This window comes from Salvelinus fontinalis, chromosome 1 (assembly GCF_029448725.1).
Source record: "Salvelinus fontinalis isolate EN_2023a chromosome 1, ASM2944872v1, whole genome shotgun sequence".
Lineage (NCBI taxonomy): Eukaryota > Metazoa > Chordata > Actinopteri > Salmoniformes > Salmonidae > Salvelinus > Salvelinus fontinalis.
In genome coordinates this window covers 52,005,764-52,149,942 of record NC_074665.1, presented here as the reverse complement: position 1 = coordinate 52,149,942, position 144,179 = coordinate 52,005,764, and the positions used below count along the sequence as shown (strand labels likewise).

General features: G+C 40.7%; 1 protein-coding gene across 2 annotated transcripts; it reads left to right on the top strand.

Moving 5' to 3' along the window:
• The first annotated feature begins 49,822 nt into the window (after nucleotides 1-49,822).
• LOC129857438 (VPS10 domain-containing receptor SorCS1-like) lies at nucleotides 49,823-139,266 on the top strand. 2 transcript variants are annotated; one of them, XM_055925697.1, is made up of 27 exons: nucleotides 49,823-50,716; nucleotides 72,738-72,805; nucleotides 75,801-75,900; nucleotides 78,210-78,368; nucleotides 79,761-79,834; nucleotides 85,677-85,741; nucleotides 87,167-87,285; nucleotides 87,504-87,593; nucleotides 88,231-88,410; nucleotides 93,386-93,532; nucleotides 93,628-93,730; nucleotides 94,192-94,268; nucleotides 94,665-94,756; nucleotides 94,982-95,089; nucleotides 95,382-95,499; nucleotides 96,262-96,395; nucleotides 108,812-108,925; nucleotides 109,113-109,284; nucleotides 112,924-113,110; nucleotides 113,276-113,409; nucleotides 113,589-113,712; nucleotides 113,950-114,062; nucleotides 114,707-114,841; nucleotides 135,192-135,291; nucleotides 135,881-135,989; nucleotides 137,106-137,208; nucleotides 138,075-139,266. In XM_055925697.1, exons 1-27 carry the CDS (start codon nucleotides 49,949-49,951, stop codon nucleotides 138,156-138,158), a joined length of 3,777 nt encoding a protein of 1,258 aa, XP_055781672.1. In that variant the 5' UTR covers nucleotides 49,823-49,948; the 3' UTR covers nucleotides 138,159-139,266. The 2 variants fall into 2 exon arrangements, with proteins under 2 accessions (XP_055781672.1, XP_055781662.1); XM_055925687.1 differs by having other exon boundaries at nucleotides 137,106-137,257.
• The last annotated feature ends 4,913 nt before the right edge of the window (nucleotides 139,267-144,179 follow it).

Here is a 144,179-nt window from a genome sequence, read left to right as displayed (position 1 = left end):
ACAGAGTTCAGGTAACAGACACATCTCAACATCAACTATTCAGAGGAGACTGTGTTAATCAGGCCATCATGGTGGAATTGCTGCAAAGAAACCACTACTAAAGGACACCAATAAGAAGAAGAAACTTGCTTGGGCCAAGAAACACAAGCAATGGACAGTAGACAGTGGAAATTTGTCCAAATTAGAGATTTTTGGTTTAAAAAAAACGTATTATCTCTGCATGTGTATTTCCCACAGTAAAGCATGGAGGAGGAGGTGTTGTGGTGTGGGGGTTCATTGCTGGTGACACTGTCTGTGATTTATTTTGAAATCAAGGCATACTTACCCAGCATGGCTGCCCACTAAGCCCAAACTACGCCATCGTATCTAGTTTGGGCTTAGTGGGACTATCATTTGTTTTTCAGCAGGACAAAGACCCAACAGACCTCCAGGATGTGTAAGGGCTATTTTACCAAGAAGGAGAGTGATGGAGTGCTGCATCAGATGACCTGGTCTCCACAATCCCCTGACCTTAACCAAATTGAGATGGTTTGGGATGAGTCGGATTGCAGATTGAAGTAAAAGCAGCCAACAAGTGCTCAGCATTTGTGGGAACTCATTCAAGACTGTTGAAAAAGCATTCCAGGTGAAGCTGGTTGAGAGAATGCCATGAGTGTGCAGAGCTGTCATCATGGTAGAGGGTGGCTATTTGAAGAATCTCAAATATAAAACATATGTTGGTTTATTTAACACTGTTTTGGTTACTTCATGATTCCATATGTGTTACTTCATAGTTTTGATGTCTTCGCTATTATTGTAGAAAATAGTACAAATAAAGAAAAACCCTTCAATGAGTAGGTGTTCTACATCTTTTGACCGGTACTGTATATACTTGGTAGGCTGATTCATTCTCTCTGATGAGTGCACATATTTTAACCCCAAAATCCTGGAGACAGCTGCAGCTTTGGAATGTACCACTCTCAATTGACCTCTCCATACCCCCATCCGTCCAGCTCTCTGCCAAGCTGGAAAGGTCATCCGCCCAGCCTGCAATGGCCACATGTGTTCCATGACTGCAAGGAGAGAGAGAGAGAGAGAGAGAGCGAGAGCGAGAGCGAGAGCGAGAGCGAGAGCGAGAGCGAGAGCGAGAGCGAGAGAGATAGAGATAGAGATAGATATAGATATAGATATAGATATAGAGATATAGATATAGAGATATAGATATAGATATATTATTAGATATATTGATATAGATATAGATATAGATATAGATATTGATATTGATATTGATATTGATATAGATATAGATATAGATAGATAGATAGATAGATAGATAGATAGATAGATAGATAGATAGATAGATAGATAGATAGAGAGAGAGAGAGAGAGAGAGAGAGAGAGAGAGAGAGAGAGAGAGAGAGAGAGAGAGAGATAGATAGATAGATAGATAGATAGATAGAGAGATAGAGAGATAGATAGATAGATAGATAGATAGATAGATAGATAGATAGAGAGATGGAGTCTAATATTTGACTGCCACAGAGTTGCATATTGCTCCTTAGAGCATTGCTGGAGTGAATGTATACAAAGGAGCTCAGATTCCTCTGTCAGCTTTTGGGGGCTCTGGAAAAAAGTACAGTTGTCAACGTAATCAGAAAATAGTAAATAGAAATCTTGCATAGGATTCAAATTAGCTCTATGTTATGTGTCATCCACAGACATGACTATTACAATATAATTAATCATTATATCATCTCTATTTGCCCAGGATTTAATATGGTATCAACAGAACAGATATGAAGGCAGATAAAAGCATTGATATATACTTAAAACATTGTGTTTCTGAAATATTGATTATGAGTCACTGTCAAAATTGTCATTATAATAGCTATTTGCCTGAGAATATGAGAAATGGTTAAACAATTGCTCAAATTAGCCTAAGCTATTTATTGTGATAGCATACTAAAACTGAGACGGAGTATGGAGAGTTTTGATCTACTGTATGTTGTACATTTTAGATGTGACTGCATTGGACTGATTGATAACATCAAAGGGGACACTTTGGAGGATTTAATTTTTATAATCAAAACTAAAAACTGTCACTGATATTAGTCATTTCAGTCTTCAGGAAGTGACAACATGGAATTTTTAATTGCTGAGTGAAATACAATATGCAAAATATGCTGAATATACAAAACATTAATGACACCTGCTCTTTCCATGACAGACTGACCAGGTGAATCCAGGTGAAGGCTATGATCCCTTATTGGGTGCTGGCTCATCTCTGGCTCATGTTACAACTCAATATTCGGAGGGTGTTCTTAAAACCTGTTGAGGACAGAGGGCGCTGTTTTCACTTTGGGGAAAAATCGTGCCCAATTTAAACGGCCTCGTACTCAATTCTTGCTTGTACAATATGCATATTATTATTACTATTGGATAGAAAACACTCTCTAGTTTCTAAAACCGTTTGAATTATATCTGTGAGTAAAACAGAGCTCATTTGGCACACACCTCCTGACCAGGAAGTGGAAAGTCTGAAATCGAGGCTCTGTTCTAGGTCCTGCCTATAAATGGGCATGATACGTATTAGTATACATGCACGTCATACACCTTCCCCTGGATGTCAAGAGGCGGTGAGAGAAGAATTGGAGTGTTTATCTTGGTCTGAAGTGGAATAAATCCTCTTGGAATGACGTGTCACCCATTTCCTGTTTTCAGGAAGGCGCGAGAAGCAACCTGGGATTGCCTTATGAAAAGCTTTCGTTATAGGCGACTACTATCTCCGGCTTTGATTTTATTTGATACATGTGACCATATCATCGTAAAGTATGTTTTTTCAATATAGTTTAATCAGATTATTGAAATTTTTTCTGGAGTTTTGCCGTGTTCCGTTCTCTTCCGTTTGTTGACATGGAGAGATTCGTGCCACTTGGCTCGTGTGCTTGCTAAATCGAGAGGGAAAAAGGCCGTTCTAAATCCAAACAACGATTGTTCTTGACAAAGGACCCCTTGTCCAACATTCTGATGAAAGATCAGCAAAAGTAGGAAACATTTTATGATGCTATTTCATATATCTGTCGTACATGTGAACTAGTCGTTGGCGCCCAGCTTTTGGGTACTCTCTAGCTATACCGAAGCTGTATGTCGTAATGAAGTTGTTTTTAGAATTCTAACACGCCGATTTCATTAAGAACTAATGGATCTATCATTTCCTATACAACGTGTATTATTTAGTTATGTTTATGAATAGCTATTTGGTCAGAATATGTGTGTCAGAAAAAGTGTCAGAAAAATATCCGGACGTTGTGGGAAAAAGTAGCTACGTTAGCACAATGTATAACCACTGATTTCAGCTCTAAATATGCACATTTTTTAACAAAACATAAGTGTATGTATAACCTGATGTTATAGGACTGTCATCTGATGAAGCATATCAAGGTTAGTCAAAATGTATATATCTTTTGCTGGTTTGTTACGATCGCTAACTTTTGCTACTGGGAAATGGCTTGTGTTTCTGGCTATTGTGGTAAGCTAATATAACGCTATATTGTGTTTTCGCTGTAAAACACTTAATAAATCGGAAATATTGGCTGGAATCACAAGATGCCTGTCTTTCATTTGCTGTACACTATGTATTTTTCAGAAATGTTTTATGATGAGTAATTATGTATTTGACGTTGGTGTCTGTAATTATTATGGCTGCTTTCGGTGCAATTTCTGATTGTAGCTGTAATGTAAACTATGATTTATACCTGAAATATGCACATTTTTTGAACAAAACATAGATTTATTGTATAACATGTTATAAGACTGTCATCTGCTGAAGTTGTTTGTTGGTTAGTTTTGTTGGTTCTTGGTTAGTTAGGTTGGCTTTGTGCATGCTACCTGTGCTGTGAAAAATGTCTGTCCTTTTTTGTATTTGGTGGTGAGCTAACATAAATATACGTGCTGTTTTCGCTGTAAAACATTTTAAAAATCGGACATGTTGGCTGGATTCACAAGATGTGTACCTTTCATTTGCTGTATTGGACTTGTTAATGTGTGAAAGTTAAATATTTCTAAAAAATATATTTTGAATTTGGCGCTCTGCCTTTTCAGTGGAATGTGGGAGGAGTTCCGCTGGCGGAACGCCAGAGCAGTACAGGTTAATGTTTTGTACACTAATTGTATATGCTTGTCATGGTACAAAAAAAACAAGGTAACGCTTAAATAACACTTTCCTGATGCTGTGGGATGAGATTTAAAGAAGATACAGTATGTCTCCATTTTATGTACATTTCAAATATACCTTAACAGCTTTATACCGCACTAGTCACCTTTAAGCTTTGGATATTCTGATATGAATATTCTGAGTACGTTATCAGTAGTGCCAACCCTATAAGTTTCCATCAATCCATTTTTGCCCCTGAAGTTTTAACACTGACATGTTCATTCTAACCACAATGAAGATAAGACTTTATATAAGAAAATGTTTCTTAAGCTACTGGCATATTGAAAGACAAGGGTTCTCTCCCTTTAGCTACCTAGGATCCTGTCCAAAAATATGTCACGTAGGAGAGTCTTGCAGAGGCAAACCAGTCAGGCCAGCTTATCGAAAACAAACCATCGCTTAGCTCATATATTTACTACATGGAAATAGAGAGGTCAGTGGGGGACACCCTCGTTGGACTGCAACATAGAAATCTATATTTGGGATACAAAGAGAATTTTCCCTAAACACAACATGTCTGAACTCTCCTTTCTGAGAGGAGCTATTAAATCTTTCATGAGCGCCATCCACCCGTTGAGCGTAGGCGCTCTAGCCTTCTCTGTGGCACACTTTCGAGACTTATGAATAAAATATGGCGCTCACATGGGTATGCTTAAACAACAAAAAGAAACACTGTCGGGATTGTTCTGCTATAATTTCAAATGCAGCTTTAGGAGGAAAATAATCCAAAAAAGCTCACATCTATATTCTCAAATGATTACATTCTCGAGTGGTCAAGACTTCCCCATGTATTTGCCCTGACATTAATCAAAGGTGAAGTTTTGGAGATTTCTTTGTGTTTTGCTATCATGAGTCTTGTGAATTGGATGCCTAATGACGTGATTAAGCTATAATGCAGTCAGGGTTGATTTCTCTGTTTGTTAGATAGGTCTGGGGTGTAATAAAGTATTTTTTTGTTACTACTGTACATGATTCCATATGTGTTATTTCATAGTTTTGATGTCTTCATTATTATTCTACAATGTCGAAAAAAGTAAAAATTAAGAAAAACCCTTGAATGAGTATGTGTCCAAATTCGGACAGGTACTGTATATTTTTATATACTGTATATTTACAAAAAAATATATGGGGGATTGTAAATTAGGCAAACATTGATGGAAGCCACAATCTATCTGCAATATTAAAGCTGATCTACAGTGGCTTGCGAAAGTATTCACCCCCCTTGGCATTTTTCCTATTTTGTTGACTAACAACCTGGAATTAAAATAGATTTTATGGCGGTTGTATCATTTGATTTACACAACATGCCCACCACGTTGAAGATGCAAAATATGTTTTATTGTGAAACAATAAAAAACAGACAACTTGAGCTTGCATAACTATTTACCCCCCCACAGGTAATACTTTGTAGAGCATCATTTTGCAATTACACCTGCAAGTCTCTTGGGGTATGTCTCTATAAACTTGGCACATCTAGCCACTGGGATTTTTTGCCAATTCTTCAAGGCAAAACTGCTCCAGCTCCTTCAAATTGGATGGGTTCCGCTGGTGTACAGCAATATTTAAGATATACCACAAATTCTCAATTGGATTGAGGTCTGGGCTTTGACTAGGCCATTCCAAGACATTTAAATGTTTCCCCTTAAACCACTCGAGTGTTGCTTTAGCAGTATGCTTAGGGTCATTGGCCTGCTGGAAGGTGTACCTCCATCCCAGTCTCAAATCTCTTGAAGACGAAAGCAGGTTTCCCTCAAGAATTTCCCCGTATTTAGCGCCATCCATCATTCCTTCAATTCTGACCAGTTTCCCAGCCCCTGCCGATGAAAAACATCCCCACAGCATGGTGGTGTCAGGATGATGTTCTCGGGGTGATGGGAGGTGTTGGGTTTGCGCCAAACATAGCGTTTTCCTTGATGGCCAAAAAGCTCAATTGTAGTCTCATCCAACCAGAGTACCTTCTTCCATATGTTTGGGGAGTCTCCCACATGCCTTTTGGCGAACACCAAACGTGTTTGCTTATTTAAGCAATGGCATTTTTTCTGGCCACTCTTCCGTAAAGCCCAGCTCTGTGGAGGGTACGGCTTAAATTGGTCCTATGGACAGATACTCCAATCTCTGCTTTGCAGCTCCTTCAGGCATATCTTTGGTCTCTTTGTTGCCTTTCTGATTAATGCCCTCCTTGTCTGGGCTGTGAGTGTTTTTGGGCTGCCCTCTCTTCGCAGGTTTGTTGTGGTGCTACATCTTTCCATTTTTTAACAATGGATTTAATGGTGCTCCGTGGGATGTTCAAAGTTTATGATATTTTTTTATAACCCAACCCTGATCTCTAATTCTCCACAACTTTGTCCCTGACCTGTTTGGAGAGCTCCTTGGTCTTCATTGTGCCGCTTGCTTGGTGGTGCCCCTTGCTTAGTGGTGTTCGAGACTCTGGGGCCTTTCAGAACAGGTGTATATATACTGAGATCATGTGACAGACGATGTGACACTTAGATTGCACACAGGTGGATTTTATTTAACTCATTATGTGACTTCTGAAGGTAATTGGTTGCCCCAGATCTTATTTAGGAGCTTCATAGCAAAGGAGGTGAATACATATGCATACACAACTTTTCCGTTTGTTTTTTTATTTTTGAAAGAAGTTTTTTTTTTCATTTCACTTCACAAATTTTGACTATTTTGTGTATATCCATTACATAAAATTAAAATAAAAATCTATTTAAATTACAGGTTGTAATGCAACAAAATAGGAAAAACGCCAAAGGGAATGAATACTTTTGCAAGGCACTGTACTCCCTTTTTCTGGTAGACATGGAAAGGCTTTCCGAAAAACCTTCTCAATTAAATGATAACTACAAAGTAGCCTCTTCCTGCCTTGCAGGTAGGTATCATGATTATTTGCATCAATCTAATGGCCATTTGTTTTGCAAACTCTGCAGTCACATGAGCACTACAGAAACATAGCTAACCAAGCAACGGTGTATAGCTGGTTTGCACTTGCATTAAAAGGTAATTACACCGCCTGATTCGGCTTAAGCATTGTTTTGGACTTAAAACATTCAATGTTGTTTTCTATTTAAAGATGTGATTTTGAGAGCGAAACCCTAAATTAACTGGAAAAAAAATGAAACCTGGAACAACTAAACAGAAAAAATTATTTGGGAAACAAATATATGTAATAAGGCAAAAAATGTAATGTATTTTATAGGGCCCTATGTATGCTATGCTCAGTTAACTTGTGTGTTCCCCCTGTCGGCAGAGGTGCTCAGGGGGAAGGGGTTCCCCCTTTCAGGCCAGTGGGTCCCTCTTCCCACTGATCCCATTCCAGCCCAGAGAGGACTTCATGAACATCCCGCCAGTGGTGGAAAAAGTATCCAATTGTCATTCTTGAGTAAAAGTAAAGATCCCTTAATAGAAAATGACTCAAATAAAAGTGAAAGTCACTGAGTAAAACACTACTTGAGTAAAAGTCTTAAAGTATTTGGCTTTAAATGTACTTAAGAATCAAAAGTAAATGTAATTGCTAAAAAAAAAAAAAATATCAAAAGTAGAAGTATCAATAATTTCAAATTCCTTATATAAGCAAGCCAGACGGCACAGGTTTCTTGTTTTTTTAATTTTACGGATAGTCAGGACACAGTCCAACACAGACATAATTTACAAATTAAGCATGTGTGTTTAGGGAGTACACCAGATGAGAGGCAGAGGATGCAAGGGATGTTCTCTCGATAAGGGCAATTTTTGACTATTTTCCTGTTCTGCTAAGCATTCAAAATGGAACAAATACTTTTGGGTGTCAGGGAAAATGTATGGAGTAAAAAGTACATTATATACTTGAGGAATGTATTAAAGTAAAAGTTAAAGTTAAATAGTAAAACATATATAAATGGTAAAGTATAGTACAGATTAGAGGTCGACCGATTATGATTTTTCAATGCCGATAACGATAACGATTATTGGCGGACCAAAAAAAGGCGATACCGATTAATCGGCCGATTTTTATATATATATATATATATATATATATATATATATATATATATAGAGAGAGAGAGAGACAGTTGAAGTCAGAAGTTTACATACACCTTAGCCATATATATTTAAACTCAGTTTTCACAATTCCTGACATTTAATCCTAGTAAAAATTCCCCGTTTTAGGTCAGTTAGGATCACCACTTTATTTTAAGAATGTGAAATGTCAGAATAATAGTAGAGATTCTTTCAAATTTTATTTCATTCATCACATTCCCAGTGGGTCAGAATTACTATTTGGTAGCGTTGCCTTTAAATTGTTTAACTTAAGTCAAACATTTCAGGTAGCCTTCCACAAGCTTCCCACAATAAGTTGGGTGAATTTTGGCCCATTCCTCCTGACAGAGCTGGTGTAACTGAGTCCGGTTTGTAGGCCTCCTAGTTCGCACACACTTTTTCAGTTCTCCCCACAAATTCTTGATAGGATTGAGGTCAGGGCTTTGTGATGGCCACTCTAATACCTTAACTTTGTTGTCCTTAAGCTATTTTGCCACAACTTTGAAATTATGTTTTGGGTCATTGTCCATTTGGAAGACCAATTTGCGACCAAGTTTTAACTTTCTGACTGATGTCTTGATGTTGCTTCAATATATTCACATAATTTTCCTACCTCATGATGCAAATCTATTTTGTGAAGTGCACCAGTCTCTCCTGTAGCAAAGCACCCCCACAACATGATGCTGCCATCCCCGTGCTTCACGGTTGGGATGGTGTTCTTCGGCTTGCAAGCCTCCCCATTTTTCCTCCAAACATAAATGATGGTCATTATGGCCAAACAGTTCTATTTTTGTTTCATCAGACCAGAGGACATTTCTCCAAAAAGTATGATCTTTGTCCCCATGTGCAGTTGCAAACCGTAGTCTGGCTTTTTTATGGAGGTTTTGGAGCTGTGGCTTCATCCTTGCTGAGCGGCCTTTCAGGTTATGTCTATATAGGACTTGTTTTACTGTGGATATAGATACTTTTGTATCTGTGTCCTCCAGCATCTTCACAAGGTCCTTGGCTGTTGTTCTGGGATTGATTTGCACTTTTCGCACCAAAGTACGTTCATCTCTAGGAGACAGAACGCATCTCCTTCCTGAGCGGTATGACGGCTGCGTGGTCCCATGGTGTTTATACTTGCGTGCTATTGTTTGTACAGATGAACGTGGTACCTTCAGGCGTTTGGAAATTGCTCCCAAGGATGAACCAGACTTGTGGAGGTCTACAATTGTTGAAAAATGTACTTGTGTCATGCACAAAGTAGATGTCCTAACCGACTTGCCAAAACAATACTTTGTTAGCAAGAAATTTGTGGAGTGGTTGAAAAACGAGTTTTAATGACTCCAACGTAAGTGTATGTAAACTTCCGACTTCAACTGTATATTTGAAATAATTACATTTACAACAATATTGAATAAACAATGAACACTTGTTTTAATTTAATATAATACGTAAATAACATCTATTTAGACTCAAATAAATTATGAAACATGTTCAATTTGATTTATATAACGCAAAAACACAGTATTGGAGAAGAAAGTAAAAGTGCAATATGTGCCATGTAAAAAAGCTAACATTTAAGTTCCTTGCTCAGAACATGAGAACATATGAAAGCTGGTGGCTCAATATTCCCAGTTCTTCAATATTCTCCATTAAGATCTTTTAGGTTGTAATTATTATAGGAATTATTATTCATCAACTATTTCTCTCTATACCATTTGTATTTCATATACATATGACTTTTGGATGTTCTTATAGGCACTTTAGTATTGCCAGCCTAATCTCGGGAGTTGATAGGCTTGAAGTCATAAACAGTGCTGTGCTTCAAGCATTGCTAAGAGCCACTGGCAAATGCAGTAACGTGCTGTTTGAATGAATGCTTACCAGCTTGCTGCTGCCTACCACCGCTCAGTCAAACTGCTCTATAAAATATCAAATCATAGACTTAATTATAATATAATAAACACACAGAAATACGAGCCTTAGGTCATTAATATGGTCAAATCTGGAAACTATCTGTCACGCCCTGACCTTAGAGAGCATTTTTATTTCTCTATTTGGTTAGGTCAGGGTGTGATTTGGGTGGGTATTCTAGTTTGTCTATTTCTTTGTTGGCCGGGTATGGTTCCCAATCAGAGGCAGCTGTCTATCGTTGTCTTTGACTGGGGATCATACTTAGGTAGCCCTTTTTCCCACCTTCAGTTGTGGGATCTTGTTTGTGTGTAGTTGCTTTCTGCACTGCATATAGCTTTACGTTCGTTTTTGTATTTTGTTGTTTTTCGGTGTCATTTTAATAAAAGGAAAAATGTACGCCTACCACGCTGCACCTTGGTCTCATTCTATTAACGAGCGTAACACTATCTTTTCGAAAAAACTAAACGTTTATTCTTTCAGTGAAATGCGGAACCGTTACGTATTTTATCAAACGGGTGGCAACCCTAAGTCTAAATATTACGGTCACACAATTTGCAATGAGCCTGCCGGCCCAAACTGTTCCATATACCCTGACTCTGCTTACACTGATGTTTGATGTTTGAGGTCTTGATGTTTATGGTTAGATACATTTGTGCAACGATTGTGATTTTTTCACGAATGCGCTTTTGTTAAATCATCACCCGTTTGGCGAAGTTTAAGTAGGGTGTGATTCGATGATAAATTAACAGCCACCACTTGGATTATATGCAACGCAGGACAAGCTAGTTAACCTAGTAATATCATCAACCATGTGCAGTTAACTAGTGATTATGTGAAGATTGATTGTTTTTTATAAAATAAGATTAATGCTAGTTAACAACTTACCTTGGCCCCTTGCAGCCACAAAGTCCTTTTGACGCTGCACTCGCTTAACAGGTGATCAGCCTGCCACGCATTTTGCTCATGGATTGCAATGTAAACGGCCGTAATCGGCGTCCAAAAAGGGTGATTACCGATTGTTATGAAAACTTGAAATCGGCCCTCAATTTTACTTAAGTACTTTACACCACTGCATCCCACTGTCATCCAAATACAATGTGAATAAAACATCATTTATTTTATGCGTATACAGTTTGCGTATACTGTAGTATTCTATACTTTGGTTTTCTATACTGTGATGTTCTAGTAGGAGACTATATTAAAGTGTAGTAGTCCAAGTGTAGTTATTTCTAATGAAAAGTGTGATCTAACTGCCCCACAATCCAATATAATAAGGTTGATATAGTAGTATATAAAAAAGTAATCAGACTAAGTATTTTCCTACATTTAACTTTAAACTTTTTAAACTTCTTCCACTACCACAAAAATACCTTTAAAGAACTAAAGCAAGCCCCACAACTTTACTTCATGTATAGTTACCATCTAGTTATTATAATATTCATGTCTGTGGATGACACATATCAGAGCGAATTTGAATCCTATGCAAGATTTTAGACTACTATATTCTGATTGCGTTGACAGCTGTATTTTTTCCAGAGCCCAAAAAAGCTAACAGAGGAATCTGCCATAGAGCTCCTTTGTACACTTTTCACAGCAGCAATGCTCTAAGGAGAAGCAGCGATGTGCAACTCTGTGGCAGTCAAAGCTTAGACATCTTAGTCTTTCACTCCCCCTCTATCTCTCTCTCTCGCTCTCTCTCTCTCCTTTTCTCAAAATGAGCAAATACCTTCCAATTAGTAGCTTTCAGGAGGGCTGTTGTGACAGAAAACAATTTACAGTAAAAAAAAAAGAAAGTCTAAACTCACTGCTTGCCTAAAGTATTAGTGATCCAAAATATAATCCACTTAACTTTGTGAAGTAACCAGAAGTGATGAGGTGATGTTGGCGAGTCAAGGATGGCCTTAACTATTGAGAGTATCTGTCCACAGGACAATGGAAACTAAGCTGAAATGGTTGCCATGGTATAAGAGATGTGTTGCAGTCATGATACACACATGGCCATCACAGGCTGGGCGAAAATACCTCTCCAGCTTGGCAGAGAGCTTGACGGATGGAGAGGTGAAGGGAAAGTGGTACTCTCCAAAGCTGCAGCTGTCTTCAGGATTTTGGGGTTCAAACATGTGCACTCAGCTGAGAGAATGAATTAGCCTACCAAGTACATTAAAAAACCTTCCTGTACAGTACGAATCCCCTTTAGTTTCAGACATTCAACATCAGTTTATTGATTACCGTAAATGAATAGTCACACTGTGAAGGAATAATTTACTTTTAGCTTATCCGCAAACCTCAGGAACCCAATTTGAAAAGTAATTAATTGTACCTCACAGTATTATGCTGAGGCTAGAACCTTATCTTGCCGGTGGCATTGGAAGAAAACGAGACTCAGAAGTATTGATTTCTAATAGTGGCTTTAATCTGAAACGACTGCCCTCTGTGAGCGCCATTATGTTGAGGCTGCTCCAATGGACTCCATTGATTCATTACGGCTTGGGAAATGGCTGCTCAAGCTATTCATCTAAGCTGAAACTCTCAGTCAATTTGATAGCCTCTGCCACTGCTCCGTTTTTTTCCTTATTTTGTCAGTGTGATGCCATTGGAACAATGCCTGAATGTCCGTTAGATGAATATATAGTGACATGTTCTCAATACTATCACGTCATCTCTCTCTCAGTATGGGATTGAGCTGTCCCATCTTCTTTTCTCTGTTCTACTTCAGGTTCAAGGATGAGAAAAACCTTCTTACTTGATGCTGCTGTACTCTGACAAAGACAACGTAGTATTCTGATAGATACAAGCACATAGGCAACATATTATATATCATACTGCAGTGCACATTCAGTATAACATTCATACTAACTGGGGGTGACCACAGTCTAAAAGTAGCTCTGTTGTGTGTGTATAACAAACCTTCAAACCCGAAACCGTTTAAAACCTTCAGTACTGAAGTGTGTGTGCGCTTGTGTGTGTGTGTGTGCTTGTGTGTGTGTGTGTGTGTGTGTGTGTGTGTGTGTGTGTGTGTGTGTGTGTGTGTGCGCGCGCGTGCGTGCGTGCGTGCGTGTGTGTGTGTGTGTGTTGACCGTAAATCACATATATGTATGTGTGTGTGCATTGTTTTCTCTGTGTATGTGGAGAGGTGCTGACTTTGTGTGAACATAGCATTGTGTAGGCTTGTAGGCATTTCTTTGCATGTACTAGGGGTGATGCACTGTATGTGTGCATGCACACCTGCTTTAGTGTGTGTGTATGTTTGTGCGTGCCAGTTTGTGAGTGCCTGTGTGTGTACCTGTGTATTTGTATGCGCAGGTCACCCTGAAGCTGCCAGACCAGATGTGCAGGTGTCTGGATCTGATGAGTGACTCCCTCACTGACTCTGCAGACTTGGAATAATGCACGCAGGTCTCTCTGACTAATGAGCTCCTATATAATGCACACATGGAGAGTAGCCACTCTGACTATAGTTTCAATCAGGACCTCCATCATATCCTGGGGCCAAGGCTTTTTATCCTCCTACTGGCATTGGACCAAAGAAAATGTCATAAAATGCTAAACAGAATAGAGTATCTTGGGCGACTTCAAAAGTGTTTGTGTGACAGGGTGGAAATGGCAGGTTCCTTGGATGTACGTGGTGCAGGCGTTGTGAAGCAGAAGCCAGACCAAAGGAGCCCGTTTGATCTATACCTTCTTTTGAACAATAGGCTACTCATTTTCATATCATGATGAGACATTTCAAGGACCAAGATAATGATGTAATTGTTTCCATTGGTTAATTGTTTTGGTAAACCCTGTTCCCCCACCACCAGTTCAAATCCACTAAACACATAAACATAGGATACTGAAACAAAGGAGTTTCACAAACTCTCAGTGATCGAGGTCCGTGCCGGCGCAGATGTTGGTGAAGTCATCATGTTTTATTAAATAAAACCGTGTATGTTTACTCTAGAGACTTCCTGTTTTTTGCATGGCTGCGTTCAGTGGCGACTCGTCATTCAGCGCAGGTGGGGCAGAGCCCCAACCTGTTTTGAGTACCGTACTTTTAGGTTAAAAAAATAATATATAGGGCTTGCTTGTTATTTTGGCATTAATAAGTGTCACATATCAGTTTGCAAACAATGTGATAAAAAAAAAATGTTAATAAAGCCGCATACAAACATGGTTTCTTTTTTGCTTTCTTGAGTAAGGCAGCTCCACAATGCAGGTGTTTCAGCCTAGCTCAGTACTTTCTGTGGTGGTGGGATGTAAGGGGTGCGTAACTGGTGGCAGGGAAGTCAGACGCAGGAGAGCAGAACTGGGTAATAACCGGAGCAGTTTAATTATCAAAACCAACGGCATCCAGGAAACCTGTCGCGCACCAGTCACAATGTGCACAAGCACTTACAGCAAACAATTTCAAACACAGACATGGGGGGAACAGAGGGTTAAATACACGACAAGTAATGAGGGAAATGTGATCCAGGTGTGTGGGAAAACAAGACAAAACAAATGGAAAATGAAAGGTGTATCGGCGATGGCTAGAAGACTGGTGACGTCGACCGCCGAATGCCGCCCGAACAAGGAGAGGAACCGATTTCGGAAGAAGTCGTGACATGGTGCTAGCCAGCAGAAAATACAGAGCATTGCACCTGATTGGCTCAGTTTTATATAACTCATGGGACAGTACATCATCCCCAATTTTAAGGTTAGAGCTTAAAAATGTTAGCCCCTTGAGTTCTGCCGTAGAGTTATATTAGAAGTGCCCATTCAAGAAGGATCAAGGTCATTGGCCACAGACAGAATGACATCAAATCATGTTATATCTAAAGTAGCTTTAAAAAAAAAAAAGTTTTTATTTAACTAGGCAAGTCAGTTAAGAACAAATTCTTAATTACAATGATGGCCTAGGAACAGTGGGTTAACTGCCTTCTTCAGGGGCAGAATGACAGACTTGTACCTTGTCAGCTTGGGGATTCAATCTTGCGATGGTTACTGGCCCAACGCTCTAACCACTAGGCTTCCTGCCGCCCCGCTTTGATTGGACTGATCATGTCAACTTCTTACTTTCAAAGTCTTAGCTAGTAGTCATCATCAGTTGTCATCAAGTCGACAATCTACTGGCAAATCCTTTTTAATCCTTGTCGTATGAAGAGAAATAACGAAGAGAAATTATAGATAAAACGTATCGATGCTTTCGGCCATTGTACATAAAGATTACACAACAAGTTGGAAATCACAAGTTCAACAATGAGTCGTTTGTAAGGAATCAGTGGCTAACTGCAAGAGTTGCAAATAAACCACTAACGTCAGCCTGCTATTCAATGGGGTGGCTGTGTCCAGAGAATACCAGACTTTGATGACAAAATTTGATGACAACATTTTCCCACAAAGGACCACAGCGTCACCTTCACAAGGTGAGTCCAAAAATGTATTGTATGCTGCGGCATAAATGATGTAATATGCAAGGGAGAAATGTATACTGTAGCTAAGAATGTAATACTACGTGTATGTTGTGTAGTATGCTGTTAGTAGCCAATGTGCCTCGCCTTAATAATTTGGACTATTTTCACCAACAAGGTATTATAAACACATAACATTAGTAGTTGTGGTGCTTGGCTTTCACGTGCAAATTCAACACACACAACATTCTATAATAGAATTGTGTTATTTGACGTGTCAAATTAGAAGCTTATTTAACGCGTCAAATAGTGTTATATGACATGTATCTTTTTTTACACGCGAAGACCCAAACGGTGTTCAATGTGCCTCACCCTAATAATTTGGTGTATTTCCACCTCTTCGTTTTTCCTACTGTTCTAACTTGGTGGTGCACAAATAGCCTATAACCTTTTTTAGATAAATGTAATCATCGAATATTGTAAGAGATTTCATTGTCTGTTTATATGCCCCATTTATTTATCCTACGGTTCTGACTTGTACAGGGAGTACACTGTAAGAACGGCCCATGTTCAGAATTTTGTCGCTGTACATTTAAAAAGTGCTGAACAAATAGTTATATTGACAATGTCCGGATTGCCTCTTATCCGCTTGTCCTCCCCTTATGCCATAATTTGTACATCTCAATTATTAGTAGAAACCACATTTATTTAAGCAAAACTGCCATATCAGCTGTGTTTTAAAAAAAGCAGTAAATGAGGCTGAATGAACTGTTTCGCTGCCAGACAAGGCTCCGCTGAAAGCCAGGTTTAGCAGTGGTAAGGTGTTGGGACTCTGCTGTTGGGACTCAGATGTTGGGTCAGCTGTATGTAGGCCCTAATAGCTTGTGGGCACCGTTTCTCACCGTTATAGTGCAATTCATGTATTTTTTTGTGTTGTGTTGTGTAGTTGCTTTGCTAGCATGCATCCCATTTTTTTTTTTTGCCCCACCAAGATTTATATGCTAAAATTGCCACTGACTGCGTTGCATTCCACTGAATACCCCTGTATCGCTGTTCGCATATGCAGTGTTAGTCAGACAGGAGAGGATGCCGACAAGTTACTTTCCCAAAATTGTCTGCCCAGTCCGAACTGTTTGAGCTAGAAACTATCGAAAGCTGAGACTCACGAACATGCAGATGATGGCTGACCCTCAAAAGCTTCACGAGAGTCATCTGAACTCTGAAGGTAACACTGTACTGGGTGGTAAAACTTTTGAAAAGTGAATGGGAGGGTAAATGTGTCAAAAACATAAGGCTTAAATATGGGTCACATGCAGACATTCAGAGTGGGGGCCTAATAATGTTGTCCTGTGGGTACAGTATAATTATTAACAGGTGCCGGTGAAGAACTGTTTCCAGCGTGTGTTGAGGGGGGGTTGCAAACTCCATCAGCCAGGACTCGACATTGGGCAATCAAAACCTAACCCTCCCGGAAGATTTTGGTGTTACTTCCGAATGGCAATAACGTTATGGGCATTCACTTAGCAAGTCTACTCCTCAGCTGAGCTTTAGGGTGGAACAACTGGGTGAAGGTCTGTCGGATACTCTCGTGTGCATGAGCTTGAGGTTGAATGCTTGTGTGTGTGTGTAAGTGTGTGTGAAGATGAGTATACGAGTGGAAGGGGAGATGTTTAGAGATGTGTGGGTGGGGGCGTGTGCGTGTATGCATCCCACAATCGTGGCTATAGGGTGATAGTAATGACAACCATATGGGAGGAATCTCAAGTTATAACTTAAAATAATTTATGCTTGTCAAAATGTTCCACTGCCCGATACCTTTGTCAATGGCAGCTATCGTTTTAGAGGAAGTGCCTACAGCACTACGCATACTATCCATCTCATGTGAAAGAAATTAAGATATTCAGGAAAAAGAAAACGAAAATACTAAATGTATGTAGTACTGTACAACCGAGGCAAAACGGTTAGAAATGCTTACTGCTGCTAACCTGGTTTCGTGCTGTCAGTGGCACCATGTACTCTTTCTAAGGGACACATCTCAACTTCTTATGGGCTCCAGGATCCATAAAATAAATTAAGATGTTTTATTGTCACATACCCCGGATAGATGCAGTGTTTTTTTTGCATGGTCAGCCGTAGTACAGCACCCCTGGAGCAAATTAGGGTTAAGTGCCTTGCTCAAGAGCACATCCACATATTTTTCACCTTGTCGGCTAAGGTAATTGTACAAGCAAACTTTCGGTTACTCGCCCAACTCTCTAACCGCTAGACTACCTGCCGCCTCAAAGAGCAGTAAGATTCAAACCCATGCCGACTCTTGCATATGTGTGCCGGGGTCATACATGTGCACATTGGTGGTCTGCCAGTCACAGGGATAACATCCATACCTGTCATGAGGGTAGATTTTTGCGGGAGGGAAATTTGAGGACAACTGGAGGTCTACTTAGAGCCAGTTGGAGAGGCAGTATGTTTAGCAGTGCATCTACAGTATCAAGGTACAGCTACGTCGATAATGGACAGGCATTCATTCTGGTGTTACTGGTAATTATGAATAAGTATTTCAAAATAGCGGTAAGGATAGTGGTAAGTATCTCGAAATATAACCCATCATGGTAATTGGTGAATGAAATATATCTAGCTATAATTCCAATGGTTTAGCTGATAATAGGAAAAGAAGAGCACTTTTTCCCTGGCTAAAGAATAAGCATTACCATATTTATTGTTTACTGGAAACTCAACCAATATCTTCTGACAAAATGGCCTGGGAAAAAGAATGGGCTGGCCAAATCTATTTCTGTCATGGGCTAAGAAATTCAAAAGGTGTTATGATCCTGCTGAAAAACAATATCGATCTTGTATTGCAATCTGTTAAAATAGATTATCAAGGAAGATGGATTGCATTGAATATATTACTTTATTATGAACTCATAAATATATCTGGATGGAATAATAATTACTATCAATTATAATGGTAGGGCCTACAACACAGTTTTACAATGTGCTCTAAAAGTATGTAGACCCCTTGACTTTTTTCACATTTTGTTACGTTACAGCCTAATTCTAAAATTGATCAAATATTTTTTTCCCTCACCAATCACAATACCCCATAATGGCAAAGCAAAACAGTTTTAGCAAATTAAAAACAGAATACCTTATTTACATTAGTATTCAGACCCTTTGCTATGAGACTCGAAATTGAACTCAGGTGCATCCTGTTTCCATTGATCATACTTGAGATGTTTCTACAACTTGATTGGACTCCACCTGTGGTAAATTCAATTGATTGGATACGATTTGGAAGGCACACACCTGTCTACAGTATATAAGGTCCCACAATTGGCAGTGCATGTCAGAGCTAAAACCAAGCCATGTGAAGTCGAAGGAATTGTCCGTAGAGCTCAGAGACAGGATTGTGTCGAGGCACAGATCCGGGAAGGGTACCTTCTGCAGCATTGAAGGTCCCAAGAAAACATTGGCCTCGAGTATTCTTAAATGGAAGAAGTTTGGAACAACCAAGACGCTTCCTAGAGCTGGCCGCCTGGGCCAAACTGAGCAATTGGGGGAGAAGGGCTTTGGTCAGGGAGATGACCAAGAACCCGAGGGTCACTCTGACAGAGCTCCAGAGTTTCTCTGCAGAGATGGGAGAACCTTCCAGAAGGACAACCATCTCTGCAGCACTACACCAATAAGGCCTTTATGGAAGAGTGGCCAGACGGAAGCCAGTAAAAGGCACATGACAGCCCGCTTGGAATTTGTCAAAAGGCACCAAAAGGACTCTCAAAAGGACCATGAGAAACAAGGACTCAGGTCTGATGAAACTCTTTGGGCTGAATGCCAAGCATAACATCTGGAGAAAACCTTGCACCATCCCGACAGTGAAGCATTGGTGTGGCAGCATCATGCTGTGGGGATGTTTTTCAGAGGCAGGGATTGAGAGACTAGTCAGGATCGAGGGAAAGATGAACGGAGAAAAGTACAGAGAGATCTTAGATGAAATGCTGCTCCAGAGTGCTCTGGACCTCAGACTGGGGTGAAGGTTCACCTTCCAACAGGACAACAACCCTAAGCACACAGGCAAGACAATGCAGTAGTGGCTTCGGTACAAGTCTCTGAATGTCTTTGAGTGGCCCAGCCAGAGCCCAGACTTGAACCCGATCGAACATCTCTGGAGAGACCTGAAAATACCTGTGCAGCGTCGCTCCCCATCCAACCTGACAGAGCTTGAGAGGATCTGCAGAGAAGAACGGGAAAAACTCCCCAAATCCAGGTGTGCCAAGCTTGTAGCGTCATACCCAAGAAGACCCGAGGCTGTAATCGCTGCCAAAGTTGCTTCAACAAAGTACTGAGTAAAAGGTCTGAATATTTTTTTTTGTACAAATTTGCAAAAAATTCTACAAACCTGTGCTTGTTTTGTCAATATGGGGTATTGTGTGTAGATTGATGATGGGAAAAAAAGATTGAATCAATTTTAGAAATGTGGAAATAGTCAAGGGGTCTGAATACTTTCCGAATGCACCGAATTCATAAATAGACAGTAAAGCCAATCATACGACCAACTATCACTTTCTGGCCAAAAGTGAAAAAAAGAGGATCGAATGCGATCAACTTGTATCCCTCCAGATAACTATGACAGACTTTGCAGAGGACAGGGATATTGGACTAGGGTTAATTGACAGACAGTACTTTCTTAACAAAAACAAAGTATTTCACAGCAGATTTTTTTCTGCACAATACAGTTTCAGTCATATTGGAGCCTTTAAATGTGCCATTAGAGGCCACTCAATTCAGTTTTCATCCTAAAAACAAAAATGGTTTCGGTCAGCGGAAAAAGAAAAATGGCAACAGAAATAGAAAATCTAACATTACATAACAATGATGTTGATAAATGTGACCGACCGGCTCAATTCGGTCTTATGTAGCAACATTTGAAATTGTGTTTTTTTTACATTGGATAAAAGTAGAGACTCGTAGCTAGAAAATGGTGTATCTTACACTACAGTTGAGGAACAATGGGAAAGTAATTATGCTTTGAAAGATGATAAAGTTGAAAATGGTCCTTGAATGTTTTAGTACCTACTGGTGAGCTCTTCTTTGTTCACACCCATTCTGCATCGTTTACACCCTCTTAAGCTTTAGCCCCACCCATCTCTTTAATGATTCACATGTGAGGCTATGTACTAAACAACTAAAGATTTCAAGACGAAAGGCTGGTTTATACTACGGGTGTGCTCGTAAATTTAATCTGGAGTGCCAGAGTGTGTTCTGGGCATTCGTAAACTCAGAGCGTTGTCAGATTGTCTATTCGTAAATTCAGAGCGTTTCGGTCTCAGAGCGTTCAGAGCTCACATTGGACGCTCTGGCCAAGGAGTATGGTTGATCCAAGTATTCTAACCTAGCAACAGCAGTCAAGCACCCAAGCTAACTGGCTAATGTTGGCTAGCTTGCTAGCTACTTCCAGACACAAAGGAGAGAACAGATCATTCTGACCCTTTTATTCACCCAAGAAGAGTTGGTTAGTCTGTGCTTTGGCAAAGTAGGTGGGGTTATATCCTTCCTGTTTGGCCCTGTCCGGGGGTATCATCGGATGGGTCCACAGTGTCTCCTGACCCCTCCTGTCTCAGCCTCCAGTATTTATGCTGCAGTAGTTTATGTGTCGGGGGCTAGGGTCAGTTTGTTATATCTGGAGTACTTCTCCTGTCTTATCCGGTGTCCTGTGTGAATTTAAGTATGCTCTCTCTAATTCTCTCTTTATCTCTATCTTTCTCTCTCTCGGAGAACCTGAGCCCTAGGACCATGCCTCAGGACTACCTGGCATGATGACTCCTTGCTGTCCCCAGTCCACTTGGCCGTGCTGCTGCTCCAGTTTCAACTGTTCTGCCTGCGGCTATGGAACCCTAACCTGTTCACCGGGTGTGCTACCTGTCCCAGACCTGCTGTTTTCAACTCTCTAGAGACAGCAGGAGCGGTAGAGATACTCTGAATGATATGAAAAGCTATGAAAAGCCAACTGACATTTACTCCTGAGGTGCTGACTTGCTGCACCCTCAACAACTACTGTGATTATTATTATTTGCCAATGCTGGTCATTTATGAACATTTGAACATCTTGGCCATGTTCTGTTATAATCTCCACCCGGCACAGCCAGAAAAGGACTGGCCACCCCTCATAGCCTGGTTCCTCTCTAGGTTTCTTCCTAGGTTTTGGCCTTTCTAGGGAATTTTTCCTAGCCACCGTGCTTCTACACCTGCATTGCTTGCTGTTTGGGGTTTTAGGCTGGGTTTCTGTACAGCACTTTGAGATATCAGCTGATGTAAGAAGGGCTATATACATACATTTGATTTGTTTTTATGTTATCCAGAGCGTTGGTGATTGACTATGCTGTTTTGCCAACGTTTACTGACACCAGCCATATTCAATGTGTGTTGAGCATTTGTAAATCAAGAGACAGGTGTTTTATCCAACAGCTTTCTGTGTGTGCTCTTTTCGACTCTGTCTGCATATTTACAATAAAACCGCAGCATTGTTAGGTGCCTCCTAAGAAGAGGTAGTTGCAGGAGTCAGGAGCAGGAGAGCAAGGAAGTCCCAGTAGTACAATCGTTTATTGAAAGTCCCAACACAACAACAACAGGTGGGGAAACACACCCAACGAAGTCACCACACACAGGGAAATAACGTAACACACAGATGGCAACCTCTACTCCTAATTACAATCCAAACGGTATAACGACCGTGAGAAAACAAAACCCTGTGGCGCAAACACGCACCCCTAACAGAGCAACAACAGCAAATAATCCCGCACCAAGAATAGCAGGCAGCGGAGGTTAATAAACTCACCGAAATCCCACCGTACCTTTTCCGCTATGCAATCTGGTTTCCGAGCTGGTCATGGGTGCACCTCAGCCACGTTTAAGGTCCTAAACAATATCATAACCGCCTTCGATAAAAGACAATACTGTGCAGCCGTCTTCATCGACCTGGCCAAGGCTTTCGACTCTGTCAATCACCACATTCTTATCGGCAGACTCAACAGCCTTGGTTTCTCAAATGACTGCCTCGTCTGGTTCACCAACTACTTCTCAGATAGAGTTCAGTGTGTCAAATCGGAGGGCCTGTTGTCCCGACCTCTGGCAGTCTGTATGGGGTTGCCACAGGGTTCAATTCTCGGGTTGACTCTTTTCTCTGTATACATCAATGATGTCGCTCTTACTGATGGTGATTCTATGATCCACCTCTATGCAGACGACACCATTCTGTATACTTCTGGCCCATCTTTGGACACTGTGTTAACAAACCTCCAGACGAGCTTCAATGCCATACAACACTCCTTCCGTGGCCTCGAACTGCTCTTAAATGCAAGTAAAACGAAATTCATGCTCTTCAACTGATCGCTGCCCCCACCCGCCTGCCCGTCTAGCATCACTACTCTGTACGGTTCTGACTTAGAATACGTGGACAACTACAAATACCTAGGTGTCTGGTTAGACTGTAAACTCTCCTTCCAGACTCACATTAAGCATCTCCAATCCAAAATTAAATCTAGAATTGGCTTCCTATTTCACAACAAAGCATCCTTCACTTATGCTGCCAAACATACCCTCATAAAACTGACTATCCTACCGATCGTTGACTTCGGCGATGTCATTCACTCTACTCAGCAAATTGGATGTAGTCTATCACAGTGCCATCCGTTTTGTCACCAAAGCCCCATATACTACCCACCACTGCGACCTGTACACTCTCGCTGGCTGGCCCTCGCTTCATATTCGTCACCAAACCCACTGGCTCCAGGTCATCTATAAGTCTTTGCTAGGTAAAGCCCCGCCTTATCTCAGCTCACTGGTCACCATAGCAGAACCCACCCGTAGCACGCATTCCAGCAGGTATATTTCACTGGTCACCCCCAAAGCCAACTCCTCCTTTGTCTGCCTTTCCTTCCAGTTCTCTGCTGCCAATGACTGGAACGAATTGCAAAAATCATTGAAGCTGGAGACTTATATCTCCCTCACTAACTTTAAGCATCAGCTGTCAGAGCAACTTACCGATCATTGCACCTGTACATAGACCATCTGTAAATAGCCCACCCAACTACCTCATCCCCATGTTGTTATTTATTTTTTGCTCTTTTGCACCCCAGTATCTCTACTTGCACATCTATCACTCCAGTGTTTAATTGCTGAATTGTAACTATTTCGCCACTTTGGCCTATTTATTGCCTTACCTCCCTAATCTTACTATATTTGCACACAATGTATATAGAATTTTCTATTGTGTTATTGACTGTACGTTTGTTTATCCCATGTGTAACTTTGTGTTGTTTGTGTCGCACTGCTTTTTCTCTATCTTGGCCAGGTCGCAGTTGTATATGAGAACTTACCTGGTTAAATAAGGGTGAAAAAATAATAATAATAAATGGTATCAAGAATATGAATATCCTTTCTTGACATCCTGAGCTACATGCAGTTAAATTTGGGTATGTCATTTTAGGCGAAAGTTGAAAAAAAGGGGCCGATCCATAAGAGTTTTTAACAAATGTGTATGTCAATGTATGCTCAATACAAAAGTACAATCAACTCATCGAGGCTCTGCCACAAAAATGGAAAATGTAATTACTCAGAAGAGAAAGGAATGAATTTGTCTGCCGCCAATCAAAAACCATGCATGGCTTAAAATGAGTAGTATTAATCGTAAAATGTATCAGTTCCACTTAAGTTTGAGAGGTTTGACAACTATTGACAACATAATATTTAATCTTGTCAATAGGGGGTGCTGTTTGCACTTTGTAATAATTTCGTTCCCAAATTAAACTGCCTCGTATTCAATTCTTGCTCGTACAATATGCATATTATTATTACTATTGGATAGAAAACACTCTCTAGTTTCTAAAACCGTTTGAATTATATCTGTGAGTAAAACAGAACTGAACTTAGAGCAATTTTCCTATGAGGATGTGAGAATGCTGAAATCTGCTGGCTGTTCTGAGATCTGTTTATAAATCTGCCTGTCTTCTATTGGTTGAGATGCACTGCATACGTCTTCCCCTGGGTGTCAGCAAATAGTGAGAATTGAAATGGAGTTGCTAGGCAGAACTGAGAGGTTATAAATGGGCTGGGAACGGGGGTCCGGCCTTTGTCCTCTTCGCCCTGACGCAGAAAGGAGCTCTGGCTGTCGTTCTAGTTCGCTCCGGTTATAGGCCTTAGATATATCCGACTCTGTTTTTATTCGATATAGGTGTTAAAGACATCATAATGTTGTTATATTAAACCGAGTTATATCAGTTTATATCGGTATATTGCGATTTTCGGATATTTATTTGTACAGCGTTTTAGTGAGTCGGACACGTCTTTGCCACATGGCTAATGTTTACTGCTAATTCGAACGTTGAAGAGGACAATCTACAACCAAGCAACGATTCTTTTGGACAAAGGACACCTTGCCCAAGATTCTGATGGGAGTTCATCAAAAAGTAAGAAGTAATTATGATGTTAATTCGTTGTTCTGTTGAAAAATGTAGAACTCATATTCTGCCATGAATCTAGGTGCGGTCTCGCTTTAACGCACGCTGTATGTTGTAGTAACGTTAATTTTAAAAATCTAACACAGTGATTGCATTAAGAACTAATGTATCTTTCATTTGCTAATGGTCTCTGTAGTTATTCTAGTTGCTTTGGTGAGAGTTGTGATGGTGGCTGCAATGGTAAACTAGGATTTATACCTGAAATATGCACATTTTTCTAACAAAACATATGCTATACAATAAATATGTTATCAGACTGTCATCTGATTAAGTTGTTTCTTGGTTAGTGGCTATTTCTATCTTTATTTGGTCGAAATTGTGATAGCCACCTATGCAGGAAAAAAATGGTGGACAAAAAGAGTTGTGTCTTTTGCTATCGTGGTTAGCTAATAGATTTACATTCCCTGTAAAACATTTTAAAAATCTGAAATGATGGCTGGATTCACAAGATGTGTATCTTTCATCTGGTGTCTTGGACTTGTGATTTAGTGATATTTAGATGCTTGTATTTACTTGTGACGCTATGCTAGGCTATGCTAGTCAGCTTTTTTACTGATGGGGGTGCTCCCGGATCCGGGTTTGTGAGGAAGTAGTTGGGAACAGATGTTTGATTTCCCAATACTGTCGGGTTTATGAACTGATATATAAAAAAAAAACATTTGATGCATCAATCCATTATTTTCAATTTAAACTATTATATAAAATGTTCTGCACAAAAAGAATGCTCAATATATGGGGCATTGAACAATCAGCACTGTGCAGACTCGAAGAAACAGAATCAAAAGATCATCTCTTTTGGTACTGTCATTTCACTTTTGGAGTCAGGTCCAGGAGTGGTTGTTGAGTCATAATGTTTGTGTTCAGATGGACCTACAACCATTACTGTTAGATCTGAAAAACTATGATCAAGCAATAGGAAATATGATTATACTCTTCGGTATAGTATTTATTTTTAGGGCAATCTCAGTAGCAATGGTACAAATAGAGAGGTTGAATACCCTTGTGAGACATCACAGTAAAATAGAAAGATGTTTTGTAAAGGGAAATAGTAAAATGGTAATATACTGGGAAAGACGGGCTAGTTTGTAGACATCTGAGGGGTGGAATTAAGATTAGAGGTATTGGTTGACTTGATGATGCACTTGGATTTCAGTATATATAGCGGGAGGCTATATGTCATCAAGGCAAAGGGTGGCTACTTTGAAGAATCTCAAAAATAAAATATATTTTGTTTAAAACTTTTTTGGTTACTACATGATTCCATATGTGTTATTTCATTGTTGATATGTCTTCACTATTATTCTACAATGTAGAAAATAGTAAAAAAAGAAAAACCCTTGAATGAGTACGTGTCCAAACTTTTGACTGGTACTGTACACATATTGAATTGTAATGGTTTTCATTAGGTCCCCCAACCAGGGGAGGGGTGTTAGAAACAAAAATAAGGGGATTAGAAATTATTTTATTTTATAGAATAATCTGTCTGGTAATTTCATATTTGATCTATAATATATATATATAATTACAAAAAAATATTGTTCTATTTTTTTTCTTATTAGTAATCTACATTATTCATTTCACTCCAACATTTGAGTCTAAACAAAAACCATGCTTACAGGGACCACAAAGATAAGAGACTGCATCACTACCTGTGGACCGCAGCCAACACAGGGAGTTACATTGGACGTTGATTTAATCATCCAGTTAGAGGGGAAGTGCAGTTAAAAACACGATTTTCTTATTTGTTTGTATAATATTTCCACACTATGAGGTTGAAATAACACTATGAAAATTTGAAAATTATGATAATGCCCTTTTTGTGTAAGAGCTGTCCCTGGAATTTCAGCCTGTTCAGGTGGGATGGAGTTTTTGGCCCAGATCATGACATCACAGTCTCATCTGATTATTCTGACCAATGACCAGTCATCTTTTATTTGTGTATCCTACACTTTTGAAGGGGTAAACATGGTAGGCTCTAGAGTACGATCCTATCCACCAGTCATGGCTGTTTATGTAAATATATTTACATTTGTATCGACACCCACACGCTCAGACTGAGCATTTCAATGGCAAAAGGAGGCTCATGGAAATAAATGATCAATATATTTGTTATATAAACACACACAGTTATTTATTAGACTTACATTTATGATTTTAAAATATGTATTAAAAAGAATGCATGGGGGCTTTAAGCATGAATTTCCTAATAATGAGAGTTTCTGGTTTTGTGAAATTAAAACACAGTTAATCCACAGACAATTACAGTGTCATCATGCCTTCTGACAAACGCTCTGACATCAATTATTATCATTATTGTATTTTTTATTTCATTGAATTTATGATATGTCTATTGTACTTCATCAAAACTGTCAAAAGCAACATAGTCATGTGACTTTTTAAAACACAGGGGGAACAAAGTGCTCACAACCAGTATTGACCATTTTAATGGATGTTTTGTCATGTCTTGTTGTCTTGTTTCTAGAAATGGCTGTAATGAGTCAAGCGATGGTTAACTTTTAATTGAGGGTAAATATTTTTTGACGTGCCTTGTTGTTTTCAATCCGGTGGAGCAGCCTGGGCTTTAATGCTGGCTGTTAAACCTAAAGGTTGATAATGATGTAATTTATGAGGCAGTTTGGAATGCTAATCCGCTCATGCTTTCAATCGTAGCCTGCTCGCAATATCATAAAATATTTACTTTCTCAGGAACCCTATTCTGTGTGCTGGTGCAAAATCCTCAGCCTCTTGGAGAGGTACAAAGATAGACTCATATAACCTACAGTGCTCCTCTGCCATATTGGGAACCTGTCAGGGAAATTTCAAATGCTCTGTGATTTTGTCAGATTTCAAACGTCTAACCTTTCCATCTTAGAGTTGTGTTGCACTTCACAGTACTAAATATAAGAGTTGCCCCCCGGTATCTTACAAGCATGCTGTTTTGATCTCTAAGGTTGTGATATATGCTTTGGTTAAAAATTTATGTCTAGGATGATGTTTCTCTCAATCCTCCTTCATAAGGCTCAAAAAGGACATTCCTGAAAATGAGAGGGATCTCCTGAAAGATGAAATATTTTACTCAGTGAATGACTGATGCACTATGTGGGAGTTGTCTCTACCGGTAATTCTGCAAACCTCAGTGGTTTATTGGGCTGTCATGGCCTTTAGATTGCTCAGGATAGACTGGGATGACCTCATTAAAGATCTAACATATGGAGCTAGCAACCTGTGCACTGGACTTTCTGCAAAAGTTTTTGCAGGAGAAAAAACAAAAGTGACACTCTCCTTGTTTATATTATGTCTCGCATGACTAATTAGGCAGGCGAAAAAGTCTGAAAACCTAAATTTAGCCACAAGGAACCTTCTTACACTGGAGCTACACAAAACTCTGAGACTACAGTAAGCCTACTCAGGGCCAGGCTGGAATTACTTCTGCTCCACAAGAAGCCCCCACCATAATGGAGAGGAGAGGGAAAAAACAAAGCAACATAAGACCCAGGGCTGTTGACTTAAAGAATGTAACACAGAGAGAGCAGCAGGGCTGGTGTATATCATACTCAGGGTTGGGGAGTAACAGTTTACATGTAATCAGTTACATGTAACGGATTACAAAAAAAACGGCAACTGTAATCCGTTACGTTACCGGCAAAAGATGCTGTAATCAGATTACAGAAACTTTTGAAAAACTAGATGATTACTTTGAGGATTGCTTTTAAATTCAGAGAGGATGTTTGCGTAAAAAAATCTTTGACGCTTCTTTGTTTTCTCAATGACATTCAAATCAGCATTGATTGAAGTTAGTTCCACCTGAGCGAGTCTGACCACAAGTCAGAGACCACCATGATGACACACCACATGTGTTTGATGGATTGCTGGAAAAGTGCAGGAATAGGCTTTTGTAGGCTACAGTCCAAGCTATGTCTTCCAATGGTGCGACTGCTGTCGGCATCCAAAGATAATCCAACTTGAATAAACGCTTGGAGGTAAGGATGCCAGCAGTGGTGTAGACTACGGCGATACGGATATAACTTATTATTGATATCTACATAGCACAATGATGTCAATCACACAATGATGTCAATCACACTGCTGCTCTCACATTTAGTTATTTGCGCCTTACAGATTGTTGTTATTGTGGATGGCTATTCACAAATCTAAATGTATTTTAACGTAATAATGGTTGAATTCAAGAAGTTTAAGCTGCCTATCAATCATTGTTTTTGGAATCAGTGGACAGCCAGTGAAAAATACACTCTTGCAACAGCTGCATAATGAGGATCCCAGCCTTTGGAATAAAAGTGGGGCTTTTATTGCTCAATCTAATTCATGCTGTTAAAAAATAATCTATAGGTCTAAGGGACACATGCTCAAACACCTACACTTTTGATAGACTTAAAGGGGCAATCTGTAGCTGCTACATCCATACCAGCCAAAAGTTTGGCACACTGATTCCAGGGTTTTCCTTTATTTTTACAATTTTCTACATTGCAGAATAATAGTGAAGACATCAAAACTATGAAATAACAGACATTGAATAATGTAGTAACCAAAAAAAGTGTTAAACAAATCAAAATATATTTTACATTTGAGATTCTTCAAAGTAGCCACCATTTGCCTTGAAGACAGCTTTGTCCTCACTATTATTCTAAACTCAGCAAAAAAAGAAACGTCCTCTCACTGTCAACTGCGTTAATTTTCAGCAAACTTAACATGTGTAAATATTTGTATGAACATAACAAAATTCAACAACTGAGACATAAACTGAACAAGTTCCACAGACATTTGACTAACAGAAATGGAATAATGTGTCCCTGAACAAAGAGGGGGGTCAAAATCAAAAGTAACAGTCAGTATCTGGTGTGGCCACCAGCTGCATTAAGTACTGCAGTGCATCTCCTCCTCATGGACTGCACCAAGTTTGCCAGTTCTTGCTGTGAGATGTTACCCCACTCTTCCACCAAGGCACCTGCACAAGATCCCGGACATTTTTCGGGGGAATGGCCTTTGCCCTCACCCTCCGATCCAACAGGTCCTAGACGTGCTCAATGGGATTGAGATCCGGGCTCTTCGCTGGCCATGGCAGAACACTGACATTCCTGTTTTGCAGGAAATCACGCACAGAATGAGCAGTGTGGCTGGTGGCATTGTCATGCTGGAGGGTCATGTCAGGATGAGCCAGCAGGAAGGGTACCACATGAGGGAGGAGAATATCTTCCCTGATACGCACAGCGTTGAGATTGCCTGCAATGACAACAAGCTCAGTCTGACGATGGTGTGACACACCGCCCCAGACCACAGGCCTTGGTGTAATGCTCATTCCTTTGACGATAAACGTGAATCTCACCATCACCCCTGGTGAGACAAAACCCGTGACTCGTCAGTGAAGAGCACTTTTTGCCAGTCCTGTCTGGTCCAGTGATAGTGGGCTTGTGCCCATAGACAACATTCGCGTTACATTCGCGTTATACTCCTACCCATCCACCCTGACCAACCACCATACTTAAATTTTTTTGCCTGAAGTAACCTTCTATCTTATGTAACCTTACCATACAGTATGTAACATAATAATCTGATTTGAGTGTAGCGGATTTGCATTTAGTATGCTATTTGAAAATATGCTTTATGAAACTATGAAACTACAAATTTGACATGTGTTTTTTTTTGTAAGGGTTATGGATAGCAAACAGATATGGTTATGGTAAGATAAGATACATGTATGAGAACATACCTTTCATTTGTTATTCGGACTCACGTACAAGTAGCTTAGTATTGTTTTTGGTCCAACCTTTTCATTAAGTTTCTCATACGTGGTTCCATAGTCTGTTGACCTAGAATTCAATTATGGGATTAACAAAAATGTGTTATGCTACTGTTAATGGTGAGAATGAGAGCACGGAGCAACATCAATGATAAAATCTATGGCAGGATCGGTGATCAGGATCGGCACATCCGAACATCACACCTGCGGGACAGGTACAGGATGGCAACAACAACAACTGCGCGAGTTACACCAGGAACGCACAATCCCTCCATCAGTGCTCAGACTGTCTGCAATAGTCTGAGAGATGCTGGACTGAGGGCTTGTAGGCCTGTTGTAAGGCAGGTCCTCAACAGACATCACCTGCAACAACGTTGTCTATGGGCACAAACCCACCGTCGCTGGACGAGACAGGACTGGCAAAAAGTGCTCTTCACTGACGAGTCTCAGTTTTGTCTCACCAGGGGTGATGGTCAGATTAGCGTTTATCGTCGAAGGAATGAGCGTTACACTGTCATAGCTGAATCAGAATTAGTTAGGTAACATAGATAAATAAGATGTTTTATTTATCTTATACTTGTCATTAGAATGTCTTCTTTTGGACTATACTGTTGGCAGTTGCATTTTCCTTTCTTCTCTAGGGAAAAGTCACTTGGGGCCCAGAGAGGGGAGAGGTCAGGCTTGTCTTTTATATGTCTGGTAATATGCAGAATATCAGAAAGGGAGAAGTCAGGTTTGAACATTGTCTTCATAATGAATATATCTGTGAAACCATGTGAAGGGCTCCACTATGTCTGCACTCCAGTCAGTCCCTCATTTTTCCCATTGGGGGGAGGAGTATGGCAGTGTCTGGAACCATTGTATGTCCCCTCTGATGTTGAAACTTATCTTTCATAGTATATGACCTAGAGGCTCACTCCCCTCAGGGAGCTTGTCCAGGGGTGGGTTGTATTTGAGATGGGAGTATCTATAATTGACAATTGATATATGCCATTGGATGAGGTAATGTTTTGGTAACCTCGTCTAAGAGACCAAACTGAACGATAATTTATAGCTAATGCTATCTGGCTATGGGATACTCCTCTTTCAAGTAAAAGGCCCTTTGTGAAGTTCCTAAGATCTGTGGTTCGTCATGTAAGTTGAGAGGGGTGTATCTTGGCTATAAAAGATACTAAGTATTCTTTTGTAAGCACTCTCAGAGAATTCATTTATAGACACTGAATTGATCTGAGAGTCAAAGGGCTATGGTGAAGCTCATATAATTAAAGATGGAGTTTAAAATATAACTCTGACTTGTGTGTGGTTTGTTGCTCTCTCATCATTTAGTAATACAGGAAATTACCACGACATTTGGCGACGGGGATGGGATGTGAATCTTCACTCGGTGATCGCTCCTGACGACCTAGGTAAACCGTGCACGAGGGATCCCTCAAAACTTGGGATCTCATTGAAACCACACTTCGGGAACGAAGCAGATGGACCCACCTTTGATCTGAGAGGCAACGAGCCGAGTGGATACCACATCTCGAACTGAGTTTTTTTAAAGAAAGAGGTGAGCGAACCACACACACTTGAAGTCGAGTTTTTAGAAAAGCCTCTGTTACGTGGGCTCTGAGTGTATTCCTTTGAAAGAGAGGGCACCACGGAGGCGTAAGCAGGGCCGAGTCAGAGGGGAGTAATCTGAAAGTTTGCGGACTCAAAGAATACTCTGCTATTGGTCGGTTGCGGGCGACTTAGAGCCGTCCTGACACTGAATTGATCACAGTGGGGATTGGTGCGGTCTGTGGGGGTGAGGGGCCAGGGTGACTGTGTGTTCTGTGTGAAACACGATACTTGGTGAAGCCCTATTGGAAGAAGGACCTCATTCTGAAAGTGTCTGTGTGACTGTCTAAATGACCCTCAGAGGTGGTGAATTCCAATTATTTGAAATGTGCTAGCCAGGTATGCCCTGGGTTACTCTGTGTGATTATTGTGTTATGGGATCACTAGGTATTATTTGTAGGAGCGTTCTGTGTGAACGGGGTAGGTTGACTGTGTGGGTAACCTTTTAATTATGTTCTGAGTGAACATCTGACCAGTTCTGTGTGAACATCTGACCAATCCTGTGTGGGGGATCCTTAAAGTTCTGTGTGAGTACCTAAGATTTTTTTACGTTTTATATGGATTCTGTGAATATTTGAAAATATGATAAATTGTATGTGTGTATAATCGATTACTATAGATTTGATAAAATGAATGCTGAGAACATAATTAGATATAATTTAAACCACCCATTCGTAGACGTACGTAGGTTTTGAGTTGGTATCTTTGATGGATAATTTGATAAAGATGAGGATTTAAGCACTATTAAACTAGTATACTAAATCTGAGCAATTGAGCTCTAGAAACTGATTAGAGAGTGTCCACTTTTGGTTATTTTACCCTAACGATGGAACTATAAAACGCTTATTGGATTATCTCCGTCTGGGTAAAACATTTGAAATAAAACTGTTGTATTTTTTCTTCCCAGTATGAGAGGAGTTGCGGGATTTATTGAATAAACCGTTTTCCATAAAGTTAGAGCAAATTAAAATGGAATCTTGACGTAATTTATAATGTCGTACAAAGCCTAAGGTTTCCATCAAACTACTTATCATTGCGTGATTAATGTGATGTAGTAAAAGTAATTGAAAAACGTTGCATGAGTAAACATAATATATTTTTATATTAAAATGCGCAAGATCTGTTTCCTAGTCTATAAATGTCGATTTTATTCTTTGACTGCTAATCTGTTAATTTGGCATGTGAGAATCATAGCCGGAATAACGCTTGGACCTTTAAATTAAAGATGGTATTTTTCTGGGAAGTGTCTTGATAGTTACAAATACAGAGAATTGTAAAGTGGGTTTATTTGCGGAGAGTCTTAGTCATTCAAATAGAATTGGTGGTTCAGTGGTTAAATAGCTGCCTTCTAAGCTTGAGACCTGAGTTCGGTTCCTGGCAAATGCACTAACTAATATCTGAGTTTTTGATTGTAATTCAACTATTTGTATGTTTTGCCTGGAAAGATATGGTCGCTAGTGTTTGTATAAGATATAAACTGAACGTTTTAATAGCTTGTTCGGTTCAAATTGAAAGAAGGGATAAATTGAACTTTTTAATAGATTGTTTAGGTTAAATTGATAGACTATTTCATTCAAAATATTAGCGAAGCGAATTTAGATGCAAGACGGTGTCTGTTGCCTAAATGATCTGCTGGAATAATGTATTGAGTTAATGGAGTCGTATTTAAATTACTGTATCATAAAGGAGACATTTACCTAAATTAAAGTAATTCTAAATAATAACGGAGAGATAATGGCGATAGAGTGGTCCCCACCGAAATGTTTTTCATTCTTATGGATTGACTGACATATGTTATAAATTTGGCAGTGCGTGTTATTTTTAAAGTCTTGGACATTTCATAAGTGGGAAGAGGAAAGAGAAGAGAAAGTTGTAAAGTTTGGTTTTAATCTTACGATAAGAGGCAAGAAAAAACGTTGTTGGAGAGGGGTTATATTTTTGCCCACTGGAAAGAAAGAAAAAGAGGATATGTTAAGTTGAAAGTGATTTAGGTGTGAGTAAGGAAACATTGTGATAATGTATTCTGATGGTTATTGATTATTGGTTTGATTGTTTAGTTAACACCAGTGAATTTGAGCAAACAGTTCATGTAGTCTAACATTGTAATCTGTTTCCATTACGTGGAACAATGTCAGGTCATTAAAGTTGATTGCAGTTTGAGTAGTCCTTATTTTTACAGGGACAGTGCATCATTAATCACAGTTGTGTGTGTCTAATGGCAGGGAATTCCAGACATGGGAAGCTCTCACACTGAAAGGAGATTGAGTGGGTGTGTATCATAGATTTTAATTATAGTTTGGTTACCTCTATAGTCAAAACAATTTCATATGTTTTGGGAAATTAGCTAGGTTGAATTTGGTTATTTGAGCTTTTCCCCTGATACATAGACATCTGTCTCAGGGGCATCAGTTGTTTTCTTTGTGAGGAACATGCAGACTGTGTTTTATTTTATTGAGTTACAAACATGAGTCTCTGAGCAAGTTTGGCATCTGAACCATTATAGTACTGAGTTCTTGTGTAGTTTGTTGTTTGTTATTTGCATGAATTTATCACTGTATCATCTGCATACATTGGAAATTCAGACCCTGTACAGACAGAAGGAAGATCATTAATGTACAAGCTGAACAGGGTTGACCTTTGGGGAATGCAAACCTTGTGGATATGAGTGGAAAAAGTTAGTTTTAATCTTTACGCTGATGAGACAGCGCCAACTTTTGAAAGATTTTAGATTTGTTAAAAATCGGGAAGGTTTTTACTAAACATATCAACAGGTTGAAATGATTAGATTGCTCATAAAAGGGGTTATGGGCTTGTTTATTTGTTTACTGTTTATTGTTGATTTTAGGTGTTGAGTTTACTTAATTAAACATTGTATGATCTGATGTGTTTGAGTAGGATTCTTTCTTCCGGGACGGATGGAAGTTATCTAAAGTATGTATGTTAAAGGAGACATGGGAGAACACGTCTACATTTTTATTTAATGCCTGGGATTAAATACCACTGATTTCTTACGCTGAGAAATGTACTACATTGTGTACTACAATGTACTACAGGAAAAATAATGAAATTTAGATAGTAATGATATCAGGATAATTGTATCTACGGGTAGCATGTTCACTTAAGCATACATATACATTGGTGTAGATTAAAATGTATGATTATTGATAGGAGGAGGTACAATGGAATTATCATTATTATTATGTTTTGTTTATAGTTAACTTAAGTTTTTGTGTTTTGTTTTTACATTAAGGTTTGCAAATACACACACACAAAACATTTGTTATGTTTTAAAGATACTATGTTTGATTTGTTTAAAAACAATTTCCTTTGGGTTTGGTGAGTGGTTCATTTGTGTTAGTGCTAAGGTATCTTAAAACCTGTTGAGGACAGAGGGCGCTTTTTGCACTTTGGGGAAAAAATTGTGCCCAATTTAAACGGCCTCGTACTCAATTCTTGCTCGTACAATATGCATATTATTATTACTATTGGATAGAAAACACTCTCTAGTTTCTAAAACAGTTTGAATTATATCTGTGAGTAAAACAGAACTAATTTTGCAGCAAACTTCCTGATAGGAAGTGGAAAATCTGAAATTTATGCTCTGTTCTAGGGCCTGCCTATAAATGTCCTTGATATTTATTAATATACATGCACTTCATACGTCTTCCACTAGATGTCACCAGGCAGTGAGAGAAGAATGGAGTGTATAACTTGATCTGGGGTCGAATAAAAGCTCTTTGTATGACGTGTCACCAGTTTCCTGTTTTCTGGAGCGTGCGCAAAGGGACCTGGTATTGCCTTCTGAAAAGCTGTAGTTATAGACGACTAATATCTCCGGCTTTGATTTTATTTGATAAATGTGACAATATCATCGTAAAGTATGTTTTTTCAATATAGTTTTATCAGATTATTGAAATTTATTCGGGACGTTAGGCGTGTTGCGTTGTGTGCCTTTGTTCAGGAAGGAGAGCTTCTCGATACTTTGCGAGCTTTCCGTGCTAATTGACTGGAGAAGAGGACATTCTAAAACCAAACAACGATTGTTCTGGACAAAGGACCCCTTGTACAACATTCTGATGGAAGATAAGCAAAAGTAGGACCCATTTTATGATGCTATATCATATATCTGTCGAACATGTTGTACTAGTAGTTAGCGCCCAGTTTTTGGGCACGCTCTCGCTATAACTAAGCTGGATGTCGTAATGAAGTTATTTTTAGAATTCTAACACGGCGATTGCATTAAGAACTAGTGTATCTATAATTTACTATACAACATGTATTTTCTAGTAACGTTTATGAATAGTTATTTGGTCAGAATAGTTGAGTGTCATAAAAATATCCACACATTCTGGGAAAAAGATGCTACGTTAGCACAATGTATAACCACTGATTTCAGCTCTAAATATGCACATTTTCGAACAAAACATAAGTGTATGTATAACCTGATGTTATAGGACTGTCATCTGATGAAGGTCTTATGTCTTTTGCTGGTTTATTCGCTATCACTAACGTGCCTATTGCTATCGCTAACGTGCCTTGATGAATGAATGGGGTAGTGTGGTAGGCTATTGTAGTAAGCTAATATAATGCTATATTGTGTTTTCGCTATAAAACACTTAAAAAATCGGAAATATTGGCTGGATTCACAAGATGTTTGTCTTTAATTTGCTGTACACCATCGATTTTTCAGAAATGTTTTATGATGAGTATTTAGGTATTTGACGTTGGTGTCTGTAATTACTCTGGCTGCTTCGCTCCTATTTGTGACGGTAGCTGTGATGGTAGCTGCAATGTAAAACTGATTTATACCTAAAATATGCACATTTTTCGAACAAAACATAGATTTATTGTATAACATGTTATAAGACTGTCATCTGATGAAGTTGTTTCTTGGTTAGTTTGGTTGGTTCTTGGTTAGTTAGGTTGGCTTTGTGCATGCTACCTGTGCTGTGAAAAATGTCTGTCCTTTTTTGTATTTGGTGGTGAGCTAACATAAATATATGTGTTGTTTTCGGTGTAAAGCATTTTTGAAATCGGACATGTTGACTGGATTCACAAGATGTTTATCTTTCATTTGCTGTATTGGACTTGTTAATGTGTGAAAGTTAAATATTTCTCAAAATATATTTTTTTAATTTCGCACTCTGCCTTTTCAGTGGAATGTGGGAGGAGTTCCGCTAGCGGAACCCCGGTGCCAGACAGGTTAAAGGGGCACACACGCACATGGAATTTCTTTGAGTTTTTATTTTCTGAGTTTTAATTAAACACATGAATTCTATTGATAAAGGAATGTTATAGGATCCTTGGATACAACATGTAGGAAATGTTTGACTATTTTTGTCATTTGTATAATATAGTAAAAACACACTTATATGAAGGGTTTTGGTATGACCTATGACCTCTATCATGACTTTCCATTGTGGCTTGATCACCCTCATTGGAAAGCCATTTGGATAATGAATGTATGGTCATTTGTAATACTGATTTGAAGGTAATTTGTGTAATTGAAACATATAGTTCTTAGCCATATTAACTAAGATTGCTTTAAGTCTATTTTCCTATGACCATATGGGTTAAATCATTTTTCTTTGTGGAGTTTTTGAGTTTAGTGATTTTATTTGATTAGGTTATTTGAAATTGTGTTTTATCTTTTGTACCAGTAGTAGTTTTGTTTTATACATTACTCTCATACTGAAAGATATGTGTTAAGAAAGTGGGGGAGGATTTGAGGTTTTGGATTGAAGTTTATACACCTTGCGTGATATGTGAAGGAGTGTATTGTATTGTTGTGTTTGTTCTGTTCTATTCCCGAGGGGATATAGGTCTAACTTCCTAATCCTTTGGCTCTATGATGGAGTTGACAGTGTGATGGGGAGTATAAGCCAATTTGAAAGAATAGTTTCAATAGAATGTGTGGATATTCTCTTTGAAATATGTTTAGAATTGTATTAAGAATAATTGGTAAAAGTAATAATTTATCATGTAGTTAATGAACTGAACTAAACTGTTGTTCTGATCTGTTCTTTCGAGGTTATCATGAAAAGTGAGATCAGATGGTATCTTAATGCATGGAAGAGATATTTGGACCGAACAGTGTGTGTACCTCAAAACCCCCTCTAACTGGCTGAAGAAGAGTGACAAAGGCGTTGAATAAGGCCCTGTCTGGACCACTTCTACCGGGAGAAGGGAGCCAAGCCAGAAATTGGTGTACAAATCCGATCTAAGCTATCAACTGCTTTTCTCTCATGTTTCTCTCAGGAGTGTGAGAGGAGTCCACGTGGAGTGAGCATGAAGAGAGATCTGTTCTAAACTTTTCTTATGTTGCTGATATACTGGTTGACGAATGGACAAGACATAATGAGTGGTAAAGGTGAGACATTGAAATTGGGACATTATCATGGGCCATCCACTTTGAACTGTAAAGTTATCTAAAGAAGAACGAAAAGGACGCCAGAAGAATCAGTGCCTGAAGGAGGGGGTTGGTCAACTGTGCCCAAAAAATTGTTTTAGACTTTTGGGGTATCAGGTTGATTGCAGAGGTCTACACCACGTAAAATTATAGTACAGGAGACAAAGCGCCGGATGCCTGGTCAGGACCCGAAAAGGCGAGTAGGAAAGCTGCCGTTACCGTCAATACTACTCGCCAACACTACTTGCCAACACAACGTGCAATCATTGGACAATAAACTAGACGAGGTACGATCACGAATATCCTACCAACGGGACATCAAAAACTGTAATATCCTATGTTTCACGGAATCGTGGCTGAATGACAACATGGATATTCCGTTAGCGGGATATACTCTGCACTGGCAGGATAGAACAGCACACTCCGGTAAGACGGGGGGGGGGGGGGGGGGGGGGGGGTCTGTGCATATTTGTAAACAACAACTGGTGCACGAAATCTAACAAAATCTCTAGATTTTGCTCGTCTGAAGTAGAGTATATTGTGATAAATTGCAGGCCCCACTACTTGCCCGGAGAGTTTTCAGCTATACTTTTCGTGGCTGTTTATTTATCACCACAGACAGATGCTGGCACTAAGACCGCACTCAGTCAGCTGTATAAGGAAAAAAACAAACAGGAAACCACTCATCCAGAGGCGGCGCTCCTAGTGGCCGGAGACTTTAACACAGGGAAACTTAAATCAGTTCTACCAAATTTCCATCAACATGTTAAATGTGCAACCAGAGGGAAAAAAATTCTAGATCACCTGTACTCCACAGACAGAGACGCGTACAAAGCTCTCCCTCGCCCTCCATTTGGTAAATCTGACTACAACTCTATCCTCCTGATTCCTGCTTACAAGCAAAAATTAAAGCAGGAAGCACCAGTGACTCGGTCTATAAAAATGTGGTCAGATGAAGCAGATGCTAAACTACAGGACTGTTTTGCTATCACAGACTGGAAATGGTTCCAGGAATCTTCCGATGGCATTGAGGAAAACACCACATCAGTCACTGGCTTTATTAATAAGTGCATCGAGGACCTCGTCCCCACAGTCACTGTACGTACATACCCCAACCAGAAGCTATGGATTACAGGCAACATTCGCACTGAGCTAAAGGGTAGAGCTGCCACTTTCAAGGTGTGGGACTCTAACCCGGAAGCTTACAAGAAATCCTGCTATGCCCTGCGATGAACCATCAAACAGGCAACGCATCAATACATGGCTAAGATTGAATCATTCTACACCGGCTCCGACGCTCATCTTATGTGGCAGGGCTTGCAAACTATTACAGACTAGAAAGGGAAGCACAGCCGCGAGCTGCCCAGTGACACGAGCCTACCAGACAAACTAAATCACTTCTATGCTCGCTTCGAGGCAAGCAACACTGAGGCATGCATGAGAGCATCAGCTGTTCCAGGCGACTGTGTGATCACGCTCTCCATAGTCGACGTGAGTAAGACCTTTAAACAGGTCAACATACAGAAGGCTGCGGGACCAGACGGATTACCAGGACGTGTGCTCCGGGCATGTGCTGACCAACTGACAGGTGTCTTCACTGACATTTTCAACATGTCCCTGATTAAGTCTGTAATACCAACATGTTTCAAGCAGACCACCATAGTCCCTGTGCCCAAGAACACAAAGGCAACCTGCCTAAATGACTACAGACCCGTACCACTCACGTCTGTAGCCATGAAGTGCTTTGAAAGGTTGGTAATGGCTCACATCAACACCATCATCCCAGAAACCCTAGACCCACTCTAATTTGCATACCACCCAAACAGATCCACAGATGACGCAATCTCTATTGCACTCCGCACTGCCCTTTCCCACCTGGACAAAAGGAACACTTACGTGAGAATGCTATTCATTGACTACAGCTCAGCGTTCAACACCATAGTACCCTCAAAGCTCAACACTAAGCTAAGGATCCTGGGACTAAACACCTACCCTCTGCAACTGGATCCTGAACTTCCTGATGGGCCGCCTCCAGGTGGTGAGGGTAGCTAGCAACACATCTGCCACGCTGATCCTCAACACTGGAGCTCCCCAGGGGTGCATGCTCAGTCCCCTCCTGTACTCCCTGTTCACTCACGACTGCATGGCCAGGCACGACTCCAACACCATCATTAAGTTTGCAGACGACACAACAGTGGTAGGCCTGATCACCGACAACAACGAGACAGCCTATAGGGAGGAAGTCAGAGACCTGGCCGGGTGGTGCCAGAATAACAACCTATCCCTCAACGTAACCAAGACCAAGGAGATTATTGTGGACTACAGGAAAAGGAGGACCGAGCATGCCCCCATTCTCATCGACGGGGCTGTAAAGCCTATTCCCCCTCAGGAAACTAAAAGCATTTGGCATGGGTCCTACAACATCGAGAGCATCCTGACTGGTTGCATCACTGCCTGGTACAGCAACTGCTCAGCCTCTGACCGCAAGGCACTACAGAGGGTAGTGAGTACGGCCCAGTACATCACTGGGGCTAAGCTGCCTGCCATCCAGGACCTCTACATCAGGCGGTGTCAGAGGAAGTCCCTAAAAATTGTCAAAGACCCCAGCCACCCCAGTCATAGACTGTTCTCTCTCCTACTGCATGGCAAGCAGTACCGGAGTGCCAAGTCTAGGACAAAAAGGCTTCTCAACAGTTTTTACCCCCAAGCCATAAGACTCCTGAACAGGTAATCAAATGACTACCCGGACTATTTGCATTGTGTGCCCCCCCAACGCCTCTTTTTATGCTGCTGCTACTCTCTGTTTATCATATATGCATAGTCACTTTAACTATACATTCATGTACATACTACCTCAATTGGGCCGACCAACCAGTGCTCAAGGCACATTGTCTAACCTGGCTATCTGCATTGTGTCCCGCCACCCACCAACCGCCAACCACTCTTTTACGCTACTGCTACTCTCTGTTCATCATATATGCATAGTCACTTTAACCATATCTACATGTACATACTACCTCAATCAGCCTGACTAACCGGTGTCTGTATGTAGCCTCGCTACTTTTATAGCCTCGCTAATGTATATAGCCTGTCTTTTTTACTGTTGTTTTATTTCTTTACCTACCTATTGTTCACCTAATACCTTTTTTGCACTATTGGTTAGAGCCTGTAAGTAAGCATTTCACTGTAAGGTCTACACCTGTTGTATTCAGCGCATGTGACAAATAAACTTTGATTTGATTTGATATCATATTCTCTTTTAAATGTTATGTGTTGGGAAATTCATCCACCAAGTTCGAGATTGATATATCTGTACAAATCTCTTTATTACATTTATAATTCATATATCTTTGAAAATAAATGATATTCTATCTGGTTTGTAATAACAAAATCTTAGCTGCCATAGAATCTGAAAGTCTCGTATTACTTGTCCTTTTTCTTCAGTGAAATAGACCAGAGGAGTTTTGACATCAATACATGTGGCCTACAGTATTCCACAAGAGTCAAAACACTTAACCCGCTGCCTGTATTGCCTTGTACCTTATCTCTCAGTAATTTATTTGAAATCATTATTTGAAAAGGCGATCATCTCTTCAGCTGCCCCAGATGTGTTGCGGGTACTAATTGAAGTTGAAGTCTCAAGCGTCATTCACTAAAATGAGCTAGCTCAAAAACCTATTCAACGCAACATTGATACTAGGACAGTGCATGACTGGTTGAATTTCTTTCGTATTCAGCCTTCTGACAGAAAATACAGGATTAAATATGTAATCATCTGTGATTAAATCACAGGATTATCTTCCTATGGGAGGCATATCTGTGAGTTTGGAGGTGATGCTGAGTCTGATCCATAGCCACAGATCCTGCTGCAGTAAAGGTAGATGTTTGTTGGAGCAGAGGGGAGGGGAGGAGGGGTGGACACTGTGCATGACTAACGCCCTGGCATTTCTTCCTTCATTGCCTTTTGTTTTGTCCTCTTCTGTTTAGACAAAACAACATTTTCAACAATACTTTTTCGATCTTGTCTCATCACTGCTACTCCCCAACGGGCTCGGGAGGCGAAGGTCGACCCATTCATCCGAAACATGATCTGCCAAACCGCGCTTCTTTTTTATTTATTTTATTTCACCTTTATTTAACCAGGTAGGCAAATTGAGAACACGTTCTCATTTACAATTGCGACCTGGCCAAGATAAAGCAAAGCAGTTCGACACATACAACAACACATAGTTACACATGGAGTAAAACAAACATACAGTCAATAATACAGTGAAAAATAAGTCTATATACAATGTGAGCAAGTGAGGTGAGATAAGGGAGGTGAAGGCAAACAAAATATATATATAAATAAATAAAAAATATAAAAAGGCCATGGTGGCGAAGTAAATACAATATAGCAAGTAAAAAAAAAACACTGGAATGGTTGGTTTGCAGTGGAAGAAGGTGCAAAGTAGAGATATAAATAATGGGGTGCAAAGGAGCAAAATAAATAAATACAGTAGGTAAATAGGTAGTTGTTTGGGCTAAATTATAGATGGGCTATGTACAGGTGCAGTAATCTATGAGCTGCTCTGAAAGCTGGTGCTTAAAGCTAGTGAGGGAGATAAGTGTTTCCAGTTTCAGAGATTTTGTAGTTCGTTCCAGTCATTGGCAGCAGAGAACTGGAAGGAGAGGCAGCCAAAGGAAGAATTGGTTTTGGGGGTGACCAGAGAGATATACCTGCTGGAGCGCGTGCTACGGGTGGGCGTTGCTATGGTGACCAGCGAGCTGAGATAAGGGGGGACTTTACCTAGCAGGGTCTTGTAGATGACCTGGAGCCAGTGTGTTTGGCGACGAGTGTGAAGCGAGGGCCAGCCAACGAGAGCGTACAGGTCGCAGTGGTGGGTAGTATATGGGGCTTTGGTGACAAAACGGATGGCACTGTGATAGACTGCATCCAATTTATTGAGTAGGGTTTTGGAGGCTATTTTGTAAATGACATCACCGAAGTCGAGGATTGGTAGGATGGTCAGTTTTACAAGGGTATGTTTGGCAGCATGAGTGAAGGATGCTTTGTTGCGGAATAGGAAGCCGATTCTAGATTTAACTTTGGATTGGAGATGCTTGATGTGAGTCTGGAAGGAGAGTTTACAGTCTAACCAGACACCTAGGTATTTGTAGTTGTCCACATATTCTAAGTCAGAGCCGTCCAGAGTAGTGATGTTGGACAGGCGGGCAGGTGCAGGCAGCGATCGGTTGAAGAGCATGCATTTAGTTTTACTTGTATTTAAGAGCAATTGGAGGCCACGGAAGGAGAGTTGTATGGCATTGAAGCTCGCCTGTAGGGTTGTTAACACAGTGTCAAAAGAAGGGCCAGAAGTATACAGAATAGTGTCGTCTGCGTAGAAGTGGATCAGAGACTCACCAGCAGCAAGAGCGACATCATTGATGTATACAGAGAAGAGAGTCGGTCCAAGAATTGAACCCTGTGGCACCCCCATAGAGACTGCCAGAGGTCCGGACAACAGACCCTCCGATTTGACACACTGAACTCGATCAGAGAAGTAGTTGGTGAACCAGGCGAGGCAATCATTAGAGAAACCAAGGCTGTCGAGTCTGCCGATGAGGATGTGGTGATTGACAGAGTCAAAAGCCTTGGCCAGGTCAATGAATATGGCTGCACAGTACTGTTCCCTATCGATAGCGGTTAAGATATCTTTTATGACCTTGAGCGTGGCTGAGGTGCACCCATGACCAGCTCTGAAACCAGATTGCATAGCGGAGAAGGTATGGTGGGATTCGAGTTGGTCGGTAATCTGTTTGTTGACTTGGCTTTCGAAGACCTTAGAAAGGCAGGGTAGGATAGATATAGGTCTGTAGCAGTTTGGGTCTAGAGTGTCTCCCCCTTTGAAGAGGGAGATAACCGCAGCTGCTTTCCAATCTTTGGGAATCTCAGACGACACGAAAGAGAGGTTGAAAAGGCTGGTAATAGGGGTGGCAACAATTTCAGCAGATAGTTTTAGAAAGAAAGGGTCCAGATTATCTAGCCCGGCTGATTTGTAAGGGTCCAGATTTTGCAGCTCTTTCAGAACATCAGCTGACTGTATTTGGGAGAAAGAGAAGTGGGGAAGGCTTGGGCGAGTAGCAGAGGGGAGGGCAGTGCTGTTGACCGGGGTAGGGGTAGCCAGGTGGAAAGCATGGCCAGCCGTAGAAAAATGCTTATTGAAATTCTCAATTATAGTGGATTTGTCGGTGGTGACAGTATTTCCTATTTTCAGTGCAGTTGGAAGCTGGGAGGAGGTGTTCTTATTCTCCATGGACTTTACAGTGTCCCAGAACTTTTTTGAGTTTGTGTTGCAGGAAGCAAATTTCTGCTTGAAAAAGCTAGCCTTGGCTTTTCTAACTGCCTGTGTATACTGGTTTCTAGCTTCCCTGAAAAGTTGCATATCACGGGGGCTGTTCGATGTTAATGCAGAACGCCATAGGATGTTTTTCTGTTGGTTAAGGGCAGTCAGGTCAGGAGAGAACCAAGGGCTATATCTGTTCCTGGTTCTAAATTTCTTGAATGGGGCATGCTTATTCAAGATGGTGAGGAAGGCATTTTTTAAAAATATCCAGGCATCCTCTACTGACGGGATGAGATCAATATCCTTCCAGGATACCTCGGCCAGGTCGATTAGAAAGGCCTGCTCGCTGAAGTGTTTCAGGGAGCGTTTGACAGTGATGAGTGGGGGTCGTTTGATCGCTGACCCATTACGGATACAGGCAATGAGGCAGTGATCGCTGAGATCTTGGTTGAAAACAGCAGAGGTGTATTTGGAGGGCAAGTTGGTTAGGATGATGTCTATGAGGGTACCCGTGTTTACGGAATTGGGGTGATATCTGGTAGGTTCATTGATAATTTGTGTGAGATTGAGGACATCAAGCTTAGATTGTAGGATGGCTGGGGTGTTAAGCATGTTCCAATTTAGGTCGCCTAGCAGCACAAGCTCTGAAGATAGATGGGGGGCAATCAGTTCACATATGGTGTCCAGAGCACAGCTGGGGGCAGAGGGTGGTCTATAGCAGGCGGCAACAGTGAGAGACTTGTTTTTAGAGAGGTGGATTTTTAAAAGTAGGAGTTCAAATTGTTTCGGAACAGACCTTTATTGTAAAACAGAACTCTGCAGGCAATCCTTGCAGTAGATTGCAACACCGCCCCCTTTGGCCGTTCTATCTTGTCTGAAAATCTTGTAGTTAGGGATGAAAATGTCTGAATTTTTGGTGGTCTTCCTAAGCCAGGATTCAGACACAGCTAAAACATCTGGGTTGGCAGAGTGTGCTAAAGCAGTGAACAAAACAAACTTAGGGAGGAGGCTTCTAATGTTAACATGCATGAAACCAAGGCTATTACGGTTACAGAAGTCATCAAAAGAGAGCGCCTGGGGAATAGGAGTGGAGCTAGATACTGCAGGGCCTGGATTCACCTCTACATCACCAGAGGAACAGAGGAGGAGTAGGATAAGGGTACGGCTAAAAGCTATGAGAATTGGTCGTTTAGAACGTCTAGAACAGAGAGTAAAAGGAAGTTTCTGGGGGCGATAAAATAGCTTCAAGGAATAATGTACAGACAAAGGTATGGTAGGATGTGAATACAGTGGAGGTAAACCTAGGTAATGAGTGATGATGAGAGAGATATTGTCTCTAGAAACATCATTGAAACCAGGTGATGTCATCGCATATGTGGGTGGTGGAACTGAGAGGTTGGATATATAGTGAGCAGGGCTAGAGGCTCTACAGTGAAATAAGCCAATAAACACTAACCAGAACAGCAATGGACAAGGCATATTTACATTAAGGAGAGGCATGCTTAAACGAGTGATCATAAGGGTCCAGTGAGTAGAGGTTGGTTGGGGTCACGGCGATCCAGACAGCTGGCCGGGTAGCTGGCTATCGGTAGCAAGATAACATAGGATGGAGGTCTGTTTTTTATTTTTTTTTATTTTTTATTATTATTATTATTATTTTTTTTTTCACCTCGTTCGTTTCCGTCGGTAGATTAGTGGGGTTCCGTGTGGTAGAGGGGATCGATCCAATTGGCAAAATAGATATAGTGACCCAAGAAAAAAATGAAAAAAATTGTCCGGTATATTTATTTAGATAGCAGCCGATAAGACAGCTAATAATTAGCAGATGGGTATTCAGAAACGTCGCAATGGAAAAGCCTGTTGAAACCACCTCGGACAATTACGTCGGCAGACCAGTCGTGATGGATTGGCGGGGCTCCGTGTCGGCAATAAAGGGTCCAGTCCAATTGGCAAAAGAGGTATTGTAGCCCAAGAATTCGCAGGTAGACCTCTTCGGCTAGCCGGCAGATGGGCCTAGCTCGAGGCTAGCTCAAGGCTAACTGGTGCTTGTTTCGGGACAGAGGTATTAGCCAGTAGTAGCCACTTGGTTGCAGCTAGCTAGCGACGATGATCCGGTGTAATTGTCCAGAGCTTGCGTCAGGAATCCGGTGATGTGGTAGAGAAAAAGCAGTCCTATATTCTCTGGGTTGATATCGCGCCTGCAGACTGGCATGTATTGGCCCGAGCTGAAGCTGGCTGGTGTCCGAGTTAAGGGTGAAGACCGCAGCAGTGGCTAACTGACTACTAGCTAGTAGCTAGTTATCTGGCTAGCTTCTGACTGGGGTTACGGTTCTAAAGTATAAAAAAAATTGCAGATCCGTACCGCATTGGGTGAGGCGGGTTGCGGGAATGTATATTCAGTTCCAAGATGGAAAGTGAAATTAAAATATATACGAAATGTATACAAAAAATACGAGGACTATTTACGCGGGACAAGACGGGACAAGACAAACACACGTCCGACTGCTACGCCATCTTGGCAACTCTCAACACCTGCCTAGCCGCACCAATGTGCCGGAGGAAACATTGTTCACCTGACGACCGAGGTCAGCCTGCAGGCGCCCAGACCGCCACAAGAAGTCACTAGAGCACGATGAGCCAAGTAAAGCCTCCCCCCCCGGCCAAACCATCCCCTAACCCGGGAAGTGCCTTAGACCGCTGCGCCACTTGGGATGCCAATACAGTACTTCTTTATGCAACAGGGATCTTATGTTTGTTTTCGGTAACACTTGACACCCAGCGTCATAACACATTATGACACCTACATAAGAGTGTCAAAACCCACATGTATTCAATTGTGTTTCTGCCCTAGCACTACACATCTGATTCAAATTATCAACTAATCACCAAGCTTTGCTAATTTGAATTAGTTGTGTAGTGTTAGAGAAGAAAACAAAATGTGAGGACCGAGTTTGGGAAATGCTGGTCTACACACATAGGCCTATAATCATGATTGAAATTCCCGATCACCCATCCATCTGCATTAGGGGGGCTTCCTCCCGTCTGATGCAACATAACTGAAACAGATTGAGAAATCTAGTGCACACTGCATTGCTAATGGCTGCGAATGAAAGACGTCTCTGTGCTGCTGACCCCTCCATGTAACAAGAACATGTCCCGGCTCAAGCAAAGAGATGGGGAGGACAGTTCAATATAGAGACGCTCTAAGGCATCAGTCAAGTCCAACCTCATCCTATTGATTAACTGTTACTCAGGAATAGAATGAAAGAGTTGGCATGGTGAGGATGGCTTCAATCCAAGTAGTCATTGCACAGTATGAAGGATTTCATATAGTATATTCTCTGGCCAATGTATTGCCATAATTTTGCATATTTTCAGCAACTTCATGCACAACTATTCTGCTAATAAAATGAATGATTGTTGTATTACTTTTACAGAATAGTATCTTAGAGTTTGACCTACTCATTATTTTAGCTGTGCTGGACACTCAGTCAGATTGGCAAATGGTCATTTCCAAAGATGACAACAGGTCATGGGCCAATTTTGAAAATGAACACAATAAGCATGCTTTTGTGTTAGCTCCTCACACTTTTAGAAAATAGCGTCCCAAAAGGGTTATGGGGCTGTCTCCTTAGGAAAACCGTTTTTGGTTGCAGGTAGAAACGTTTTTGGTTCCAGGTAGAACCCTTTTGGGTTCCACGTGGAAAGGGTTCTACATTGAACACAATATTGTTTTACCTGGAACCAAAAACGGTTCTTTAAATGGGACAGCTGAAGAACCCCTTCAGGTTCTAGATAGCACTTTTTTTTACAAGAGTGCACTGTATTTCACATGATTATTTCACCACTTGTAATTCCATGGCATTAACTAAGGTGAAAGTCCAGAGCAAATGACACGGTGATGGGCAGGATAATATCCTTGAGTCACTATCTACATATCGCTGTCTGAAGGAATGTTACTGCTGAATATCTGATGCTCTTTGCTCAGTTAACCGTCCATTCTGATAGAAAATCAAATGATATCAAGGGAGGGTTACAGTTTACTAATGATTTGTAAATGCGTTTGTAAGAATAACATTGACAAGATAAATTATTTTGAACAGGGGTATTAAAATGTTATATGAATATAATTATGATTTATAGATTATTTACTATTCATTAAGAAATGCCTTATAAGTGATCTATCATAACTCTTACCCATGTTACTTGCGTTTGAAAATGTAATATACTAATAACGAATTGCAAATTATGAACACATAATTGGTCTATTAATGGCGTATTAATGACAATACAAAGTGTGGACATAGTTAAGGTCCCCAAAGACTGCTCTGAGGAAAAATAAATACAATGGCTAAGTTGATTTGAAAGTGTAGCCAACATTTTTTGACAAAAATTAAGCAGCCTATATGCATCAATATTGGTCCAATGGAGTGCATCATTAACAATGGATCAGTATGTTTTAAGGGCTGTTCCTTATTAAAATATGACTAAAATAATTTCTCATTTTCTATGTTATCCAGAGACTAAATTCCCCTAAACAGTAAGTCACTTCAAATTGAAATATAATCATGGTAAATATGTTCCAATCATTATTTTTCTATCGTGGTTGAGATAATGTGGAAGAAAGCACATGGGAAATATAGCCCCTCTCTTTTCTCTCCTATCATGACTAAATCTAACGGCCAGCTCCTCCTCAGCTCCTCCTCCTGCATCGTTTGCGTCATTACTTGTTTGAGCACTTCTTCGCGCACCGTATCAACCTACGTTCCCGAAACGATTCAACAGATAATAATCAAACCCTAAAAAGTATTCTATTATCTACAAGACACAATTCAAAGCCGACTAACTTAAACCAAGGATGGAGGCAACCGTACCCGGCTGCTGCCCTTATTGTTACATTGCTATGTGGATGTGGCTCTTTACCCTAACTTCCACCCTGGACTTGATCAAAACGGAGATAAGGTGCATTCCATCATGTCAACTCCCCGGTATCAAGCCGGCTCCCCGGGAACTCTCTGAAGTGGTATTTGATCCACTTGGAAAAGTACCAGAGGGTGAAATTGTTGGGTTTGCAGAGAAGTCACCACGTTGTCACCCCTTTAATGGCAGATGTAAAGATGTTAAAGTTGCGGAATATTTAGCGCGCGTCTCCGGTGATGGGGAGGTCATTTCAGTGCGTAAATCCGACCAGCCCTTTGCAAATAAATCATACAGCCGTGGATTTGAAAAACGTCAGCGCATGGAGAAACTTTCCAGTTCTGAGGAGCTTTATCAGCATCAAAGTGGCTCGGGCATAAATATTCAATCTACCACCCTCAATAAAGTATCCGACAAGAACACTAGACATAATAAAATGTATTGTTTTGGAAGAGAAAATAGACTTACACGACATGAATTATCAAAAAACAAGGTTGGAGCAAGTTTTAGGAGCCGTGGAAGGAGACGAAAGCGTAGCTTCCAGACGGCTGAGAGCAGAGCAACTTGGTCCGGATTCCGATGGAACAGTGAAGATGCCTCAACCTCGGGGCAACATGATGAGTTGAAACTCATTAGTTCTACATTCGCACTCACCGGGGATTCAGCTCATAACCAAGCCATGGTGCATTGGTCTGGCCAAAATAGCAGTGTAAGTCAAACTTGGCAATGATGATTGCACCCTTGCATTAGCCTATAGCACATTGCATAATCGTTTTGAATGTATAACAATTAGCCTATATTTTCTGTATTTTAAAATGGTAATTTAGGTGGTGGACTTGGTCTTCTGAACGGTCTATAACATGTCGTTAAGTTGTATTGTGTACGCATCTAGTTCAAATCCTGGAGCTTGGTTTAAATTGTGAGGCATTGGAAGACCATGGGCACTGATAATGCCCTGGCAGTGCAGACCAGTGCAGCAGGCCATTTAATGACAGAATGCTGAAGAGCTGGATTGTGGAAATTGTAAACACACTCACAAAAACACAGGACTGCCATGTTCAATTAAAACCACATGCTTTCAATGGGTTTCAAGTCCACAGACTCAAATGGTCTAAAAACATGTTGATTTTGTGGCCAATATTTCTTTGTACCCTTACAAAAAGAGATTGTCGTTTTGAAACTGCAGTAAAAGTGCAGTAACTGCAGTTGATTGTGGTATTTTGGATGCAGTAATTGAAGAATAACTGCAATGTACAGTACTGCAGTTAAAATGCATTTATACTGCACTCTAACTTTTCATTTATTTATTTATTTTATTTCACCTTTATTTAACCAGGTAAGCTAGTTGAGAACAAGTTCTCATTTACAACTACGACCTGGCCAAGATAAAGCAAAGCAGTGCAACACAAACAACAACACAGAGTTACACATGGAATAAACAAGCGTGCAGTCAATAACACAATAGAAAAAAAGAAAGTCTATATACAGTGTGTGCAAATGGCGTGAGGAGGTAAGGTAATAAATAGGCCATAGTAGCGAAGTAATTACAATTTAGCAGATTAACACTGGAGTGATAGATGAGCAGATGATGACGTACAAGTAGTGATACTGGTGTACAAAAGAGCAGAAAAGTAAATAAATCAATATGGGGATGAGGTAGGTAGATTGGGTGGGCTATTTACAGATGGACTATGTACAGCTGCAGCGATCGGTTAGCTGCTCAGATAGCTGATGTTTAAAGTTAGTAAGGGATATGTAAGTCTCCAGCTTCAGCGATTTTTGCAATTCGTTCCAGTCATTGGCAGCACAGAACTGCAAGGAAAGGCGACCAAAGTAGGTGCTGGCTTTGGGGATGACCAGTGAGATATACCTGCTGGAGCGCGTGCTACGGGTGGGTGTTGTTATCGTGACCATTGAGCTGAGGTAAGGCAGAGCTTTACCTAGCATGGACTTATAGATGACCTGGAGCCAGTGGGTCTGGCGACGAATATGTAGCGAGGGCCAGCCGACTAGAGCGTACAGGTCGCAGTGGTGGCTGGTATAAGGGGCTTTGGCAACAAAACGGATGGCACTGTGATAGACTGCATCCAGTTTGCTGAGTAGAGTATTGGAAGCTATTTTGTAGATGACATTGCCGAAGTCGAGGATCGGTAGGATAGTCAGTTTTATGAGGGCAAGTTTGCGAGTGAAGGAGGCTTTGTTGCGAAATAGGAAGCCGATTCTCGATTTGATTTTGGATTGGAGATGTTTGATATGAGTCTGGAAGGAGAGTTTACAGTCTAGCCAGACACCTAGGTATTTGTAATTGTCCACATATTCTAGGTCAGAACCGTCCAGGGTAGTGATCCTGGTCGAGTGTGCGGATGCGGGCAGCGAACGGTTGAAGAGCATGCATTTGGTTTTACTAGCGTTTAAGAGCAGTTGGAGGCCACGGAAGGAGTGTTGTATGGCATTGAAGCTCATTTGGAGGTTAGTTAACACAGTATCCAAAGAAGGGCCAGATGTATACAGAATGGTGTTGTCTGCGTAGAGGTGGATCAGGGAATCACCCGCAGCAAGAGCGACATCGTTGATATATACAGAGAAAAGAGTCCGCCCGAGAATTGAATCCTGTGGTACCCCATAGAGACTGCCAGAGGTCCGGACAACAGGCCCTCCGATTTGACACACTGAACTCTGTCTGCGAAGTAGTTGGTGAACCAGGCGAGGCAGTCATCTGAGAAACTGCCATTGAGTCTGCCAATAAGAATACGTTTATTGACAGAGTCGACAGCCTTGGCCAGGTCGATAAAGACGGCTGCACAGTATTGTCTTTTATCGATGGTGGTTATGATATCGTTTAGTACTTTGAGCGTGGCTGAGGTGCACCCATGACTAGCTCGGAAACCGGATTGCACAGCGGAGAAGGTACTGTGGAATTCGAAATGGTCAGTGATCTGTTTATTAACTTGGCTTTCGAAGACTTTAGAAAGGCAGGGCAGGATGGAGATAGGTCTATAACAGTTTGGGTCTAGAGTGTCAACCCCTTTGAAGAGGGGGATGACCGCGGCAGCTTTCCAATCTTTGGGGATCTCACACGATACGAAAGAGAGGTTGAACAGACTGGTAATAGGGGATGCAACAATGGTGGCGGATAGTTTCAGAAAGAGAGGGTCCAGATTGTCTAGCCCAGCTGATTTGTACGGGTCCAGGTTTTGCAGCTCTTTCAGAACATCTGCTATCTGGATTTGGGTGAAGGAGAAGCTGGTGAGGCTCGAGCAAATAGCTGCGGGGGGTGCGGTGCTGTTGGCCGGGGTTGAGGTAGACAGGAGGAAAGCATGGACAGCCGTAGAGAAATGCTTATTGAAATGTTCGATTATCATGGATTTATCGGTGGTGACCGTGTTACCTAGCCTCAGTGCAGTGGGCAGCTGGGAGGAGGTGCTCTTGTTCTCCATGGACTTGAGAGTGTCACTAAACTTTGTGTATTTAGAGCTACAGGATGCAAACTAGCCTTTGCTTTCCTGACTGACTGTGTGTATTGGTTCCTGACTTCCCTGAACAGTTGCATATCGCGGGGACTATTCGATGCTATTGCAGTCCGCCACAGGATGTTTTTGTGCTGGTCAAGGGCAGTCACGTCTGGAATGAACCAAGAGCTATATCTGTTCTTAGTTCTACATTTTTTGAACTGGGCATGCTTATTTAAGATGGTGAGGAAATTACTTTTAAAGAACGACCAGGCATCCTCGACTGACGGGATGAGGTCAATATCCTTCCAGGATATCCGGGCCAGGTCAATTAGAAAGGCCTGCTCGCAGAAGTGTTTTAGGGAGCGTTTGACAGTGATGAGGGGTGGTCGTTTGACCCCGGACCCATAGCGGATGCAGGCAATAAGGCAGTGATTGCTGAGATCCTGATTGAAAACGGCAGAGGTGTATTTAGAGGGCAAGTTGGTCAGGATGATATCTATGAGGGTCCCCATGTTTACGGATTTAGGGTTGTACCTGGTGGTTTCCTTGATCATTTGTGTGAGATTGAGGGAATCTAGCTTAGATTGTAGGACTGCTGGGGTGTTAAGAATATCCCAGTTTAGGTCACTTAACAGAACGAACTCTGAAGATAGATGGGGGGTAATCAATTCACATATGGTATCCAGGGCACAGCTGGGAGATGAGAGGGGTCTATAACAGGCGGCAACAGTGAGAGACTTATTTCTGGAGAGATTCATTTTTTAAATTAGAAGCTCAAACTGTTTGGTCATAGACCTGGAAAGTATGACAGAACTTTGCAAGCTATCTCTGCAGTAGATTGCAACTCCTCCCCCTTTGGCAGTTCTATCTTGACGGAAAATGTTGTAGTTGGGTATGGAAATCTCCAAATTTTTGGTGGCCTTCCTAATTTAGGATTTAGACACGGCAAGGACATTAGGGTTGGCGGAGTGTGCTAAAGCAGTGAGTGAAACAAACTTAGCGAGGAGGCTTCTGATGTTAACATGCATGAAACCAAGGCTTTTTCGATTACAGAAGTCAACAAATGAGAGTGCCTGGGGACACGCAGGGCCTGGATTAACCTCCACATCACCCGAGGAACAGAGGATGAGTAGGATGAGGGTACGGCTAAAGGCTAGCAATGCTGGTGGTCCAGTGCGTTGGGGACAGCCCAGATTTTTGGCCGTGGTAGAATAGATTCAGGGCATAATGTACAGACAGGGGTATGGTGGGGTGCGGGTACAGTGGAGGTAAGCCCTGGCACTGAGTGACGATAAGAGAGGTTGCATCTCTGGACATGCTGGTTATACTGGGTGACTAAAGAGGTATCTGAGGCATGTAGAATGGGACTAGGGGCTCCGCAGTAAACTAAAACAATGATAACTATCTTAAACAACAGTATACAAGGCATATTGACATTTGAGAGAGACATAAAGCGAGGCATAAAGCAATCACAGGTGTTGATTGGGAGAGCTAGCTAAGACAACAACGGGTAAGACAACAACAGCTAATCAGTTAAGACAACAACAACAGGTAAAATGGCGATGAATGGGCGGAGAGGGTTGGTTAACTTCACACAGGGACTGAGTTCGGGGCTAGGGCCAACAGATAAACAAAAGAAAACAAAGTGGAGTACCATGATAAATGAACAGTCCAGCAGGCATCAGCTATGTATTTAAGTGATCATATGGGTCCAGTGAACAGCAATAGCTGGAACAGGGAAGCCGCGGGGTAGTCGTTGCTACGCTAGCAAGCGGGAGACACGCCATTTAAAGTTAGCAGGCCGGGGCTAGTAGAAGCGTCTGCTCCAACGTCGGATGGAATTACGTCTGCGGACCAGTCGTGGTGGTCTGGCGGGGCGTCGTGTCGACAAAGGGACCGGGCCAGATGGCGAAAGAGGTATTGTAGTTGTAGTCATTTTGTTTGATAGCCGGGAGATCAGCATGGCTCAGGGCTAGGTTCGGGGCTGGGTCACTCGGTGGCAGCTAGCTAGCTGTGATGATCAGGAGTAATGGTACAGGGTTTACGGCAGGAATCCGGCGTTGTAGTGGAGAAAAACAGTCCGAGGCTGGTAGGTATTATACAGGCTAAAAAACGTCTGGTGCCTGTGCAGAGGGTAAAGGCCGCTAGCAGTGGCTAACAATGACTAAATAGCTAGTAGCTAATTAGCTGGTTAGCTTCTGATGGCTAGCTCCTGATATAGGTTTTGGCTATAAGGTCTAAAGTGGTTTAAAGGTCTAAAGAGTGAGGTGGGTTACCGGAAGGTATATTTCATTTAAAAATCGTAAAGAGATTGAAAAATAAATTGAAATATATACAAAAAAAGACGAAAAATACAAAAAGTAAATGAGAGGACGACAAACCACATCTGCACTGCTACGCCGTCTTGTGGGGGGAAAAACAACCTGCAGTTACACCGCAAAGTTACTGCAGTAATAAAACTGTGTTCTTTTGGACACAGTATTTGCAGCATACTCCAGTTATATTGCACTCTAACTGCAGTTATAATGCAATCTTCTTTCGTAAGGGTGGATTTTGAGGTGAGCTTGGGGTTATTGTCTTGCTGGAAGAGCCACTTGTGACTAAGTTTTAGCCTCCTGGCAGAGACAACCAGGTTTTTGGTTAAAATATCCTGGTACTTGGTCAAGTTCATGATGCCTTTAACCTTAACAAGTGCACCAGGACCAGTGGAAGGAAAATTGCCCCGTAGCGTCAAAGTTCCACCACCATATTTTACAGTAAGTATGGGGTTATTTTCCCGTACCCTCAGAGCAACCTCAATTTGTCGGGGCATGGACACTACAAGGTGTTAAGGCGTTCTACAGGGAGGCTGGCCCATGTTGACTCCATTTCTTCCCACAGCTGTGGCAAGTTGATTGGATGTCCTTTGGGTTGTGGACCATTCTTAATACACACAGGAAACTGTTGAGCATGAAAAACCCAGCAGCGTTGCAGTTCTTGACACAAACCGGTGCGCTTAGCACCTACTATCATACCCTGTTCAAAGGCACGGAAATATTTTGTCTTGCACGTTCCCTCTCTGATTGGCACACAATCCACATTCCATGTCTCAATTGTCTCAAGGCTTAAAAATCCTTCTTTAACCTGTCCCTTCCTCTTCATCTACACCGATTGAAGTGGATGTTAGAAGTGACATCAATAAGGGATCATTGCTTTCCCCTGGATTCACCTGGTCTGTCTATGTCATGGAAAAAGCAGATGTTCTTAATGTTTTGTATATTCAGTGAATAGCGTAATTCACTACACATCTCATTTATATAATTTATGTTTTACATAATTCTTACATACTTTATTGTTCTCATATGTGTATCCTTTTCAGTTGCATTCAGCATTGGATTTAGTATTTATTATTCATTAGGATCCCCAATTAGATCCTGCCGAGGCAGCGGCTACTCTTCCTGGGGTCCAAACTGAAAACAACATAACAAATAAAATACATAATATGCATGAATATACATACATAGCACTAGATTTACATTACAATTTAGTTATTCAGCAGACACTCCCATCCAGAGCGACCCACAGCTAGTGCATTCATCTTAAGATCGCCAGGTGAGACAACCACATATCACAGTCGTATCCCAACCACGTGTCACATACAGTGCATTCGGAAAGTATTCATACTCCTTGGCTTTTTCCACATTTTGTTACGTTACAGCCTTATTCTAAAATGGATCAAATAGTTTTTTTACAAAATTAATTTACCAAATTCTTTGCTCTTCTGCTCACCTGAAGGAGAAACGTGTCACGCAATTTGCAAACTTTTCAAGCACACAAAGAATATGAGATTTGGCTTTGACTTAGGTGTTTGTTAGTGGGGAGAGAGTACTTGTCCCCCTAGATTTTGCGATTTTTGGGACTTGGTATCCGTTTTTGTGTTTCCTAAAAGCGAACTACTTTCTGCTCTGCTTGTGAAGCTAATGTTGCCTTGCTTGAGTAAGATAGCCAGTTGTAAGAGTAAGTTCAAAAAGGCTAACAAACCGAGTTTGAACATCTGAATGTGCCCTACGGCATGTGATTTCACAATGAAAATTAAAGATACTGTCGTGTTTGCCTGGGGTAGAAACACACCCAGGAGGTTTTTGCTCGGACCAGTTCGTGTGACCATTGTCTCCGGCTGGGCTCAACTTCCATTGCGTGGACTTTGTGAGAAAGATTTGAGCTGCTGGCGAGGGGTTTTCCGGTGAAGTGACCTCAGGAAGGGTTGTCTGAGGCCGAAAGAAAGCAACAGTGGTGGTCGGAGTTGATAGGGGTGTAATCCCAGCCGAGTGAGGCCCAACCTAGTTTCTCTGGCAGTGTTCAGAGTCTGAATTCAGGGGATGCTATACTATCCCTGGTTAGCTCTGGAGGGTTCCTCCAGGTTTGGTGGAAGGAATTGGCCTCCTGTTCCTGCAGTGGTAAAGCGTCACTTAACCCCGTTTAAAGATTATGCAGATGAGCTAAAGGCATCCTGGGATTCCCCTCATTAAGCCAGGCTGGTTCTACCATGTTATGGTGAGTTCATGAATGTAGAGGGTATGGAGGAGATGGGGCTCATTTGCATAAAACTGGCGAGTTACTTAGCTCCAGAGGCTAACAACGGGGCTAATCCTAGCATGATGCTTCCGAATAAACAGTGCTGGTTCTCAGCGGATCAGCTTGACAAAGTGTACCAGGCTAAGGGAGTGGTTCCTAAGAGGGACAGGTGGATTTATTTAGATGAGCCAGTTTCACCAACAAGGTTGTTTGGCTTGGCTATGGAGTCCTTACAGGCCTGTTTTGAAAAAAACAAACAGGATGCAGCTCTATGGGTTCTTTACCTTCGTGAGGGCAGCTCAGCAGTTCTAGAGGTGTGAAGGAAATGGTCCAGACCAGAGATGGGTTGCCCTGGGCCAGGGGGCGGCTTCAAGGTCAGTTTTTGACCATCTTGGTGCTTCTGGGCATGGGCGGACATCTTGGCACAAACGCCATGCTAGGTCATAGCAGAGACCGGTGGAAGCTGATTCTTCTGCAGCAAGGGGGAAGGAGCAGACCTTGCGATCCTAGCAGAAGGCCCTGCTCCCTATTCATTTACTGTGGCAACAATGCTCCTACATGGCTTGGTCATTTGGGGTAAGTTACTGTTGCCAAAGTCCCCAAACCCGGTGTGGGCCGGGTATCAGAATGGCGGTACCAAGGTTCCTCTGTGTTCAGGGGTATTGAAAGTGTGGTATTGTCCAGGTGTGGGCATAATAAACATAATTCCTTCCTCACATTCAGACACAAAGTTGTCAAGAGTGGTGGATATGAAAACAAGCATGCCCCGATTTCTTTTTTTAGCACAGTCCTCAAGGTGGTGCACTGTCCCTTCCGGAGATAATGTATGGTCATTCACCATGGGTGATGAGGACAGTGACAAGGGGCTACAGTCTGCAGTTTGCTGTGCATCCTCCTCCTTGTCAAATCAAATCAAATATCAGTAATATCTAACAAGTAATCTAACAATTCCCCAACAACTACCTAATACACACACATCTAAAGGTGTGCATGAGAATATGTACATGTAAGTATATGGATGAGCGATGGCCGAGCGGCATAGGCAAGGTGCAATAGATGGTTTAAAATACAGTATATACATTTGACTTGAGTAATGTAAGATGTGTAAACATTATTAAAGTGGCATTATTTAGAGTGCATTGTATAAAGTGATTAGTGATCCATTTATTAAAGTGGCCAGTGATTGGGTCTAAATGTAGGCAGCAGCCTCTCTGAGTTAGTGATTGCTGTTTAGTATTGAGAAACATGAGATAGAAGCTGTTTTTCAGTCTCTAGAAGCTGTTTTTCTAGAAGCTGTCTCTCGGTCCCAGCTTTGATGCACCTGTACTGACCTCGCCTTCTGGATGGTAACGGTGTGAACAGATAGTGGCTCGGGTGGTTGATGTCCTTGATGATCTTTTTGGCCTTCCTGTGACATCGGGTGCTGTAGGTGTCATGGAGGGCAGGTAGTTTGCCCCCGGTGATGCATTGTGCAGACCGCACCACCCTCTGGAGAACCTTGCTGTTGAGGGCAGTGCAGTTGCTGTACCAGGCGGTGATACAGCCCGACAGGATGCTCTCGATTGTGCATCTGTAAAAGTTTGTCAGGGTTTTGGGTGACAAGCCAAATTTCTTCAGCCTCCTGAGGTTGAAGAGGTACTATTACACCTTCTTCACCACACTGTCTGTGTGAGTGGACCATTTCAGTTTGTCTGTAATGTGTACGCCGAGGAACTTAAAACTTTCCACCTTCTCCACTGCTGTCCCTTCGATGTGGATAGGGGGGTTCTCCCTCTGCATTTTCCTGAAGTCCACGATCATCTCTTTTATTTTGTTGACGTTGAGTGAGAGATTGTTTTCCTGACACCACATTCCGAGTGCCGTCACCTCCTCCCTGTAGGCTGTCTCGTCGCTGTTGGTAATCAAGCCTACTACTGTTGTGTCGTCTGCAAACTTGATAACTGAGTTGGAGGTGTGCATGGCCACACAGTCGTGGGTGAATAGGGAGTACGGGAGGGGGCTGAGCACGCACCCTTGTGGGGCCCCAGTGTTGAGGGTCAGCGAAGTGGAGATGTTTCCCACCTTCAACACCTGGGGGCGGCCCTTCAGAAAGTTTAGGACCCAATTGCACAGGGCGGGGTTGAGACCCAGGGCCTCCAGCTTGATAATAAGCTTGGAGGGTACTATGGTGTTGAATGCTGAGCTATAGTCAATGAACAGCATTCCTACACAGGTATTCCTTTTGTCCAGATAGGATAGGGCAATGTGCAGTGTGATGGCTATTGCGTTGTCTGTGGACCTGTTTGGGTGGTATGCAAACTGAAGTGGGTCTAGGATGGCCAGTAAGGTGGAGGTGATATGATCCTTGACTAGTCTGTTAAAGCACTTCATAATGACAGAAGTGAGTGCCTTCTTGAGTACAGGAACAATGGTAGCCATCTTGAAGCATGTGGGGACAGCAGACTGGGATAGGGAGGGATTGAATATGTCCGTAAACACACCAGCCACCTGGTCTGCGCAAGATTTGAGGACGTGGCTTGGGATGCTGTTTGGGCCAGCAGCCTTGCGAGGGTTAACACGTTTAAACATTTTACTCATGTCAGGCACGGAAAATGAGGGGGTGGGGGGGCACAGTCCTTGTTAGAGGGCCGCAACGGTGGCACTGTATTATCCTCAAAATGGGCAAAGAAAGGGTTTAGTTTGTCTGGAACCAAGAGCTCGGTGTCCGTGACATGGCTGGATTTCTTTTTGAGGGTCCGTGATTTCCTATAGACCCTGCCACATACGTCTTGTTTCTTTGCCATTTAGTTGTGACTCCACCTTGCTCCTGTACTGGCATTTTTCTTGTATGATTGCCTTGCGGATGGAATAGCTACTCTGTTTATATTCAGACATATTCCCAGACCTCTTTCCATGGTTAAACGCGGTGGATCGCGCTTTCAGTTTTGCACAAATGCCACCATCCATCCACGGTTTCTGGTTAGGGTAGGTTTTAATAGTCACAGCGTGTACAACATCTCCAATGCACCTCTTTATAAACGCACTCACGAGTCAGCGTATAGGTCGATGTTGTTCTCTGAGGCTGACTGGAACATATTCCAGTCGCCGTGATCAAAACAATCTTGAAGCGTGGCTTCCACTTCGTCGGACCAGCGTTGAATGGTTCTCGTCACTAGTACATCCTGTTTGAGTTTTTGCCTATAAGACGGAAGGAGCAGGATGGTGTCATGGCCGGATTTGCGATGGGAGGGAGGGGGAGGGCTTTGTATGCATCACGGAAGTTAGAGTAGCAGTGGCCGAGTGTGTTGCGCATGAGTGTAGCGCAATCAATATGCTGTAGGAATTTAGGTAGACTTGTTCTCAAATTTGCTTTAGTAAAATCCCCAGCTTCAATAAATTCAGCCTCAGAATGTATGGTTTCCAGTTTGCATATAGTCGAGTGAAGTTCCTTGATGGCCGTCTTGGTGTCTGCTTGAGGGGGAATGTACACAGCTGTGACTATAACTGACGAGAATTCTCTAGAGAGGAAAATGGCTGGCACTTGATTGTAAGGAATTCTAGATCGGGTGAGCAGAAGGACTTGAGTTCCTGTATGTTGTTATGATTACACCATGAGTCGTTAATCATAACGCATACACCCCCGCCATTCCTTTTCCAAGAGAGGTGTTTATCTCTGTCGGCGTGATGCATGGAGAAGCGCGGTGGCTGAACCGTTTCCGACAACATATCCCGAGAGAGCCAGAAAATGTTACAATCTCTGATGTCTCTCTGGAAGTCAACCCTTGCTCAAATTTCATCTGGCCAGGTGGCAGCTTTGTCTGCCCCTTTTATGGCGTCATTGTTTTGGATTGCCTACTGGAATTAGCTCCATTGTCCTGGGTGGTGGTCCGAACAGAGGATCCACTTCGGGAAAGTCATATTCCTGATCGTAATGTTGGTAAGTTGACGTTGCTCTTATATCCAATAGTTCTTCCCGGCTGTATGTAATAAGACTTAAGATTTCCTGGGGTAACGATGTAGGAAATAATACATAAAAAAACAAAAAACTGCATAGTTTCCTAAGAACTCGAAGCTAGTCGACCATCTCTGTTGGCGCCATACTGCTTGTCGTGGTGTCATTATTTAAATGGTCCCCGAGGTCCTAATGCCTGTCTGCTTCAAAAGCTGGCTATTTGGGTGGTCCCGCTTAACCCGGAAGCCAGCAGCACCAAGTGTCAGAGGAAACACTAACGACCAAGGCCCAACTCCCCTGATTGCTCAGTTTGGTCGAGCGGCCGTCTCTAGGAAGAGTCTTGGTGGTTCCAAACTTCTTCCATTTAACAATGATGGAGCCCACTGTGTTCTTGGGGACCTTCAATGCTGCAGAAATGTTTTGGTACCCTTCCCCAGATTTGTGCCTAGACAATTCCTTCGACCTCATGGCTTGGTTTTTGCTCTGACATGGGCTGTCAACTGTGGGACCTCATATAGACAGGTGTGTACCTTTCCAAATCATGTCCAGTCAATTGAATTTACCACAGGTGGACTCATATCAAGTTGTAGAAACATCTCAAGGATGATCAATGGAAACAGGATGAGATGTTTGTTTATTTAATCAATTTTAGAATAATGCTGTGAGTTAACAAAATGTGGAAAAAGTCAAGGGGTCTGAATACTTTCCAAAGGCACTGTATTTTCATAACTGTACATTATATTGACAGTAGCAAGAGCAACATCAGCACAATGCCTTCTCATGTTCGTTACATCAGTCTTTGATTTTGCCTTTGCATTACATAAATCAGCCCCTTATACTTAACATTAGCTATAATAAATTATAACCATTATTACTCTTTTATGGTTAGCTCCGTCAACTTCCATCAGCACTCATTCTTGCCTTAACTCTTGCAGCATCAATCTACCATTCACATCTTTACAGTAGCAGGACCAGAGTTGGTCATTTACCTTTACAACCGTGTGTCACCCCCTGACAATAGAGAGCTTTTTATTCTCTATGTTGGTTAGGTCGGGGTGTGACTCGGGTGGGTCATCTAGGTTATTATATTTCTATGTTGGCCTGGTATGGTTCCCAATCAGAGGCAGCTGTTTATCGTTGTCTCTGATTGGGGATCATATTTAGGCAGCCATTTCCCCTTTGTGCTTTGTGGGATCTTGACTATGTTTAGTTGCCTGTGAGCACTATTGTAGCGTCACGTTTCGTTTTGCGATTTATTGTTTTCTTTGAGTTTCACTTCTTAATATAGCGGATGGAACCATACCACGCTGCAGCTTGGTCCACTCATTATAACGATCGTGACACCGTGACATCTTCAATGTGTTACTGTGACCAGGGCTGTTGCGGTTACCGTATTACCGCCACACCAGCAGTCATGAGTCATGACCGCAGTAAAATTCAATTGACCGTTGAGTCACGGTAATCTCCTCATTTGCATTCTGGATATGCATTGGTCGTACCCAACTCGCTAATGATCATCAGGTCACTAGTGGCCTGGTACTCATGGCTCTATTGTCCCTATAACCACTCCGACATCATTGCAAATTCAATCAGACATTACATCAAACACTTAACATCAAAAAAGGATGTGCTTTTAAAACTCACCTCGCTGTGATTGATCAATTTGATGAAAGAAGTTGAACAACAGGTTGAAACTGAGTGAAAAACATGGTCATTCTGGATGTTGTTTCAAAGACTAACACAATGAAATGGACTGCACTTTCTAAGGTGATGATGAATTAAAACCCCCATATGCATATTAGAGCTTATGCATAGGCTTATATATGAGCCTAAGCCCCCCCCCCCCCCCCCCAAAAAATAACTGAATTAAAATAATGTTTGTGCCATTGTACAATGCATAGCCTACTGCATATTATGCACAGCAGGAAACATAAGGAAACACTGATTTAAGTAATCGCCTTTGAGTGTGGACTGTGTTGTTAAGCATACTGGATGGACTTTTTACCTACCTTATGCAACTGCTCCAAACTTTCTATCCATGAGTCTGGGAGAGAACGTATAGGCCTAGGCGATGCTGTTAGTTCATTGATTGTTTATTGATTGTGCAGGGAGTTTTACAGTGAATTTGTAGTTGACTTTTAATAACCTAGTAATAGGGAATTTTTTCTATTTTCATAATTATTAGGCAGACATATTTCCTTTAGCTACAGAATATCTCACCACCATGCGTTTCCATTTCCTCCCCTCTCTCCTTCGTTCCTTTCTTGAGTGTGCAGAGTTTAGTGAAATATGTTTCGTTGCTCTCGATGTTCCCGAAAGATTTCACTTGGTTTCCCAAATTGGATGGAGAGCCCATGGCATACAGAGTTTGGGCCGACTATCACCTGTCACGCAGCTAAAGGCTGCATGCTCCTCAAACAGTGGTTGATGTGTGGAGTGAAATAACCGGAGTAGCCTCCCTGCATGAGTGAAAAACGAAACAGCAGGAAAGTAGCCTCCATTCGCTATTCCAGTGCATATGGATGACATGTATTTTTCCCCTACCCCTCTTCCTGCCCATTTGACAATGGGCCATTCTAAATGTAAAAAAAGTTATATTATTAAACACATGATGAAATTGAGAATAGTCTGATGAGTGAAAATATGATCACTCGATGTTGAGAGAACAGCTTGTGCAGCCTAATGCAAGGAACAGAGCGAAACCTTTTTTGATATCTTTTTCAAATAATCAATAGCCTATAGTGGCATCATGCAGCACATATACAGTAGGTTTTGATTTCTAAGACATTATAAGGTTTGTATCATTCCCTACTAAAGTTGCCAAATAACTCTAAATCTAGCGTATAGGACCTGTTTCAAATTATCTCTTTTACGATCAACATAGCCACTTCATATACACACTCGCTCCGGAATGGGAAAATATCCTTTCTATTTTATTCAACCAAGTTCAATTATATTCATCTTACTATAAAATCATAGAATATAAAATAATGGCACGGGACTTATAATCATATCGTGTCTGCTAAATGAACAAGTCTACAGCCTATGGCATTGCACATAGTCAGATAACATACAGTAAGTTGGCCAACTCATATTCTGTTATTCTGAGATACATTTTCTTCATATCATAATGTTTCTTTAGACCAAACTAAAATAAATAATGGATTTATTGTGATGGTGTATATTAAATTGATGTATTCTAGACGTTCCCGAAAGCGCGCATCAGCAGCTTGTATGCGTGGAGGTCTGGAGAGTCTAAACGTGTTTATTTTAATTAACGGTGAATTACCATGAGACCGGCAGTCTTTTGCATGTTTATAACCGGCTGACAAAATGTCATGACCACCACAGCCTTAACTGTGACTCTAAGTTTGGAGACTTCTGTTGGACCTCAGCCCCCCACTGAGTGTGCTGCAGAGAGGGCAAGCAGGCTTTTAGACCAAGGACGTTGTACAAGAGTCATGACGTATGCCCCAACCCCCAAAGCAAATTACAGAAGTAGATTAACACTTGCTTTGGTTGCAGTTCTAACAATTTGTGCATTCATTTATCATCCATTGTATCAGAGTTATACAAATCTCATTGCTGGTATGGTAAATTAGCTTTGAGTTTGTCAACAGAACACACACAACCCTGCACCTTTATCTCTGAGCACCCACATTTCAGAAGGCATATCAATGAGTTGAAAGTGTTTTTTGAAAGCATCCTCAGCTCAGCAGGTGCTACTTTTGGGCTGGGTAGGAAACAAACCCACTCGATTTCTTATCTTGCCAGCATTGATCGGACCCCTCTCATGCACGATGAAGCTTCGTGGCTCAGCAAGCTGCCATTGTCTGGCTGGAGACAGAGTCGTTAGAGAAAAAGCATACATGCAAAGAAGAAGGGGCTTCTGATGATTTCTCACTTCAACAATTGAAAACAGAGAAATGACCGCCACAGGGGTGTCTGTAATGCATCTTACATTTCAGCTTTTCCTAATAGTATGATAGCATCAGGATATCCCTAGCCAGAGTCATTTCTGCATGTTGGATAGCTACTGTACATACTCTGGTTAACCAGTTAAAATTATATGGTTCACAGAGGTTCAGGGAAACATAGATCAAAATGGATATTCAATTAGGGGTTGCAAATGTGATGACATGCCAAGATATAAGCTTTTGTGGATTTTGGTTGTGCAACATTTTGTTGCATGTAATAAATGTTTTAGGATGGATGTTTAATTTTTGATCTTAAGGCTAGTTTGAATGAGTTTGTGCTGAATAAATATGTTAATGGCAGAGATCCAGAGAGTCAAAGTGCACTGTAAAACATTTCCTGTAGAATTACAGTAACTTACTGGCAGAAATTGGCCAGTAAGTTACCGTGATTTATTTTACAGTAATCCAATGTACAGTACCAATTTTTTTTACTGTAATTAAATTTCCAGTATATTACTGGAATTACCCCACGCAGGGAAATATTACCCGGTGTTCTTTGCAATTTTTATATTTACATTTTGGCCATTTAGCGGGCAAGTTTACAGTCAAACAAGGTTCAAACAAGGATGATAAAAAAAACACATCACAGTCAAAGCAAGTAAAAAGTTTATGTAACCGTTACTGAAAATGTTGTAGGTAAGGATACATTGGTCTTCAGAATAATAGCAACTACAACAAGATATCTTATGACATACAGTGCCTTCGGAAAGTATTCAGACCACTTGACTTTTTCCACATTTTGTTACATTACAGCCTTATTGTAAAATGTTTAAAATTAAAAGTTTTCATCAATCTACACACAATACCCCATAATGACAAAGCGAAAACAGGTTTTTAGACAGTTTTGCACATTTAAAAATAAATACAAATAAATACCTTATTTACATAAGTATTCAGACCCTTTGCTATGTGAATCAAAATTGAGCTCAGGTGTTTCCTGTTTCCATTGATCATCCTTGAGATGTTTCTATAACTTGATTGGAGGCCACTTGTGGTAAATTCAATTGATTGGACATGATTTGGAAAGGCACACAACTGTCTATATAAGGTCCCACAGTTGACAGCCCATGTCAGAGCAAAAACCAAGCCATGATGTCGAAGGAATTGTCCGTAGAGCTCAGAGACAGGATTGTGTCGAGGCACAGTGTCACGTTCTGACCTTAGTTCCTATGTTATGTCTTTATTTTTTGTTTGGTCAGGGCGTGAGTTGGGGTGGGCATTCTATGTTGGTTTTTATATGTTTTGTTCTATTGTTCATTTTCTATGTGTTTGGCCTAGTATGGTTCTCAATCAGAGGCAGGTGTCAGTCGTTGTCTCTGATTGGGAGCCATATTTAGGTAGCCTGTTTTTCATTGTGTTTTGTGGGTGATTATATTTTCAGTTCTGTGTTTTTGTTTCACCGTACAGGATTGTTCGTTTGTCGTTTTCTTGTTTTTGTTCAGTGTTCATTTATTTCGTATTAAATCAATATGGACACTTACCACGCTGCGCATTGGTTCTCCTCTTCTTCCAACCACGACAAGCGTTACACACAGATCTGGGGAAGGGTACCAAAAAATATCTGCAGCATTAAAGATCCCCAAGAACACAGTTGCCATCATTCTTAAATGGAAGAAGTTAGGAACCACCAAGAATCTTCCTAGAGCTGGCCGCCCGGCAAAACTGAGCAATCGAGGGAGAAGGGCCTTGGTCAGGGAGCTGACCAAAAACCTGATGGTCACTCTGAAAGAGCTCCAGAGTTCCTCTGTGGAGATGGGAGAACCTTCTAGGACAACCATCTCTGCAGCACTCCATCAACCAGGCCTTTATGGTAGAGTGGCCAGATGGAAGCCACTCCTCAGTAAAATGCACATGACAGCCTGCTTGGTGTTTGCCAAAAGGCACCTAAAGACTCTCAGACCATGAGAAACAAAATTCTCTGGTCTGATGAAACCAAGATTGAACTCATTGGCCTGTATACCAAGCGTCATGTCTGGAGGAAACCTGGCTCCGTCCCTACGGTGAAGCATGGTGGTGGCAGCATCATGATGTGGGGATGTTTTTCAGCGGCAGGGACTGGGAGACAGGATGGACGGATCGAGGGAAAGATGAACGGAGCAAAGTACAGAGAGATCTTTGATGAAAACCTACTCCAGAGCGCTCAGGACGTCAGACTGGGGCTAAGGTTCACCTTCCAACAGGACACACAGACAAGACAACGCAGGACTGGCTTTGGGACATGTCTCTGAATGTCCTTGAGAGACCCAGCCAGAACCTGGATTTTAACCTGATCGAATATCACTGGAGAGACCTGAAAATAGCTGTGCAGCAACGCTACCCATTCAACCTGACAGAGCTTGAGATGATCTGCAGAGTAGAATGGGAGAAACTCCCCAAATATATGTGTGCCAAGCTTGTAGCGTCATACCCAAGAAGAATCGAGGCTGTAATCGCTGCCAAAGGTGTTCCAACAAAGTACTGAGTAAATGGTCTGAATTCTTATGTAAATGTCATATTGAAGTTTTTTATTTTTAATACATTTGTAAAAATAAATCTAAAAAAAATGTTTTTGCTTTGTCATTATGGGGTATTGTGTGTAGATTGAAGAGAAAAAAACAACAATTTAATCAATTTTAGAATAATGCTGTAATGTAACAAAATGTGGAAAAATTCAAGGAGTCTGAATACTTTCTGAATGCACTGTATCTCTGACTATCTCTGTATAGTGTCAATACAAAACTGAGATATTCACGGTATCTTGATGCCAGAGCAATGAAACACAGTGCAATACAGTAAAATGTACTATTGAACTGTAAGAAAATAAAATCTACAGTATTGTACTGTAATTACAAGTGATTACAGCAAGCAGGCTGGCTGTATGAATTTGCTTATTGATGAATGATAGGTGTTTTATATCACTTGCACTTCTAGAGGCCTAAATAAAGGCTTACAAACTGGCTGTGATTACAAATAGACATGGTTAAATATTCATCCATTAAAAGATTTTAAGAACTGCTATCAATGTTCCCTATATACATTTGATTGTTGCGGAACTACTACCACTACCACATATCACTTAAATTGCACCCACTATATTTACAGATATTCAGACATCCTTTTGTTCAAGATAAAACTCTGTTGACAGTAGTGGAAGTCAGAAGATATTAACATGGCTGGAGGAGGCATACATTTCAGTGATCTGGAGTATTCTGTTGTTGTCGAGCAATCCTACCTTAAGCTCTCATGGTGTGGGATGCTTCGGAATCTTCACGGTTATGAGAGTTGTGTGAGGACATTACTCATTTATCTTTGCAATATTCTACCGTGAAGTCACTTAATAATTCATGATCCAGTTGACATGTTATCCATAGGAGACCAAATAGCTCTGACTTCAAAAAACACTGTCTGTGTGAATAAAGAGATATAAATTGATGTGGTAGACAAAATAAAGCCAATAATACAGGTTGAGGTTGTATGGTTGAGAGCTCTGAGCTTGTGTTTGTACCAACAGACAAAGCTTGAAACAGAAAGGTATAGGTTGTGTAAAGAATGATAGTTTATGCATTTTATTCAGTGTATATTCTTATAAAAAAACATCCATCCAGTAAAAGATAGGTAATTAGTCCGATTTTAACATATATATGGATGAAAAGTTGATCATATGAAAGCCTCTACTTTCAAAATGCATAGCTTTTGATGATAATATCATTATGAACCATCAGAAACATCTGTTTGAAAGTAAACACTGGCTCCGCTCTCAGTGAATCTGTCACAATTCTTAGACTCGTTGTGTTAGACTGCAAATTCTAATTTGAATCTCATATTAATTTGCCATAATGTACTTAAAGTTTCTAAGAATGTGGGTGTCTCTATTCCATTGCTAATAAGAACTTAAAAAGTATAACAATTCACATCTGTACAATAAGTGTTACCGTTAGGGAGCTGGCTTGTTATTTTTCAACAGCATCATTAGTGTTGTAGTAGTGGAAATAGATTGAGAAACTCTTAAAAGCCAAAAATGGTAATGTGTTAGTGCTTTTCCATTTATAGGGTAAAGTAGAAAACCACCCCATATTATTGATATTCTGATCAGTAACTTGGATAACAATTGATTTTATGGAATCATCTATCTATTTAATTGCAACGGGTAAATATGTTGACAGTTTTATTGATGAGGTAACTTCATTCCTGAAGCTGATAAGGCTGGATCAGGGAGTCGCTGAGTCTGGGAATGAATCTTCATTTGTAGTCTGTCTAGCCCTTAAATGTCTCTTTCAGGGGCTCCTCATCCTTCACTAATAGGGTGCCTCCCTCCACCCTCTATCCCACATTCCTCCATCCCTCTTAATACAGCGCTTTCATTCTACTGTTGTAATCTTCTCAAACTAAGCTCTTTTAAATCACCATAACACCCCTTTCATGCCTCAAGAATGATCAAATTCATACCAATGTATTCACACAGGGTTGAGATTCACACAGGATCTTTATAGCTACAGTTAGAGAGCAAGTAAGTACCCAGCCCCAACCCCCTGTTTAACACAGACAAATCTACAAAATTAAGAATCACTGTATATTGATGCCTGGCACATTAAATACTTACAACAATAAGAGAGCTTCACCTTGCACTTTCAACACTAGCCTAACACTTTTCCAGCTGGCACTTGAGAGGATGCAAATGATTTGAGTCTTCCACTGGACCTTCTCCAAGTAAATAGATTAGTTAAAGTTAATGACCATCCAGAAGACAGGAAGTAATTGGCTCTATTTTCTAAACTGCTCCGGTTCATTTTTTTGTGTATGACAATGTCCAGCAGATTGGGACTTTTGGAATCTATAAAGGTCATGTAATTGATAGACCATTCATCTCTACAACGGCTTGCGAAAGTATTCACCCACCTTGGCATTTTTCCTATTTTGTTGCCTTTCAACCTGGAATTAAAATTGATTTTGGGGGGGTGGTGGTGTTATTTGATTTACACAACATGCCTACCACTTTGAAGAAGCAAAATATTTTCATTTTGAAACAAACAAGAAATAAGACAAAGACAAAAAATGAAAACTTGAGCATAGATAACTACCCCCCCCCCCCCAAAGTCAATACTTTGTAGAGCCTCCTTTTGCAGAAATTACAGCTGCAATTATCTTGGGGTATGTCTCAAAAGCTTGGCATATCTAGCCACAGGGATTTTTGCCAATTCTTCAAGGCAAAACTGCTCCAGCTCCTTCAAGTTGGAGGGGTTCCGCTGGTGTACAGCAATCTTTATTAAGTCATACCACAGGTTCTCAATTGGATTGAGGTCTGGGCTTTGATTAGGCCATTCCAATACATTTAAATGTTTCCCCTTAAATCACTCGAGTGTTGCTTTATCAGTATGCTTAGGGTCATTGTCCTGCTGGAAGGTGAACCTCCATCCCAGTCTCAAATCTCTGGAAGACTGAAACAGGTTTCCCTCAAGAATTTCCCTGTATTTAGCGCCATCCATCATGCTTCACTGTGATGATGTTCTCGGGGTGATGAAAGGTGTTGGGTTTGCACCAGACATAGCGTTTTCCTTGATGGTGTAACGATGTTCATCTGAGGAAGAAGGAGGAGACCAAAGCGCAGCGTGGTACATGTTCATGATGTTTAATATAACCTGAACACTGAAACAAAAAACAAAAATGGAACAAAACACAACAGTTCTGTCAGGTATACACACAAAACAGAAAACAACTACCCACAAAACACAGGTGGGAAAAGGCTACCTAAGTTTGGTCCTCAATCAGAGACAACGATAGACAGCTGCCTCTGATTGAGAACCACACCCGGCCAAACACATAGAAATAGACAACATAGAACAAAAAAATAGAATGCCCAGGTGTATGTAAACTCATGCCATGACCAACCAAAATAGAGACATAAAAAGGATCTCTAAGGTCAGGGCGTGACAGATGGCCAAAAATATAAATTTTAGTCTCATCTGACCAGAGTACCTTCTTCCATATGTTTGGGGAGTCACCCACATGCCTTTTGGCGAACAACAAACATGTGTCACGTTCGTCGTAGTAATCGGACCAGGGCGCAGCTTGCGTAGAGTTCCACATCTTTTAATAAACAGAAACTCACCAAACAAAACAACAAAAGCACAAACGAAACGTGACGCTACTGGTGTGCACACAGGCAACTATCTGTAGACAAGATCCCACAAACACAATGGGGGAAAATGGCTACCTAAATATGATCCCCAATCAGAGACAACGATAAACAGCTGTCTCTGATTGGGAAGCATACCAGGCCAACAAAAACCATTAATCACCTAGATGTTGGTGGTGATGATCCAGTTCAGTGACATCTAGACGTCCGGTGACGTAGACCTCCGGAGCTGGTGAACGGATTGTGCAGAAGTACTGGGGGAATCCGTGACACAACCTTTACCTTTACACAGAAGATGCAACATTCTCATGCAGAATGAAGCCTTGACAAGGCCTCATAAATTGGTTTGGGATTAGTTTATGTGTGTGGAGGTTTGACAAGTGTCCATATTAAGGCTGCTGTTGTAAAATTGATGATGCACTCCTCCTAAGGCCATCCTGCTCAAACCACTTCCAATGATAAAATAGCAACAGGTGCAAGTTTGAAAATGAGGTAGTCAAAAGTGATTTTTTCCCCCTTATTTTGAATTTTAGGCTTATTTACCAGAATTGTGAAATACTGCATAATATGCAACTCATTACTTCAAGTCCCACCAACGTGTCAGATGATATGATGCATGGAAGTGTTACATTATCAAAGGGTTGTATATTACTTGTATTTTCTAAAGATGCTTGCTGAGATGGGAATTGTGTTCTCTTTTGTAGGTGATTCTAATGCTAACTAAGTACTTTGACTTCAGCCTTGGCAGTGTTACAGAGAGCTCTCTATGGAGGTAAGGAGGGGTTAAATTCATCTTTGTTGATTTCTCTCTGGCTTTGGTGTTCATGTTTAGGGCCACTAGTCTTTCTAGAGCATGTGACCATGGGCCTGAGTGATTGCCTATCACATTTTTAGGAAAACTAATGACCCTTCTCATGTTGAATGTTGGTTATATAGGTAACTGCCAAAATAGAGACAGACACGGTCGCTCTGTTTCTAGCTCCTAGCCAACTTTATTTTTTGTTATTTCTTACATTATATGCTCAGAACGTCTCTTGTATTATTACCTAGAGCTAACTTTGGATATTAAATCGGCGGTCACCCATCAGTATTACAACCAGAAATTTGACTTCCCTGAAATGGATGCTGTTTGTTTGAACTGCCCAAGGCAGCTCCATTCATCCCGGGGTCTGCACCAAAACGCTGACGAGTAAGAGGAAGAAGAAGTGGGGCCCTAGTCAGACTCAGGCGGCATGCATTACCATCCACCGGTTTCAAGTATATTACTCGCTAACGTTCAGTCCCTGGACATTAAAGTAGACGAGCTCAGGGCGAGGATCTCCTTTCAGAGAGACATCAGGGACTGTAACATACTCTGTTTTATGGAATCATGGCTCTCTCCTGATATATTGTCCCCATCCGTCAGTTGGCTTCTCCGTCCATCATGCAGACAGTAAGAAAGAATTTTCAGGGAAAAAGAATGGTGGAGGAGTATGTTTTATGATTAACAACTTATGTAAACATACAGGAAAAGAAGTCCTTTTGGTCTCCCGATCTGGAATACCTCACCATCAAATGACTGCATAAACTCCCGAGATAACTTTCTTCATCATCACTGCCGTGTATGTTCCCCCCCAAGCTGACACGGCAATGGCTTTCAGGGAACAACACTGGACTTTGTGCAAACTGGAAACCACATATTCTGAGGGTACATTTATTGTAGCTAGGGACTTTAATAAAGGAAATCTGAGGAAAATTCTAGCAACACATCTTCTGTGATACTCGTGCATCGAACCCAGGACGTATCCCAAGCTGCATCCACAGAGCATGTGCACATCAGCTGGCTGGAGTGTTTACAGACATCTTCAATCTCTCCCTATCCCAGTATATTGTCCCCACTTGCTTCAAGATGGCCACCATTGTTTCTGTACCCAAGAAAGCAAAGTGTGCTGTTCATTGACTACAGCTCAGCCTTCGATGCTATAGTGCCCTCCAAGCTCATCACTAAGCTCAGGGCCCTGGGTCTGAACTCCACCCTGTAAAACTGCCCCTACACTTCCTGAGGTCGATCCCAGGTGGGGAAGGTAGGCAACAACACCTCCGCAAATCTGATAATCAACACTGGGCCCCACAGGAGTGCTTTCTCAGCCCCCTCCTGTGCTCCTTGTTCACCCATGACTGCATGGCCGCGCTTGTCTCCAACTCAATCATCAAGTTTGCTGGCGACACAACAGTGGTAGGCCTGATTATCAACAACAACAAGAGAGCCTACAGGGAGGAGGTGAGAGCCCTGGCAGAGTAGTACCTGGAAAATAACCTCTCCCTCAATGTCAACAAAATGAAGGAGCTGATCACTGAAAACAGGAGACAGCAGAGAAAGCACGCCCCCATCCACAGATATGGGGCCGCAATGGAGTGGGTCAAAAGCTTCAAGTTCCTCAGCGTGCACATCACTAAAGACCTGAAATAGTCCCTCCATGCTGACAGCGAGGTGAAGGCGCAACAGCGCCTCTTCAACCTCATTGGGCTGAAGAAATTTGACTTGGCCCTTAAGACCCTCACTAACTTTTACGGATGCACCATAGAGAGCATTCTGTCGGGCTGGCAACTGCAAAGTCTGCAACCAAAGGGCTCTCCATAGGGTGATGCGGTCAGCCAAACGCATCACCGGGGGCACACTGCCTGCCCTCCAGGACATTTACAGCACCTGATGTCACAGGAAGGCCAAGAAGATCATGAAGGACCTCAGCCACCTGAGCCACGGCCTATTCACCCCGCTACTATCTAAAAGACGAAGACAGTACAGGTGCACCAAAGCTGGGACCGAGAGATTGTGAAACAGCTTCTATCTCCAGACCATCAGAATGCTAAACAGTCATCACTAGCCGGCCCCCGCCCGGTACTCTGCCCTGAACCTTAGACACTGTCATTAGCCGGCTACCATCCGCTACTCTACCCTGTTCCTTAGAGACTGCTGCTCTATAGAGTAATTTAACACTGGTCACTTCAAAAATGTGAACATACTGTTTTACCCACTTACCCACTGACATATGTACACTATTTCTACAAAAGTACTGTATATTTTTTTTACTTTTTGGATTATTTGTGTATTGTTTTGTATTGCTAGATATTACTGCCCTGATAGAAAACACAAGCATTTCACTGCAATAACATCGGCAAATTGATGTACGCAATCAATAAACTCTATTTTTATAAGAGACTAGGAAGCAGAGAGCTAAGAAACAGAGACTGTACAACTGGAATGTTTTGTTCAAATATTGCAAACTAGTACAGTACTGTATGTTACTGAATGTAGCATATTACACTTGAAGTATTTCTGACAACCAGAAAATGCACATTGGAAATGTGAAATATAGATACTTCTGTAAATGGTTTATGACTCCATACATCTAATTTTTCTAATATGATTATGTAACTGTATCCAACTCCACCACAGTTGTTATCAATCTAGTTTTTTTAAATGTTGGTACTGAGATACAGGGTTGATATTTATAATGTTCATTATGGTGTCAACATTTTAGGAGACTTGAATACGGAATGTTTTACTTTGACTACAAATCATATAATTCCCCTGCATATATCCATGTTTATTCTGATAATGAAACAGTTCTCTATTCAACTGGCAAATTGTGTTGTATTATTTCCTGTTTTAATTTTCTGCTTGTCTGCATAGCCATAGGTTTTATCATTGATATTGCTCCGTGCTCTCATTCTCACCATTAACAGAAGCAAAACACAATTTTGTTAATCCCATAATTGAATTCTAGGTCAACAGACTATGGAACCACGTATGAGAAACTTAATGAAAAGGTTGGACCAAAAACCATACTAAGCTACTTGTACGTGAGTCCGAATAACAAACGAAAGGTATGTCCTCGTACATGTATCTTATCATTTACCAATACCATAACCATATCTGTTTGCTGTCCTTAAACCTTACAAAAAAACACATGTCAAATTTGCAGTTTCGTATATGAAAGCATATTTTCAAATAGCATACTAAATGTTAATCCGGGACACTCAAATCAGATTCGTATGTTACATACTGTATGGTAAGGTTACAGAAGATAGAAGGTTACTTCAGGCAAAAAAATGAAAGTATGGTGGTTGGGTAGGAGTATAACGCGAATGTCTAACAACACAATCTGTTCCAATCTCATCACGGACATCTTTAGCATTTTAGCTAATTATCAACTTTGAAACTACTTAGCATGTTAGCTAACCATTCCCCTAACCTTAACCCTTTAACCTAACTCCTAACCCTAACCTTAACATTTACATTTAAGTCATTTAGCAGACGCTCTTATCCAGAGCGACTTACAAATTGGAAAGTTCATACATATTCATCCTGGTCCCCCCGTGGGAATTGAACCCTGGTCCCCCCATGGGAATTGAACCCACAACCCTGGCGTTGCAAGCACCATGCTCTACCAACTGAGCCACACGAGACCATTAACCCCTAACCCTATACCCTAGCTAATGTTAGCCACCTAGCTAACAGCATTGGAATTCATAACATATCATATGTTTTGCAATTTTGTAACATATCATATGAATTGTAATTGTAACATATGATACAAAATGGATGATGGACATCCACAAATGAATACATAGCATACAAAACGTAACATATCATGCTATTTTGAGTGTCCCGGATTTACATTTACTATGTTACATCTACCCCTGAGTCCAGGTGTACATTTCACATGTGACACTACCTGTATTAAATTTAGAGTTCACATGTTAACACAACTTTTTCACGTGAGAAAAAAAACATGTTTTCACCTCATGTGAATTGCAGTTGCACATTTTACATTTGCGGTTTCACAAGTTGAATTGCAAGTACATGTGAAAATCGATCACATGTGAAAACCAAATTTGCAGTTTCACATGTAGGAAAACTACACATGTGAAAATCAAATTTTCACATGTGGAATTGAAAATTCACATGTGGTGGTGAAATAGTGTTATTCTCCTCACATGTGAACAGGTAGTGTTAACATGTTGCAGTAACAATGTTTCCACATATGGAATTGCAAATTCTGTAATGCCATTCTGTAAAATGGTAACTTAGCCTACCTGAGTATAATAAATCAGGTGTGTTAAAAAATTATTATTTATTATTTCTGAGCCATCCATTTGGAGTGTATTGCTGCAGGCACCTGCCTCTCTTCTTAATACATTGGTCATTGACCTACAGTATTGAAGAAGCCCAGTGAAAAGAACAGAGAAGCTAGCACTCCGTAACTCAAGTTAACTTTTTGTAAATTTAGTGCCCTATTTGTTTTTATATCGCATTGTCTGTAAACGTTAAAAATACACTGAAAACTTCCAAAATACATCATCTATACAGCTAAAAACAACAATGCAATGTCAAAAAAAGTTGGGTGTGTTTATCAATTTCCCTGATTTTGCTAACTGTTACTTTGGACAAAATCAAAACGGCAATATTATTTGAATGCTTTTTGCAAAGAAATCTGAAATGACAGCTCAATTTGAACAAATTATGAAATAGCGAATAATCATGATTAATTACAGCAAATCCTGTGATAAACTTGATCATATTTTTTATTCATTTGATAGCTCTAGTTCACAATGCACATGTGAAAGTGTGCACATGTGAAAGTGGTCATTTAATGAGGTAGCCCGCCTGTGACTTCAAAATTGTCCCTCTTTGTCAAAGGGTCGAGACGTTGGCTTCTCCAGGGTTCTAATCCCGGCAGTTACAAAAGCACACATGTGAAATGTATAATAAGTATCACGTGAAATATTGGTTAACCACATGTATCTGAGTCATGTGAAAATTCACATGTCTGAAAACCATGTGTCTGTTTTTCCCACATTACATTTTTCACGTGATTTCTTCACGTGTAAAATGTATGTGAAATGTCACACACGTCCGAAAACCATATGTGTCTTAGTAGTCAAAATTTCACGTAGCATTACATTTTTCAAGTGATTTGTTCACACATGTCCGAAAACCATACGTGTTCTTTTGCATGTATTCTATTCCCGTGATTTTTTAATGTGTTTTTTCTTAAAGGGAAAACTCATAACAATAGTAAAATTAGCAAGTTTAATCATTACGGACATGAATGGATAATGATAAATATTGCTAAATGTTGTGATTTACAAATCTCTCCTTTCGTCTCCTGACCCGTCCTCTCTCATCTCAGATCATGTTACTGACCGACCCGGAGGTGGAGAGCAGCCTGCTCATTAGTCTTGATGAGGGCGCATCCTATCAGAGGTACCACTTAGCCTTCGACATCCTCAGCCTCCTCTTCCATCCCGAGCAGGAGGACTGGATCCTGGCTTACGGCCATGACCAGAAGGTAAAGAGAATCCGGTCAATTATAACTGAGGAGTGAGGAGGGGGGAGAAAACACACACAACTTGATTGAGGTAAGTGTCTTGTTAATTCCAGTGAGTCTATTGACCTTATTGGCTTTAACAATATGTTTACTTCAACCGTAGCTGTGTGCTCCACACTTCTGCCTGTTCTTTCATTAGCATCATTGTCTCCCAGTGGGGAAAGCACCTCCCACCTCTTAGTAGCCGACACATCAATGTGCTCTGTTAAGAGTAGTGTACTTCACATCAAGAGACATCTGTCACCCAAGCCATGACGACTGTGGCCAAAGTCTAGACATCTCACCACATGTTCTTCCAAACAGGCCACACGGTCTGGCTTGAGAGTCCAAACTAGAGATGTGTTAGTTAATGTCCCAAACAGGAGACTGAGACCACACTTATTATTCTCAAGGAGAACCCAACTGTTTGTTTAACTCAACATAACAGAGATCAAACTCTCCCTCCCATCCTGCTACTGAAAGACTTGAGAGAGAGTATGAGAGAGAGTGCAGTCAAAGGCTGAGAAGTAAGATAAATGATTTTGGGGAGAGATGAGATGCTTTATTGAGAGACATCAATATGGTCGAAATGAAGAAGCTGGGGAGAAGTTATCCCTGAGTTTACTCCATATCTTTATGTTAATATAAATGTGTGATTCTTTTCCTCTCTGTATGGTTTCCTTCTTCTGTTTCTGCTTTTATATTAATTCATTTATTTGCTGTATTTTACTGTGCAATAGTATTGTACAAAACAATTGTATTGCACAACAGTTCCCTATGTGTGATGTGCTCTCAGATTAAGTAAAAGTGTTATCATATGAGTTGGGCTGAGAGCTGAAAAGACTTTTGAGAGCTTGGATAACAGCCCTAATCTGCTGAAAGAGGGAAGCCAATAGCATAATGCAAAGGGATGATACTGATGGTTAAGTGTGTCATTTTATAATGTCAATTAGGGAAAAATCCTATGGCCATAGACAGGTACCACTGGGAGCCAAAACGAGCATGGCATTTAAAAAAATCTGTCTCTCGCTATCTCTCTCTCTCTCTCTCTCAAATAGTCATAAGGCATTAATTCATGAACTCTACTTCAAATATAAAGTACTATTTTCAAGCCTGCTTTAAAGATTCAGCTGTACAGCACTCATAACAAAAACAATCAAAGTCCTCTGAAGTGCAGTGAAAAAACAAAGCAATATAATTGAAATGTTGAATGATCATCCATGAGACATACGTAGATGACAGTCCCTAAAATGGAGGGAGAGAATTCTCCAGGTCTAATGTTTCCTCCATTTGAACTCTTAGTTGTAACTCTGGAATAAAATGTTATTCTTTCTCTTCTGATTTTTTAAACTATAGGATGTTCCTTTCTTGCAGCTCTACGTCTCTGTTGAATTTGGAAGAAGATGGCAGCTCGTGCATGAGAGTGTAGTCCCCAACAGATTTTACTGGTGAGAGTAAAAATCTCTTTCTATCATCATTGGACACATACTTCAAGTCTCTGTAATACAATATTCATACAAAGTACCACTCTTTCCTCTACTGACAGCATTTTGAACTGATAGCCCATTAGAATTGACACAATTAATTTAATCTCAAGAAGTACCTGCTAGTACCTGAGTTGAACTCAATAGATGGCATATACAGTGGCTTGTGAAAGTATTCACCCCCCTTGGCAATTTTCCTATTTTGTTGCCTTACAACCTGGCATTAAAATTGATTTTTGGGGGGTTTGTATCATTTGATTTACACAACATGCCTACCACCATCATGAAACAAACAAGAAATAAGACAAAAAAACTGAAACTTGAGCGTGCATAACAATTCATCACCCCCCCCCAAAGTCAATACTTTGTAGAGCCACCTTTTGCAGCAATTACAGCTTCAAGTATCTTGGGGTATGTCTCTATAAGCTTGGCACATCTAGCCACTGGGATTTTTGCGCATTCTTCAAGGCAAAACTGCTCCAGCTCCTTCACGTTCGATGGGTTCCGCTGGTGTACAGCAATATTTAAGTCATACCACAGATTCTCAATTGGATTGAGAATCAGTTTCAAATCTCTGGAAGACTGAAAAAGGTTTCCCTCAAGAATTTTCCTGTATTTAGCGCAATTCATCATTCCTTCAATTTTGACCAGTTTCCCAGTCCCTGTCGATGGAAAACATTCCCATAGCATGATGTTGCCTCCACCATGCTTCACTGTGGGGACGGGGTGGTGAGAGGTGGGTTTGCACCACACATAGCGTTTTCCTTGATGGCCAAAAAGCTTAATTTTAGTCTCATCTGACCAGAGTACCTACTATATGTTTGGGGAGTCTCCCACATGCCTTTTGGCGAACACCAAATGTGTTTGCTTATTTTTTCTTTAAGCAATGGCTTTTTTTCTGGCCACTCTTCCATAAAGCCCAGCTCTGTGGAGTGTACGACTTAAAGTGGTCCTATGGACAGATACTCCAATCTCCGCTGTGGAGCTTTGCATCTTCTTCAGGGTTATCTTTGGTCTCTTTGTTGCCTCTCTGATTAATGCCCTCCTTGCCTGGTCTGTAAGTTCTGGTGGGCGGCCCTCTCTTGGCAGGTTTGTTGTGGTGCCATATTCTTTCCATTTTTTAATAATGGATTTAATGGTGCTTCGTGGGATGTTCAAAGTTTCAGATATTTTTTTATAATCCAACCCTGATCGGTCCTTCTCCATAACTTTGTCCCTGATCTGTTTGGAGAGCTCCTTGGTCTTCATGGTACCGCTTGCTTGGTGGTGTTGCGGACTCTGGGGCCTTTCAGAACAGGTTTTTCAAAATACATTTTAACTCAGTTTTTCACATTACCTGACAGTTAGGATCACCACTTTATTTTAAGAATGTGAAATGTCAGAATAATATTTGAGAGAATTATTTATTTTTTATTTATTTCCCAGTGGCTCAGAATTAGTATTTGGTAGCATTGTCTTTAAATTGTTTAACTTGGGTCAAACGTTTCGGTTAGCCTTCTACAAGCTTCCCACAATAAGTTGGGTGAATTTTGGCCCTTTCCTCCTGACAGAGCTGGTGTAACTGAGTCATGTTTGTAGGCCTCCTTGCTCGCACACGATTTTTCAGTTCTGCCCCAAATTCTCTATAGGATTGAGGTCAGGGCTTGGGATGGCCACTCCAATACCTTGACTTTGTTGTCCTTAAGCCATTTTGCCATGACTTTGGAAGTATGCTTGTGGTCATTGTCCATTTGGACCCATTTGCCACGAAGCTTTAACTTCCTGACTGATGTCTTGAGATGTTGCTTCAATAAATCTACATATTTTCCTCCCTCATGATGCCATCTAGTTTGTGAGGTGCACCAGATCCTCCTGCAGCAAAGCACCCCCACAACATGATGCTGCCAACCCCGTGCTTTACGGTTGGGATGGTGTTCTTCAGCTTGCAATCCCCCCCCTTTTCCTCCAAACATAACGATTGTCATTATGGACAAACAGTTCTATTTTTGTTTCATCAGACCAGTGGACATTTCTCCAAAAAGTATTATCTTTGGCCCCATGTGCAGTTGCAAACCGTAGTCTGGCTTTTATTATGGCGGTTTTGGAGCAATGGCTTCTTCCTTGCTGAGCGGCCTTTCAGGTTATGTCGATATAGGACTCATTTTACTGTGGCTATAGATACTTTTGTACCTGTTTCCTCCAGCATCTTCACAAGGTCCTTTGCTGTTGTTCTGGGATTGATTTGCACTTTTCGCACCAAAGTACGTTCATCTCCAGGAGACAGAACGCGTTTCCTTCATGAGCAGTATGACGGCTGCGTGGTCCAATGGTGTTCATACTTGCGTACTACTGTTTGTACAGATGCACGTGGTACCTTCAGGCGTTTGGAAATTGCTCCCAAAGATGAACCAAACTTGTGGAGGTCTACAATTTTTTTTTCTGGGGTCTTGGCTGATTTATTTTGATTTTCCCATGATGTCAAGTAAAGAGGCACTGAGTTTGAAGGTAGGCCTTGAAATAAATCCACAGGAACACCTCCAATTAACTCAAATGATGTCAATTAACCTATCAGAAGCTTCTAAAGCCATGACTTTCCAAGCTGTTTAAAGGCACAGTCAACTTAGTGTATGTAAACTTCTGACCCACTGGAATTGTGATACAGTGAATTATAAGTGAAATAATCTGTCTGTAAACAATTGTTGGGAAAATGACTTGTGCCATTCACAAAGTAGATGTCCTAACCAACTTGCCAAAACTGTAGTTTGTTAAAAAGAAGTTTGTGGATTGGTTGAAAAACACGTTTTAATGACTCCAACCTAAGTGTATGCAAACTTCCAACTTCAACTGTATATATACTGAAATCATGTGACACTTGGATTGCACACAGGTGGACTTTATTTAACTAATTATGTGACTTCTTAAGGTAATTGGTTGCACCAGATCTTATTTAGGGGCTTCGCAGCAATGGGGGTGAATACATATTTTTTTTAACTTCACCTTTTTTGGACTATTTTGTGTTTGTGCATTAAATGAAATCCAAATAAAAATCTATTTAAATTACAGGTTATAATGCAACAAAATAGGAAAATGCCAAGGGGGATGAATACTTTTGCAAGGCACTGTAGTAGATACAAGTATGGTCCTGATGAACACATGAATAATTTAAAAATATATTTGTACACTCTTTTTTCAAGTTCCAACTGTTGTGCTTAAGAAATAATGTATTTAGTAATGGTCTCTAATCTACATTATTTGCAAGACATATAGTAACTTAAGGCAGTAGTGCCTGTTGCCAGATAATTATAATATTAATGTGTTTTTGCTAAACATAATAATTTTTATTTTACAAGGAAGCAAGGGAGATTAATACTTTTTGGGTGATCAGGTAGATTTGAATGTTTTGATGAATAACACCATTAGGACAACATAATCTCTTAAAGTGGATAACTCAATTAGAATACCTTAATACGTTCATATTTCACATTTACTAATATTGGGACTAAAATTAGACAAAAACATATTTCACAAACTTTGTCACTTGCGAACAAATGATGATGAATTTCTTTTTAGCCCAAAACAGGAGCAAAAGAAAGATGCAGTAGAAACAATGTACCATCAAGTTAAAGCCATTATTGGCCTCTTGTTCTAAACAGTTGATATATTTTCCCTAAGATTTCCTTGTGGAGATGATACAACAGTAGAGCTGGATGCAATATTGAGTAATACATTTGTTTCTTAATTAGTCATGGGATGAATTCATACTAGTTTACAATTACTTATCAACCTGTGGTAACATTGGTAACATATTTACAGTATGTGTGTGTTGTGTATGGAGGTACAGTATATTTACAGGTTGTGTGTGTTGTGTATGGAGGTACAGTATATTTACAGGTTGTGTGTGTTGTGTATGGAGGTACAGTATATTTACAGGTTGTGTGTGTTGTGTATAGAGGTACAGTATATTTACAGGTTGTGTGTGTTGTGTATGGAGGTACAGTATATTTACAGGTTGTGTGTGTTGTGTATGGAGGTACAGTATATTTACAGGTTGTGTGTGTTGTGTATGGAGGTACAGTATATTTACAGGTTGTGTGTGTTGTGTATAGAGGTACAGTATATTTACAGGATGTGTGTGTTGTGTATGGAGGTACAGTATATTTACAGGTTGTGTGTGTTGTGTATAGAGGTACAGTATATTTACAGGTTGTGTGTGTTGTGTATGGAGGTACAGTATATTTACAGGTTGTGTGTGTTGTGTATGGAGGTACAGTATATTTACAGGTTGTGTGTGTTGTGTATGGAGGTACAGTATATTTACAGGTTGTGCGTATAGAGGTTGTGCATATGGTTGTTTAGCAACAATACCTACTGTACACGTGCTCAACTAGGGGGCAAAACGGTGTTGGCTTAGATTGTTGACATGTTTTAACTATATTTAGTCTCCAAATGTTTGTTGAAAACGTAAATACATTTGCACAATGAGCACTTGTTGTCTCTCAAATACATTGTTACAGTTGTCGGTTAGCTAGCTAGCAAATTTGATCCATGTTAGCATTGAAAGGAATCCACTCAAGACAAGACATTGTATCAAGAACACGATAAAACTAGCTGAAACGAGCCACATACGATTCCCCACATGGCTGCTTTTTATATTGTTGCTCGCTATCTGACCGTTCAGAATCATAACAAAGCACGGCTTCTATAGACGGGAATATTACATTCAGGTAGGGCATGCATATTTCGTTAAGGACAAAATACAGGTAATATTTTCAGTTAATTTACACTTCAAATATTTTGCTGCTCCACATACTGCAGTTTATGTTACATTAGCCTCAACTTGGCAGAGTTGCACCATCAACCTGACAACGAGTAGCATAGCTCACACAATGCAGGCATGTAGTCCATACGTTCCAGAGTGATAGAAGAAAATAGAAGGAGCCTATTTAAGAACATGTGGCTCCTGTTCTCCAATAGACGATGATGAAGTATTTGACAGAAAGTCCATTAAAAAAAGATGGAGCTGAAAGACAATTACGGAGTGCTGAGGGAAGCAAGATGGGCCCTTTTTTTTATTATGTCTCAGACACTGACACACTATGGAATGTGAGGAGAAACACATCTTCTTCCACACTTAGCTGCTATTAATGCAACAAGTGGTCACACTTGTCATTCCACACTTAACCACTGCCTCCCAGTCGTGGCTCTTTTGAAAGAGCATGAAATGGCTCCGAGGCACCTTCCCCTTGAATTACCACACAGGCCCAGTGGTTGATGGGAAATGTTTGTTGTCATTGTTATATTTTCAAGGAGAAAGGGATCAACGTTTCATGCAGCTAGGTTCCCTATTATAATTTAATTTAATCAAAATGGAAATCCTTTAAATGTTTTCCAAAATGACTTTGTCCTCTCTAGAAAGCTGATGTTTTAATAGCGCGATTGAACAAAGGGGTTGACATTTGTAAATGACTGTCTCTGGTCACTCATTTGTTTTATGACTTTGCGGAGCACTGTCACAGGATCCTTTTGGAATAGATGAGAATAAACAGAATGATTATTCATGTTTCCCGTACAGTTTGAGCTCAGCGTGCCTTTCTTCATCTTGTTAAACAGATGATTTATTTAATCCCAAGGCACGCCTACAGTATACTCTTCAATTAACATATCATATCTGGATCATGAGATAAATTCACACATCATTGACGAAAATGTTCAAATCATGAATTAACTGATACTACTACAAATCCACAAAAACTTACCATATGATGCACATATCATAATTGGATAGATGTTTTGCTATATGCCTCAGTTGTCTCTCCTGTCCCCACAGGTCAAAATTGGGTTTGGACAAAGAGCCAGGAATGATTCACTTGGAGACCAGTGTTTCTGACAGACGTGAGTCATCATCACATCTAGGATATCTTATTTGAGGACTTTATTATAGGGATTCTTGGGATCATTTTCACACAAGTGACATTTTCTATCTGCTAAACAGCCTTTACAGCAGGGTTCCCCAACGGGCAGCCAACGGGGCAGACTTGCAGTCTACAAATTGTTTGTTATTTTATCCAGCCCCCCAACTATCCGCTCAGGAAAAAAAACTGCCTGTGTCTTAATCTAGTTGATGATCCCTGCTTTACAGGGTGCTGGCTTATGTTGACTCCAATGCTTCCCACAGTTGTGACAAGTTGGCTGGATGTCCTTTGGGTGGTGAACCATTCTTGATTCACACGGGAAACTGTTGAGCATGGAAAACCCAGCAACGTTGCAGTTCTTGACACACTCAAACCGGTGCGCCTGGCACATACTGCCATACCCGTTCAAAGGCACTTTGTCTTGCCTATTCACCCTCTGAATGGCACACATAAACGATCCATGTCTCAACTGTCTCAAGACTTCTCATCTCCTCCACTTCATCTACACTGATTGAAGTGGATTGAACAAGTGACATCAATAAGGGATCATAGCTTTCGCTTGGATTCACCTGGTCAGTTTATGACATAGAAAGAGCAGGTGTTCTTCTAGTACAGTACATTATTCAAACGCAGAAGGTGCAATTTCAGAATTGGGTAGGACATCATCAGTTCCTCTCGTCATGTTAGTCACTGCATACCTTAGAGAGCTATTTATAATTTCTAAGAAATGTCCAGATCAACTAGCCCATGTCAGCTAATGCTTTTTTATTTAGGTTTTTTAGCCCATAGATATTGTCGTAATTTTTTTCTCACTGAAATATCACATGAATACACAGTAAACATAGCAAAATGTATAGAATTGCAAGAAGATTTGCTTTAAAATGACAAAATGTTCTTTGCACACCATAACAAAATGTGTAGAATTAAAGGAAATAAGCTTTAAACTGCAAAATTCTCCCCACCAACAAGAGGAGTGTGAACAGTTTGTGTCATGAACAGGGGTTGTGCCCATATAGATAGACATGGCCCGTGTGCACGCAGGGGGGCGCGGGATGTTCCCCAATGCTGGAAGGGGGGGGGGGACTCCCGAGTGAAAAGGTTTGTGAACCCCTGATGTAAGGGGCAATTGGTCGGACTGGGCTCTTAAGTTGGACGGAGTGTTGAGAACGTCTGTTCCTTAAGGGCTCCAGTGTTAATGTCTTGTTCCTGAGGAGAATGGCTCATTTGGCTGTAGGTAACACGCAGGGACACTCATTCCATCTCTGTTAATAGTGGAAATAGAAATTGGCTTCCCTGCTTTTCCGCTTTCTACTATCAATGCAATTAATGCTAGACTCAATTAAATAGTCCCGAAGCACTTATTTTCTCCTGTTACATTGTGTCAATTATTTACCGTCTGTTATAGGGTCCCAGTATATAACGTGTAAGCTGCAGAACTGCTCAGAGGTCAACAAAGGCAGGCCTTTCCCTGGATTTATCAGCCCTGATTCCCTGGTCGTTCAGGACCAGTATGTTTTCATTCAGGTGGGAATTTGGAATGTTTCTGTCATAATAAAAATGCTCTTAAACCGTTCATCTTAATGTACAGTAAACTTGTAGGTATTAATGACCATAAACCAAGAGAGAATGGTATAAAAACATACAACTAAGACTATTGCATAGTTAGTCTGTCAGCCCAATTTACAGTGATTCATTGTAATAATTTTGTTCTAAATGAAATAAAAATTGCTTGGTTTCTCTAGGTACCAATGGGTGGTCGGCCTGTCCATTATGTGTCTTACAAAAGAAATGCTTTCTTCCCAATGAAGCTACCTAAGTACATATTACCAAAGGTGGGTTGGAAATATTACGTTGAGTATTACTACTATCCTGTTATGAATCCAGTGGAAAACTGTTTTGATATTATAACACTTCAAAAACATATATGTTCTTGCTTTTTCTGCTTTTCCAAGGTCAACTTTAATAAAATAAACATACAAATTTTGAATAGAAAGTATAGATATATATCAAGAATATTATAAAGCTTTCACAGAGGAATCCCAACACAGAACAGATGCACAAACACCATACTAACAATAGAATAGTTGTACAGTTTCATACAGAATTACCCCACTGGATACAGACATCAGTTCAACGTCTAGTTTTGACTAACATTTTATTGAGTTGTCAGATAACGTGAATTCAATGTGAAATCAAAAGAAATGTGAACCATGTCATTAGATTTAGGTTAAAAGTTAGGTAAAAAAAAAGACAAACTTTCCCCAAATATATTTACTTAAATAACTTTTTGAAAATCCAGTCAGTTTTCCACATTGATTCAACAGCGTCACGTTGATTTATTTTGTAGGAAACAGCGTTGATTCAACCAGTTTGTGCCCAGTGGGACCACTGCAGCCCTGAAACTAAATTACGTTTTGTATTGGATTATATTGTATGACATAGTATCCTAACTCATAATTCCTTAACCAGGACTTGCAGATAATCAGCACAGATGATAACCAGGTGGTAGCAGCAGTGCAGGACTGGCACCAGAATGACTCCTACAACCTGTACATGTCAGAGGCCCGAGGACTCTTCTTTACTCTGGCCCTGGAGAACATAGTGAGCAGTGGGGGACCAGAGGGCAACATCATGATAGACCTCTATGAGGTATGTAGCAATGGCTAAGTTAGACTGCCATCCCTGTTTGTATGCACACTACCACTTCTGCCAAGAGGTCTCAACCTTTGAAAAAATATTATAGGGCCTGTAGATTTTCCTTATCTGATAACCTCACCAAATTGAAATTCCAGACTTTATGACGTGATTAATCTGTTGTTAAAAGTTTAATATGAGCTATGATGGGACCAGATTATATCTAATCAGGTCACATGGTTAAAAAAAAAACTCCTGGAAAAACTCCTTGCCTTGGGGGGGGTGAAACCTTTCAAACTGCAGAAACCTTGTACTTGTTCAAATTAATTTTATTTTAAAAAAGGACTAGAGGGGTTTCCTATACACAGACACAGAGAAAGGAACAATTGGATAAAACTCATAGGGCTGAGCTTGCTTTATGCAGGTTTGCATTGTGTAGTCCTGCCCTATGCAACTGTATTAGGCCTAATACAAAAGTCTATGTCAGCGATTGTGTTTATTGAATATTTTGGATTGAAAAAGTATCGGTAGCCTACTCAGCACAAGTTCGAATATCAACACATTTTTATCCCATTCCCATTTTTTTCACAAACAAATGGTATTTCTTTACTATGTAAGGTACTATTTAGATACAGAATAGCGCTGCAATGAATAGCTGCTATTTTACGGGCTCCTGACCAATTCTGCTATTTTTTGCACTGCTCTTAACTTCTTTTGCACTGATCTTAACTTAACTTATTTTGTACATAATGTTTCCACCATGACCGAAAGGAGGTTCTGGACATCAGAACAGCAACAGCAATCACCTCAATTTGGAGGAAGATTTCTACTTCAACGAGTCGCCGGCACGGGACCTACTGCTCACCCCAGACCAGGTCCTAATCCCAGAGACTCAGAAAAGGAAGAGATGATGTGCGGGCACCCTGATAAAACTACGACGGCGAATAAATAATTTGCCTCTACCCTCTGTTCTATTGGCGAACGTACAATCACTGGAGAAAAAATTGGACGAGCTCCGTTCGAGACTAGCCTGTAAACGGGACATGAAGAACTGCAATATCCTATGTTTCTCTGAGTCGTGGCTGAACAAGAGCATGTATAATATACATCTAGCTGTTTTTTCTATACATTGGCAGGATCAAACGGCAGCCTCGGGTAAGTTCAATTGGGGAGCTGGGTGTCTCTTTCATAACATCATCTGGTGTGAGATCTCTAATATTAAGTCTCGTGGTTCTGCTCGCTTGAGTGAAAATGCCTCATGATAAACTTTAGGTTAATAAATAATACTATTTACCAAGAGAGTTTTCATCTATATATTTCATAGCTATCTATTTACCACCACAAAATGATGCTGGCACTTAGACCACACTCAACAAGCTGTATAGGACCTTAAGCAAACAAGAAAATTATGATCCAAAGGTTGCTTTCCTAGTGGCCGGTGATTTTAATGCAGGGAAACTGAAATCCGTTTTACCTCATTTCTACCAGCATGTCACCATTGCAACTACAGGAGACGCAATTCTAAATCATCTTTACGCCACAAACAGAATACAAAGCTCCCCCTCGCCCTCCATTTGGCAAATCTGACGATAACTCTATCCTCTTGATTCCTGCTTAAAAGCAAAAACTCAAACAGGAAGAACCAGTGATGCGCTCCATACGAAAGTGATCTGAGGAAGCGGATGCTAAGCTACAGGATTGTTTCTCAAGCACAGGCTGGAATATGTTCCAGGATTCATCCGATGGCATTCCGAAGTTTATAACATCAGTCACCAGCTTCATTAATAAGTGCATTGACAACGTCCCCACAGTGACTGTGAGAACATATACAAACCAGAAACCATGGATTACTGTCAACATCTGCACTACACTAAAGGCTAGAGTTGCTGCTTTCAAGGAGCGGGACACAAATCCGGAAGCTTATCAGAAATCCTTCTATGACCTCAGACGAGCAATCCAACAGGCAAAGCGTCAATACATGACTAATCCTGCTACGCTGGCGCTGACGCTCGCTGGATGTGGCAGGGCTTGTAAACTATCACGGATTACAAAGGGAACCCCAGCCGCAACCTGGCCAGTGACGCGACCCTACCAGATGACCTAAATGTCTTCTATGCTCGCTTCGAGGCAAGCAAACCTGAACCATTCATGAGAGCATCGGCTGTCCCGGATGACTGTGTGATCATGATACATGTAGCTGATGTGAGTAAGACCTGTAAACAGGTTAACATTTACAAGGCCACAGGGCCAGATAGATTACCAGGATGCGTACTCAGAGCATGCACTGACCAGCTGGAACGTGTCTTCACTGACATTTTTAATCTCTCCCTGACCTAGTCTGTAATCCCTACATGTTTCAAGCAGACCACCATAGTCCCTCTGCCCAAGAATGCCAAGGTAACCTATCTAAATGACAATCACCCTATAGCACCCACATCTGTAGCAATGAAATGCTTTGAAAGGCTGGTCATGCCTCACATCAACACCACCTTCCAGACACCCTGGACCCACTCCAATTTGCATACCGTCAAACAGATCCATAGATGACGCAATCTCTATTGCACTCCAAACTTCCCTCTCCCACCTGGACAAGAGGAACACCTATGTGAAAATACTGTTAATTTACTACAGCTCAGCATTCAACACCATAGTGCCCTCCAAGCTCATCAAAAGCTAAGGACCCTGGGACTGAACACCTCCCTTTACAACTGGATTCTGAACTTCTTGATGGGCTGTCCCCAGGTGGTGAGGGTAGGCAACAACACAAGGTATGAATGCTGACGACGTGGTGACAGGTAAACAACCTCTCCCTCAATGCCAGCAAAACAAAGAAGCTTATTGTGGATTTGAGGAAACAGGCATCAATGGTCAAAAGCTTCAAGTTCCGCTTCATTCACGTTTCCGAGGAGCTGAAATGGTCAAACCTCACAGACACCGTGGTGAAGAAGGCACGACAGCAACTCTTTAACTTTAGGATGCTGAAGAAATCCGGCTTGTCCCTGAGGGCCCTCACAGTGTTCTACAGGAGCATCATTGAGATCATACACTACCGGTCAAAAGTTTTAGAACACCTACTCATTCAAGGGTTTTTCTTTATTTTTTACTATTTTCTACATTGTAAAATAGTAGTGAAGACATCAAAACTATGAAGTAGCACATATGGAATCATGTAGTAACCAAAAAAGAGTTAAACAAATCAAAACATTTTATATTTGAGATTCTTCAAATAGCCACCCGTTGCCTTGAAGACAGCTTTGCACACTCAGGTAGTCACCTGGAATGAATCTCAATTAACAGGTGTGCCTTCATAAAAGTTAATGTGTGACATTTATTTCCTTCTTAATGCGTTTGAGCCAATCAGTTGTGCTGTGACAGGGTGGGGTGGGGGGGAGGGGGTATACGGAAGATAGCCCTATTTGGTAAAAGACCAAGTCCATATTAGGGCAAGAACAGCTCAAATAAGCAAAGAGAAACAACAGTCCATCGTTACTTTAAGACATGAAGGTCAGTCAAAGTTCAGAAAAGGTCAGTCATTTCAAGAACTTTGAAGTTTCTTCAAGTGCTATCGCAAAAACAATCAAGCGTTATGATGAAACTAGCTCTCATGAGGACAGCCACAGGAATGGAAGACCCAGAGTTACCTCTGCTGCAGAAGATATGTTCATTAGAGTTAACAGCCTCAGAAATTGCATCTCAAATAAATGCTTCACAGAGTTCAAGTTACAAACACATGTGAATCAGGCCTTCATGGTCGAATTGCAGCAAAGAAACCACTACTAAAGGACACCAATAATAAGAAGAGACTTGCTTGGGTCAAGAAACACCAGCAATGGACATTTGACCGGTGGAAATTCGTCCTTTGGGCTGATGAGTCCAAATTGGAGATGGTTGGTTCCAACTGCTGTGTCTTTGTGAGATGCAGAGTAGGTGAATGGATGTGAAGCATAGAGGATGAGGTGTGATGATGTGGGGGTGCTTTGCTGGTGACACTGTCTGTGATTTATTTAGAATTCAAGGCACACTTAACCAGCATGGCTACCACAGCAGTCTGAAGTGATATACCATCCCATCTGGTTTGGGCTTAGTGGGACTATCATTTGTTTTTCAGCAGGACAATGACCCAACACACCTCCAGGCTGTGTAAGGGCTATTTTACCAAGAAGGAGAGTGATGGAGTGCTGCATCAGATCATCTGGCCTCCACAATCCCCTGACCTAAATCAAATAGAGATGCCTTGGGATGAGTCGGACCGCAGGGTGAAGAAAAGCAGCCAACATGTGCTCAGCATATGTGGGAACATTCCAGGTGAAGCTGGTTGAGAGAATGCCAAGAGTGTGCAAAGCTGTCATCGAGGCAAAGGGGGGCTATTTGAAGAATCTGAAATATAAAATGGATTTGGATTTGTTAAACACTTTTTTAGTTACTACGTAATCCATGTGTTATTTCACAGTTTTGATGTCTTCACTATTATTCTACATTGTCGAAAATAGTCAAAATAAAGAAAAACCCTTGAGTGAGCTGACCGGTAGTGTACGTTTGGGCTGCATCCCAGCCTGATACGGCAACTCCACCGTCGCAGACCGCAAGGCGCTACAGAGGATGGTACTCTCAGCCGAACGCACGATTGGGTGCACATTGCTTACCCTCCAGGACACTTACAGCAGCAGGTGTCGCAGGAAATCCAAAAAGATCACCAGAGACCCCAGCCCCCGAGCCATGGCTTGTTCTCCCCGTTTCTATCACTCAAATGCAGACAGTATAGGAGCATCATGGCAAAAACTGTAAGACTGGCCAAATGCTTCTACCCCCAGACCACCACTAGTCTGCAACGTTCTCCAAAATAGTGTTCCCTGTCAGAAATGCTATTGTGTACAGAAGACTTCACTTTCACATCAAAACTAGGGCTTCAGCTTTACTTATGTTTGAATAATTTACAGTTGTAGCTTTTGCCCCTAATTTGTTTTTCATGTCTGTTTCTCAATGTTCCTAGGTAGCAGGGATAAAAGGGGTGTTCTTGTCAAATAAAGTTGTCGAGGGCCAAGTGAAAACGTTTATCACTTACAATAAGGGACGAGACTGGCATCTCCTACAGGCTCCTACCACTGATCTGAAGGGAACCAGACTCTACTGTGTACAGGTGAGTCTGCTTTTGAAAGTGGCCAATATCTGAAAACCTGGAACTGTTTTTGTCTATAAACCACATAATGTTTTTTTTCTTTTGTTGATTTTCAGCCCTACTGTTCATTACACCTGCATCTCCATGTGTCTGACAACCCGTACACGTCTGGAAACATAGTCAGTAAGGAATCCGCTCCAGGAATTATAGTAGCATCAGGTAGGCACTATTTGAAATGTTTAGCTGTGTCTTTTGTTTATTTTTACTCTCATTAGCAATTACCACAGGGACCTCCGCTCTCCTTAAGGTTCACAATTTGCAGTGGTTGCTCAACTCTTACACTGCTCTTTTTCCACCCTTAAAGAACCCTTTTATCTTTAACTCTGTTCTCCAAGTAAATGCTGGGATTGTGGCTTAAAACATTTTAGTCAGCTCAGTTTGATCTGTGAATTTGATCACAGCATGCCTGAATATCGGTAGACTGCAAGATGTTTGGCAAAAACAGATACAGAAGAAAAGGTTTGAATTTCTGAGTAAATACTCCCTTTTTAGGAGCCTGTAGCAGAATATTTGCATCTGTATTTTTATTTCATTGTGCATTAAATATATTTTAATGTGGGTTAAGAAGGCATACAATGAAAGTGTTTACACTATAACTATACTATGCTTTTTACATCTAGGTACCATTGGGCCCGAGCTTACTGCCTATAATGTTAGCATTTTCATCACCTCAGATGCTGGCAACACTTGGAGAGAGGTACTGTGACTGAAAGAGACAGGTGCCACTGAAATGTGACACAAAATCAAGAAAACACGTAGAAGAAAAGATCAATCTGCTTATAACTCAGTAATTTGGAGGGAGCCAACTCTGAATGCAAAATGCATGATATTGTTTGAATTACCCTTGATCACATGCCATGTATACTGGTTTAAGGAAGTTTTGATTATTCTTTCCATAGAACTTCTTAGGAGCTGATAATATTTGATGTTTTCTCACTTAAAAATACAATTTAATATGTGGCTTTGTTACATGATATAGACGAAGTAGCAGTAGCCTATAGTGATACAAGTCTATCACTCGTCAAAAGTATACGTGAACGGTATGCACATCTCTGACCTTTGAAAATGTGATGAAATCCTGTCCTGTTTGTAGGTATTTGAGGAGGAGTATAGTGTCCTCTTTCTTAACCAGGGTGGTGCCCTAGTGGCCATTCGACACACACCTCTCCCCATCAGACATATCTGGTATTGTTTCCTTTAACATTACAACTTCCGTGCATACTGTTACAGTATCAACATTGAATTACACTTGTCTATTGAATTACATGTGTCTATAAATGTTTTATGGACTGTATTATGTAAGCACTGAACGTCCACCTAATGATAGTGTTACAGTACCACCTATTCTATGCATGGTGAGGGTTCCACATGAGCCATGCATGAGAGCCAACATGTTGTTTCTCCATCCAGGCTGAGTTTTGATGAGGGAAAACGCTGGAACAAATACAGCTTCACCCCCTCTCCTCTCTATGTAGACGGAGTCTTAGGAGAGCCAGGGGAAGACACCCTCATCATGATGTAAGAATCAAAACAAATACTCTATGGTTAATAGTATGTATTTTGCAATGCGTTGAACGTTTAATGGACGTTTTGAAAAGAAAGAAAAATGTACTCGCTGTCAGAAGTTAGATACTTTTTATTTGTTTTCTCTTTTCACTCTTCTGAGTCATTGTACAAATCCCTTGTGGTTAACTCAGGCAGCCTTTCATCTCCCACTTTTATGATAAAAAGGTATTTTACTTAATACATTTTACCTAGCAACCCCTTTTTTCAGCTATTTTTCACCATCCTTTACCTTTTGTGTTTGCAGAATATTTGGTCATTTCAGCCATCGTTCTGAGTGGCAGCTTGTCAAAATAGACTTCAAGGCCATCTTTAACAGAAGGTGTAACCCAGACGACTATCAGACCTGGCAGTTACACAATGACGTAAGAGCAACCACTTTGATACATTTGTAACGGCTTTGGGCACTTTAGTTCAATGGAATACAGTATGAAGAGAAACGTCCTATCACACCCATTTTCTATCTCAAATTTGTCTCAAAATTATGGATACTTTCTGTGTATTCACTTTCAGAACAAATGAGCAATTATACACATTTTCATGTACTTAAAAAATATATATATTAAGAGAACTTCATTATTCAGAGGCTTTTCTTTTAAACTGTTACATCCTATCACGACTCAGGATAGGACCCAGATGCAGACACAGGAGGCGGATAGTACAGTTCTCAGATATTTATTGTAAACACGGGGCAGGCAAAAAGCAGGTCAAGGACAGGCAAGGGTTCGTGATCAGGCCAGAGTCAGGCAGGTACAGGACGGCAGGCAGGCTCGGGGTCAGGGCAGGCAAAGGTTATTAATTAGGCCAGAGTCAGGCAGGTACAGGACGGCAGGCAGGCTCGTGGTCAGGGCAGGCAGAATTGTCAGAACCGGGAAAACTAGGAAACAGAACTTGACAAAAAGGAAGACGGGAAAGCACGCTGGTAAGACCTGACAAGACAAGACAAACTGGCAACAGACAAACAGAGAACACAGGTATAAATACACAGGGGATAATGGGAACACCTTTAGGGGGTGGAGACAAGCACAAAGACAGGTGAAACAGATCAGGGTGTGACACATCCAAAAATAAAGTAAATTCTGAAATGTTGTAGTTAATTATTTCAAATAATACATTATTTCTCACAGGGTAAAGTCTGCATTATGGGAGTGAAAAGAATCTTTCAGAATCTGAAGCCCGACACCAGATGTGTCAAAACCAAAGATCAGTACATCTCCCAGATGTCAGACTCCTGTCCATGCACCGAGGATGACTTTGAGTGGTGAGGAGAATACTGGCTGCTACTGTCGATAATATATAACATTCAATTCAATTCCATACAGTCTTTATTAATCCTTTCAGTGGCAATTTAAGAAGGCATCATTGGAGCACAATAACACAATGACATGCTGTTTATAACTGTATTCATAGAACTATTGACACTAACTACCTTAGACACAGTTAAAAGTAGTTTTGGGGATAAGATCAAGAAGGCAGGTAGACATCTCTATCTCCATTGTGAAGTAGAAGTTTCACAACCTTCAGCATACATTTATGTGATCGGTTGGGTCTGTCCAGGTACATCTTTAACCATGTTTATACCTGGTTCTAACATGCATCCTTTGTTCTGATTTTGTCCACATTTTGATTGTGCCGACATTTCTAGACAGGTGTTGATGATTAAAAGATGCATTGTGGTCTGATTGTGATAAGATCTTATAAGTGTAAACAGACAAGATCAGGACAAAGGACACATGTTAGGGACAGGTATAAATGGGGCTTAAGTAGTAGGGACACTCCCCGTGAGAATGCATTTTTGGTCATGCTGGATGGAATCGTGAAGGATCATTAGGTGCTGCTCAGTGCATGTCTGGGTTGTTTGAGGGTGCAAGCATCAGATTTGTGGGATCGTCCACATTTCCAACACCGTTGTTCATCCTTTATCCACTCAATGATCTGTCTTGTGTTCAACTTCTTTAACTCTGGACATGTTAAGATAGTGTTATTTGTCATCACAGTGATGAAAGTATGGCTAGGGTTTGGAAGGGGCCTTAGATTGAGCAGGCTCCTAGGAGCTTACATATTCACTGGTGTTGAGGATTGAAGTGGACCTCTCCTTTGGTCTAGTGGAGGCACAAATGTCACATTGCTAGAAGGCCACATATCTGCTTGATAAGCATTTCGCTACCCTCGCATTAACATCTGCTAACCATGTGTATGTGACAAATAAAATTTGAATTTGAAAATTTGAATTTGAAAATTTGAATTTGAAAATTTGATATATGCTTAGCCTTGGACGTCTTCTGCAGCCAGGCTGTCAAGTTAGGTAAGGTCAAAACAGTACTCCACAAATGTATCACAGTAGTCCTGTGGCATCTTGCTCAAGAGCCAGTCGGCATTGGAATCTACAGTGGTTCCTCCTTTAAAAGTTGCGTCATACTGCAGCACACCTTGCGTGCTGCCGCAGCATTCTGTGGCACGCCATTTAACTGTCAGCCATTTTTTCTGTTACTGCAAGTTATTGCTAGTTTGACTACCAGAGGGCATCTTTGAGAAGCATTTGATAGTATTCCATATTGGCATTAACAGAGAATTTAAAACCTTTTTTGTAATAAGATAGTATATGCGATTGATTTTAAGAAATTTGGTTTAATTAACTTCTTATGGCTGCGATCCCGCTAACAGGATCAATATGACAACAGCCAGTGTAAGTGCAGGGCGCCAAATTCAAACAGAAATCTCATAATTCTATTTGACACCATTTTAAAGATAGACTTCTTGTTAATCCCACCACAGTGTCCGATTTCAAATAGGCTTTTCGGCAAAAGCACCACAAACGATTATGTTAGGTCAGAGCCAAGTCACAGAAAAACACAGACAGTTTTCCAGCCAAAGAGAGGAGTCACAAAAATCAGAAATAGAGATCTGATCTTCATCTGATCTTCATCAGATGACACTCATAGGACTTCATGTTACACAATACATGTATGTTTTGCTCAATAAAGTTCATATTTATTTAAAAAAAATCTCAGTATACATTGGCGCGTTATGTTCAGTAGTTCCAAAAACATCCACTGATTTTGCAGAGAGCCACATCAATTTACAGAAATACTCATTATAAATGTTGATGAAAATACAAGGGTTAGGCATGGAACTTTAGATACACTTCTCCTTAATGCAACCGCAGTGTCCAATTTAAAAAAAATCTTTACGAAAAAAGCAAACCATGCAATAATCTGAGTAGGGCGCGCAGAGCCCAAACAAGACAAAAAGATATCCGCCATATTCTGCAGTCAACAGAAGTCAGAAATAATATTATAAACATTCACTTACCTTTGATGATATTCATCAGAATGCACTCCCAGGAATCCCAGTTCCACAATAAATGTTTGTTTTGTTCGATAATGTCCATCATTTATGTCCAAATAACTCAGTTTTGTTTGCGCATTCAGTACACAATCTAAACTCACGACGCGCGGGCAGGTCCAGGCAAAAGTTCAGACGAAAAGTCATATTACAGTCCGTAGAAACATGTCAAACGAAATATAGCTTCAATCTTTAGGATGGTTTTAACATAAATCTTCAATTATGTTCCAATCGGAGAATTCCTTTGTCTTCAGAAATGCGATGGAACAGAGCTCGCTCTCACGTGAACGTGCATGGTCAGCGCATATTCAGCTCATGGCAGACCTTACTCAATCCCTTCTCATTCGGCCCCACTTCACAGTAGAAGCATCAAACAAGGTTCTAAATACTGTTGACATCTAGTGGAAGCCTTAGGAAGTGCAACATGACCAATATCCCACTGTACCTTCAATAGGGAATGAGTTGAAAAACTACAAACCTCAGATTTCCCACTTCCTGTTTGGATTTTTTCTCAGGTTTTTGCCTGCCATATGAGTTATGTTATACTCACAGACATCATTCAAACAGTTTTAAACTACAGAGTGTTTTATATCCAAATATACTAATAATATGCATATATTTGCAACTGGGACTGAGTAGCAGGCAGTTTACTCTGGGCACCTTATTCATCCAAGCTACTCAATACTGCCTCAGCCATAAGAAGTATATTTGATTTATATTATGGTACTTCTATTCAGAGAAAAACGAAAAACTAAACCCTCAGGGTTTCCGTTAGGATGGAATGGAAAATATGGCGCTGTACAATGTGACGGTCGGGAGTAGGCTACAGGATTGGAGGATTCTAAATTGTTTGCCTTCATTAGACAACTTTGTTCCAATATTTCTGTAAATCAGTGATATTTATTCCCATAGTAATTCGTTATGGATCCATAACTAAATCAACATCTGCATTTTGAAAGAGTATTTTTTTAATCATTATTTTATTAACAAAATGTGTTTCTTTGTTTATTAGGCTACTGTGCAGTCTACAATACATACTGTTGTAAACATGGGAAAGTGCCTAATTCCTTACATAAGAGAGAGCAGGCCATATCTTTACTACAGAATGCAGGGCATGCGGGAGACCGGTGTTATTTCATAGTTGTGATGTCTTCACTATTATTCTAAAATGAAGAAAATAGTAAAACATTTCTTTTAAATCTTGGAATGAGTAGGTGTGTCCAAACTTTTGACTGGTACTTGCTTAATTAATTTAATTAATATTATGGTGTTTCTATTCCATGAAAAAAACGAAAAACCCTCTGGGTTTCTGTTAGAATGGAACGGAGAATATGGCGCTGTACAACGTGACGGTCGGCAGTACAATACTGGGCTATTTAACTAAATCATTCCTGTGTCGTGCGGACAGGAGACCGGGGTTCAATCCCCCGATGGGGAGGAAGGAGTAGGCTGTGTTTGTTCTTAACTGATTCCATTTGTGTTATTTCATAGTTGTGATGTCTTTACTATTATTCTTCAATGTAGAAAATAGTAAAAATATAGAAAAATCCTGGAATGAGTAGGTGTGTCCAAACTTTTGATTGGTACTTGCTTAATTAATTTGCTTAATATTATGGTGTTTCTATTCCATGAAAAATGCAAAACCCTCTGGGTTTCTGTTAGGATGGAATGGAAAATAAGGCGCTGTATAATGTGTTGGTTGGCAGTACATTACTAGGCTATTTAGCTAAAGAATCCCTGTGTCGTGCGGACTGGAGACCGGGGTTGAATCCCCCAACGAGGAGGAAGGAGTAGGCTGTCCTTGTAAATAAGAATGAGTTCTTAACTGATTCCATATGTGTTATTTCATAGTTGTGATGTCTTCACTATTATTCTACAAAGTAGAAAATAGTAAAAATATAGAAACATCCTGGAATGAGTAGATGTGTCCAAACTTTTGACTGGTACTTAATTAATTTGTTAAATATTATGGTGTTTCTATTCCATGAAAAACGCAAAACCCTCTGGGTAAATTCAGACCGTTTCGCTCTCGGAGCGCACACTGGATGTTCAGGCCGAGGCAGTCAAGCACCCAAGCTAACGTTGGCTAGCTTGCTAGCTACTTCCAGACACAAATGAGACCACTCTGATCATTTTACTCGCCCTAGCAGAGCTGGTTAGGCAGTTTTCGTGTTAACCAGAGCGTTGGTGACTGTATCTGTGCTGCTGGAAACAATTTAATTACGCTTTTTTGACGATGTTTATTTACCAGCGTTCAACGGGTGTTGAGCGCTGGTAAATGAATTATTCTGCGCTCTGGTAATCTCAGATGAGAGTGCTCTGAAATCGGAGTAGATAGTGAAAGCACCCGAATGTCCACTGAGAACACAGCCGACTATACCATTTAGCTAAGTGAAGAATGACAGGAATAATCAAGTCAATAAACATTGGGTAGTTAGATAACCTATAGTTAATATACTGTCAAGTTTGATGCATAACTACTAACGTTAGGTAGATAGCTACATACCGGTACATACTGCTTTAATGATATGCTATGTGGTTTGTAAGGACAGCGTAGCTACCAAATTGTCAGCCAACATAACGTGTAAGGTAACTTATTTGAAAAGTCATTACTTTATTACATTGAGTAGCAAGCTACCGCGAGGACGCACTCTATCGACTCTGTGGCTTGAGCATGCTTTTGGTGCACTGTCAGTAGCGCGCTGGACTTTGTGCAAGAAGGTTGAGGGTTTGAAACCTGCTCCCTGCTTGTTTCATTTGAAGTTGTGCACAATTATCAGTTTATTATTTGGCTTATATTGCGCATTCAATTTTCGGTTAGAAACAGCAGTGCATTGGGACCCAAAAGCATTATCAGTGCTCAAACTCCCCTTTGGTTATTTTCAAATCAAATAGTTTTTTTCTGAAAGCAACTTTTTTATTTTCAATCAAAAATAATTGTTATGAAAGCAAAAACGAGGCTTCAAAGTAAAGAAAATGTTTTGCAATCAAATATTTTGTAATAGAGCTCAAAACTTTATGCATTTTATTCCCCAAAAATATTTAGAGAACAAAAAATGTATTGTAAAACAAAACTTCAATTTAATTTCGCAATCAACCACCCTCCATTTTGGCCATTTTTTGAGAGTCAGTTTGGCTACAACCAATACTGTTCAGCCATTCTTTCCGACACAAAGGAAGTCATAGCGGACACCTACGAAGAAGGACTGTGTGATGATGGCATCTCAGGTAAGCAACACACGTTCTTCCGTCTAACTTTTACATAGCTAGTAGTTAGCTCCTATGATTCAGTGTCGGCTCATAACATTCTACTATATTAGTAGATACATATCGTAGAATGATAAATCATGCAATTATTTTTCTCAAGCTAACAAAAAGCATTTAGCTATGAACGCCTGTTCTAGCCATTTTCACTTTAATTAATCTAACTTTCTTTCATGGCAACTCATAAGCAGGCCATGTCCTTTGTTTTATAGTCGATATATAATCGTATTTCATGACAGTGTAATGGTTAGCTTTGTTTATAGAAGGATGAAAGAACACAATATGTCTGTCAGGGAATGCTATTCTGATATGTCAGATAAAGAGTTAGATCATAAAGTCAGCGCCATTAAGGCAAGGATGCCCCATGCGGGCTTTAGAATGGTCAGAGGAAGTCTCCGAGCAATGGGCCATCATGTACAATGGCGAAGAGTTAGGGAGTCTTTGCGGCATGTAGGTGGTACAGGTATCATTGCCAGAATGATCCAGCTTCGTTGCATTGCTCAGCAAAAATACTCTGTTCCTGCACCCCTGTCTCTCGTCCACATTGATACAAATCAGAAATTGATAAGGTACTAAGATGTATAATGTCTCCATCAAATCTAAGAAGTTATTTACACTTTTTTATTCTTTCTTATTCCTTGACAAATGTTCAATGATGTATGAAATTGGAGTTGTTCCTCATCAACTGGTAATTCATAAATAATGAAGCAGGTTAATAGGTTAAACATTTCACTTTTAATCCCAATGCTTTTTTTCAAGAGTTAACAGGTAAGTATATTATTTTGTATACATATTGCATATTTCTCATCACCTAATGAACAACCACAATACCAGCCTGGTGTTAAGCTTTCTGTGCTGTGTTGACATATCCTGAAAATGACATCTGCTTCTTTAGCTTGAACGGTCATATCTCAGTTATTGTTTTCATATCTACAAAGAAGAAGCTATTTTCTTTACTTTCAGAGTGTGAGCTGATCAAGGGGTCAAAAATGTAGATGTTGCCAGATGTTCACTGCCCGAGGAACAGGCAGTGGAAGCTTTATTGCTGGCAAAAGTGTCTATAACCAGAAATAATTAAACTGTTCTGTGTTCTTTTTCTCTCTTCCTCGCTGCCTGTCTTGTTGTACATGGAACCTGTTTCACATGGACAGTTTGGAGGAAGAAGGATACACTGTTGAATTTTATCCACCTCTTCTGTGTGGGATATGTGTCCCTACCTCGTCTGTGGGCAGATCTGCAGCATTTCACAGAGAGTTGGAATAATCACCCTTTAAGTACAGAGCCGAACCTGACACCTCACCAGCTGTGGGATATCAGAATGCTCCAAACACCTGTGCACATTTTTGTTTTTGCCTTAGCACTACACAGCTGATTCAAATGATCAAGTCATCATCAAGCTTCAAGTGGTATTTATGTCTAATAATGACATTATCTTCTATTGTTTGTCCTTATGTGTCTGTTTTTCAGCATAAAGTACTCTTTGGCCATTTAGTGTGGACACCAGGTGAGACCACACACCCCTTCTCCCTATATCCTCTAGGTTATATTAGCTGTGTTGGTGAACCCCTCTCGCATCTGAACTGGCTGACAGAGAGGGCACGGTATGATCATAGGTGAGAGGTCAGGTCAACAGGAAGTATTATTAAAGAGATGCTTTACATTGAAATACAGATAGAGATGTAGTAGTCCCAGAGTTATTGATCCAAGGTCAGTTTTGCATTTCACCTCCTGATGATTATGATGACTGACTGTGTGAGAATAAAAAAACAAGGCTTAATCAAGCTCTCTCTCTATCAGTCTGTCTCTCGTCTGCAGGTATGTTTTGATGTGAGAGAGGAAGCCAGTCCTGTCATCGCCACCTCACCCGCTCTTAAGATAACCTTCGGGTCAACTGGGGGCCCAAGGCTGGTTAGGAGATACCGCCAGAGACACTGTAATTGTGATGAACTGAGAGAACATTAGGGTTGCACTGTAATTCATTAATCATATGCTGTCTGCCTCTGTTCTTACCTCTTTCCCTTTCTGTCTTCTACACCTCTCTCCCCACCTAGTCTTTCTTCCTCATTTTATAATGCACACCATATGTGCATTGAAGTACATATTGAACTTGTATTTATAATATAATGTTACAGCGATCATAATTATAATGCATGTATTGTGTATTTATAACACCTGTATAAATAACACCTGTATAATGAACTTCTTTCAATAACGCGTTTCACATTCTCCAGTGGTTGAAATTAAGTATCTCACTGAAAGGCTATCCTGTGTCCTCAGATTAATGCAGATGAAGGGAGTTAGATATGCATATTTTTTTCTGTATATATGAATTACAAATCAGCCTTCACTTAAATCATGTTTCTAGTCTGTTGCATAGTTACAATGTGTAACCATTGATTTCCCAGGAGCAGGAGTAGTAAACACTGTTGAAGTGTATAATTGTAATATATACATGCAGACACAGCATCATTCAAAGAATGGAGTTTGATACACCTGATATTGGACATGACTGAAAAATAATGTCTCAGAGTCATATCTGAACCACACCTTTATTTACCAAGGAAGAGTACATGATCAGTGAATATATTCAATGTACAGGCTACAATATGGGGATCTCATGCGTGGTAATAACTACAGTACATCTTTATAGGACTTGCATCCTTGGCACAATAAAATTATTATATTCTACTCAATCCATAGGCTTCATTAATGCCATTCAGACTTGAAGTTGATACAACAACTATGATAGCTGAGGTACATAGATTGGTATGAATATTAGTTCAGAACCTAACATTTCAGGGTCCATACACAGATCGGCTACATACTGTAGCTAGCTACACATCCATAGGCATACAGTTATTGTTATCCTCCACTACACAATAAGCAAGTAAATAGTTAGCTAGCTATGTTACTTCAGCTGCATTGCACGGCAATGCAAGCTTACACAATTGAACATTCAATTTGCAGTAAATGCTTAATCTAGCTAGATTCTTTACATCCACGGTTTCCCAAGACACGACAGCCTGGTTTTCTCAGGACTCCCTAAAACATTAAACAACACGAATTACAATGTCATACTGTACTCATATCATAACACCAGCTAGCTAGCTGGCTAATGTTAGCTCGTCAGTTAACTTGCTAAATCGCGATTTTCGTAAATTAACTTTACGACAAAAAGATATGCACAATCGTTTGTCTCTACATGAACATATTCCTCAATTGTACATTTTTAGCTTGACTCGTTATGACGTTATAACTACTTACATCTGCTTCCCCGTAATGTTTTGTCAGCCATCTTTGTTGAAGAAAGTGCCACCAGGGACGGGTGACACGCGTCAAATTCGTCATTGGAAACACTCGATATGATTGGTTATATAAAAACCTTGGGATCCAAATGCATAATGAGAGCTCTACCTCCCCCTTGTGGCGGTCTGGAGCAATGAAGCCGTGACGCTGGGTACCTCTAAGTCCCGCGGTGTACGCTCAACTTTTAAAGGAGGAACCACAGTACATCTGAGCCTGTAGCCGTTCTGCCCCTCAAGGGTTCTAACCATGTTTACCAGTGTGTAGATAGACAGTGCGAAGGCATCAGAGGCTTCTGTGTCTCCAAACTCGACAGTGGGTTCAGAATGGTGCCTATCTCACATTAGACGAGTTGGTGGAACTGGCCATACTTATCCTGCAGGGCTTGTAAGAAAGCAGTGTAAGGCCTTGAGTCTTGGATGAAGGCCTTTGCAAGCCGGAATGCACTGGGTAGCACTTGATACTTAATACTGCTCATTCAGGTGTCTTGATTGCAGGTTAACATAAACGTGAGTGGTTACAGGATCAGGCACTGGATCAGACACTAATTCCTACTTCATAGAAGGGCCGTTCGAAAATGTATTTTTTATTTTTATTAGAAAGGCTTTCTTGAACGTGAACGTTCATGTGCCTTAAAGAGTGACTGCCCCTAAAACGCAGCTAATCCCTTTCAAAATGGCAAAATGTGAACAAAGCGAATGGGTCTGTGTGTATCTATCTACCTCAATTACCTCGTACCCCTGCATATCGACTGGTACTCTTTTTATATAGCGAAGTTATCGTTATGCATTGTGTATTTATTACTCGTGTTACAATTTTTCTATTATCTCTGCATTGTAAGTAAACATTCCACTGGTAGTCTACACCTGTTGTTTATGAAGCATGCGACAAATACAATTTTATTTTATTTGATACATTTTATATTACTGGTATATTTACTAGTAAACTACCAGAATTTATATTATTTATTTATTATTTTGTTGTTCAATTTTATCACATGACATCTAATGGCCTTTTTGGGTACTTCAGATTATCTCTTTGTGGCTTTATCACATGTAAAATATATAAACTAATAAAATAAACCCGTAAAACATCATCCTTAATATTAAACCATCAACTTAGTGAATTCAATTGGTGTTTAATATTAGGGTTTCAGCATGAAATATATATATTTATATTTTACACACTTATTTATTTTACTATGTCTTTGTTGTAAATGTGTTTGGGCCAAACTGGTGGCAGTTGTGAAAAAAGTCAATGGAAAATAATGCCATTGTTGATTAGATGCCTTTTCACAATTAAGCCTATTTTCTCTTGAACCATATGGTCTATCCACTAAAACACATAAAACATTTATACTATATATGAATAATATATATATTCTTAAGTTATTCAAGTATAAATTACCAAAGTTACCATAGATTGCCATAGACGGAACATTACGTTTTGCAACCTTATGTTTACTTGAATGTGAGTGTTTGAATATGTATTTGGTTTGTGTGTGTGTGTGTGTGTGTGTGTGTGTGTCACTGATGCTGTAATTTGTTTACTGGAACCAAACTTTTGATTCCAGCTAACATACAACCAGCTAACATAGAAAAGCTCATCCATTGTTTAAAAATGGCCTTTTTGCCTTTGTGCAGATTGCCATGTCTCATTTTCGATTAATTGAAAATGATACTGTTTTCAAAGTATCTATCTTTTTTTCAAACAAGCCTTGCAGAGCTGGCTACAATTTCAATTTCATACCCCTGAAAAGATAGAACAAATATTACAACAAATATTATGGCTGAACTCAAATGTGCCGGTTGATAAAATACCTGTATTTATGGGAAAGATGTTTGAAAAGGGTATTTTGTTCTTAAATTATATTGTAAATTGTAATGTCCTTCATGGAGTTATCAGAATTATACGGGAAGGTGTGCTCAATCCAAGATTACAATCAAACAATTGATTACAGCATTGCCCCAAAAATGGAGGAGGCAGGTGGCAGCGGGAGGAGGTAGGGAACTGGTCTGTCTGCCCAATATAAAGGATCAAAACTGGCAGAGGAATAAAAATAGCATAAATAGGAAAGTATACCAGTTTCATTTGAGGACCAGGATGTTGACAAATGTGCCATACTGATTGCAAAATAGTTGGGAAGAGATTTTTGATGTACCGATTCCATGGTACATATATGAGTTGATATATAAAACAATGCAAGATTTAAGACATCGTGCTTTTCAGCTAAAATTATTATATAGAATTCTTGCCACCAACAAAATGTTGAATATTTGGAGCATAAAATCATCAAAGCTCTGCAGATTTTGTTGTGAGGATACAGAATCAATAGACCATTTATTTTGGTATTGCCCTCAGGTAGCCTTATTCTGGTTCAGGAATGGCTGAAAATGCATAGCATTGACCCTAGAAATAGTACTGTTAGGAGATCTGGAGAGACCGGGACACTTATATTACTAATATATTAATAATCTTAGTTAAAGTATTTATCTTCAACACGCAATCTGTAAATTCTATTTGATTAGATAGATTGAAATTGTACGTTAAACATCATAGCATAGTTGAAAGATATGTGTTGCGTAGAAACACGAAGGGGGTGGTCAGCAGAGATAGATGGGATAGGCCGAGTGAAGCTGAGGGTTGGTATGTGGAATTGGAGACAAGTGGGAGTGGAGTTGCTGTGTGAGAGAGTGAATGATGGTCAAAAGATAAAGGAGAGAAAAAAAAGTCAAAATAAACATAATAAAAGTACAGTTGAATGACACTAAGTGGCAGGGCTTTTACAACTAATGCTGGTTTGCCTGAGGCTGATGCCATGCAGGTGTTTGTACACATGCATATACACACACTCTCATTCAAATAAACATATACAAGAACACACACATACATGTAATAGTGCCAGACATGCACACAAACATATAAAGTAGGTATTGCTGTTATGATTTCAGTTGTCCTTGATGTTTAAAGGTTTGCATTGTTGTTTGGTGTTTTCTTCTGTCTTTTCCTTTTTTCTCTGTAGTTCATTCTCTTGGTTGTTGGTGCATTGGGGGTGGGGAATGGAATTAATTGTATTTTTTATATTTTTTCTTCCGGGGGGGGGCTGTGGGAGGGGTCTTGAATGGTTGAGGGACAGCTATTGGGGAACTTTGGGGGGATCTTGGAGGGTTTGGGTTTCACAAGCTTGTGATCATGAAAAAGGAAACTATGACATATATTTTATATCACTATCATGCATACGCACCCTCACACATAAGGATTGCTCTGTTGCAGAAAGACTGATACATGTTTGATAGTGTCTTGATGCTGTATTGTTTGTCCTTCATGTTCTAATACTTTAATGTTACCCCTTCCTTGTGTTTTTTGTAATAAATAATTAAAAATAATAATTAAAATAAATAATTAAAAAATACTTTGAAAGGTTCACTGACATCTGTCAATCAATCAATTAATCAAGTTTATATGATATCTGTTTACATTTTCTTACAGAGCTCCAAAGCCAGTAAACAATATGAAACATATTTAGATGTTTTTTTTCTTCTTAAGGTTATTTTGATGTCGAACACACCAAACATAATGCTCTATCAAACTATGTAATGATTGGTATTAAAAATCAAGTACATTCAAATCTGTCTATTTTTATTTTACAGTCTTAAAATGTTTTACTAATAAACCTTAAAAAGAGACATCCACGCTCTATACTTAATGCTTATTACTGATCTCAAGACTTGTAGCCTATTGATTTCTCTCTCCCACCCCAAATAGTGATTATGGCTTTGAGAGGCAGAGTGATGGAGGATGCACCCCTGTCTTTTGGTTTGTTCCATCCTCCGTGGCCAAAGACTGCACCACTGGGGACAGCTTCCTCAACACTACTGGGTATGGCAAATCTTAATTTAAACATTATGTACTGCTTAACTAGTCAGAAATGCACTCAAAAGAAAGTACACTATTAGAGATCCCTTCAGCAAAGTTGACAGTATATTTTCTTGTTTTATTCCTTCATATGTATTTAAGATGGTATGGGCTGTCTAGTTATTTATGTCTGTATGTGTGTATGTTGCAGATACCGTAAGGCTCTGTCCAATAACTGCACTGCGGTAAGCCTGGGGAAGTATAGCCCTAGGAGCCAGAGGTGTCCCCGCCAGGCCCCGAGAGGTCTGCAGCTGGTCACCAGTGAGGGGACACTTACAGCCACCATGGGGGACAACATCACCTTCCTGGTGTTTCTGGACGAGGTAATCTCTGGAAGGTTTCTTAGACATCTTATCAACTATTGAAAGCATGTGCTGGGTCGTTCCACCAATTGGTTGCCTTTTGAGTAGCGTAACTTGGTGATACATTTTTTAAATAATAATCTGTCATAAAGAGCACATATTCAACTTAGATAACAAACATCTTTCAAGAGGTTAATAAAAACAGACAATAGCAAGTGCCTATTAAGTGCCAAGTAAAGTAACAGGGTTGACGATTTCATCTTAAATCAGCCATAAATCCTCTTTTGACAGGGGAATAGAAGCTTGTTGTGTGCAACAGGGAGGGGAAATTGAATGCAAGCTTCACCCAATAAAAAAATAATAATAATTCTAGTCTGTCAATCTATGGGCAAAGACAAACATACACATGACAAGACACGCACTCTACACGCAAGTACACATGGATTTTGTATTGTAGATACAGTATGTGATAGTAGCGTAGTCGCCTGAGGGAGCACACTTAATGTGTTGTGAAAAGTGATATGAAATGTAATGTCATGTGATATTTTTTATTTTATATAACTGCCTTAAAACTTCTTATGGCTGGGCGCAGTATTGAGTAGGTTGGATGAATAAGGTGCCCAGAGTAAACTGCCTGCTACTAGTCCCAGAAGGGAAGATATGCATATTATTAGTAGAGTTGGATAGAAAACACTCTGAAGTCTCTAAAACTGTTTGAATGATGTCTATGAGTATAACAGAACTCATATGGCAAGCAAAAACCTGAAAAAGAATCCAACCAGGAAGTGGGAAATCTGAGGTTTGTAGGTTGCCTATCCAATATACAGTGTCTTTGGGGTCATATTGCACTTCCTAAGGCTTGTATGTTTGAGGAATTTTAATTATGAGATTTCTGTTTGAATTTGGCGCCCTGCACTTTCACTGGCTGTTGTCATGTCGATCCCGTTAACGGGATCTCAGCCATAAGAAGTGTTAATGTTGCTGGACATCCTTAACCTGTCTAGGATCAGCGTGGCGCTAGCGGCACACCCCCCCCCCCCCCACTGAAAAACCAGTGCCGCGAAATTCAAAAAAAATATAGTTTTTAAATATTTAACTTTCACACATTAAAGTCCAATACAGCAAATGAAAGACACAGATCTTGTGAATCCAGTCAACATGTCCGATTTTTAAAATGTTTTACAGGGAAGACACAATATGTAAAGATGTACATCTATTACCTAAAAAGACATTAGCATAATCCACCATCTTTTATTTGTCCACCAACACCAGTAGCCATCACCAATTCGGCTAAACTAAGATATTTATAGCCCCTAACCAACAAAAAAACTCATTAGATGACAGTCTGATAACATATTTATGGTATGGGATAGGTTTTGTTAGGAAAAAGTGCATATTTCAGGTAGATGGCATAGGTTACAATTGCACCCACCGTCACAAATGGAATAGAAAAACTACTTAGAGCAACGTGTTTACCTGCTTACTAATCATCAAACATTTCGTAAAAATACACAGCATACACGAATCGAAAGACACAGATCCTGTGAATAGAGACAATATTTCAGATTTTCTAAGTGTCTTACAGCGAAAACACAATAAATCGTTATATTAGCATAGCACATAGCACATAGCAGCCCAGCATTGATTCTAGCCAAAGTGAGCGATAAAAGTCAACATCGCCAAAAGATATTAATTTTTTCACTAACCTTCTCAGAATTCTTCCGATGACACTCCTGTAACATCATATTACACAATCCATATAGAGTTTGATCGCAAATGTTTATATTTAGCCACCAAAATCATGGTTAGACAATGTGAAATGTAGACAAGCTGGTCAGAAAATGTCCTTGCGCCACTTAGACAGTGATCTACTCTTATACATAAATACTCATAAACGTGACTAAAAAATATAGGGTGGACAGGGATTGATAGACAATTTAATTCTTAATACAATTGCGGAATTACATTTTTTAATTTATCCTTACTTTTCAATACAGTTTGCGCCAAGCGAAGCTACGTCAAAAAACATGGCGTCCTAAGCCACTAAAATGTTTCGACAGAAACACGATTTATCATAATAAAAATGTCCTACCTTGAGCTGTTCTTCCATCAGTATCTTGGGCAAAGGATCCTTTCTTGGGAGTAATCGTCTTTTGGTGGAAAGCTGTCCTCTTGCCATGTGGAAATGCCAACTGCGTTCGGGATGAACTGAAAAGCGTGTCCAGCTATTCACATCGTTTCAAAAATAAATGTCCCAAAATCGCACTAAACGGATATAAATTGCTATAAAACGCTTTAAATTAACTACCTTATGATGTTTTTAACTCCTATAACGAGTGAAAAGATGACCGGAGAAATATAACAGGCTAAACTAACGCTTGGAACAGGAGCGGGTCGGTGTCCAGCACGCGCGTTACGCAGCAAGGAAAGACTTGCTAGCTACAGGGTTTTTTAATTTATAGGGCCTGTGAACACGCAATCGACCCCATTGGAATCGTCATCACGTAAAGGCATCCAGGGGAAGACGTAAGAAGTGTCCGTATAGTCATAGCAATGACAGTGCCCTTTTAACTGACTTCAGAACAGTGGCCAACATTTCTCAAATCTGACTCCATGTCAGGAAAATTGCTGTAGAATGGGCTCTGTTCCACTTAGAGACAAAATTTCAACTCCTATAGAAACTATAGACTGTTTTCTATCCAATAATAATAATAATATGCATATTGTACGATCAAGGATTTTGTGGGAAGCCGTTTCATAAATTACCCAATTAGCATAAATAGTCTAAACAGCGCCCCCATCCCAACAGGTTAATAAATACAAATAGGTAACAGAGTTGATGTGTTATGCTCGACCCACTCAGTTTTCCACCACAAAACACGAGAAAATGGCCAAAAAGAGTAGAACCAGCTCACCTGCTTGGACTTTAAGATGTTCCGTCTTTGTTTTTTGTTTTATATTTAAAAAAGGAATAATTTCAATAATTCCATATTAAAACGAGAGTTCAGTTCACGTAACAGGGTCAACCTTAAAATTATGAACAGGTAGTTTTTTTAATGTTAAAAGTAATCACCAATCACATTAAATGAACTATTGCTTTACAATTATGGGGACAACTTTGAGAAATGTTTGGGTAAGTGGGTTAAATCTTACTAGAAGTCACAGAGGGTGTACAGGTCAAAATGATGAATATATCAGAATTATAAAATTTGACATGTGGTCTATATTAAAAGGTACTTCATTTAATATAACAGGCTGTTAAAATTCAATATCTTTACTTAAAATATCAAAGGGATGCAAAAGTCACTCATTTCGTGGTATGACCCTGCTATGAATGGGCATATCTAGATGTTATGTATTTGCCGCCCTATAGTATACATTTATGTATACATTGGTTTACTCTCAATCGTCAACCAATGGATTGAGATGAGCTGCAGTGCATCATGTTGTACATTTTGTTGATTCATAGAGCCTTGATGGTTGTTGTCAAACACTTGTAGCCATTGTCGTATAACAGTTGTCACATATAACAATGTATTTCTATATGCAGAATGTGTGTAGGATATATAAATAAATATATGAATATATGTATTTAAATTGTGCTAAACATGCACACTGTGGCCATTTTTTATCTAATCATAAACATGTTTTCATTGGTAGAGTGATGGCTCCACAACAAGTATAACATTGGACTTTGGAGATGGGACGGCCATGTCCTACGCTAACATCAGCTCCATAGAGGATGGAGTCAAACATATATACAATAAAGTGGGCATTTACCGAGTGGCTGCCACAGCACTCAACAGCCTTGGCTCTGAGAGAGTCTTACTATATCTACATGTTACCTGTAAGTGAAACAGCAATGAATGACTGATATACTTAATTTACTATAGAATTACAGGTACTCTTTGCAACATTTCTACCCGTAAAAAAACTCTGTTAATGATGTAACTGCAGTAGGAAAGGAATACACTTCCATGAAAGGAAACACTTGTATTTTATTTTATTGTAGGTCTACTTGAGCAAGTACGGCTTTCAGCTCCCTCGGTGGTTGTTAGGAATGAAGCAGTGAATCTATCAACAGTCCTAAAGCCAAGTTACGTTGGAACAGTCACCTACTATTGGTGGTTCAACAACCACACTGAGGTCAGTCAAGAATTCCACTATATCTTAAAACTTCACAGATTTACAGAACTTTACTTACCTCATTTACCATATTAATTGCAATATTGTGTATTGTATGGACAAACCTAACTTTAGTTTGTGAAATTCTCTCTCTGTCTCTCTGGCAAACTCTACCACTCTGTCTTGTGCATGTGTGTCAGCCTGTTATGACTTTAGTGGGAGGAATGTCCTTCACCTTCTCAAAGGAGGGAACCCATACTGTCACCGTGCAAGTGTCAGTTGGTAACACCGTCCTTCAAGACAAAATAACTGTTGCTGTCTATGGTAAGGTATTTGAAATGACTCATCTCTAAATTACAGAGGTGTTCTATGTTTCTAACATCCAGGTGGTAAATGTTCTGTGATATATAATACTGACTGTGATGCGACCAATAAAAGGTGATTTGATCATTTAGATGTTTAACGCTTAATCATTTATAACCTCTTATGATCTATTAACAGTTTCTCTCTTATTATCTAGTACCTATCACCATTAAATATGGGTCTTGTATTTTCCTGTAGAACATTTCAAGTCACACGTTTTAGCCTTCTCCTCTAATCTGGAGGCCTTCAATCCTGGTGTGGCTGAATGGAGGCAGGACATCAGTAGAGTGGTCAAGGACTCCATGGTCCAAGTGAGTTCTCCTGTACAGTACTACTACAGAACTTCTTACCAGTAAATTACTGCGATTACAGTAACTAATTGGTGCACTCTGATGATTATTTCAAGTAATTCAAGTTAGCTGGTAAAAATTACTAGCAGTATACGATTTCTAAGTGCCACAAATCAGGTTATGTCCCTATAAGTATTTGGCCTAATGTAAATAGCAGGTAGAGTGTACCATATAAGGCAAAGTGTTTACAGTCTCCTCCATTGTCTCTCTCAGGATGTCAAGAAGCACACCGGGTTACATAAAAGGCCTGGCTGCTGAGCTATATATACACCACACACTGGCTTTCTGTCTTGTCAGCTATGACCATGTTTTATACCAGGAAACTGACTGGGTTGTTACAGTGCAAATGCACTTAAAAAGGCCTGCTCTTTACTAAAGACTGTCAAAATGAACTTGCATGTTTGGGCTGATTTGTGCATTATCTCTTGCCAGTGACAGGTACTTAGTCAAATGACATCTGGGAAAAAGAAAAAAAAAAGCTGGTGCATTTAGGCTTTTCCACAGTTAAGTACAGTGCAGTGCTATATGACAAAATGTAATGAAAATATAGGAGAAACTGAGATGCCAGATGTATTTTTTTATTTTTCATTATTTTTTCATTGAAGGTCACAGGGATCAGTGGAGAGCAGCTGCTAGTGTCAGTGCTCCCAGGGTTGCCAACGGCAGCAGAGTTTTGCATCGTCCCTGGAAAAAGGTCAACAGAGGGGAGAATGGATGGAAAAGTGACACATTTAGAGCAGGTAATGTATCACCAGACTATAAAGTCTTAAACGATGTTGAATTATTATTATGGTTCTACCCATTTACTTCCATTTATATAGATCCATTACTTGAATCATGCTGTAGTTAGGCCTACAGTACCTCAATGTTAAATTAAGCAAGTAATAACAGCATCACTAAATAGCAGCATAATGTGAAAAGACATTTCCCCTTGATTATATTCTTCATATCATGGTGGGTTCATCATTTGCTCATAATTAGTTTTTCTCTTTTCGCTGCTTTAATCAGACATGCATATGGAATCTACTGATCCTTTATTAGATATTCAAGTGCAACAAAATTGCATTTATTTACACACTTCCACCACTAGAGGGCAATGTCTTCCCATCAAAATAACAGAACCTCGCTCTTGAAAAGCTGCATTCATCTCAGTACATCATTGCAACCTAAACTGTAGCATCACAATTTATTTCACATAACTCATTTCTAACCATTATAAGTTAATAGCTCTAAGACATACTATACTTATCATTCACTCCATCATAAAGGGTTTGCTTCGAATATAATAACTAAGATGCTGGATCTGGGCTCTAATGGTTTTTACAGCTATATAATTCTTGACATTCTATAGAGTTGATAAAACACACCACGTTTTCATCTGCCTTTCAGCAGCTCAATCGTATAGTAAAATTGATATCCATTTCAGTCCACCATCAGACACTTTTATTCTGCATGATCTGTTACAATCCTGGATACACTTATTTGCATATGTTGCAACATGTAAACGTAATTCCAGTGGCTCGCAGTTAGTCTTGAACTGAGTTAATAGGTATTTAATTAAAATGATGCATCATGTAATTGGACACATCAGAGGAGACTAGTGGCGGGGCAGCCTGAGTTGGGAATTAGGCGGATGTATTTATCTATAGCCTGTCTGAATACCTGGCAAGACCTCACAGACAATGGGTTGATATATCTTAGTTCACTATTGCACATCTTCTTATGTCGTGTGTGTGACATGGCGTGTGTGTGCACGTTGGGTTTGTGTGTGTACGTTGGGTTTGTGTGTGTCTGTGTGGTGGGGGGGGTGGTGATGTCTGGCACAGCTTATTAAAATGTGTTATAGATTTACTGACCCTGATACGCCACTAGAATAAAAAGTAATTATTCATACAGTGTAGAGCAGTCTATTTTTAACCAGTGGAAAGATTTTAGAAAGAGCGAGATGGAATTAGTGAGCCATGGCTAAGGAGTCAAATGGGTTTTGGGAAGGCATTCTGGTCTCTTGTTAAATGGTTTCTGGTAAATTGTTAAATTACTGATTTATCTAGCTGTGAACCCTTAATGAAAAAAGCAGGCTTCTGGCAAACAGTTGTGGCAAATCTTTGGCCAATTTTCCAAAAATTGCTCATATTTTCATATGCAAATTAGTTTTTGTCACTGGTTTACACACATTACCCCATAACGTCAAAGTGGAGATATTTTTTTAGAAATTTTCACGCCATTATTTTTTTTTTAAGCCGAAATGTCTTGAGTCAATAAGCATTCAACCCCTTTGTTATTGCAAGCCTAAGTAAGTTCAGGAGTACAGATTTGCTTAACAAGTCAAACATAAAATGTAGCATGGTCTCACTCTGTGTGCAATAATAGTGTTCAACATTATTTTTTAATGACTACCTCACCTCTGTACTCTACACATAGAATTATCTGCAAGGTCCCTCAGTCGAGGAGTGAATTTCAAACACAGATTCAACCACAGAGACCAGGGAGGTTTTCCTCTGACTTGCCGATTGGTAGACAGAGGAAGCAGACATTGAATATCCCGTTGAATATGGTTATTAAGTACACTTTGGATGGGGTCTCAATACACCCAGTCAACAGAAAGATACAGGCGTCCGTCCTTCCTAACTCAGAGAGGAAATAAAATGCTCAGGAATTTCACCAATAGTGACTTTAAAACAGTTACAGAGTTTAATGGCTGTGATAGGGGGAAATTGATGATGGATCAACAACATTGCAGTTATTCCACAATACAGAGTGAAAAGAAGGAAGCCTGTACAGAATAAACATTTCCAAAACATGCATCCTGTTTGCAACAAGGCATTATGGAGAGTGGTACTCAGTAATGTGTTGTATTGTTTTTCCCCAAGCATAATTGCTTTGCCACATTTTTTTGCAGTATGAGTTTATTTTCAAACATAGTGGTGGCTGCATCATGTTATGGGTATGCTTGTAATCTTTGAGGAGTGATGAGTTTGTCAGGATAAAAAAGAAATGGAATGGAGCTAAGCACAGGCAAAATCCTAGATGGAAACCTTGTTCAGTCTGATCATACACCAGACACTGGGATATGAATTCAAGGCCAAATCTACACTGGAGTTGCTTACCAAGAAGACAGTGAATGTTCCTGAGTCAGCAAAATACAGTTTTGACTTAAATCTGCTTGAAAATCTATGGCAAGATTTGAAAATGGTTGTCTAGCAATGATCAACAACTAATTTGACATAACTTGAGGATTTTTTTAAATAATAATAATGGGGCAAATATTGTACAATCCAGGTGTGCAATGCTGTAATCGCTGCCAAAGATGATTCTAAGATGTATTGACTCAGGGGTGTGAATGCTTATGTGAAGGAGATATTTCTGTATTTCATTTTCAATAAATTAGCAACAATTCTGAAAAACATGATTTCACTTTGTCATTATGGGATATTATGTGTAGATGGGTGAGACAAAAAGGCACTCCACCTACAACATTTACATGAGAGAAATGTGAACACTATGGGGATGTTGACCTTAGGATGTTTAAAGGGACAGCTATAGAATTATTTACATGAGCCAAGTGATAACTGAGCAATGAGCTTTCAACCAATGGATGTTTAAAAGAGAAAGAACCAAATTAAAATTATTAGAACAAAAAAAACTAAATTAAACCCAGTTCAGAACTGTTGCCTTTTTGAGTGAAAAAAGGCAACATTATTAGATGAAAAATTGTATTTGGCCTTACTGCTATTAGACCATAAAAATGCATTGAAAAACAGATTCACTACATGGAACAACAGATAGTCCACCCAAAAAATCTTAAGGAAGTTTGTTCTGAAGTGTCTAAGAGATACAGTTGAAATCGGAAGTTTACATACACCTTAGCCAAATAGATTTAAACTCAGTTTTTCACAATTCCTGACAATTAATCCTAGTAAAATTGCCCTGTCTTAGGTCAGTTAGGATCACCACTTCATTTTAAGAATATGACATGTCAGAATAATAGTAAAGAGAATGATTTATTTCATCTTTTATTTCTTTCATCACATTCCCAGTGGGTCAGAAGTTTACATACACTCAATTAATATTTGGTAGCATTGCCTTTAAATTGTTTAACTTGGGTCAAATGTTTTGGGTAGCCTTCCACAAGCTTCCCACAATACGTTGGGTGAATTTTGGCCCATTCCTCCTGACAGAGCTGGTGTAACTAAGTCAGGTTTGTAGGCTTACTTGCTCGCTCACGGTTTTTCAGTTCTGCCCACACATTTTCTATAGGATTGAGGTCAGGGCTTTGTGATGGCCACTCCAATACATTGACTTTGTTGTTCTTAAGCCATTTTGCCACAACTTTGGCTGTATGCTTGGGGTCATTGTCCATTTGGAAGACCCATTTGCGACCAAGCTTTAACTTCCTTACTGATGTCTTGAGATGTTGCTTCAATATATCCACATCATTTTCCTCCCTCATGATGCCATCTATTTTGTGAAATGCACCAGTCCCTCCTGCAGCAAAGCACCCCCACAACATGATGCTGCCACCCCCGTGCTTCACGGTTGGGATGGTGTTCTTCGGCTTGCAAGCATCCCCCTTTTTCCTCCAAACATAATGATGGTCATTATGGACAAACAGTTCCATTTTTGTTTCATCAGACCGGAGGGCATTTCTCCAATAAGTATGATCTTTGTCCCCATGTGCAGCTAAAAACCGTAGTTTGGCTTTTTTATGGCGGTTTTGGAGCAGTGGCTTCTACCTTGCTGAGCGGCCTTTCAGGTTATGTCAACATAGGACTCATTTTACTGTGGCTATAGATACTTTTGTACCTGTTTCCTCCATTATCTTCACAAGGTTCTTTGCTGTTGTTCTGGGAATGATTTACACTTTTTGCACCAAAGTACGTTCATCTCTAGGAGACAGAACGCGTCTCCTTCCTGAGCGGTATGGCGGCTGCGTGGTCCCCTGGTGTTTATACTTGCGTACAGATGAAAGTGGTACCTTCAGGCGTTTGGAAATTGCTCCCCCTGATGTCAATTAGCCTATCAGAAGCTTCTAAAGCCATGACATAACTTTCTGGAATTTTCAAAGCTGTTTAACTTTTCTGGGATATGTGGGACAGTAGCGTCCCACTTGGCCAAAAGCCAGAAAAAATGTAGTGCGCCAAATTCAAATATATTACTATAAAAATCAATCTTTCAAAGACACCAAATTAAAGGTACACATGTTGTGAATCCAGCCAACATGTCTGATTTAAAAAAGGATTTACGGGGAAAATGTATTTGGACCCCATCCAAAGTGTACTTAATAACCATATTCAACGGGATATTCAATGTCTGCTTCCTCTGTCTACCAATGGGCAAGTCATTGGAAAACCTCCCTGGTCTCTGTGGTTGAATCTGTGTTTGAAATTCACTCCTCGACTGAGGGACCTTGCATATAATTCTATGTGTAGAGTACAGAGGTGAGGTAGTCATTAAAAAATAATGTTGAACACTATTATTGCACACAGAGTGAGACCATGCTACATTTTAAAGCACACTAACAATTATGTTAGCTCAGTACATAGCCACAGAAAAACACAGCCATTTTCCCAGCAAAAGATAGTAGTCACAAAAAGCAGAAATAGAGATAAAATTAATCACTAACCTTTGATGATCTTCATCAGATGACACTCGTAGGACATCATGTTACACAATACATTTATGTTTTGTTCGATAATGTGCATATTTATATCCACAAATCTCGGTTTACATTGGCACCATGTTCAGAAATGCTTCCAAAATATCCTGAGAAATTGCAGAGAGCCACGTCAAATAACATAAATACTCATCATAAACTTTGATGAAAGATACATGTTTTACATATAATTAAAGATACACTTGTTCTTAATGCAACCGCTGTGTCAGATTTAAAACAAACTTTTAGTAAAAAGCACACCATGCAATAATCTGAGACGGCGCTCAGAAAAAGAAAAAAAATCTCTGCCATGTTGGAGTCAACAGAAATACGAAATTACATCATAAATATTCCCTTACCTTTGATCATCTTCATCAGAATGCACTCCCAGGAATCCTAGTTCCAAAATAAATCGTTGTTTTGTTCGATAATGTCCATTACTCACGAGGAAAGCACATGACCAGGAACTGGCATTCTGCCAGACCAATGACTGAAACACCTCCCATCCGGCCCCACATCACACTAGAGGCTTCATTCCACGTTCTACAGACTGTTGACATCTAGTGGAAGGCGTAGGAAGTGATCCATATCGTACAGGGAATTGAATCGGCGATGAGTTGAACATTGACCAGTCTCAAAATTCACACTTCCTGTTTGGATTTTTTCTCAGGTTTTTGCCTGGCATATGAGTTCTGTTATACTCACAGACATCATTCAAACAGTTTTAGAAAATTCAGAGTGTTTTATATCCAATAGTAATAATAATATGCATATATTAGCATCTGGGACAGAGTAGGTGGCAGTTCACTATGGGCACGCAATTCATCCAAAAGTGAAAATGCTGCCCCCTATCATAAAGAAGTTAAAGGCACAGTCAACTTAGTGTATGTAAACTTCTGACCCACTGGAATTGTGATACAGTGAATAATGAGTGAAATAATCTGTCTGTAAACAATTGTTGGAAAAATTACTTGTGTCATGCACAAAGTAGATGTCCTAACCGACTTGCCAAAACTATAGTTTGTTAGCAAGAAATGTGTGGAGTGGTTGGAAAACTGGTTTTAATTACTCCAACCTAAGTGTATGTAAACTTCCGACTTCAACTGTATAAGAAAGATCAGGAATTATTGGTTAAATTTTTTTTACACGTATTTACCCCCTTATTTTTGGCACTAAACAGTCTCCATATACAGTTTACTTCAATACATTTTTTCAACTGGTACCAGGGGAGCTTCAGACAAGTCTTGTGAGGCGGGCCTCCCGGGTGGCGCAGTGGCTCTGGGTTCGCGCCCAGGCTCTGTCGCAGCCGGCCACGACCGAGAGGTCCGTGGCCTAGCGTCGTCCGGGTTAGGGAGGGTTTGGCTGGTAGGGATATCCTTGTCTCATCGCGCACCAGCGACTCCTGTTGCGGGTCGGACGCAGTGCGCGTTTACCTTCTGTTGCTGTGTTAGCTGACTAGCTGCTGTTATCTCACCTGCTGTTTTAGCTAGCTCTCCCAATCATGACCTGCAATCACTTTATGCCTTATTGTATGTCTCTCTCAAATATCAATATGCCTTGCATACTGTTGTTCAGGCTAGTTATCATTGTTTTGGTTTGCAATGGACCCCGTAGTTCCACTCTCCGTACCTCTGATACCTCCTTTGTCCCACCACCCACACATGCGGTGACCTCACCCATTGAGACCAGCATGTCCAGAGATACAACCTCTCTTATCATCACCCAGTGCCTGGGCTTGCCTCCGCTGTACCCGTGCCCCACCATACCCTGGTCTGCACATTATGCCCAGAATCTATTCTACCACGCCCATAAATCTGCTCCTTTTATTCCTTGTCCCCAACGCTCTAGGCGACCAGTTTTGATAGCCTTTAGCCGCACCCTCATCCTGCTACTCCTCTGTTCCTCGGGTGATGTGGAGGTAAACCCAGGCCCTGCATGTCCCCATTCACCCTCATTTGTTGACTTCTGTGATCGAAAAAGCCTTGGCCTCATGCATGTCAACATCAGAAGCCTCCTCCCTAAGTTTGCCTTACTCACCGCTTTAGCACACTCTGCCAACCCTGATGTCCTTGCCGTGTCTGAATCCTGGCTTAGGAAGGCCACCAAAAACTCTGAGATTTCCATACCCAACTATAACACTTTCAGTCAAGATAGAACTGCCAAAGGGGGAGGAGTTGCAATCTACTGCAGAGATAGCCTGCAAAGTTCTGTCATACTTTCCAAGTCTATGCCCAAACAGTTCGAACTTCTAATTTTAAAAATTAATCTCTCCAGAAATAAGTCTCTCACTGTTGCCGCCTGCTACCGACCCCCCTCAGCTCCCAGCTTTGCCCTGGACACCATCTGTGAATTGATCGCTCCCCATCTAGCTTCAGAGTTTGTTCTGTTAGGTGACCTAAACTGGGATATGCTTAACACCCCGGCAGTCCTACAATCTAAGCTTGATGCCCTCAATCTCACACAAATCATCAAGGAACCCACCAGGTACAACCCTAAATCCGTAAACATGGGCACCCTAATAGACATTATCCTGACAAACTTGCCCTCCAAATACACCTCTGCTGTCTTCAATCAAGATCTCAGCGATCACTGCCTCATTGCCTGTATCCGCCACGGGTCCACGGTCAAACGACCACCCCTCATCACTGTCAAACGCTCCCTGAAACACTTCTGCGAGCAGGCCTTTCTAAACGACCTGGCCCGGGTACCCTGGAAGGATATTGACCTCATCCCGTCAGTTGAGGATGCCTGGTCATTCTTTAAAAGTTACTTCCTCACCATATTAGACAAGCATGCTCCGTTCAAAAAATGCAGAACCAAGAACAGATATAGCCCTTGGTTCACTCCAGACCTGACTGCCCTCGACCAGCACAAAAACATCCTGTGGCGAACTGCAATAGCATCAAAGAGCCCCCGTGATATGCAACTGTTCAGGGAAGTCAGGAACCAATACACGCAGTCAGTCAGGAAAGCAAAGGCCACCTTTTTCAAGCAGAAATTTGCATCCTGTAGCTCTAACTCCAAAAAGTTCTGGGATACTGTAAAGTCCATGGAAAACAAGAGCACCTCCTCCCAGCTGCCCACTGCACTGAGGCTAGATAACACGGTCACCACTGATAAGTCCGTGATAATCGAAAACTTCAACAAACATTTCTCAATGGCTGGCCATGCCTTCCACCTGGCGACTCCAACCTTGGCCAACAGCCCCGCCCCCCCCCGCTGCTACTCGCCCAAGCCTCCCCAGCTTCTCCTTTACCCATATCCAGATAGCAGATGTTCTGAAAGAGCTGGAAAACCTGGACCCATACAAATCAGCTGGGCTTGACAATCTGGACCCCCTATTTCTGAAACTGTCCGCCGCCATTGTCGCACCCCCTATTACCAGCCTGTTCAACCTCTCCTTCGTATCATCTGAGATCCCCAAGGATTGGAAAGCTGCCGCTGTCATACCCCTCTTCAAAGGGGGAGACACCCTGGACCCAAACTGTTACAGACCTATATCCATCCTGCCCTGCATAGCTAAGGACTTCGAAAGCCAAGTCAACAAACAGATCACTGACCATCTCAAATCCCACCGTACCTTCTCCGCTGTGCAATCCGGTTTCCGAGCCGGTCACGGGTGCACCTCAGCCACGCTCAAGGTACTAAACGATATCATAACCGCCATCGATAAAAGACATTACTGTGCAGCCGTCTTCATCGACCTGGCCAAGGCTTTCGACTCTGTCAATCACCATATTCTTATCGGCAGACTCAATAGCCTCGGTTTTTCTAATGACTGCCTTGCCTGGTTCACCAACTACTTTGCAGACAGAGTTCAGTGTGTCAAATCGGAGGGCATGTTGTCCGGTCCTCTGGCAGTCTCTATGGGGGTACCACAGGGTTCAATTCTCGGGCCGACTCTTTTCTCTGCATACATCAATGATGTTGCTCTTGCTGTGGGCGATTCCCTGATCCACCTCTACGCAGACGACACCATTCTGTATACTTCCGGCCCTTCCCTGGACACTGTGCTATCTAACCTCCAAACGAGCTTCAATGCCATACAACACTCCTTCCGTGGCCTCCAACTGCTCTTAAATGCTAGTAAAACCAAATGCATGCTTTTCAACCGTTCGCTGCCTGCACCCGCACGCCCGACTAGCATCACCACCCTGGACGGTTCCGACCTAGAATATGTGGACATCTATAAGTACCTAGGTGTCTGGCTAGACTGCAAACTCTCCTTCCAGACTCATATCAAACATCTCCAATCCAAAATCAAATCTAGAGTCGGCTTTCTATTCCGGAACAAAGCCTCCCTCACTCACGCCGCCAAACTTACCCTAGTAAAACTGACTATCCTACCGATCCTCGACTTCGGCGATGTCATCTACAAAATAGCTTCCAATACTCTACTCAGCAAACTGGATGCAGTTTATCACAGTGCCATCCGTTTTGTTACTAAAGCACCTTATACGACCCACCACTGCGACCTGTATGCCCTAGTCGGCTGGCCCTCGCTACATGTTCGTCGTCAGACCCACTGGCTCCAGGTCATCTACAAGGCTATGGTAGGTAAAGTGCCGCCTTATCTCAGTTCACTGGTCACGATGGCTACACCCACCCGTAGCACGCGCTCCAGCAGGTGTATCTCACTGATCATCCCTAAAGCCAAAACCTCATTTGGACGCCTTTCCTTACAGTTCTCTGCTGCCTGCGACTGGAACGAATTGCAAAAATCTCTGAAGTTGGAGACTTTTATCTCCCTCAACAACTTTAAAAATCTGCTATCCGATCAGCTAACCGATCGCTGCAGCTGTACATAGTCCATCTGTAAACTACCCACCCAATTTACCTACCTCACCCCCATACTGCTTTTATTTATTTACTTTTCTGCTCTTTTGCACACCAGTATCTCTTCTTGCACATGATCATCTGATGATTTATCACTCCAGTGTTAATCTGCTAAATTGTAATTATTCGATTTATTGCCTACCTCATGCCTTTTGCACACATTGTATATAGATTCTCTTTTTCCTACCATGTTATTGACTTGTTTATTGTTTACTCCATGTGTAACTCTGTGTTGTTGAAATAAAATTTAAAAAATTAAAAAATTAAAAACCAAGGTCGCCAGATGCACAGGGTTTCCTCCGAGACATTTGTGCTGCTAGCTTCTGGGTTGGATGCGAGCTGTGTTAAGAAGCAGTGCGGCTGGTTGGGTTGTGTTTCGGAGGACGCATGGCTTTCGACCTTCATCTCTCCCGAGCCTGTACGGGAGTTGTAGCGACGAGACAAGATAGTAACTACTAACAATTGGATACCACGAAATTGGGGAGAAAAAGGCGGTAATAAAATAAAATCATTGGCTTTCAGGGCATCATCTGCTGCTGAACGACAGCGCTGCATTGTGTGTCGGGGAGTGATCTTCAAGAAAACTGCAGAAAATTATCTGGCATCTCCCTCTCCCACTTGCGCAGCTGCCAAACTGAGCAGAGACCGCTGCTAAGCAGAGAGCGCACTAAACAGATAGCACAGATGCACATGGCCAAATCAATTCCAGTAATTAATTAAATAATAAAACATTTACTCTGACACGTTGCAATCCACTGTTAACAGGTCGGTGGGTCGGGACCCATAGAAAAGGCTGCCCTAAATTGTTCGGACGCTACAGACGGACGTTGGCAGATCGTCTGTGCCGACTTCAGATGAGTCCCAAGACGCTTGTGGGGGCTTTTCGGGGTCATAAAAAAACTGAGAACAACATTGTGTTCATGAGAATCTCATCTTTCCATAGAGGGGTCATAATAGTTTGTAGGCCAAACCATTCGACCGCTACAGACGATTTTGCGAGAAGACAGATTTTTGAGATGTCTCATGGTCTGACAAACACTGTTCTAGCTCTGTTACCTTTCACCACAGATGCGGACGTGCGACATCAGCGGATGCGGGGGATTGAGATGCATCCAATGCAAAAAACAGATATCTTAAACTGACAGATTTTTAAGGGGATTTTTGTATTATGCTAATTAGATTTTTGCGGGGCAGCGGAAAATCTACTCTAGGGGTTATTAAGAGCCAGTTGTCTACAAGTTCTTTCTTCTTCCTGATTCAGGTATATAAGGCTTGGGTGGAAGAAAAGCGACATAACATTTAGTTATGCCGACTATGTAGTTGGTGAGCGATGGATTGGCCATGTAGAAAACAAGCTCCCGGTCGGTTGTAAATAAATCACCCCCAATTTCATATTTTCTAAATTTTAATATATTAAGCTTCAGTATAAATGAGTGGGGGATGTTGAACGAGATGTCAGAATAAGTGGAAAACACAAGTTATAGAGTCAGATAAAGCAGAAATGGATGAAGATATACACAGCCCTCAACAAGCAAGGCATAGATGGCAATGACGAAGTGAGATGGAGAGGATCCCGGCGAAGGAAACGCTGATAAGTATTAGCAGAGAAATCTGCAAACTTAGAACCGAAGTGAGAGGGAACCTGACTACATTCAAGGACGAAGTTAAGAAGGAAATAAAGAAGGAGTTAGAGGAACTCAAACATGAAGTTACAGCGAGATCCAGGAAAACTTAAGGGGAACTTCACACCCAAAGTAAAGATTTTAAAGGGGCAGAGACACGAATCGAATAGCTGGAAGATCAAAACATGGAAATTGGCAAAGCTCTACTTCTTCCACTGAAACAACAACAGTGAATACAGGAGAAACTGAGTGACCTTGAGGGAAGGTCCAGGCACGACAATATCCGTGTTTACGATATTGCTGTGGATGCAGAAGGAAGAGATATGCCCCAATTCATAGAAGGTCTACTCAAAAATGAACGTTCTCTGCCGACAGACACAGATCTTCAGATCCAGAAAGCCTACAGGCCACTTGCTCAAAAACCAATACAATACCAAGGAAATGATTTTGAGGAAAGCCTGGCAGAAGAAGATTAAGCATGGAACATGCATACTGTCATTCGACCACGATTACGCCTCATGAGGTGATTCAGAGATGCAAATCCCCCATGGACAAAATGAGAATCAACAGGGAGTCCATCCAACGGTCTACATCAGTGTGGCTGAGGCAGTACTGTACATGAGGAAGATGGGATTCAGTATCGAGGTAGAGGAGAGGACGGGCTCAACAGCATCACCAGTGAGAGACAACTACAACAAGTGTTGACGTGGAGGCGTGTGGGAGGGGAGCAGAATTCAGCCAGAGCCGAAGGATAAGAGACGGTACAATGAGCAAGGGACAGATTGCAGGAATTCAAACGGAGACCTAATTCTATGGATACATATGTGATTTGTAATAACGGGTATGAGGAATTTGCTAAGGCTGAAATATGAGCCAAATAGCCTGCAACCTCAGCTCGGCTAATTTGTTCTGGGGATAAAACTGTCATTGTTTATAGGCTATAACCCAGCCTTGGATAGGGTCACTTGAGGATTAATGCCAATCGGTTAACATACTGACGTAACGTTATTTCCAGAAAATTATTGCTCAAAAGGCCTACTGTAAGGCCGACTGTTTACTTTAACTGCAACAACGTTTTATTCAGAAACTCACAAACGAAGTGAATCTTTCAAACGGAACACTGACTCTTTTGAATAGGAACCAAGACCTGCGGGTATGTGTCATTAACTGTTCCTAGCTAGAATGTGTAGAGGGAGAATTTATACTATCTCTGCACTGCTAGAGGGGCCTCCACATAGCGTGGATTTTTCTCCTCGGACCACACAGGGGGTGTGTGGGGAGGACTGCATTGGGCAACCCATTTTTGAAGGTCTACTTTTTGTTATCTTATTGAGATGTTCAGGGTTTGAATATTTTTTGTTACCGGGGTTCCAATACCATCTTGATGTATAAAAATAATGCAACATATGACTAATTAATCCACTGGGAGTTCGGCCCGTGAATGGCTTGAACAATCCTATTAAGAGAAGTAAGGTTTTTGCAAAAAAAAAAAAATGGGAAAGCACAGGCCATTTATCACAATTGGAACATGAAAAACTGAAAAACACATTCTACAGTTCTTTTAAATAGTAACACAGTGGGGGTCTGGCGGTCCTTATTATGAACTCTGTTCATTTTGAAAGTATTACGGAAATGAATGACAAAGAGGAGAGATTAACGGTGGTAAAGGGGAAAATATAACATAAAGAGGTAACATTCATTAATGTTTATGTCCCTCCAGAGAGTGAAAAGTTATTTTTTTACACATTTATTTTAATTTGTGCGGGCAATTTGAACCTGGTGTTAAATCATCTGGACACGACCAGTACTAAGAGAAATAAAAGGCACCTCAGAAAGTTGATTAATACCTCATTGATAGAACTGGGACTGATAGATATCTGGAAGGACCTCCACACATTGCAAAGGGATTATACCCGTTACTCTGTACTTCACTCAGTCTATTCTAGGAAGAGGTAGGGAGTGCAGTTACTCAACTTAAGAACAAAAATTCTCCAGGGGGCGACGGCTTCCCATCAGAGTGGTACAAAACCATCGAAGAGGAATTGACCCCTTTGCTTATACTGTATCATCCTTCAATTGGACCTTGAAGGAGGGCCTTACTCCACCATCGTGGAAGGAAGCTATTATCTCAATTTAGTTATACATTACATTTAACTATGGTTCCTTGAAAGCTTTCCTGAGAGGTTTTATTAATGTTTTGAGAATATACATTTTAGGTTATTTGAAGGTAATTAAATAACATTCTGAGAACATGTTTCAATTAGGCTTTTAATAACACTGCTAGGCTTAGGTTAATAGGATAGGATGCATGGAAATTAATTTGCTTAGGCATTAATCATGCAAACACATTTATTTTGTATTGTGGAAGGGAAGGGGAAGGGAAAGTTGTACCTTGTACAACTGAATGCATTCAACTGAAATGTGTCTTCCACATTTAACCCAACCCCTCGAAATCAGAGAGGAGCGGAGGGCTGCCTTAATCGACATCCACGTCTTCGGTGCCGGGGAACAGTGGGTTAACTGTCTTCTTCAGGGGCAGAACGACAAAGCACGGGTCAGTGAGATTCAAACCTATGATATTCTGTTCTATTTGTCAGGACCCGGTGCGAGAAACAGTCACTAATAATCGTCAGAACCCAGAAGATGAGGCAGACACAGCAGTACTAGAGATGGTGGTTTAATTAAAGAACAAAATCTTCAGGCAAAGAACTAAATCCACAATGTCCAAAACAAAGCCAAAAGGCACAAAATGGAAATCCTCCAAAATACAAAAGAAACTCCACAAAGTGGTAAAAAACAGCAGGGAAAAACAAACCTCAAAAGACTACTCAAATAATACACAAGAACTAAACCAGAGAACCTCTGGAAAATCCAACAAGAGAAATATCTGAATAAAACAAGGCTTGGGCTGGGGCTGGGTGCTAACTTACAAACACTGAGCAAGGAACTGAGGAACACACAGGGTTTAAATACTAACAAGGGAATGACCTACAGGTGCAAACAATAATTAGAGCAAGAAAAACAAAAGGTACAAAAAAGGTGCAATGGGGACATCTAGTGACCAAAACCCGAACAGTCTTGGCCAAAACCTGACACTATTTCCATGGAAATAGTCCACTGTGAAACCAGAATGGAGATACGGTAGCATGGCATGTTTATTTTTTTTACTTATACAAAGCTGTTAATTTGAATCTATTCAAACAGACTCCACCTCGAACAAAACAAGCAATCATTAAGATCAGGTGTGGCCAATTAGTTGAACACACTTAATTAACAAGATAGAAGATAGTGAGACCCAAAGTGGGTCATCTGAGTAAATGTATAGTTATATAATTAATTACTGGAATTGATTTGGCCAAGTGCAACTGCGCTCACTCTTTAGCAGCGGTATCTCAGCTCAGGTTGGCAGCTGCATGAGTGGGAGGAATATGCCTGTGTGCTTCATCGTGTACCGGATCGTTTTTCTGCAGTTTTCTAGATCACTCCGCGACCCACACGCTGAAGCACTGTCGTTCAGCAGCAGATGATGTGCTGTCATCCACTGACTTGTCATTCCCACTCGCCATCATCAAATGGACACAAGCTAGCCACAAGTTCTGAATGAGCTCAATCGTCATGAAATGCATATACAGCGATGAGTTTCTCTCTCTTGGTTTTGTACAAACTTTGAGAAATAACGAGGATCGCCCGCAATGTGTTTTGTACGGGGAAGTGCTTAGTAATGAGTCTCTCAAAACTAACAAATTAAAACGACACGTCCTGACCAAACATCCACAGCATGACAGTAAACCCAGGGAATTCTTTCAGAACAGGGCAGGATGCTTCAGGAAACAGTGCTTTGACAGTGGAAGAGTAAGTCATCTAGCAAGGCATTGTTGTAATTTTATAACAGGTGATGATAAGCAGAAATAAGGGAGCACCATCTCTCGTAGTAGACGTTGTGAGTTTCTCTTTCAAACAATGCCCTCGTGCTCAGCTAATAGCTAACGTTAGCCAAAGCAAGCTAAGTGACACTAGGGTTGCCAACTGTCCCGTATTACCCGGGATGTCCCTTATATAGGGCTAAATTGGTTTGTCCCATACGGGACACTCCCTTGTCCCGTACATTCATCCAATCACAGTATAGCGTAAACGCTCCAATTCCTGCAAAGTAATTTCTGTTGTTGTTCAGTCGGTTTGGCATATCAAGGAAATATGGATAAACTTGCTAAAAAAAGAAAAGACTGTGCAGCTCCAACAAACAATAGGAAGCAAAAAAAGACAGTGGTGACTCGACGAAAGCTTTCTGTGCTTTGTGCCGTCGGGAATTCTCAATAGGCCATGGAAGGGAGAATGACCTAACTCAGCATGCATCCACAGAAATGCACAAGAAGACCACGCTAGCTAAAGGTGCTAGCAATATCGGTGCATTCTTCGTGACGTCCACTGCGGAAAATAACAACATGGCGGAAAGTGAAGCCTCGTATGTGTACCATACGGTGAAACACGGACTCAGCTACAACAGCACCGACTGTCTTGTTAAGCTCAAGCTTTGCTTCATGACTCAAATGATGTGAAGAAGATGCACGTGGGAAGAACGAAAGCTGAGATAATTACAATGAATATTTTAGGACCAAATAACTGGGCGGGATATTTTGGATGATCTGTCCCCGACCGAAGGTGAGCCCGTGTATTTCTCAGTTGCCAGTGATGCCTCAAACAAGGTAAATAGAAACATGTCTCCAGTGAGCGTGAGATTTTTCTCTCTGTCTGATGGAGTGCAGTGCAAGTTACTTGACTTTTATGAAGACAATGATGAAACTGCAAATGGCATACATCGAGCTCTGATGAACTGTCTGGAAAAGCATGAACTGGATATTAGACACATCACAGCCCTATGCGGCAGATAATGCCAATGTCAACTTTGGAAAACACCTTTCCGTTTACCAGTTATTGAGCAGTGCCAACAATCACATTCTGAAAGATAATTGCCCGGCACACATAGCTCATAATGCCTGCAAGAACGCCTGCGATCAGCTGTCAGTGGATATTGAGACATTTGTTTTAAAGATCTACAGCCACTTCTCAGTATCTGCTTCCCGAAGAGAGGAACCGCTTGCATTTTTTTTTGCCTTTGTTGACATTGAATGGAGTGAAATCCTGCGACATGTTTGCACACGATGGCTCGCTCTTCAGCCGGCTGTCGATTGTCTCCTGCAAAGCTGGCCAGCTCTTACTTCATACTTCAGGTCCCTTGGGGAGACTTGCCCTGTGGCACGGAAGAGTGCTTTTGAGTATGAAGAAAAAATGGAAGCTGCTGAGATTTATCTGATTTAACTGATTTAACTGATGTCAGTTAGCCTATCAGAAGCTTCTAAAGCCATGACATAATTTTCTGGAATTTTCCAAGCTGTTTAAAGGCACAGTCAACTTAGTGTATGCAAACTTCTGATCCACTGGAATTGTGATAAGTGAAATAATATGTCTGTAAACAATTGTTGGAAAAATGTATTGTGCCATGCACAAAGTAGACGTCCTAACTGACTTGCCAAAACTATAGTTTCTTAACAAGAATTTTCTGGAGTGGTTGGAAAACTAGTTTTAATGACTCCAACCTAAGTGTATGTAAACTTCCGACTTCAACTGTAAATCAAAAGAAGGTCATATTTAGATAAAAATATTTTTACATGATAGTTCATTGTTGTTGGTTTTTGACAAAAGGCTTTCTCTGCTCCTCTAACAGACCTTCAAAGGGAACAGAGTTATCCTCAAAGCTTCATACTAGGTGAGCCTAAATATAGCAAATATATTTATACATAAGGCAAAGAAGCCCCACACTATAGGAGAGGAGCTCATCAAACCATGCCTGAGGGATGTCTGTGTATCTCTTTTGGGCGAGGAGGCAGTACAAAAAGTGTACTCAGTCCCACTTTTCAATGACACAGTGGGCAAAAGAATAAGATATATGTCAGTTGACATACAAGCATCTGTGATAGTAAAGATGAAACAGCACAAGAATTTCTCTCTTCAATTAGATGAGTCAGTAGATGTGGCTGGAATTCCGCAATAGATGGTATATGCATGATACGTATTTGATGATGATATCCAGGAGGAATTTCTTTTCTGTGACCATCTACAAACAACAACAAGGGGAGAGGACATTTTTAGGGTGGTAGACACTCATTTGAAAGACTTACAAATTGACTAGGCAAATTGTGTTGGGATTTGCACTGATTGAGCAAGATGCATGACTGGGTGCAACTACGGATTCATAGCTCATGTCCGCAGAGTGGTGCCCAACGTGAAATTGACACATTGTATTCTGCACAGGCAGTCTTTGGCCAGCAAAGCATTACAACCTAACCTAGGGGCTGTTTTTGACTCAGTTGTAAAGGTGGGGAATCTGACCAAGAAGAGACCTCTTCAAACAAGACTGTTCAGAGAGCTTTGCAATGAGATGGGAGCAGACCATAAACACCTGCTCTTTCTTGGTGGGGTTAGGGGAGGGTCCTGGAGAGGCTGTGGGAACTGAGAGAGGAGGATCTGGCCTATCTGAAGAAAGAGGACAGCGACCTTGCTGACAAACTGTGTTTGGCTAGGCTGGCTTACCTGGTTGACATTTTCAGAAAACTCAATGAGCTGAACACAAGCCTCCAGGGCAAGGAATCAACCATTTTGGAGCTTGAAGATGGCATCAGAGGATTCACTGCATGCCTGGGATTGTGGCAGTCACAGCTGAAGGCTGGAGCATATGGCATGTTCCCTGTTCTGTCAGCTCACATGCAGGTGATAGATTCCCCCCTATGTGAACCTGTGAAGAAGGACATGGCTGAGCACATGGCCAGCCTGCAGCAGAACTTTGACCGGTACTTTCCTAACCCACAGAAATCTCAAAAAACTTCAATGGGTGAGGTATCCCTTTCAAGCAGTGTCCTCATCAGACCTAGGACTAGTCTGCCAGAGATGGAGGCCTTAGTGACGCTACAAGCAAACAATGGAAGCAAGATGCTTTTTGAGGCAAACACACTCACACAGTTCTGGGTTGCTCATCTACAGCAGGAAGATGTCTCCTGCCTGGCTGAGGAAGCAGTAGATGTTCTGATCCAGTTTGGCACCACATAGCTATGCGAGTCAGATTATCAACTCTGGCATACTTAAAAAACAAGTACAGAAACAGACTCCATGCATGACCTGTCAAAACCTAAGCCCAGAATAGACCTGGTTGTTGAAAACTTCAACCAGCCACACACGTCTCATTAGGACTGTGTGTATGTATGCTGGTCTACATCTGTGTGATGTGATCAATCAGTTTATTCCTATTCAGAATACACATTATATATTGTATTTTATCAGCAACAGTTCCAACCTATACTTTTTTACAACAATAATTTCTACAGTAAGATAAAATAAAAATAAACATTATTTTACCAGGTAAGTTGACTGAGAACACATTCTCATTTACAGCAATGACCTGGGGAATAGTTATAGGGGAGAGGAGCGGGATGAATGAGCCAATTGTAAGCTGGGGATGATTAGGTGACCATGATGGTATGAGGGGCAATTTGGGAATTTAGCCAGGACACCGGGATTAACACCCCTACTCCTACGATAAGTGCCATGGGATCTTTAATGACCTGAGAGAGTCAGGACACCTGTTTAACATCCCATCAGAAATACAGCACCCTACACAGGGCAGTGTCATTGCAATATATTTTAGACCAGAGGAAAGAGTGCCTCCTACTGGCCCTCCATCACCACTTCCAGCAGCATCTGGTCTCCTATCCAGGGACTGACCAGGATCAACCCTGCTTAGCTTCAGAAGCAAGCCAGCAGTGGGATACCGGGTGTTATGTACAGTGGCCTGATTCTTTTTGTACTGTTACTTAGGGTTGCATTATCAAAAACTGAGCCTGTGTGTGTGTGTGTGTGTGTGTGTGTGTGTGTGTGTGTGTGTGTGTGTGTGTGTGTGTGTGTGTGTGTGTGTGTGTGTGTGTGTGTGTGTGTGTGTGTGTGTGCTTTGTTCACAGGAGGTTGGTGGCACCTTAATTTGGGAGGACAGGCTCATGGTGATGGCTGGAGCAGAATTAGCGGAATGGTATCAAATACATCAAACACATGCTTTCCAGGTGTTTGGTGCCATTCCATTCGTTCTGTTCCAGCCATTATTATGAATCTTCCTCCCCTCAGCAGCCTCCTGTGGTTCTGTTATACATCTGTGTGATGTGATCAGTCAGTTTATTTCAATTCAGAATGAAAATAATTTATAGTATTTTAACAGCTGCAGTCTCAGCTAGACAGATATGTAAGACTGTTTTTAATGGGGAAAATAAACATGAATAGCTATTTATATGGGTATTTCATTATTTGATTTTGTCTATATTGCATTTGTTATAGGCATAACGGCAATGAAGGTTTGCTACAGATTCAAATAGAAACTAGAGGGAACTGTTTGCCGCGGGTTCACCACTAGGGGCAAAAATTTGCAAGCGTCTGGCTTTATTATGTGGCACACTATTTATTTTGCATCAAATTCACCACAAACCTTGCTGGAAGTTTACTGCAACACAAACAATTGTAAGTGTAAAACAGAGGAAATCATAAAGCATTGGGAGAAAAATGTGGGGAAAAGGCAGTTTTGTAGAATTTAAATGTTTTGTTTTTATAATTTTTTGAACTACTTCATTACTTATGAAATATTATTAATCAGCAAAAAACATCCAAAACAACAAATCACCAGTGAAAGATAAAGTATTGGAAAAGCGACATACATTTTTCCAAATGTCAGTAACTCTTGCCTTCATAACCCAGGCAATTTTTCCTGATAGGATTTATATTGCTATGATTGGTATGTTAGCCTTTCGACAGAAATGTTATTACAGTAGGCCTTTACATGTCATATCAACACTTGCCCCTCTTTAAAAAAAAGCTATATTTACTGATCATGATTGAGGTTGAAATATTGATGAGTGTGAAACCATAGCTGTGTTTATTCCTCCACAGCTCTCTCTAGTCCTGCTGAGTGCCCTGAATCAAGACCTCATCCAGTTTACTCTGCAGCCTGGGGTTCAGATTAACGTCTATGCCACACGACTGTCTCCAGGTCAGCCAGTCTACTGTGTTCACAGTATAGTCGGATGTCTGGCTATAGGATAGTTACAGATATAAGGTCCTGCCTACTACTATGCAATTACAATCAATTCAAAGGGTTTTGCATGTTGGCCATTTTGGAATGATGTTATTATGAAGTAGAATAAAATGGAATAATAACAGTCTCCACACCCCCAAGACAACACCCACGCATGCACACACACACACTTGAGAGGTCGTTAGCACAGGGTCAGCCACAGAGCAATGTACCGGGAGCAACATTTTTTATTAAGTGACTTGCTCAAGGCCAAAACAGCATGAAATTGCTACAGAGATTTGAACCAGCAACCTTCCAGTTTGCATAGCATTCTGCTTCTCTAACCTCTAGGCTAACTGCTGTTGAGAAGTCTAGTACCATAACAGCTTTATGAGAACGGTATAAGACATAACGCATGTTGTTTTGATCATTAAGGTCAAATTCAGTTACACTACGGTGTTGAAAATCCTCACAGCACTCGGGAGTGTGATGCCAGAAGAAAAGACAGCCCTCTATTTCTCTCTAATGTCTAAATACTTTTTCCCACCTCTATTTTTTTTCCAAGCTCCTATCATGGACACCAGTGAGAGTGGTCACAATGGTGCTACAGTCATTATGCTAGTGTCAGCCGTATTTGTGGGTTTGGCAGTTTTCGTTATCTACAAGTTCAAAAGGTAAAGTATCCCCGACTTCATTTTAACTGAGCTGATTCTAATGAGAGTGATAGTATCAATTTAGGCCATTCTCACACGCCAATCCATAAGCAAATTAATATGTACATCTTACTTCACGAATCCAATAGCTTAAACTAGTCAAAACATGAACTATCTTTAGAGACATCCTAACAATTGGACATCATCAAAGCCACTCTTCTCTTTCCTATACTCTTAAATATTCCCGGGAATGACAATCAATGTTTTAAGTGCTGAATGAGTGTATTCTGCAGTCAATGTTCATCTATCTAAAAATGTGAATGTTGACATTTCTGAAATGATAAATAGAGTCATTCAGCGAGAGGCATTCAACAGAATGGTAGCAATGGTTGAAAAGATAAGACCCGAGACAACATACAATGGCATATAAAATGGATAGTATCCTCGATTATTTAACTAGGCAAGTCAGTTAAGAACAAATTCTTATTTACAATGACGGCCTAGGAACAATGGATTAACTGCCTTGTTCAGGGGCAGAACGACAGATGTTTTTACCTTGTCAGGTTGGGGATTTGATCTAGCAACCTTTCAGTTACTGGCCCAATGCTCTAACCTTTAGAGTAGTTGCCGCCCCTGCTTCCATTGCATTGCAAAAGACCACACTCTCCCATAAGTTTAAATTATGACTATACTCAAAGTGTTAAAGTGTGTGAATCTGTCACTTTTAAAGATAATGAGGTTTGTTCATAGATCAACATTTATCACAACAGTGAAAAGGTACTGTAAATACCCCATGAAACCCAGATTTATCAGAAAATTTAACAGGGAGTTTTACTCCATTTTTCCCTCATCGGTGGTAAATATAATTTATGAGATATATTACACAAGTGATTAAGCAGAGAACCAAGCTAGCACATACAATTCTGAAAACCATATGTTTCTTAGAGCTTGGTCACTAATGTTCTCACAACATTTAACGTTTTTCACATTGGCTTCGTTCCCACAACCAATGTGAAACCAAAAACATACTTTCCAACAACTTCCAAAGAACCAAATGTGCTAGCTGGGAGCTAACAATGTATTTACTATTCATTTGACTTGCTGTTAACTATTTTGTACAATGTATATTTCCTATAGGAAGATCCCTGGCATCAACATCCACACAAATGAGCGAGAGAAACAACAGGAAGTGATCCCTTCGGTGGTGTCTATAGCTGTCCCAAACCCTGAGGGGGACATGGTGAGCACTTTGGAGCACTTGGACACAGGGCCAGATGCACGTGGCATAGGTAAGGTATCCTTCATAAAGAGGACAGTTACTGATAAGTAGTTATTATGGGCCTATTGATGAGACAGCTATAAATGCACATATTTTACCTTTATATAGTGGTGTACTGCTCTATTAAAGGGATAGTTCTACATTTTGGCAAAACAAACTCATCTGACAGAGGCAGATGAACTCATGGATAAAATTTGTATGTCTTTACTTGCGGTTTGAAGTCAGTTGAAGGTCGTTTCTGGACCCTTTGCTATTTAACGTTAGCACAATGACTGGAAGTCTACAGGAACAGCTAGCATGCTACCAGAAATGATTTTTCTTCCCAGAAACTACCTTCAACTTCCTTCAAACTGCACACAGAGACATAAAAATGGTATCCATGAGTTGATCTGATGACTTAATTGCCAATATTTTGCATTACTTATTATTTTGAAATGTTTTCACAGGTAGATCAAAACAATACATTGAAATTGCAATGTCCTTACTCTCCTCGTTAAGTTGATACCTTCTTATATGTTTTCTTTGGTAATGTGAGATAGTGTCCTATCATGCCAATAAACCTAATTGAATTGAACTGCATGCTGAAGTTATTTTTGAATTTATGAATTAATTAGTGTCCTAAGAATGTAGCAGTGCAGCGAGAATGCTATATTATAATAGTGATACATGACTCTGTAGAGCTGTAGTTGATGTAGTCCTTCCAAATGTCAAGGGAGATTTGTTAGCATGGAAGATGGATATGCTTGCATGGAAAAATAGATATGCTAGTGTGCTAATGCTGATATATAATGTATTATCTGTCTCTTGTGTCACATGTCTCTGGCTAGGATACCTACCATCTCACACAGACGTCAAACTCTCAGATGAAACTCCCCATATGTTTTAATGCTGAGTCTACAGCCAACTTGTAAGCAATACATCTTTTTGGCAGTTGCTTCCAGCAAACTCTGAAACCATGGAAAAAATGGAAGGTCTCCAGTGTTTTCTACCCATGCATGGACAGACCATCTCACACTGTGCTGCCTGGACTATAGGAGGAGACTACAGATTTTTCTGGCGTCTTGAAAAGGGTCATTTTTAATCGAAATACTTGTATTTTTGCAAGAACATTGCACGTTTATGAAAATAGTGTAATTATAGAACTGCTGAACTAAAGATAATTTGACTCAGCTGGTTACAGTCGTGTGTATGACTTCAAGACAAGCAACAGTAAAGCAACAGTAATGTACAGTAATCTATTTCTCTTGAGTGTTCCATTTCTAGTACGTCTCTGGTGGTAGGTGTGTGGAGGATGTGTCAGTTAACTTAGGCCCCGATTCCGACCCGAGTTAAGCACATGTAAATGGAACGTTATTCCCTTTTTATGCACTTTTCTCTCTTTCTCTCTATTATGACCTTGAACTTAACCATTGTGTAGTCTTAACATTCTGTATACTCCCCTTGTCTTCACAAACCCCTAAAATAAAGCAGCTTAATTGAATTTGAAAACGCAAATCTATTTTGCATGAAGAAACAACCTGTCATTCATCACAAACTTTGTGAATATCTGGGTTTTCCCTCTTCACAATGCAGAAAGACTGCATTTAATCAGTGGACACTGCTTGTTTTTCTATTACAACACACCTGTCATAATTGTTTTCTTTACTAAAGTAGAGGTTTATTATTATTATTATTATTGCTAAAGGTACTGCATAGGTGTAAACAAACATGTTTTTTAGCAAGAGATAGCACTTGTATAGACTAAGAAAGTAGCAGAAATGTGCAGAAAGTAGTTTTGAATGCATTTTATTGAAAGGAAACTAACAGTCTTGAACTTTTTTGGCAACGTGGTGATGTATTCTTATATACTGTACAATGAGGATTTCAACTACAAAATACAAGTCTTCTCCCATTTTTTTTAACCATTGCCCCCACCCACAAGGTGTATATAAAACAACAATAAATAATAATAAAATAAGATAATAGATACAAAACAAAAATGTGAAGAACATACATCAATCAACTGTAATTAGCACATGTAGGACAGTATGCAAGTGTGTGTGCATGGATGTATTTCTCACATGTGCAGCACATAGTATTTGTTTTACAGTCCTTCTTTGGGAGGCAGAATTGGAATCTCCTCCTCTTGCCTGCCCCAGCTGCAGCCTCATGAGGACACATCAATGATGTTATGGAAGATGGCCAGGGGCCAGCAGGCAGTCATTCTCCTGCAGATGTAAGTTCCAAACACCTTGTCCAGGTTGTCCATGTCTCCTTTGTTGTGGTTGTAGTCCAAGATGATGGCTGGCTTTCTGCCCTTACAATCACTGATCTTGAAACACACTGATCTGTTTAACCTGTCTTTGTGTCTGTCTCCACCCACCTCCAGGTGTCACCTGTTTTCCTCATTAGCCCCGGGGTACTTATTCCTGTGTTCCCTGCTTGTCTGTTGTCAGTTTGTCTTGTTTGTCAAGTCAACCAGCGTGCTTTTTCCTGTTCTCCTGCTTTTTCCTTCTCTCTGTTTTGCTAGTCCTCCCGGTTGTGACCCTTGCCTATCTGGACTCTGAACCAGCCTGCATGACCATTCTGCCTGCCCTGACCTCGAGCCTGCCTGCCCCTCTGTACCTTCTGGACTCTGACCTGGTTTTGCCTGTCCATGACCATTCTCTTGCCTACCTCTTGGATTATAAAAAATATCAGAGACTCAAACCATCTGCCTCCAGTGTCTGCATCTGAGTCTCGCCTTGTGCCCTTGTAGATCTCAGCTGTTTTGTGCAGTGTGCTCAGGAGGACCACATTCTTGTTCCTCTCTGGGAGGTAAGAAACTAGGGTGGGGGTGAAGGCAAACTTTGATGAGAAGGCCTCTCTCCCCATTGTTGCGAGGAGTGCAGGGGGGAGCTCAGGCTTGTTCTTTCTAACTGTGCCAACCATGGTGATCTTCCTCTTCAGGAGCTGCTGGCTGAGTTCATAAGAGGTGAAGACATTTTCACACGTGACATTGTGCCCCCTCAGTCCATCTGTCACATTAAGCACAACTCCCATCCCCTGGTTCTTCTCCGGGCCTCCACCTGTTGGCTTCCCTGTGTAGACTTGCATCTTCCAAGCGTTGCTGGATTGTGCATTACAGGCCACCCATGTCTTGATGCCATACTTTGCTGGCTTGCTGGGCATATACTGCTGGAAAGGACAGCGACCTTTTGACAAAAGAGATCACTATACATTTATACAATTAACAGTGAAAATCACTTACAGTTGAAGTCGGAAGTTTACATATACTTCGGTTGGAGTCATTAAAACTTGTTTTTCAACTACTCCACGAATTTCTTGTTAACAAACTATAGTTTTGGCAAGCCAGTTAGGACATCTACTTTGTGCATGACACAAGTCATTTTTCGAACAATTGTTTACAGACAGATTATTTCACTTATAATTCACTGTATCACAATTCCAATGGGTCAGAAGTTTACATACACAAAGTTGACTGTGCCTTTAAACAATTTGGAAAATTCCAGAAAATTATATCATGGCTTTAGAAGCTTCTGATAGGCTAATGGATATTATTTGAGTCAATTGGAGGTGTACTTCTGGATGTATTTCAAGGCCTACCTTCAAACTCAGTGCCTCTTTGCTTGACATCATGGGAAAATCAAAAGAAATCAGCCAAGACCACAGAAAAACTATTGTAGACCTCCGCAAGTCTGGTTCATCCTTAGGAGCAATTTACAAATGCCTGAAGGTACCACGTTTATCTGTACAAACAGTAGTATGCAAGTATAAACACCACGGGACCACTCAGTCGCCATACCGCTCATGAAGGAGACGTGCTCTGTCTCCTAGAGATGAACGTACTTTGGTGCGAAAAGTGCAAATCAATCCCAGAACAACAGCAAGGGACCTTGTGAAGATACTGGAGGAAGCAGGTACAAAGTAATTATATCCACAGTAAAACGAGTCCTTTTTCGAGATAACCTGAAAGGCCGCTGAGCAAGGAAGAAGCCACTGCTCCAAAACCGCCATAAAAAAGCCAAACTGTGGTTTGCAACTTCACACGGGGACAACGATCGTACGTCCTGGAGAAATGTCCTCCGGTCTGATGAAACAAAAATAGAACTGTTTGGCCATAATGACCATCGTCACGTTTGGAGGAGAAAGGGGGAGGCTTGCAACCCAAAGAATACCATCCCAACCGTGAAGCACGGGGGTGGTAGCATCATGTTGTGGGGGTGCTTTGCTATAGGAGGGACTGGTGCACTTCACAAAATAGATGACATCATGAGGAATGAAAATGATGTGGATATAATTTTAGCAACATCTCAAGACTTCAGTCAGGAAGTTAAGGCTTGGTCGCAAATGGGTCTTCCAAATGGACAATGACTCCAAGCATACTTCCAAAGTTGTGGCAAAATGGCTTAAGGACAACAAAGTCAAGGTATTGGAGTGGCCATCACAAAGCCCTGACCTCAATCCTATAGAAAATTTGTGGCCAGAACTGAAAAACCATGTGCGAGCAAGGAGGCCTACAAACCTGACTCAGTTATACCAGCTTTGTCAGGAGGAATGGGCCGAAATTCACCCAATTTATTGTGGGAAGCTTGTGGAAGGCTACCCGAAACGTTTGACCCAAGTTAAACAATTTAAAGGCAATGCTACCAAATACTAATTAGGTGTATGTAAACTTCTGATCCACTGGGAATGTGATGAAAGAAATCAAAGCTGAAATAAATCATTCTCACTGCTATTATTCTGACATTTCACATTCTTAAAATATAGTGGTGATCCTAACTGACCTAAGACAGGGAATTTTTACTAGGATTAAATGTCAGAAATTGTGAAAAACTGAGTTTAAATGTATTTGGCTAAATTGTATGTTAACTTCCAACTTCAACTGTACATAAACTATATGAAAATAAAAATGTACCTCTGAATGGAACCAGTTGCTCATCCACTGTTACTTCAGGCCCAGGGTTGTAGAGGTATGGCAGACGCTCCACCCACTTCTCCCAGACCTCTCTTATGTCCTCCAGTTTGTCTCTCACATGTCTTGCAGGTCTTGACTCACGGTTATCAAATGGTAGCATTCTTGAGAAAGTGTGAAAGACTTTCAGTGGCATCGTGGCATGGAAAATTGCATTTCTATTCTGCATCCCAGAGACTACATGTAGCCTCGCCTCGGGACCTATACACACCCGCTAAGATTAGCAGCCCTATGTAGGCACGCAGGTCAATCTCATCCATCCTTTTCCAGTTGTCTCCATATTCAGGAAACTTTTTTCAAATTTGTCATCTCCAGGATGATATTTTCGATGGCTGGTGTGATGAGCACGTAGAATATTGAGGCGATGTCCTGGGCATGGGCAACTGCATGTCTTGTGGGCCCTGGGGTAATCCTTATGACATTTGTGCTGCCCTGGTTGTCATATGGTGACAAGGACCATGTTATGTTGCTGTTCATTGACAAAAATGTCTCTTTCAGCTTGAGGGATTTCTTTTTCATCTGAAGATGATACATCGTTCTCTGGGTTGTCTTCTTCCCTATCTTCTTCTTCAGATACCTCCTCCTCTTCTAAATCATTGTTCTCTTGTTACTCCTGGACATCTGAAAAATATCAGATCTACGACCTGTTGGGCACTGAAACGTGCACTCGTGGCTTCAGCAAAGAGAGAACTTGAGGGGACTGTCATCTGCAGCTCATTTATAGCCACTGACTGCATTCCCCATTAGTAAACAATGCTTTCAAGAAATGTAAAATGTTGTTTATTTTGTCTGAAATAGTTTTTATTTTGTCTGTGAACTGGAGTCATGTGTGGAGTGTGTGTGTGTGTGTGTGTGTGTGTGTGTGTGTGTGTGTGTGTGTGTGTGTGTGTGTGTGTGTGTGTGTGTGTGTGTGTGTGTGTGTGTGTGTGTGTGTGTCTTGGTGGTTTTACTGGTGTGTAAATTATTTTATAACTGTCGGGTCAAAAATGAACCTAAGACAATCTTTGTACCCTGGTGGTGTACAGCTTTCATGGAACTATGAACGAAGACGATGTTTCACTTTTTCTAATGTTGGTGTCAGTCTAGGAAAAGTCAATTTCGAGGTTGAAAAAATATTATTTAGTGGGTTGTTTCTGCTGTTAAACATAGTGGCGGGACATTTTTTACCCTTAAGACAACACAAGGGTTAAGCATGAGAATAGCATGATATTCATAGGCTTTTTGTTGGGAGGTGGGGGGATCTAAGAAATTAAGGTGTGGTGGATGATGGTCTACAGATAAGCCATATTCTGACCTTGACTTTATTCCCTCGTAATTCCACCACTTTTGTGCGCGAGGAAATCATGAATAAGGTTGAGTGAACCTAACGGTTCCAAGTGGAAAAATCATCTACTTTCGTTTTTTCCAATATAAATAACAGCATTCTCCATGCACTGCAATTTATAAAATGGATAAGAGCTATTGATAAGTGCTAGGTAAATGAGTAATCCATTTGGAGATGGGGATTGTAAATACACGTTCATTTAGATTATTTTCCTTATGATCCCTGGATACGAATGTGAAACCAGCCATATTGAAGCAAACAGAAAATCACATCAATATGACATGTATTGTGGCCCGTTTTCCACAGTGAAATAGACTATAAATAGCTGTCCCGTTATTCACAATTTTAAGTGTGTACCCTCATAATTTGCGTGGATGAAATTTGGACACCAAAGGTATAGGCTTCTGTAGGGCTGAACCTACCGAGTTGATGTACCAGTCCTGCTGTTTTCAACTCTCTAGAGACAGCAGGAGCGGTAGAGATACTCTGAATGATCGGCTATGAAAAGCCAACTGACATTTACTCCTGAAGTGCTGACCTGTTGCACCCTCGACAACCACTGTGATTATTATTTTGACCCTGCTGGTCATCTATGAACATATGAACATCTTGGCCATGTTCTGTTATAATCTCCACCCGGCACAGCCAGAAGAG

Bases quoted from the DNA above. Each gene is read 5' to 3' on its own strand.
- LOC129857438 (XM_055925687.1), top strand. From the start codon at position 49,949: ATGGAGGCAACCGTACCCGGCTGCTGCCCTTATTGTTACATTGCTATG. The intron at 72,806-75,800 runs GTAAGGAGGGGT...ATTGAATTCTAG, and splicing joins ACAGAGAGCTCTCTATGGAG to GTCAACAGACTATGGAACCA. The intron at 113,713-113,949 runs GTAAGGTATTTG...ATTTTCCTGTAG, and splicing joins AATAACTGTTGCTGTCTATG to AACATTTCAAGTCACACGTT.